The sequence below is a fragment of the Mesoplodon bidens genome (assembly GCF_964165515.1).
Source record: "Mesoplodon bidens genome assembly, chromosome: 6".
Classification (NCBI taxonomy): domain Eukaryota; kingdom Metazoa; phylum Chordata; class Mammalia; order Artiodactyla; family Ziphiidae; genus Mesoplodon; species Mesoplodon bidens.
The window spans coordinates 14,579,267-14,723,445 of NC_138162.1; positions in this window are offsets into that span (position 1 = coordinate 14,579,267).

Genomic DNA, 144,179 nt, shown 5'->3' on the forward strand with positions numbered 1-144,179 from the left:
TAGTTCTGGTCAAAGAGCTGTGAGTGAAAGTGATGTGTGACACGATTGGGCTGGAACATTTAATTGTCAGAGTAAGACACCTCTTACCTGGGTGGTGACCATGGAAGCACACATCAGGATGGGACTTTCATTAACCTGGACTGCAATCAGCAGAGTCCCTTGAAGACCCATGTACCATAAACAAGAAATAACCCATTTTTCTATTAAACCACCGCATCTTTGGGGATACTTGTTTCTGTAGCATATCCTTGCCTCTCCTGACTGAATCAGTAGGATAGTTCACTGGTGATCACCAGTGAACTAGACTGAGATATTCCTGTACTGAGATGTTCACTGTCCAGCAGTCAATCCAGCAGCTTCCATAAAAGCACAGTGGGGGTTATGTGTGTTCCTACGGGGAGATGTAGGGTGCTATGGGAATGGATGGCAGAGGGACATAACCTATGCCAGGAATGCAGGAAGGCTTCCCCAAGGAAGGGATTTTCTTTTTTTTTTTTTTTTTTTTCTGTGGTACGCGGGCCTCTCACTGTTGTGGCCTCCCCCGTTGCAGAGCACAGGCTCCGGAAGCGCAGGCTCAGCGGCCATGGCTCACGGGCCCAGCCGCTCCACGGCATGTGGGATCTTCCCGGACCGGGGCACGAACCCGTGTCCCCTGCATCTGCAGGCGGACTCTCAACCACTGCACCACCAGGGAAGCCCAAAGGGATTTTCAAGCTGAGATTTGAGGGGTCAGCAGCAGCCAGGGTAAGGAGAAGCTGGGGTGAGAGGGCGTTCTGGGCAGAAAGCATTGATGTGCTTGAAAGTCTAGAGGCAAGAGGAAGTCCAGCCCAATTCAGAGAGGAAAGGAACAATGTGTCTGGAATGTGTAGGGAGTGAAGGAAGTAGTGACTCAACATGAATGACTCAAGGGCAGACATAGTCAGGGCTTAGGTGGTCGAGGGCTTTGTCATTTTTAAATGCATTTTGTACTTTATCCTAGTTTTAGACCTGGGTTTAGCACCTTCCTAACTCCCAGCCACTGCCCTCTTCCTAAGTTGAGTCAAGGAGGTATCTGGAGCTGGTTTAACAGGAGCCACTTCCAAAGCCAACCCACCAAAAGCCTCCTGGTCTCTGGAATGGGAGGAGGAAGGAGCCTTGAGTCCTTATGGCAACTGAGGGGATGCTGACAACTCACCTTCATGGAGCTTTTTGGAGCTTACCCTCACGTTCTTAGTGGATTGCTGCTAAACCCTGGTGGCAGGAAGTCAGACATCACCAAGCCCATTCTAAGCCTGGCAGCCTAGAGCACTCCAAAGACTTAAAATTCACCTTCTTCCTCTCTTGGATTCTGAGGGAACTTTGCACAAAATTAACAGACAAATGGGAAGTCAAGCTTGACTTTTTACCAAGCAAAGCAGTTCCCCATTCCCAGTGCCAAGCGCTGGTCCAAGTTGATCTGAAAAATGTGAAGGTGGCCTCATACATGAGGCTTGAATGAGCTTCCCTCCAACTTTCCCCCACAATTACCCTGAATCTCTATCTAGATCATCCCCAACTGTCTGCCTCCAGAAAATTGATGGCTGGATAGTCTCTCCATCCTGAGAAGAAAGGCCACTTGGAAACATGAAGAGAATGAGCAAGTTTACCCCTAAAATATTGATGCACTGAGCTGGTCCAGCTGCCCAGCTCTTGGCTGGGACAGTAACCTGGCCAGGCTGCCACAAGGAAGGAAAGACCACAATAAAGAGATGTTTGGGGGTTGAGTACCTTCTTGAACCTTGGCACTCTCATCATTCCATGAAGCAGCCAGTAAGATTAAATGGGAAACAGGTCCCCTGCCTGTGAACATGCGTGAAATATTGGACAAGAGGGCAAACCTTTAACATGCTGGGACCCAACCTGCCCATTAGTGAAACATGGCCTAGAATTTCAGATTCTTCCTGACAATCACATGAATAACTCCTCCTCCTGTAGGTGGAGCTAGCCAAGTGTGGCCAGAGACCATACATACGTCTTCAATACCGTCCCTGAAAGCCTAGGCTGATGTCCTGAACTCGCATAATTGGACTGAAGGCCACACAGAGGGTGTGACATTCCCCTTTCCGAGCTGGCACAGACATACTCAAGACCCTGCCCTCTCTCTTCTCCTGACCCCTCTTTTGCATCTCTCCTTATTGTCATTAACTTTCATGTCCAAGTTCAAAAAGATGGTGGGAAGCTGGGCCCTGGGTTGGGAGGGCTGGTTAAATAACTGCTCCACTTACATGTTTTGCTCCCACCTCAGGCCTGGATGAGAGAGCTATGAAACAGAGCAGCGCATTTCAAGCCCACATGAACCTAAATGTGTTTCTTATGTTTAAATTGGGCTTATTTATACATTCAACAGTTACTTTTTATAAATGCAAATGGAATAGCAATGAAAAGCTTCCTGTCTTTTTGTATCACACATGGACTCCTCAAAGTTTTGTACACCCCGGGGTTCTCCCATCCCAACTGCATCACTCTGACAGAATTGGTCCGGTATCTGTAGGAGGGGCGCTAAGCCTGTCTTTACATAGGCATAGGGCATGGTCACCTGTGACATTTTCAGGACTTGGAGATCTGGTTGACTCTGAAAACTTTCTTTTGTGAAACATCTGACCAAGTTTATACTCTTGGAACTTGAGAAGGTGGGGAATGTGGACTTGGATCCAACCAGCATTCTTCTCATCCAAGGTTAATGCATTGTCCCACTCAATGTCAATTGCAGTTTCATTGTCAGAGTCTCTCAGGGAACTTCACGTACTCAGCACTGATAGGTGGTTCTTAGGTGTTAGGGACCTAATGCTACCCAAGGCAGACTGAATCCTGGATTCTAAGGTTCTTACATTCTAGTGTGTCATGGACTCCACTAGTAATGCAGACTCAGCCACTCAATGTCATTAAAATCAAAGTCTTGGGCTTCCCTGGTGGCGCAGTGGTTGAGAATCTGCCTGCCAATGCAGGGGACACGGGTTCGAGCCCTGGTCCAGGAAGATCCCACATGCTGCGGAGCAACTAGCCCCGTGAGCCACAATTACTGAGCCTGTGCGTCTGGAGCCTGTGCTCCGCAACAAGAGAGGCCGCGATAGTGAGAGGCCCGCGCACCGCGATGAGGAGTGACCCCCACTTGCCACAACTAGAGAAAGCCCTCGCACAGAAACGAAGACCAAACACAGCAAAAATAAATAAATAAAAATCAAAGTCTTTCTACCTTGATGCTGTGGAAGGTACTTGAGGAAACACAAAAGGAGCATAGTTATTATTATTCAACAGGTTTGAACTCTGTAACGGAAGTAGAGTGTCAGATGAAGTTGAGGCTTTGGAATGAGTCAAACCCAAGTTTGAACGTTGAACTCATCACAGGTGAGCTGGGTGTAGGTTGGCAAACATCACCTCCTTGAACTCCAGTTTTTGTCTTTAAAGGGGGGTATGAAAATACTAGCTCTGTAAGGTTATTGCTAAGATGAAATAAGAGAGTGTAAGTATAGTGGCTTGAATTCAATAAACATTAGTTTCGTTTGTCTTCCCGTGCTTCCCACGGCACTGTGCTGGGAAATGCTTAAGAATAATTACCTTCAAGGGGCTCCCAGTCTGGACTGTAAGCTTTGGGAGAACAGTTATGAGGTCTTTTTAGTTCTTTGTGGTGTCCTCAGTGCTCAGCCCCATACCTGGCCCACAGTCAACACTCAGTACATATTTGTTACTTACTGACTCAAGGAACATGGATTTAAAGAACATCAAGCCAAGGTAGAAAACGACCAATCTTTTGGGAGAGGTGCTCAGGGCAGCAAGTGGCAGAGACTGCATTAGTGTTGTAATTTCCATGTTGATCAGGATATAATAAGAGGGAAGAGCATTACAGGGAACAGCATGCTGCGTGATATTGACAGAGCCTCAAGTGCAAGGTGGCAGAAGAGGGATTGTGGAAGATGAGGCTGGAGCAGTAGGTAGTGGCTGGGACATGGAGGACTTTGAACTTGACTCTTTGGGAACCATTTAAAGGCTTTATTCAGGAGTGTGACACTGTTAGACTTGCATTTTGGAAAGATCACTTGGGATGGATGGGAGGGCTGCAAAGGTAGAGGCAAGGGGGTCCAGTTAGAAACTGTTGCAATGGACTGGGGAGGAGATGGCCATGACTTAAGGTCATGGCAGTGGGAATGGGGAGGAGAGGAAGGTCCAGGAGAAGTGGAGGCTGCACAGTGGCCACTGGGTATGCAGTGCAAGTCCTTGGGGATGGAGGGTAAAGCCTTTCGATCTGTGTCTCCACCAAGTATGAAGCGGGGGCGGGGGGGTGTCTCTTGTATTCCCCACTGAGGGCTGGGGCACTCTCCTGGTGGAAGGTCCTTCTCAGAGCTCTCTGTTAAGGGGAGAGGAATCACTCTGCCCCCTCTTTACTCACCAAGGCTGTCAATCTAGTAAACAAAAGTTTTGTCAAACTGCCTTACTGAGAAGTAGTTCAGATTAACCTTGACTGTGGATTAATAAATAATAAGGCCTGAATGGCTTATAAGGAAATCAATTACACTATAAATTTTAAAGCAGCACGTGCTCAGCTCCAATCTAGTGGAGCCACGACATTCTTGAACCATTCCAAATGTGCCAAAACGCAATTCCAGGCAATTCTGTCACTCGGGGGATTAGACAGGATGCATTCAGTGCTGCAGTTTGCTGTGCCTTCCGGGATGGCTAAGGAACATTCAGTGAGTAAGGACGATGTGGAAAACAAGATAATTTGCCCTCATTCTCTACCTGGAATGTATGGCACGTGATCTGGGCATGCTTCCACTTTGCATGATACCCAGGCTTTGTGGGGCTGGGAGGGACCCAGAGTTGTGTGACCCAGTAGTTCTCAACCCTTCTAGACTAATACTTTGTGATGTGCCCTTTATTATCCTGAAATGGAATTCATAAATTAGATAACCCACCTAGACATCTCATTTAAAAAATCTATATAATGCCCATGCAGCAAAGTAAATGAAAAATAAAAAGCAAAGTAATTTATAATAAAATAATATGTATGTTGCTATGTGAATGAGAGGCAATGACTAGATGGGGAGACATAATAGGCGTCAGATGATGGAAACTGATGGAAACTGGAACGAATGTGTGGAACTGACCACTCACATATAGGACCAGTGTGGCCTTCAGAGGTGTGATTTTCTGTAACAGTGGAGATCAGAACAAAACAAGGTACAGTCCCTCTTTCATTTGCGTGGTAGTTGTATTCCTGAAAAATTCAGTGTATAGTAAAATCATGCAAAAATTCTTTGTGTCTGTATGTGAAATAGAACTAGGATCTGGGCCCAGATAATTACAGCAGGGAATTTGCACTTATATGTCAGGTGGGACATCCCAAAATCGAGTCAGGTATGGTCCAGTTTATTGGGGAGGGCCTTCTCGTATGCTGTAGGGCTGCCTAGCATCCAAATGCCAGCAGTGCCCCATCCATCTTCCATGACAGCCAAAAGTACCTCTGGAAATGTCCAAACTGCCCCCATTGAGACCCACAGTTCTTATCCAACACCTTCATGGTTTGGATGGAGATACAGAAGGCTGGAGAAGGGCAGGGACTTGCATAAGCTCACACAGAGAGTTCCAGGTGGAGGGAGGCTGGAACCCAGCCCTCCTGTCTGCCAGGCCAGGGCCTTCCCTGACTTGACTGCAGAGTGGGGTGTAGAGTGGGCCCTCCTCCAATGCCTTTGCAACCTGGCCTGTGGCGAGATCCTTTTGCCCAGTGGATGTCTATCCTTTAACCTGTCTGGTGTGAAGTCCAGCTTCTGTACTGTGTGCCTGCTCTTAAAGTGAGATTCATCTGCATTTTAAGATATTACTATACTTTTTTTCTTCTTTTTTCCCTGTTATCTTATTCTAAGCAAAGGTGGGTAAAGAACTATATTTAACAACGTGTGCTTTATGATTTAAGGAACATTGAAAACACTCTTTTTGCATCAAAGTTTCTTCCCACCAGCTGCCAAGGATGTCTAAAATCCCCCCATACCTTTGAGTAAAGGCACTTAAAATCCTTTAAAATGCAAACTTTTCTGATTTGCTCATGTGCATTCTTCAGTACACTCTCAGGTCCTCAGTTCCTTTATCTTTACAATGGAGATAATCATACCTATTTCCTAGGGTTGTTATGAGGATAAAACATGATTAATGCATACAATTAAAACACTTGCCATGCAGTAGGTGGTAAACCCTTGTTTGCCTTCCCACTTCTTCATGAGGAGTTCTGGTAGATACAAGGCACACAAACTGCTACCTTCTCAGGTTAATCTCAGGACAGACATCACTAATCAATCTCAGCACTTCTATACATGGACACCATTGCGGTTTCAGATCCCGTCTTGAATTAGAATTCCAAGACTAATCTAAGTTAGCACAGAAATTGATAGCTTTTGTTTATCTTTGCCTTAGCTAATTGCTAGACGTTAACTCCTTTCTTGTGAATGAGAGATGAGAGAGTTCCTCCACTACCAGAGCCTGGAAGGATGGAGAAAATTCTACAGAGAGGCAAAAGATAGCTGGGGAAGGAAAAGGGGAATGTACCTGGGCATGTCCACTGGAGGAGGGCACTAAGCACTTGACAAGAGAGCTGGGAGGCACATCACCTGGACCTTGCCTTCAGAAGTTAGCTACATGTGTGACACCTAGGATGTGTTGTCACACCTGGATGCTCAGGAAAGATTGTTCTCTTCCTTGTTCACCCACTTCCTTCACTGTTTTCTCAGGTCTCCTTGTCCTAAGGCTCCTTGCTGCCATGTTGCCTACGTGGTTCAACCCAGATTTAATGCAATGATCATGAATAACAATCACTAATATTTATCAAGCACTTATCATGTACTAGAAATTCTTCTAAGTGCTTTCTGTGGATTCTGTCATTTTGTCCTCATGATAGTCTTGGGAGATGGGTGCTATCATTGTCCCTCATTTTACAGATCAGGGATGTAAGGCCCAGGGAAGTTAAATTATTGCTCAGGGACACAGCTAGCCCATGGTGAACCCAGGATTCAAATCCAGGGTTCTGCTGTTGAGGATGGCAGTGTCATGCAGCCTTCCAGTCCCACCATGGGTCTGACTTTGTGCTGGGATATGGGATGAAGGGCACAGTGCTGACTTCAAGGGGCTCTCAGTCTGGGATCAGAGGCTCACGAACCAGCTTTAGGGCCTTCCAGAGTTGACTGGTCAGAAGAGGAGGAATTACAGTCCTGTGGTTAAGCAGGTGGGGTGTTGAAGAGATTGAGATCCAGGTGCTGATGTAACTGTGGCTGAATTTGCACCCTGATGAGGCTGGGGGCAGTCCAGTGATGTAAGAGTTGAAGGCACTAAGAATCCCCAATTCTCTGGTTTAAAAGTCAAAGACTGTGTGCCCTTTGATCTCAAGGTGGAAAAAGAAACTCTAGCCAACATATCAATGTTTGTTGCAGAAAGAAGGTGGAATACAAGGAAAGAATATCCAACAGCTGCACCTTCAGAGAGTTTCCTGGAAATTTTCACTTAACACCTGTGCTTACATCTATTAACTAGAATTAAGTTGGAAGGCCACTCCTAACCACAAGGGAAGCTGGGGAAGGTAGACCATATTCTGGGCAGCTAAGTTCTATTATTATGAAAGAAGAGGAACACAAATATTAGGGGGTCTCTAGCTGTCTCTGCTATAAACTGTAATTTCCCTTCACACTCTAACATTCTGGGATTTCATGTGGAAGACAAAGAAGATCAAGATGGGCAGACTGGCATCTGTTGTTGATGTATTATGATACATCATAAATAAGTCTTGTATTCACATGGAATCACAGTGAATCTGGAGGAAGGCAGGAGGCTTTCATCTTGAGTCTGGATGACTTTGGTCACTATTTACATAATGACCTTCCATTGTTCTTCTCCATCCTAGATAATTGATCTGGGATATTTGTATTAAATAACTGAACTTACAGACCTTGGTGCCAGTTTCAGCCCCCTATAAATAGGGTGACCATGCACCATGGCTTGCCTGGGACAGTCCTGGTTTGTGCCTGTGGTCCTGGTGTAATTACCAAGAATGCCCCCTCCTCCCCTCAAAAGTGGTCCAGTTTGGATGATGAGTTTTTTATAGTCATCCTACCTATAAACAGTGTTGCATATAGGTAGGGAAGGGGAAGCGTTGTTCATGTTTGAATCTCAGGAACACCAAACCTAGAATTCAGATTTTTTTAGAGTTTGGTTCAGTGTGGGAGGAGGACGGCATGGAGTCAGGATAAAAGCTATTTGGGATATCAGTCTCCTTGGGATGAAGAACCTCATGGGTAGTAACATCCATTTGTTCTTTTCTTTTCCTTCCTTCCTTCCTTCCTCCTTCCCTCCCTTCTTCCTTCCTTCCTTCCTTTTTCTTTCTTTCTTTCTTTCTTTCTTTCTTTCTTTCTTTCTTTCTTTCTTTCTCTCCTTCCTTCCTCCATCCCTCCCTCTCTCCTTTCTATCTTTCTTTCTTTCTTTCTTTCTTTCTTTCTTTCTTTCTTTCTTTCTTTCTTTCTTTCTCTCCTTCCTTCCTCCATCCCTCCCTCTCTCCTTTCTATCTTTCTTTCTTTCTTTTCTTCCTTTCTTTCTTTTTTTCAAGGTTCTATCTACCCATCTCAAAGATTACTTCCTCAGTGTGGCCTTCCATGACTATCTGATCTAAAGTCACTTTCTGCACTTCTATTCCTTCTGGTCCTCTTACCTGATTTGTTTTCTCCATAGTGTTTTTCAATATTTGAATCATTAGCTTGCATTTTTATTTTATGTTTCTCTCCACCCCTTCTGCTGCTATGAATCTAAGCTTCAAATGATCACAAGATTTGTTATCTTGTTCACTTTTGTATCCCAAGTGCTTAGAACATGTTATCTATTATTAATGGATGGGTGGATGGTTAGATGAACGTAGATAGTTGAGATAACTTTGTGGAAGATGGAGGAATTGATAGAGACCTAGAAGCAACTGAAATTTAAAACTTATAAAATGTGGTGGTGTGGCCAAGATGGTGGAGTAGGAACTTACCTCCTCACATGGACACACTAAAATTACAACTATTTACAGAGCAACTATGGGTAAGAATGGCCTGAAGACCAGTGGGAAAGATTTTCCACAACTAAAAACATAAAGAAGGAACCACAATGAGACAGGTGGGTGGGTGGAGACATGATATTGTCAAGACCCACACCCCCAGGTGGGCAACCACAAAGAGGAAGATAATTACAATTGCAGAGGTTCTCCCCAAAGAGTGAGGAGTCTGGGCCCCTCATCAGACTCCCAAGCCCAGGGGTCCTGCACCAGGAAGACGAGACCACAGAATGCCTGGCTTTGAAGGCCAGAGGGGCTTGCATATGGGAGAGCCATAGGGTTGTAGGAAACAGAGACTCTGCTCTTAAAGGGCACACTCAAAACCTCACACATTCTGAGACCCAGCACAGAGACAGTAATTTGAAAGGATCCTGAGTCATATCCACTTACTGATCTTGGAGAGCCTCCTAGAGAAGCAGGAGGCAATTGGGCTCCCCCTGTGGACATAGATGCTAGCAGCAGCCTTTTTGGGGAGCTGGTTCTACCACAAGGACACTGGTATTAGCAAGTCCTCCCTCCAACCTATTGGCACTGGGGGCTTTCCTGCCCACCAGCAGGTCAGCACCAACCCTGGGCCCCCACCAACCCCGCAGCCAACTGTGCCAGGATGTGGCCCTGCCCATCAGAGGGCCAGCAGCCACTGCACAAGGCAAGGCCTGGCAGCCAACAAAGTGGAGGGCCAGCCCTGTCCAACAGTACACCCACAGTAGTTAGCCCTACTACAGCAGAAGGATACACACAGCCCACATAGGGGGCACTCCTAGAACATATAGTTCTGGTGACCATGGGCACTGTGCTTCTGGGGCCCATAGGATGTCTCCTACATAAGGCCCCTTCTCCAAAATCAGGAAATGTAACTGACCTACCAAATACATAGAAATAAACAGGGGGAATTAGGCAAAATGAGGAGACAGAGGAATATGTTCCAAATGAAGGAACATGACAAAATCTCAGAAAAAGAACTAAACAAAGTATAGACAAGCAATCTACTTGATAAAAAGTTCAAGATAATGGTCAAAAAGATGCTCAATGAACTCAGGAGAAGAAAGGATGAACACAGTGAGAATTTTAATATGAAGTTAGAAAATAAAGAGGAAACAAACAGAGCTGAAGAATACAATAATTGAAATTTTAAAAAATTCTAGAAGGAATAAACAGTAGATTAGATGATACAGAGGAATGGATCAGTGAACTAGAAAAGAGAGTACTGGAAATTACTGTAATTGAACAGAAAAAAGAAAAAATAACTTTAAAAATTGAAGACAGTTTGAGACCTCTAGGACAACATCAAGCATACTCACGTTTGCAATATAGGGGCTCCAGAAGGAGAAGAGAGAGAGAAGGGGCAGAAAACATTTTTTGAAGAAGTAATAGCTGAAAACTTCCCTAATTTGGGAAAGGAAACAGACATCCAGTTCCAGAAAGCAGAGTCCCAAATAAGATAAACCCACAGAAGTCTGCATCAAGACACATTATAATTAAAATGTGAAATTCCAGGATGAGATGTCTTCACAGGGGGATTCAAAAATACTTAAAGAAGAGTTAATGCCTATCCTTCTCAAACTATTCCATAAAATTGAAGAAGGGGGAACACTTCCAAACTCATTCTATGAGGTCTGCATACTCAGATACCAAAACCTGGTAGACACTACAATAGTAGATAATTACAGGTCAATACTCCTGATAAACATAGATGCAAATATCCTCAACAAAATATTAGCAAGCCAAATCCAACAATACATTAAAAGGATCCTGCACCATGATAAAGTGGGATTTATTCCAGGGACACAAGGATGGTTCAGTATCTGCAAATGTGATACACCACATTAACAAACTGAAGAATAAATATCATATAATCATCTCAATAGATGCAGAAAAAGCTTTTGACAAAATTCAACATCCATTTATGATAAAAACTCTCAACACAGTGGGTATAACGGGGACATACCTCAACACAATAAAGGTCATATATGACAAACCTACAGACAACATCATCCTCAATGGTATAAAGATGACAGCATTTTCTCTATGATCAGGAACAAGACAAACAAAACATCCTTTCCACTTTTATTCAAAATAGTATTGGAAGTTCTATCTGCAGCAATCAGACAAGAAAAATAAATAAAAGGAATCCAAATTGTAAGGAAGAAGTAAAACAGTCACCGTTTGCAGATGACAAGATACTTTATATAGAAAATCCTAAAGGCTCCACCAAAAAAATTATTAGAACTAATAAATGAATTCAGCAAAGTTGAAGGTTGCAAAATTAATATACAGAAATATGTTGTATTTTTATACACTCTGCTCATGGGTTGGAAGAATTAAGATTGTTGAAAGGACCATATACCCAAGGTAGTCTATAGATTCAATGCAATCCCTATCAAAATACCAATGGAATTTTTCACAGAAATAGAACAAATAATTTAAAAATTTGTATGGAAACACAAATGACCCTGAATATCCAAAACAATCTCAGGAAAGAAGAACAAAGCTAGAGGTGTCATGTTCCCTGATTCAAACTATACCACAAAGGTACAATAAACAAAACAGTCTGGTACTGGCACAAAAACAAACACATAGATCAATGGAACAGAATAGAGAGAGGAGAAATAAACCCATACTTACATGGTCAATTAACCTACCACAAAGAATGCAAAAATATACAATGGGGAAAACAGTCTCTTTAATAAAAGGTGCTGGAAAAACTGGGCAGCTACATGCAAAAGAATCAAACTGAACTACTTTCTCACATCACATACAAAAATAAACACAAAATGGATTAAAGACTTAAAGATAAGACCTGAAATCATAAAACTTCTAGAAGAAACCATAGGCAGTCTGCTCTTTGACATTGGTCTCAGCAATATTATTTTAGATATGTCTCCTCAGGCAAGGGAAACAAAAGCAAAAATAAACAAACTGGACCACATCAAACTAAAAAGACTTTGCATAGTGAAAGAAACTGTCAAAAAGATATATCTGATAAAATGATATATCTGATTAACCCCATCTGATAAAGGGTTAATATCCAAAATATACAAAGAACTCATGCAAGTCAACACTGAAAAAACAAACAACCCAATTTAAAAATGGGCAGAGGACCTGAACAGACATTTTTCCAAAGAAGACATACAGATGGTCAACAGACACATGAATAGATGCTCAATATCACTAATCATCAGAGAAATGCAAATCAAAACTACAGTGAGATACCACCTCACTCCTGTCAGATGGCTATCATCAAAAAGACAACAAATCACAAGGGTCAATGAGGATGTGGAGAAAAGGGAACCCTCGTGCACTGTTGGTGGGATTGGAAATTGGTGCAGCCACTATGGAAAACGGTTTGAAGATTATCCAAAAAATTGAAAATAGAACTGCCATATAATCCAGCAATTTCACTTCTGGATATTTACCCAGAGAAAACTAAAACACTAATTCAAAAAAATATATGCACTCCAATGTTCATCGCAGCACAATTTACAATAGCCAAGACATGGAAGAAACCTACGTGGCCATCAACAGACAAATGAGTAAATAAGATGTGAGGTAATATATATATAACGGAATAGTACTCAGCCATACAAATGAAATTTTGTTATTTGCAACAACATGGTTGTATCTAGAGGGTATTATGCTAAATGAAATAAGTCAGACAGACAGAGAAAGACAGTTCCCATATGGTCTCACTTATATGTGGAACCTGAAAAACAAAACAAACAAAACAAGACAAAAACAGACTCAGATACAGAGAAAAAATGGGTGACTACCAGATGGGAGAGGGGAGGGCAGTAGGGGAAACTGGTGAAGGGATTAAGAGGTACAGACCTCCAGTTATATAATAAGTCATGGGGATGTAATGTACAGCATAAGGAATATGGTCAATAATATTGTAATAACTGTATGGGGACAGATGGTTGCTAGACTTAGAGTGGTGATCATTTTATAATGTATGCAAATACCAAATCATTATGTAGTACACCTGGAACTAACATAATATTGTGGTCAACTATATTTCAATTCACACAGTTTTTAAAAATAAACAAAAATTTTAAATTCGAAGTAAAAAAAAAAAAACTTGTACAATGTTTCTGAAAACCTTCTCTGCAATGGATTGAGATGGGGCTTTGCCTGCTTTCCACAACATGGGAGGATCACATGGGCAATAAAATCCACAAAGACTTTATCAGTCAGAAGGGGCCAGAGCTTCAGGGGAAGATGAATACTAGTGGATGGAACATCTGTCACTCATTTTCTGTTCTGCCAATGCTGTCGTATTAGTTTCCTAAGGCTGCTTTAACAAAGTACCATAAACTGGATGGTTCAAAACAATAGTCATTTATTCTCTCACAGTTCTGTAAGCTAGAAGTCCAAAATCAATGTATCATCAGGGCCGTGTTGCCTCTGGAGGCTCTGGGGGGAATTTTTCTTGCCTCTTTCTAGCTTCTGGTGCTCGCTGGCAATCCTTGGTGTTCCTTGGCTTGGAGACATATCACTTCAATGTCTGCCTCTCTCATCCCACGATGTTCTTCCTGGGCATGTCTCTGTGTCCCAATTTTCCTTTTCTTATAAGAACACAAGTCATAGGATTAGAGTCTTCCTTAATCCATGATGACCTCATCTTGAGCTTGGGTTTTCTAATCTTTAAAGTGGGAAAATAAACTTCTGCCATTTTCCTCCCTAGTTTGCTGTGAGAATTGATTACCATAATAGGTATAGATGAGCTTTATAAACTCCAAAATCTCCTGCACATATGAGTTGTGTATATTAAGACAGGAGAAAAAAGGGCCAGTGGTTTTTAATTTTTTAAAAAAACAGAGCACATACAAGAGCAATTTGGTTTGTAAGATCTGAGACTCAGAGAGGTTAAGTTGCTAGGTTGAAGGCAGCAGAACGCTTAGTTGGCACAAGAGAATCATCGTGCTGCCTCCCAGTTCTTCTTGAATGTTTGGTCCTAGCTGTTTGTCCTCTTGAAGTGAGACGGCTGAGCCCTTCTGTCTCCCCATATGCCTCCTCCCCACCTCCTTGGGGTAATGCTGAGGAGGAGAAGGAAGTTTTGCCTTCCCGGCAGCAAGGCTGTCATGAGTTCATGGGAAATCTGTTTGTGGTTTCAGAGTGATGGGGAGCTGGCCTGTCTGGAATGTGAAGGAACACGAGGGTGAGAGCAGGGACCCAAATCTTGCCCAGCTCAGGGGAAGGCAGCCAGGGTCAGGGACTGTGGCCGGTGACGAGGACCACGTGAGATCCCTCAGGGTCACACGCCCCAAGGTGAACGAAGATCTTGAGTCACCAAGGCATGCGTGTATATGTGTGTGTGTGTGTGCATGTGTGTGTGTGTCTACTGTTTTGACTGGTTTCTCCCTGATGCCTGGGATGCTTCTCCACGTGTCCATAAGTTTTAGTTTTCAAGACATTTTCACATGCTACATTCTTGGTGATCCTCAAAATGAGCCCACAAGGAGGTCAGTTTTATTCTCCCCACTTTGCAGGTAGGAGAACTGAGGCCCAGCATAGGAAAGGACTTGGTCAAGGTCACACAGCAGAGCTGGGAGAGTCCAGGCTTTCTTTACCACATGGCACCTTATGCTACAGTCCCTGTCGCTTTTCTGGGAGAGCCCTTCAAACCAGTCAAAGAAGATGCTTCCGTGCATCACGGTCCCCCAGCCTCAGTGACCAGCAGCCTCCTCTCTGGTTGGCTGCTTTCAATTCCAGACCAGTCTCCTGAGTGCTGCAGGCTGCTTTAGCCTCTCCCTTCTCTGAACTAGGCACTACACGTTAGATACAGAATCATTCTCAACTTGTGCTATTCCTGTTTTTAAAATTAGAGCTTAAAGTGCTGGAGAGTAGATACTGATTCATGGGATGATGCATTTTTCCAAAGCACCTAGTACAAGGCTAAGAACGTGTAGATGCTCCGTAAAGGTCTGGGGATGGGTAGTAATAGCAATAAAGGTGGGTTTTATTGAATGCTTATGATAGTAGGGGAGGAGATGTTAAGAGCAAGGGTCCTAAGGAGGGGTGATAGTTGATGGAGAGCAAAGAAATGCCTACCACCTGTAAGTAACTCTTCAAGATCTGGGGACTAGCATTCTGGAGTAGCTAGTTGCATCACCCAGGCTATCATATTAAAGCCTTAGACTTGTAGATGCTGTTATTCCCACTTTAGAAGGGAAGACACTTCGTTTCAGAGAAGTTGAGGAACTTGCCCAAGACCACATGGTTTGAGCAGGGCAGAGCCAAGATTTAAACTCAATCCTGTTGGATTTCAAAGCATTTTCCAGAGGGTTTTCTCAGGCATCAACTTAAGAACATCATTTTGCACGTAGTAGGTACTTAATCAATGCTTATTAAATGACATTAAATCTCACAACAGTTCTTAGAGAGAAAGGGCAGCTGGTATGAGCGTGTTTATTTGCATTTGTCCTGGAGCCTCTGACACCTACTGAGCTCTCCACAAGCCCACCTTATAGCAGAGGAAGCCCAGACCCAGGGGAGGGACTGTAGAGAGTGTAACTGGGGCTTGGACCCAACGCCCATCCTCTGTGCCCTGCATTGTGCTACTGCCGATGCACAGACAGAGACGGGGCTGAGAGGGTGGTGCCTGGAGAAGCAAGGGGGGGGTGGGGAGGGAGGACTGCATTTCATCTCAGCATTTATATTTCCCCAGAGTGGATCCCACTGCGTTTCAGGACCAGCATAAAGCACTTAATTGAAATCCGTAATTCCAGGTCTCATTAATAACTAATCTTGGGAAGCAGAGTGCTCCCCATTACGGACGAGCCTGATGCGGACGCAAGTCTTTGGAGGGGTCCAGCAAGTCTCCGGTTCATTTTACAGTTGATTAGAGTGAGTTAAACTTTGCCCTGCTTGTAAGTTGTATATTTAATATGAGAAGTTGGCAATATGTGAAGTTATCAAAATACCACAGGTGCGTTGGCAGGCCTCCAGCCGGCATCGTTCATCCTAAGCAGCGTGGTGACCCCGCAGAAATGGGTCTGGGACGCCATCACCCAAGATGGATAATTCGATTGAACCTAATCAGTCCCAGGGAAACGAGTGACCTTCATCAACTGACTGCAGATTCTCAAAGATCCTATAGGGTCAGTGAACTAGCCGCAGCGCCCCCTGCTGGCAGAATGGTGATCCAAGGGTGTGAAAGGATTTGGGATCCTGACTTTTCTGCTACTGATGTGCAGTGTGGCCTTTGGCAAAGTATCCTCGTTTGGGGGGCCTCAGCTTTGCCATCTGTAAAATGAGATAACTGGGCTTGATGGGGTCCGACTTACTATGATTGTGCATATGGCCCCTGGAATCCACTTTTGTGTGAGTGCTATTCCTTGGACCTTATGGGGGGTGATTTACAATAAGTGGATAGTTCTTTGCTTTTTCTCAATCTTTGTTCACCCTCTGAACACCTTTCTTCTTTAACATCTCCCTCCCTAGTTAGCATATTCTCAAACCCCTTAGCACCAAATTATTTGCATTTTCCAAACACATTTATGTCCTGGACATTTTGTTCCTGTTCTTTCACTTATTTTTGGTCACTCTTTTCATCGTTTGTACATTATCTCTACCTGGAAGACTCCTATTCATTCTTCAATACCCATCTCAACTATCCTGTCTGATTGTATTAGTTTTCCTGGGACCGTGAAAATATCCTGATGTGCAGAGTCATTAGACCCAGATTTGAATCCTGACTCTGACACTTAGGACTTTGGGACAGTTATCAAAACTTTTAGAACCTCCAGTTCATTAAAAGAAAAAAGTAAGCGTCCACCTATTTGGAAGACTCGACACATAATAGGGGCTCAAATACTCTCTCCTTTCTTGGCATCTAAGACAGAGTTTACTTCTTCCTTTAAAATGAGTTGGCAAAAATTTCCTATGACGGGCCATGTAATAGATAATTTAGGTATTTCAGGCCATATGGTCTCTGTTGCCAGAATGTAACTTTAAAGTTGTAGTGTGAAAACAGCCATAAACAATATGTAAATGAATGGGCATGGCTGTGTCCCAATACAACTTTATTTATGAAAACAGGTAGAGGACTAGACTTGGAATATGGGTTGCAGTTTGCCAACTCCTGCTCTAAAACATTTCAGGGACAGACTTAGCATACTGCTTAGCCCTGGTGGGTTATGTATCAGTATCTCCTGGGCTTCCCTTGAGAACAGGGTTTGCTTTATTTTTCCCTGCATCCCTAGGACAGGGCTGATGCACTGTTTCATTTAAATCTCGCAACAGTTCCGTAAGCTAGATGCTATTATGCCTCTAATTTCTAGATGGGAACACTGAGGCACAAACAGATAAATAATTTAGCTCGTAAATGGTGGAAGCAGGTTGGTTCCAGAGCTTCTCTCTCAGCTACGACCTCACAGTGACCTGGACATGAAGGCATGACAGCTGTTAGCTGACAGGGAACTGAAGCCAGTAACGCCATAATTTCCCTATCCTGCATTGATGTGTCTGGTTTTCAGAACCCAGAAGCAGGACTTAACATTCTCCCAAACCAGCATTTATTGAGCATCTGTCCTTGTTAAATTCCACCCTGGTAGATTGGCCTTATCTCTCAGACCTGTTCCAAACTTGACGCCTTTGCCTAATGGGCTTGCTCCCTCTTCTCCGACTTTGGAAGTGACCACACTTTTTGTTGGACTTGCTCCAGCCAGAGACGACTGTTAAATTAATTTTGAATCAGTGAAGGCCTGGACAGAGATTGAGTTAGAAGTTGTGCTGGTTCTTCTGGTGCTTTGCCAAGCCCATTTCCAGTGGATTAAGTCCTAAATCCTCATGGTTTAAAAACAAAAATCTGTTCACTTGGCTGAAGGTTCTTGAAATTCTGGTCCATTCTCTGAACACTCCTGGTTGGAGTCAGTGGGAGGTTGTTGGTTTGATTTTACAGAGGTGTAAAACATGGGCAACAGAAACAGATGTGAATGTTGTACATTTCAGTTTTCATGTACTTAGTATTCCTTATGAAGCAGGGTCTGTGCTAAATGCATTATATACTGTCTCCTTTCATGTTTCCTGGGGTATATGGCATCAGCCCCACTTCACAGATGGGGAAAGTGAGGCTCAGCAACTTGCCCAAACTAACAAAGGCATGGAAAGGTGAAGCCAGAATTTACACCTAAATCCTTCATTTCAGCTGCAGTCTACTAGTACTTGACCTGTTTATCTTGACTTCTCAGAGTAAAAGAGCAAGCAGCAGGTACCCAGACAGTTGCTATAGGAGTGGTGGTGATTTCATTAATGTCTATTATTGTGTGTTCTGTGCTCTGCCAGCCTTATTGCATTTGGTTTATCTAATATCTCTACAAGTCAAAAACTTTCTTCCCATTTTATAGATTGGGAAATGGCCATTCAGATAGGTTGAATATTTTCTTCAAGGTCACAGGGCTGGGACCAGAGGAACACCACTGAATCCAGGGATGTATGACTCCAAAAATCGACTGTGCTCCTTGGAGGAGAGTGCCCTTTGGAAGCATAGGGCGTATTTTCTTTTTAAGTAGAGATGTCTGAGTTTGACCCCAGCAGATTTCTGATTTGGTCGGGGTGGGGTGGTGCAGGGGTGAGGCCCATGCATCTGCCTTTTTAAAAACTCCCCCTGGAGATTCTGATGTGCTACCAGAGTATGAGCCATGCTCATTGGGTTGGGATGGAGTTGACTAGGTACCTCCTAGGTCCTTTCCACTCCCCAGGAGTCTATTATTACAGGGAATCGAAGCAGCAAGTATGCTTAGGGTCAAGGGTAAGGATGGAAGAATCCTTAGATCCGAGATTTGTGATCTCAGAGTTATAGTAAGACACAAAGTCTGAAATCAAGAAGACATGGGGTCCTGAAATTCCAAAGGTCATGGAGGAGGGGTGTCTAGAAGGCGATGCCTGAGAAAGGCAGCTGATGGCAGCATGAAGAGGTCAGACCTAGACCCACCCACGTGGGTTCAAACCCTTACAAGCTGTGCAGCCACCACGACAGGTTCCCACCTCTCTGCTTTCAGCTTCCACATTTGCGTAGTGAACCTGGAGATGGTGCCCGTTTTGCAGGGCGTTTAGGAAGATGGAGGGGATGCAGAGCACATGGGAACCCAAGGGCAAGACTTTTTCCCTCTTTGACAAACACAAAGCCAGTTGGCTCACCCGTCCAAGGATGGGTTGAGCACAAGAGAAACCAGCAAACATCACTGTGCTTCTACTAGGTGTCTCATGCTGGGTGCTGAAGGACGGAGATCAGGAAACTGAAGTGTTGATCCTATACCAGCATCCATGCTCCTGGGAGGCTCAGAAAGCTAGGGATGCAAAAGGTTGGGGATCCCAAAGATGGGGGCTAATGCTATCTGGGGCCACATAGCAGAGGGGACAAGGGAGCAGTGGTCCCATGAGGATGATGTTAACCAGACAGCATCCAGCCTCACTGCAGGAGTGACAGGTACTGTGCTGAGAACTTTGAGTGAACTACTTCATTTAACCCTTTCCCCACTCTCTGATCATCTGTGTTGGAGGAAGTCACAGCTCCTCTCTGAGCTCCAGCTCCTTCCCTTATACAATGAGGCTTTAAGACTGGAGGATCTCTACAGATGGCTAAAAAACACATGAAAACATGCTCAACATCACTAATTATTAGATAAATGCAAATCAAATCTACAGTGAGGTATCACCTCATACTGGTCAGAATCACCATCATCAAAAAATCTACAAACAATAAATGCTGGAGAGGTTGTGGAGAAAAGGGAACCCTCCTACACTGTTGGTGGGGATGTAATCTGGTGCAGCCACTATGGAGAACAGTATGGAGATTCCTTAAAAAACTAAAAATAGAGTTATCACGTGATACAGCAATCCCACTCCTGGGCATATATCCAGAGAAAACCATAATTAGAAAAGATACATACACCTCAATGTTCATTGCAGTACTATTTACAATAGCCAAGACATGGAAGCAACCTAAATGTCCATCAACAGATGAATGCATAAAGAATATATATTATATATATATATATATATATATATATATATACACACATATATATATATATATATAATGGAATACTACTTAGCCATAAAAAAGAATGAAATAATGCTATTTGCAGCAACATGGATGGACCTAGAGATTATCATACTAAGTGAAGTAAGTCAGATAAAGAAAGGCAAATACCATACAATATCACTTACATGAGGAATCTAAAACATGACACAAATAAACTTATTTATGAAACGGAAACGGACTTACAGTCATAGAAAACAAATTTATGGTTACCAAAAGAGAAAGGGAGTGGGGGAGGGATAAAATAGGAGTTTGGGATTAGCAGATACAAGCTACTATATATAAAATAGATAATCAACAAGGTCCTACTGTATAGCACAGGAAACTAAATTCAATATCCTGTAATAAATGATAATGGAAAAGAAAAAAAACAATGAAACATCTCAGTGTGGCCTGAGACGCCCATGCGGGTGCAGGAGAGGGCAGAGGCTGGTGATGAAAATAGTGACTAGGTCATAGGAAGGTTTCAAGTCCTGGATTCAGATTTTCCCATAACCAGAGTTCAAAGGGCAGGCTGTGTCTCCCTTCTGCCAAAGCCCCCTGTTGGGGGAGAGGTCAGACCTTGAGTTCCTCTGCTTCCCCAAGGGCCATCAGGTTCTCATTCCGTTTTAGAAGCCTCTCCGATTACATCAATTTACTTCTGAATCAGTTCTGGGCCATTCATAAAACTTCAGACCAAAAAAAAAAAAAAAGAAAAAAAGAAACTAACACTAATAAAGAATCAAATTAGATGTGATTCAGAAGAGAGACTCAAAGACAACTGGATTTTATTTCACATGGATAAAATAAATTGGCTTCTACAACAGAACAAGCCAGAATCATTACTGAGTACAAGCCCCTTTTGTAGGAACATTGAGCTATTGAGCTATAAACTTTGACTGCGGGGGGGAAAGCCAGGAGGTGACTTTCTGGATAGATGAATTGTCCACATAACTGAGGTATTAAGCACTTCACACTTAGTCAAACAGTCTCTCCAATGGTCTAGTCTATCCAATACCATTAATCTGAAAGCAATGACTATCATTCAGCTTTAAAAAAAAAAAAAAAAGATGCACAGTGTTCTTGCAATAGGACCTTGCACAGTGTACTTGCAATAGGACCTGTGCCATGATGTATCTTGGTTTGGAATGAATCCTTCCACTCTTGGCTCCCATGAAAAACTCTCCACATCTTCCTCTATCAAACACTAATTTTTGTCTGCCTTGTCTTAGAGTTGTGTATTTCATCTGTCTCTTTTAGGAGACTGTACCTTCCTCAAAAACAAGGACTGTGTCTTATTTTATTTTTCTTTATATACTCTCTGGCCCAAAGCATCCTCAGAGACCACTTAGTCAAACTTTTCAACTCACTGCTGAGAACCTAAGAGCTGTGAATTAGCTGATGGACCAGAAGGAAGACCCAGACATCCTCATTCCCAGACCTGTGACTCCCCCCACTAATCTCCCTCACTGCTGCGGTGTCCACAGCCTCTTCCAGTGTCTGCACTGCTGTGTCTACAATGTAGTGAAGGTTAGATCTCTGCTGTCAGTTTGGTGTAAATAAACCAAGCAAGAGAAGGTAGTGCTTGCCTTGGACTAGAGCACCCAAGCTGGTAATTATAGCTTTGGGTTGTGCAGCTGTGTCCTTGTTGTCCTTTTATTCCATCTAACCGTGATTAAGAACACGCAGCTAGGGTACCCGGACCAGCACTACCTCTTACTAGCTGTGTAGCCTCAAGCAAGTTACTCAGGCTCTCTGAGCTTCTGTTTCTTCCTCAGCAAAAAAGGCTGGTGGTGAGGATTAAACGAGATGAAGCCTGTAAGTGCTTGACTTGACCTGTGTCTTTGGAGGTTGTGCTGCTGTGATGTCCAGATCAGATTCTGAACCAGTGAGATGGTCAGTTTATCTAAATCCTCAAATAGGTGAGGAGTCACTCTATTGAAATATACGTCTGTAGTCTTGGGATATTATCTAATAAAGACTGCCCTTCCTATGTCAAGCTCTTTGCTCTGTGTTTTCCTCCACAGGACATTGGGCTGAGCTGCAGCAGCAATTTTGCACAAGCAGGACCCAGGATGACAACTTTTATTATCTAAACATATAACCCAAGGCTTTGGAAGTGGGCCAGAGTCAGGGAATTTAAAAGTAAGAAAAGATTTTAGAAAATAAAAGTGATCATTGCTTATGGCTTTGAACATAGATTCTAAGCCTTTAAACATCTCAACTCACTCTGCAGCCACAGAGTAAAGCTTCCCCATTGCTCAGAAGCTCCCAACTCACTCTGTCCTGCCCTTGCCTGGACCTTGTCTCTATCCATTTGGAGACAATATTGCTTGCTGGTTGAAGACATAAAGTTCAGTCCCAACTCCACCACTTGCTTGCTGTGTGACCATGGGAATGTTACTTAACATCTCTGAGGCTCAATTTCTCTGTCTGGTAATATGGGGCTGAGTGTCTATGGCATATAGTATATGAAAGAATCAGAATAAAGCTTCTTTTTTCTCTTTTCTTATAGAAGATAGTTCAGTTTACATTAGCTCAAAAATGATAAAAATGCCGTCAAAGAAAAACAAAATTCCCAGTTTCCAGGAAATTACAGATCATTACAAGTTTAGTGGACAGAGCTCATCTGCAGTATCCAAGTGGCAGTAAAGTAGCAAAACAATCTGTGAAGAAAGGTTGCATTTTTATACTTAAGAACACAGTGGGGCTAAACATTTATTAATGTATCTTGGTCCCTTTTCCAAGGAGCTTAAACATCATTACAGACAAGATGAAATACTCCCTCATAATATGTAGGCAGGACCTGGACATCACTGTCACCATTTTAGAACCATTAAGGTCCAGAGAGGTTAAATGACTTACTCAAGGTCACACAGTGAATCCAGCTTAAATCCCAGGTCCACTGACTTGGTGATGACCCATTAAATCACTGTACCCTGTCTACCAAATAAAGAACCCCAAATGAAACACTGATTGTTAAGGAAGGAAAATAGCTATTGAGCTATGGAAGTTGACATTTAGCCAGCCCCAAATCATCAATGTGGCCAGGTTTAAGGAGAGTTCTATTAAACTGTCCATCAAACGCTTTACTCTTACATGGATTTACTGAGAAAGGAAAAATACCAGGGTAGAGAGAACGTATTAGAGGTGGCTTTTTCTTTGTCTGCTGGAAGTTCATAGTCCCCAGCAGGGAGAGAGGGTGCCTCCAGAGGAGAATTTTTTTAAGAACAAAAGGAGAAACGTCTTAGTGCTTTTGAGCCAGAGAAAACCAGGTTGGAATGCTGGCCATTAAACCTATTAGCTGTGTGTCATCAGACACATTTTTTTACTTCTCTGGGCACCAGAAAAATGTTGGGAGGATACAGTGTGGTGATGCACATAGAACACGGAGCCTGGCTCACCACGAGCATCCCCTCATGTGTAACTATCTAATGTTATTGTTGTTATAGGTAGTGGAAAATAGAAGAAGGGAAGTGATTGAGTCCCAGAAGCTAAAAAGAGGTGGACCTAGCCCAGCCAACTATGCCAAGAATAATAGTAGGAAATGGAAAAGAAAGGTCAAAGACTTCAGTTCAAGTTCAGGATCATTATCAGAGAGACCTAGAAAGAGAGACAGTACACTTCTCTTCAGGTAGGAGCAGCCCAGAGACTCAGGGTCAAGGGGGACATCCATAGGTAGAGAGAGGCATTTACACTGTTCTTTTCAAATAGGGTTGCAGATTCTAATCCTCCTTCCTGCCCAGGGTGGTCAGAGGATTAAGTTGTGTCTCCCACCATACATGTTAGCTCCCTGTAATATGGGCTGGAGACCCATAGAAACCAAGTTCCAACTCACATTACCATCCTGGTCTTTGTTTTGAGCCACTGGCCTTAACCCACACTTCAATGTAGACATTAATTCTGAATCTAATCCTTCCTGACACTGACCCTTCCTTCATCAAACATGGTCTGTGCACTGATTTGCCAGCCTTATAGGTGCACAGGTAAGTGTCGTGGCTAAGGTAGGGGCTACGGGCACACAGGGGGATCCTTGACCTAGTCTGGGAGCCAGGAGAGGGTGATGACTGGGCGGGGTCATAGAGAATGAGGACAAGCTCCCCAGGATAAAAGGAAGAAGGTGGTCATTCCGGGAAGGGAGAGTAGTGTGAGCAGAAGTCCACACACAAGGAATCAGCTGGCTCCTGTTGAGATCCAAGCTGCTTGAGGTTACTGGGATGTCAGGATTGGTGAGAAGCAGGAGAAGGCTTTAGAGAGGATGTTTGAGCTTAGATGATGGAGAGCCTTGTGTGCCATGTTACAAAGTTTGGGCTTTTTTTTTTTCCTGGGGGGCAATTGGGAAGGGTTTATTGGCGGGGTGGGGGCAGGGAGAGGAATATGACCAGTTGTTTGTCTGAGAAAGATAACCCTAGGGTAGTGTGGAAGAGAGCTGGAGGGGCAGACAGCGGTGGAGACCAATGAGAAGACTGCTATATCCATCCATCATTCCTCTGGCCTGGCCTTTTGAATCTGACACCCTGTGTCTCGTGGCTGCGACCTTCACTCTGCTGGTCAGAGGTCTGGGTCTCCACTCTGAGTGTGCTCCATTGGATAGCATCATCTAGTTATGTCTTCCTGTTTGAAGGAGGTTGCATTCATCCATTCACTCATTCGTTCTTTTTTTCTTTTTTCTTTTTTCTTTTTTTTTTTTGTGGTACGAGGGCCTCTCACTGTTGTGGCCTCTCCCGTTGCGGAGCACAGCCTCTGAACGCGCAGGCTCAGCGGCCATGGCTCACGGGCCCAGCCGCTCCACGGCATGTGGGATCCTCCCGGACCGGGGCACAAACCCGTGTCCCCTGCATCAGCAGGAGGACTCTCAACCACTGCGCCACCAGGGAAGCCCCATTCATTCGTTCTTTTAGTACTGATTTGATATAGAAGAATAAATAGTGCTTAGACTTTGCTTTTAAGAGGCATTTTAAAGGTCAGAATCCACTTGAGTGTTGAGACACTGAAGGAGGGGGCAGGGCAAAAGGATGGGGTTAGTTATAACTGGACCAGGAAGGGTTTTCTAAAGGACATGATGCCTGTGGGGCTGGTTCTCTAGAGATAAGAAGGTTTCTACCCATTGGAAAGGGTAAAGGGTGTCTGGGAAAAAGGAATTATGTAAATGAAGGCCTCAGAGTATGAAATAGCATGGCACATTAGGGACAAACCAGCTGTAGGACATGGTGGATGGTTGGAGAAATCAAAACCTCAGGGCCCTCAAAAAATAATAGTAGTAGACTGTCACTCCATTCCCACCACTTCCCAGCTGTGTGACCTTGTGCAAATTACTTGACCCCTCTGAGTTTTCTTATCTGTGAAATGGGGGAACATGACAGTTAATTGGCAATGTTGCAAAAAGGAATAAGTGAGGTGATATTTAAAAAGCATCTTGCACAGTTTTTGCTCAATAAATGGTAGCTATTATTATACTTATTTTTATTCTGAGTGCTTAGAGGTTCAAAATAGAATCTAAATCTGGTACTACAAAGCAGTTTCACCTTAAGTGCCAATTCTCATTGATCAATACTGGCTGCTTGGAGCAGAGAATTGTGAGGTTGCATATGAGATCAGCAGGAAGACGTGCTCTGATCTATTAGTAATGTCTGTACAGGGCAGGGAATGCCAAGTGTCGTCAACCCTATAATAAATGTTGCTTAAGAGCTAGGAGGCATGAGGCTAGGGAGGATACACGGAGGGAGTTTGAGACTTGAATTAACCCCTTAAGGATAGCTAGGTATTATGGGGCGGGTAGAAAGGAAGGGGGAAAAACTAACCCTGCTGAATTTGGATTTCATCTTGTTGCCAACATAACATTCTATTTTGGGGCCGCAGCATCACAAGCCAAAGTATTAGAAACTCATGTTTTATTGACTGACTACAAAACAAGCACACGTCTGCTTCCTTGGCAATGCAGGGGCCGAATGAGCAGAATATGAGTGAGGAGGGCAAGAGGTACGTGCTTTATTCACCCAACCCCCAGGTCTCTGGTAACTCTCCGGAATGCTAAGCTGTTTATTTTGGGAGTCTTCAAGCTTAGTCAGTTGGTATTTAGAGACAGCTAGGAATTTTGGATTTCACTCTCATTCCAATAGAAAAGAGAAAATCTTAAATGCCTTCCAAATACTGGTAAGTCAAGTGAGGACAGCCTGGCTCCAATCTGGGCTCATTTCCCACCCCCCACCCGCTCCCAGAAACACAGAATGAAAAGGAAAAGAAACATAATCAATGCACTCAGCCACAAGTTAAAACTTCCCCTGGAGTATGCTAGACAACCAGACTCCCTCTACATTAGCTGATGCAGAAGAGCATCTGTCAGTATCTGTGAGAGCTGACAGAAGAGGAGGGGCTGAGAAAGCCAGCTGGTCTGTGCAGAGCTTCAGTCTCTGTAAGGGTGTCTCTCCTTTTCTTCACATGGGGCTTTGACACAAGCCTTTGAAAGGTTTCCATTAGCAATGTAATTGATCTTCTGATGAAAAGCAAGACGAAGTCCAGCAAAAAAAAAAAAAAATGTGATAACGATGTACAGAAGTAGACACATATTAATTTGCAGGTTTAAAGTTTACAGTCACAACCATCTATAAACAATGCTTAGATGTCACTTTCATTATTTCTTGGGAACTGTCCTTAGCTTGTGAGTCCCCATTTCTGCCAGGGGCAAGAAACTTAATCTTGTACATTTAAATAACTCAGTGACTTTCAGATTTAAATGTGATCAATTTGGGATGTAGGCAGGTCAAAATTCTCTCTATCTCCCTCCTCCTCATTTCCCCAAAGTGGGAGGGGTGAGCTAATTTCCAGTGACCCTTACTTTTGTCAACCTGATATTAACAGGTGGACATTTGGACCTTGTGGGCCTCTATCCAGATGCATTTATTGCTGGTGGTCTCTCTCCCACCCATGATTGTCAGATCCTCTTACTTCCTCCTGTGCATCCCAACTGTGTCACTTCGGGTCCACCAACACCTCCATGCTCCACTGGTCTGCTTTCTCAGCGTCCCCTGGGGATGTATGGAATTTATGAGTCTGTCCCTGGCTCAGCCACCGAGCACCTCCTCAGCCGTGGTGCCTGGCCTGTGCAGGGTCCAGGTAACTGTACCCCCGCCCTGTAATCCCCCAAGCTCACTTGGGTTCCTACATTCCACTCTGAGGAGATGGCATTACTCTTGCCACTCTTGTTACTCGTGCTCCTTGCACGGGACTTTGGAATTCTTTCCACGAAGACAGGGCACATCACTTCTCTCCCTCCTCCCCACAACCTTCCTGCTTTATTTGACTTTAAGCTCAGCCATGTGACTGGCTTTGGCCAATAGAATGAGGCAAATGTAATGATGTGTCATTCCTAAGCCTAGGCCTCCATAGGCCTTCTCTGTTCCCCCACTTGCCTTCTTGTGCTTCTGCCATCACCAAGATAACATTCCTCAGCTTTCCCTCTGATTCAAGGAGGATGAGGGGTACATAGAGAAGAACCACCCCAGACAAGCCCAGCCTAAATAAGTTGACCCCCAGCTGACTGGTACATCTGAGAGCATAAAAGCGTATTGAAATATGTCACTAAGATTTTGTGTTTGTTACACAGCAGTAACTAACCAATACAATCCCACATCCAAAACTGACCTGGGAGACTGGGAAGCTGGGGGACCCTAAGATCTAGTATTTCTCCTCCTCTACACCTCCTCTTGTCATCCAGTCATACTTTAATCTCCTTTCTCAGTGGAGAGGAAATTTCTCTTCATGCACTATCCATGTTTCTTCCCCTTTCTGTGGTTTTATGCTCTTCACTTGTTATTCTGGGTCCCTTAGGTTTGAGGTCTTAATGAGCAAAGTCATGTTTATGGACAGCAAAAAGTCATTTCCTCTCTTTCAAAAATGCTGTTTTTGTAAGTTTCAATCTGCAGAATTAGTTACATAGTAAAAACCAAATCCATTCAGAAAGGCAAATGGCTTTAGTGTTCTCGGCTGTGTCTGCTTTCCTTCTGAGGCCATAGCATATAGAGAAGTGTCTGCTTTTCCAAATAGTCTAAAATATGGGAGCGACATGTGACGAGGCCTTTGAAGGACACACCTAGACTAGCCCACGGGTTCCAGGAGAAAGATGAGGGACACACAGAGTAGAACCAAACTGTTCCAGCCAAACTCAACTCAGATCAATCAACTCCACCCCCTACTCCTGCCCTCCCCCACCACCCTGATGGGTGTGCATGGCCAAGATCAAAACTGCCTAGTCTAGGTCAAATGAACCATGCAGACGAGGGAGAGACAAACGCTCACTGTGGAAGTCACTGAGGTTTTGTGGTATTTTATAACAGCAATTCCATGGCAATAGCTAACTTATATAAACCTTCATCCAAAAAACAATAAACATGGAGATTCTCTTATTGAAGTTGGGGGAGGGGAGCCTGGACCTTCAGCCATTTGACCTTCCACATCCTCTATGGCTAAACCTGAGGCCACATTCTACGTTCAGTGTTCCATGGAACACAGTTTGACAACCATGACCCACACCATCTGCCCAGCTCTCCTCCCTCGAGTCATTTCTCTCCACAGCATCTCTATCATGGTTTTTCAGCTTGAATACCTCCTTGAGCGGGAGCTCCCTCCCTTATAAGACAGCCAGTTCCCCCTTTGCATAGCTCTGACTGTCCCACAGTGATGTCTCATTTCCTGGGGAGCTCTAGGATATAATAGAAGAAATGGGGTAGGGAAAATGGTAGGAAAGCGATGGTTTCTGGTGTAGCTCAGAGGAAAAAATAGTACAATCTGAGCCCTTGAATTCTTCTCTTCTGGGATAAGCAGGTTACGGCACGTGCACCTCCTCATAAGTGGCCCAACTGTCCACTTCTCCTTCATAAGAAGAGCTTCTCTATATTGAGTTCAGACTGGCAGTCAGACACCGTGCTAAGCATGTCAGATGCAAAATCTTTGACTCTTTGATGTCAGCATTACTAATGGGAAAACTGAGGCTTGGAGATGGTGAATGACTAGCCCATGGCCTTGCAGCTGATAAATCATGGAGGTGAGCTTTGAGCCCAGGTTTGTTTACTTTGAAACTGGAACTCTTAAGTACCACATAACAACAACAACAACAACAACAATAATAACACCATGAATAATAAGAACTAACTTTTACCAGGTGTTTACTTACTATAGGTTAAGCATCATTGTAAGAGTTCCGTGGACTAAATTAACCATCACAAAAATTCTGATGGGAAAGTCATCTTCCCCCATTTTCAGAGATTCATCTCTAACCCCTCCCCAACCTTAGCATATATTTTACCCCTTAACGTGTGCTCATTCTTTATTTGATGTAGTGAGTTGTCTGCCATAGGAGGCATTTTAACAGTGACTGGAAGGATACTTTTTAGGAGTTTTGTGTTCTGGGCAGTGGATTCTACCCAGTGGCCACTACGGTGTCTTTCCCACCCTGACATTCCTTTTTCGCTACTTCATGCTCAGCCCCTTCACTTCCATGTTCATGGACCAAGAAAGAAGGAATACCTTCCATTTGCTGGCTTTCTATTCTGAGCCAGACACTAAACCAGATCTTGTATCATTACTGCCTTGTTTAAAGCACATCCCAACCCCCAGAGTGCCCTTGTTTTGCCCTTCATAGCACTTGCTCTTTGCTTGCTTGACACCTATCTTCCCCACCAGACAACCATCACTAGAGGCAGCGATTCTGCTTATTTTCTTTCTCTCTATGGCCAGGGCACCTAGGAATTCCTCACTAAGCTTCTGGCCAGCAAAGACATGACCAGGCTCACGGAGATGTGACCATCTTCCAAGGCAGCAGCATATGGTGGATAAGAGCAGGACTCTGAAGTCAGACTACCTGAGTTCACATCTCAGCTCTGACATTTACTAGCTGTGTGAATTTCAGCAAGTGATTAACTCCTCTGTGTCTCAAGGTTCCCCATATTTAAAGGGGACTCACATTTTTACTGCACCAAGGAAGTCAAGCCTGGTGATTAAAGTAGGGGTTCTGGAGACACACTGCTCACAGCTGTATTCCAGCTCTGCCCTGACTCCTGGGGCATTTGGGACAAAGCTAGTATGCTCCTGTTTCTCCCCTAAACTGTACATAGGGTTAATAGCAGCTCCTATCTCAAAGAGATGTACAGTCTAAATGAGCCAGTCCTTGCAAAGCACTCAGAACAGGCTCCGACACTGAGAGCACTGGCAGACTCAAGGTCATCCAGCTAGATAGCGTGCTAGTCGAAATTTGAGTCCAAGGTCACCTCTGAGTCCATTGCTCTTCAGACAATCCCCACGTTTGGAGGTATGTTCTTTACTTAAGTTGCTTTCTCTCGACACCTCTTCCCTCACATCATTTCTCCCATTGACACCTTGACATGCTCGAAACTTTTTCTACATCGGTAGAGACACGCATATTTTCTACCCAGGGAGACAGTGGCCCTGCTTCTAGAAAGGAATGAAGAGAGTCATCCAAAACAGAGATCAGCCAAGGAAGATGTAAAAATAATTAAAATAAGAAACGTGCCGTCGTCTTCGCAGGATTTCAATTTTGCCGTTGCCCGAGGGGAGGCGTGACAGACGTTCGCTTTCTCACACTGATACACATTTTGATAAAGTGTGATAAAGACTTAGAAAAATTGACGGATGAAATTGGAATAAGAGCTCCTGGAAGTGTGGAATAGCAGCCCGTGGACTGCAGACCCCAGGAAAACAGGTGCTGTGCTTTCCTGTTCTTGTAAACAGAGGTCCCGGGATGCCCACCCTTCCCTTACCCTGCCCTATTCTCACGCATACTTTGGATCTTGGCTTAGACCCCACTTCCTCAGGGAAGTCTGCCCTGATCCCCCAGACTAGACTGGGCACCTTGCTATATGCCCTCAACGCTCACTGCGCTTTCTCTTGTGACACTTAGCCTGGCTGTAACTACAGTGCCTGCTTATGTGTGTGGTTATTTGAATTATGTCCGGATCCTGTACAAGACTTTTGGCATCAAGAGAACAGAGGATGGGTTTCTTTTGCTCTCCACGTATTGCCAGTGTCTTGTACAGCACCTGGTGCACAGTAGGCACTCGATAAACACTGAAAGAAGGAATGAAGGACGTAGACCTCAGATTTGAGCCAGCAGGGAAAACAGGACTTCATGTCAGGAGACCCACTGTGGTTACATATTCCACAGTATTCTTTTCTGCACACCAGTTGAATCTGAGTCCCAGAGTCCCATTGAAAAACACTCTTAGCCAATGGGATTTGGTGAGAAAGGATGCCCTCTGCATTGTCCATGAGAACCAGTGTAGACCTCATGTCAGGGTGGGGAAGGATGCCAAATGATCTTGTTATGGGCATGGGATTGTAATGGGAGCTCTTGGCTGCTATCTTAATCCTGCTACATTGTATCAGAAAGGGGTTTCCAGGCTCTCCAGCATCACACAGCAAGGAAGCTGTGGTGCTCAGGGTCATGCAACAGAGCTTTTCTGGGTCTGGGTTTAGAGATGAAGACGTGGAGTCTAGAGGGAATAAATCCTGTGGTCAGAGGGTAAGTTTCTGTTTTGGCAGAACTGGGATTAGAACTTAGGTCTCCTGACCCCTGGTGCAGTATTCCTTTCAGTTACCATTCATCCATCCAACCATCCATCCATCCATCCATCCATCCATCCATCCATCCTTCATTGATTTAATCACTATGTATTAATGGTTCTCCGATGGGTACCAGGCACTAGGTGTGAAGGGTCAAGACCAACAAACGTCAATGGCAGCTCATCTTTGTTTTCACTTATTTAGTTTTATTTTCCTTTGTTCCACTGAGGACTTTTATCTTTCCAATTCCCTGTTTCATGTGAGCATCAGGACAAGTTGGCAGAGGTTGTGTGAGACACACCAAGTGCCCATTGTCAATCCAGCCTTAATGATAAAGTCTTTTACCCACCACTCCTTGGCTTTTCTCCCCTTCCAGAGGGCCAGGAAGAGACAAGACTGTGCCAGCATCCTCAGGGACCGGGGTCCACCTGTCCCAGGTATGGGGAGTGGAGCATCCCTTGACCTTGATTAGGTTGCTGAGTCAAGCTGGGGACTTTCAAATTCCCAGAGGGCTGAGGCCAGGGGAGAAGTTGGGTGTTGACATCTTTGTTCCAGTAACACATGTTTATTGATAAACTGCTACCTGCTGGGACTGTTTTAAGTGGCTGGGGATGCAATCTTTAGGAGCTGCGGTCTGCCAGGGAAGTGCTGTCAACAAACAATGACAACACAGAGCTTAGGAAGATAGAGATCTTTGCATCTCAGGAGTCAGTTCAGAGGTGCAGAGGTGGTTTATTGGAGTCAATTGGACTTGGATCTAAAACCCAGTTCTTCCAGTGAAGACCTGTGTATGACTTACTCCCTATGAATCCCAGTTTCCTGTTCTATAAAATAATGTGATAATACCTGACTCACTGGGTGGTTGTGAGCATCACATGAGATCATGTTGGTGAAGCACCTGGAACATGGTGGGCCCTTGTCAATAGCAATTTCCTTTCCCTTTCCCACTGGAGCAGGAGCTCATTTCATGCCTGCAAACTGAACCAGGCCTTGCTCTGAGATGGCCGGCTCCTCAAGGGCACATGAAGCCTCCCTGCTGGCCGTGACCTTGGACATCTTATCTGGAACTGGAGCGTAATCAAGCCTCCTTCACAGGGTTATGGTAAGTAGGCCAGGACCAGGCTGATGGGAGTGAGGTGCTTAGGGCCCCAAGTGAAAGAAGCTGGTCACCATCAGGGTGGCACCTGTAAGTGCAGGACTGGCACTTGCCCTGATTGTGACCGCTGAATCCATTCACTGATGTAAAGTCTGGTACCCGGGGCCAGGCACGAAGCGGGCGCTGCTTTTGTCTGGGGTTATTTTCTGGAAAGAGACAAAACCTCACTCAAACTATTTCAGAGAAGATGAGTTTATCTTAAAGATACATGTGGAGTTAAAATAGGGAAGAAGTTCTTGTGGAAATCATCAAAGAACCAGCACCCAGGAACGGGCCAGGCCCTAAAGATCCTGGAATGGGAGGGCAATTCTGGATGCACGGTGACTTCTGGAGCCCCAGCAGGAGTTCAGGGCCCCCTCCGTGTGGCCTCCAAGGCCCTGCACCAGAGAGCCTGCTTCCCCAGCCTCAACTCAGAGCCCTGTCCCTATTCAGACTGAAACTGAGCAGGGCCCTGTGGGGCTCCTGGGCACAAAAGCCTTTCTGTGTCCCCGATTTCTCGATTACAGGAAATAGGCTTCATTCAGCCTCCATGACCTTCCTTGAGTTCCAATGCTGGTTCAAACAGTTGCTAATTAGGGAAGGGAGGGGATACAGAGAAAAGGGAGGAACAGTTAAGAAACAATAGTGCAGCCTTAGGGCAGGATCCTCGTTCACCTCAAGGGATACACACAACACTATCTTTGAGTGGTTCTGCAGATACTGAAACCTCCACCAGTTGGAAGAAGTTAATGGTATGCTGCCCACAAGCACGTAGACCCCTGACCGGTTGGAACCTGAAGGTTGATGATGCTGACCCCCACTTACCTCACCACCAACCAATCAGAAGAATGTCCACGAGCTGACCACGCCCTCTTTGAACCATTACCATAAAACTCCTCACTACCCCCTCCAGGTCAGGACACACAGTTTTGAGGACATTAGCCCACTGTGGCCCCCTCTGCCTGGCAAAGCAATAAAGCTATTCTTTTCTACTTCACCCAAAACTCTGTCTCTGAGATTTAATTTGGTGGTGGGGTACAGAGGCTGGATTTGGCTTCACCACCAGGAGTGTTCTCTTCCATGTGCATTGTTGTCTTGTGTTTTTCACCCACACTCCTAACTTGTTTCAGCATTGGACACAGCAGATTCTTACCACGTAATGATTGAACCAAAAACAGATAAATGTTTCCACCCAACCATCTCAGTGAGAGGTTACAAAGGCTTCTTGGTTACAAAGACTGAAATTATACTCACCTAGGCTAAGAGCCCCATGAAATCAGCTGGCAACAGATTTTTTTATAAATCCTGGCATTTATTGAGCACATACTGTGTGCCAGATCCTAGCTTGAGTATGCTCTGTGTTTTAATCTGTCAACAATACTTCAAGGTAGGTGTTGTTATTCCCAGGCTCAGAAGGCCTGACTTGGCTTCAAGGAGGGATTTGAATAGACTGTAGGTTTAACCACTGTACACATGGGCTCAGTATAGCACAATTTCAATCTCAACATCACCCCACCCTTTCCATATTAGGAAACTGAGGCCAGGAAAAGCAAAGGAGCTGAGCTGGAGCTGGAACCCAGATACCCTGTTTCCCCGGCCACTTTCATCTTTCAGAGCTAATGGCCTTTCAATGTCCCTGGGTGTCCTGCCCCTCCACAGAAAGGATGCAGGATAATTAAAATCCCCCTTTCCCACCCTTCTCTCCCTTTCAACACTTTGTAAACTATTTTTTCCCCAGTTCTATCTTTTTAGCCTTTCGCAGCTGCTCATTTGGATAAGATCTGGTACCCAGGGGTTTCTCTGATGAGCAACATCACAGCCCAGTCCCCTTCCCATGGGAAGCCAGAGGAGGGGACAGGGAGAACAAGGAATGTTTCCCATTAAATTGGCCTCCTGCAATCTGCAGAGTTTAATCTTAAGTTGAAAGTGTTTTTGATCAGCTTTCAGACTGCTCCCTCCTTCCGGCCTACCCGTGTCTTTGGGCCCAGCACTCCCTCTCTCCCCTGCATTCGGCTGCATTCAAAGTTATGTGTGATGGGGGGTGGTAGGTGAGGGGAGGAAAGGAGTAGCCCTTCTTTTATCTGTATCTTCCAGCTGCCTTTCTGGACAGACAGAAGTGTGAACTCCAGTTTCTTTTCTAGAAGCTTAGGACCGGCTGCTGTACTGAGATCTGACCTGGTGTCTGTATGTCAAAGGCATCTTCAGTCTGGCGTGTAGAGATGCTGCCTCCTGCTTCCTTCTCCTTCCTCCTTCCTTCCCTTCTTTCCCCTCTTACCCCTGACTTTGCCCTTCTTCTCAGGTCTCGTACACCTTTTTTCCAGTGACTGTTTCTGTCCTGTCCTTTTAGGCTTCGGAACGAATCACTAACACAGCTCCCCTGCCAAGCAAACAAGGTCTGATCTCCTTCTAAATGGTCCAGGATTTGCAGGGAAAATAATGTCTCAGTGTTCCGAAGTCCTTGTTATATATGCATTTGGCAGAATGCAGGTTTACAGAGAGAGGGAGACCAATTGCTTGCTCCAGAAATGAATTCCTCGTGCAGCAAGATTCATCCAGATTGAAGGTACTCTTAGGTCCTCTTTTCCCAGAGGAGCTGGGAGGCGTTATTATGTTAAATACACTAAATGCATATTTATGGCCGCGGGGTGGGAAAGCTCTGAACTGAGAAAGACTAGCCATGTCTTTGGTGTTTACCAGACCTCTGTCTGAGATCTGGTTCTTCCGCCTCCTTGCGGGGACATTGGGCAGGTTCCTAACCTCTGAACCTCAGCTTTCTCATCAGTTTAGTGGGGATAAAGATAGTACCCACTTAAGTTTGCTGGGGGAGTGCCTGAGGCGATGATGCTTAAAAGTTTTCCCGACTATGGTAAGTGACCAATAAATATCAGCTCTGTCTTCCTTTCCTTGGGATCAGTTGCAAGGAAGAGGTCTTGCATTTTGGAACTCCACTCCCTGCCCATTGTCCCCCATCTAGACAGCTGTACAATTTTGGGAAGAGCTTTGCCTTGGCCTAGTTACTTTTCTGAAGCTTTGTTTTTTCTTCAGTATGGCAAAGATAATTCTAGCTCTGATTGTGGGGAGGACTCAACTGAAATACAATCAATGCACCGTGAGAACAAAACCAATTCAAACAATCATGTGGCGTTGAAGAAACATGTCTATAGTGCTTTCTAGGTTTTAGAGGTTTTTCATGAACTCCGTCTTGTTTGATCTAAGTATCAGAGAAAAATCCAGTTTCAAGGCTTCTGCTAATTATGAACCATTCTTTTTTTTTTTTTTTTTTTTTGCGGTACGCGGGCCTCTCACTGCTGTGGCCTCTCCCGTTGCGGAGCACAGGCTCCAGACGCGCAGGCTCAGCGGCCACGGCTCACAGGCCCAGCCGCTCCGCGGCATGTGGGATCTTCCCGGACCGGGGCACGAACCCGCGTCCCCTGCATCGCAGGCGGACTCTCAACCACTGCGCCACCGGGAAGCCTGTGAACCATTCTTATGTCTTCATTAAAGCAGGCCTCCGAGACATTTCTGCTTCCCTGTGCTATATGAGTCCAATCCTTGCTCTTGTATATTTTGAAAAGTAATCCTTTACCTTTCTTTACATTGTTTTATTGTGCAAAAATTTCACTAATTTGAATATTCTTACACACACACATACCCCATATTGAGTTTGTTGCTGTTGTTAGGAAACAATTGGGAAAACCATGTTTATTTTTCATGCGAGCACCCTCAGTGCAGGAAAGGCTGGTGAGGAGGTCAATAGCAATGCAAGTCCCAGTAACTCAGGTACTTTTCCATTCTCAGGGCGGTGTTTGACATTCGGCCATCACAACTCCATCATTTAGACTATCTTGGATTCCCTATATGAATGCAGCTGTCATCAGCCATCTACAATGTTGTTAGTCATTCACGCCTTATTTATGCATCGTCTAAAAGAAGGATAGATTGCAGCGAGGAATGTCGAGAGTGAGGACATTGACTTTTTGCAGCAGCAGAAGAAATGGTAGCAAAACCAGGAAAATGACCTCAGAAGCTTGATATTTTAGAAGCTTTATAGATGTTTGCTTGGATCATCCCTTTAATTCTTTCCAGCTTCACTTCTTCGGTCCAAGACCCTGGTGTCCTTTATGTGAATGGTTGAAGTGGCCTCTGTAATTTATCCTTTGCCTCCAGAATCAACCCCACTGGCGCTACTATGGTCTTTCTAGCCCCTATCACACTATGAGAGATGAGAAGCATTTCTATCTGCTCATATGCTGGAGTGACGCATAATCTCTCAGACTGCTTCCATCTCTGATAACTGGGTGTCTAGATCGTTGGTGTCCTCTGTGATGGGCACCATTCGCCAATGTCTCTTCATTGTGTAGGAGGAGTAAGCAGAGATTTGAGCTGAGCCCCCTTGGAGTCCCAGCCATCAGCTGCTGCTGGGTCACCTCAATTTCCTGTGTTTCAGAAGATTCCTACCTGTGGTTCTCTGTGGCTACCTGGTCCTCTCCATCTACTTCAGAGCTGCTGACCAAGGTCCTATAATGTGTAAATGCAAATTTTCTGTGAAATCTGCCTCCATCCTTTCTTGCGACTGCAGAGCCCATTGTGTGTGGGAGGGGTGAGGGCCATTGTCTCTGCCTATTCAGTGCCACGTATTTTAGAGAGATAAACAGGAACAGGTGGTGGATTAAATAAACATGTCACTAGCAGTCAAGGTAGAAATTTGGTCTTTATTGGGACCTATTAAAGAGCTCTTGATTTACAGTAACAATTCTCATGTTGGTTCCATTGCTGAACTTAGACAAGTCACTGCTCCTGGATGGTCCTCAGTTTTCCTTTCTTCAAAATAGGGATGGGAGGATGGATTGATCTGATGAATTTTAAACCTAAGCTCTGTGCTTCGCTAAATTCCGAGTCTTCAAATTTCATAGGTTGTTTTTTCCTCACACCTTAACGTTTCTGAAATTGATTTGTATCTTGCCACCAGTGGCATGTCATAGTTTAATTGGCAATGTTTTTTCTTTCTTGGTGATACATAAGATAATTGTCATACAGCTGGTGGCAGCTGGTGGCTGATGAATTATGTAACATCCATTATTCCTTCCTTCCTCGTGTGGTCATGTGAAGCAAAGGAGGACCAGGTCTCATGGTGGATAGAATCTTCTTTCTGCATCACTTCTCAAATTATGCTGTCTGGTTGTCATGGCTAGGGTTAAGGCTAGCTGCATATAAAAGGAGCACCCTCCAAATAATAGTGGCTTTACAAAAATCATTTATTTCTTTCTTAAATAAAAAATTCCAGAGAAAGCCTAGCCAACATTGGCATAGCCACTTCAGGATCCTCAAGCACTCAGCCTCCCATTATTATTCTGACTTTTCCATCCCAATGCCTGGCTTTTTGAGATGCCAAGGTCATCTCATGGCCCGAGGTGGTGGATGGAGCTTCTGCTTTTCATGACAAGGGATCAGGAAGGAAGAAGGAGAGAGGGGTACAAAGCATCTACCCTCGTTGATTCAGGTCCCTTTAAAAGGTCTTCTTGGAATCATCCCACAAAAGTCTACTTACTGTTGGTCCAGAACTTGGTCACATGGTCAACCTTTGTTGAAAGCGAGGCTTGGAAACATAATGTTTTCTGCTTAATGTCTCACTGAAAATAAAACAGAGTCTGCTACTAAGGAAGAAAAGGAAACATGGCTATTGGGTAGCCAACCAGCTGTGTCTGCCACATCAGTGAGGTATGAAGACTATGAATCCAGGGATCAGGAGGAAATTTGTCTAATTTCATCTTTCCTGGCTTGGCCTCAGTTTTCTCACATATGTAATGTGGTTAATTATGTTTCCATCTAATGGAACTAATTTTCGTGGAAATTATATGAGACATAGTAATGAAACAATTTCTTAAATAAAAGATACTCTCTAAAATGAAGGGATTGGGTTTTTTTATTTTATAAAGAAAACCTTTAAGAAGATAAAGATCAGCATCCATCATGAATAGTTCTGCTTCTCATTCTGCTGAGCTTCATTTCTGAACTCTACTCTTTGCCTCAAACATGAAAAGAGGCTTTCAGGACTCCCAACCTATGCCTTGGTGTCCAGCCTGGACCAGATTCAAACATTCTGCGTTTATGGGCATCTTTGTCTTTAAAAATGAGGCTGTTCTTATTTCCACTCTGGTACCTCCATACTTTCAGGCCATTTCTTTTTATTCCAATCTCAGTTTCTCATTCTGCAGCTTAATCCCTTTCCCCTTCTTCTGCTAGTCATGACACAGTACACTCTGTGGGTTCTGGTGGTTGGCAGGGGTGTTCACATACGAATGCGGAGATAATTTTGAGGTCGGGGAGATGCTGCCAGGGTCAGACCACCTGGATTTAATCCCAGTGCTGCCTTTGACATCTATGTGACTTCAGAAAAGTCACTCTGCTTGCTCTCCCATCACTTTGCAGCTTCCTTGTCGGGAACATCAGGATTGGTGGGAATATTGAAATCTACCAAGATGCGAGGATAAGTAGATAATAGGTGTGAAAGGAACCAACAGAATCACTGGCCCAGAGTAAGTGTGCCAGTTAGAGTCTACAATGGGAAATTCTAGAATATTAGAGCCAGGTGAGGCCTTAAAAATCACCAGTGTCTTCCTCCTCACTGTGCTATAAACAGACACGAAGGTCAGTGAGTGGAGAGTTATTTGCCTGTGGTCACAAAACTGGTCTGAGTGTCCAATCCAATCTGACTCAACGATGCCAACTTTTGCCCACATCCCAGCTCTGAACACCATAAAGCATATTCATTTATAGCTTTAAATGTTGCTTTAAAACATTAATTGCTTACACTAGGAAAGAGGATGGGCTCCTTTTTAGCTCATGGGCTGCATCTGACATGGGAGAAGTAGGTCCCAGTGGTTGGTTTCGTCTTTCTTAGAGTATTTGAAGCCATCTTCAGTAGTGCCAGAAGCCACAGAGCACCCATGACACCAGTCTGACCCCCTGGATCAGTGAGGTCAGGGTGGGGTTGTCCCCTGACAAGATTCAGAACAAGGCAGACATTCCCTGGACCTGGCTGTCCACAGGGTGCTAACAGCCGCCACTGTCAGGAAATGCCAGGCTGGCAGCTAGTAATGGGGTGAGGTTGTGTGACAGCCGTGGCTCTCACTTGGAGCCTGAGCTGGGAAATTCCTGTGACAATAATGAAATCCCCTGGGATACTGCTACATTGAAATAGGCATGTCCTGCTGGATGTCTAACCCATAAGCACAAACTTACAGAGAGCACTGGCTTATAAAGGTCCAACATTGGGTAACAACCACTGTTCGATCCTCCTTCAAGAAAGGACTCATGGCCCAGCTGCAAGGGCTGTGGTTAGGTGACAACATCCAGCAGCTGGATCCTTTGCGCCGTCCTCAGCCTTGGTCTTCTTGGGGGCAACGCTTGCTTCTTAGATGAAGTTTTTCTCTTTCTCATTGCTTGATTAATTCTATAGACATTTACTGACTCCGATTAAGTGTGTGGCCCAATAAAAGAAATCAAAGGAGATCAAAGATGTTCTTATATTAGGGGCACAAGTACGTAGTTAGCTGGGTGAGAGGGAGACAAAGATGAGGATGAGGATATGACAGCCTTATCCTCAGTGAGCCCAAAGTGTGCGAAGAGGGATGCTGAGGACACGTGTCTGGCAATGATGCAAGGAGCAAGGGAGAGGTGGGGAGAGTCATTCCCTTCTAAGAATAGGGCAGGTTTCCTGGAGGTATTAGCATTAGTTTTGGATTTTTTTTTTTTTTTTTTTTGGATACGCGGGCCTCTCACTGTTGTGGCCCCTCCCGCTGTGGAGCACGGGCTCCGGACGCGCAGACTCAGCGGCCATGGCTCACGGGCCCAGCCGCTCCGCGGCATGTGGGATCTTCCTGGACCGGGGCACGAACCCGCGTCCCCTGCATCGGCAGGCAGACTCTCAACCACCGCACCACCAGGGAAGCCCTAGCTTTGGATTTTGATGTAAAGATGGTGTACACCAGGAGTGGGCATGACGTGGCTGGCAATCAAGGACCAACGTCTGTATGACGAAAAGCAAGGAGGCAGGGAATTGTGTCCAGAGCTTAGCAAAGAGTGACATTGTTGACTTTGTCCCTTTGCCTGGAGCCACGCCTCCAGCTCTTTCTGCCCCTCTCACCCTTGTTTTTACCTTGAGCCTCAAAGGCCTTTCAATTCCTTGATGGGCCAGGCTCATCTCCACTTCTGAATCTCATCTATGTTGACCCCTATGAATCTTCTCTTCCTCCTCCACCTCTTAGTCTAGCTAACTGCCACTGGATTTAAAAGTCATTTCCTTGGGGAGGTCTTCTCCATCCTCTAATGGAACTTGATGACCCCACATCACATGCCTGTTGCACTCTGCAGCCAACTGTTGTGACACCCATCACTCTGTGTAATAGTTATTCCATCTATATTTTCCTTGTCATACACCAAGCCCTACAAGGTCCACCACTGTTTCTCTAGAGCCCAGCACAGGCCCTGAATGCAATGACTATTTGTTGAATGAATAAACAACAAGGATAACATTGGATAGGCAGCTCTTGGAAGTTCTTAAAAGATGAATCAAGGAGTTTGGGTTTTACTGTTAAGCAAAATGGGGAATCTTGTACTTACTTACGAAGACTTAGTCCAGCAAACCTCCTTGGTAGACATTAACAATATTTCTTCTCTCTATGGTACTTATTTCACTTAACTAATGCCCTCAAGGTCCATCCATGTCACATGGATGAATTTTTCTTCATTCAGGAAGAAGGATTTCCTTTTTTCTTCTGGCTGAATAATATTCCATTATATATATATATATATATACCACCTCTTCTTTATCCATTCTTCTGTTGATGGACACTTAGGCTGTTTCCATATCTTGGCTATTTTAGTAGTGCTGCAATGAACATGAGAGTGCAGATACCTCTTCAAGATAGCATTTTCATTTCGTTTGGATATGCACCTAGAAGTGAGATTGCTGGATACTATGGTAGTTCTATTTTTAATTTTTTAAGGAACCTCCATTTTGTTTTCCACAGTGGCTGCACCAATTTACATTCCCACCAACAGTGCACAAGTGTTCACCTTTCTCCACATCCCTAGCCAGCACTTGTTACCTCTTGGCTTTTTCATGATGGCCATCCTAACAGGTGTCACACGGTATCCAATTGTGGGTTAATTTGCATTTCTCTGATGATTAGTGATATGGAGACTCTTTTTCATGTACCTGTTGGCCATTAGTATGTCTTCTTTAGAAAAATGTCCATTCAGTTCCTCTACCCGTTTTTGTTTGTTTGTTTGTTTGTTTTTGCAGTATGTGGGCCTCTCACTGTTGTGGCCTCTCCCGCCGCGGAGCACAGGCTCCAGACGCGCAGGCTCAGCGGCCATGGCTTACGGGCCCAGCCACTCCGCGGCATGTGGGATCTTACCGGACCAGGGCATGAACCCGCGTCCCCTGCATCGGCAGGTGGACTCCCAACCACTGCGCCACCAGGGAAGCCCCCTCTACCCGTTTTTAAAGGAGATTTTTAAAAAATTCTTTTTGTTCTTTATATATTTTGGATATTAATCTCTTATCAGACATACAGTTTGCAAATATTTTCTCTCATTCCATAGGTTGTCTTTTCATTGTGTTTATAGTTTCTTTTGCTGTGCAGAAGCTTTTTATCAATAGTTTGATATAGTCCCATTCAATTTTTGCTCTCGTAATGGACAAAATGAAAAATAGGAACAACACACAATGCTGACTAGGTTGCAGAGAAACTGAATCACTCAAATGTATGACACAGAGAATGCTCCCATAAGCATTTATTCCAGAGAAAGGAAAACTTACATTCATGTACAAACCTACACACAAATGTTCATAGCAACTTCATTCATAATCACTAGAAACTGAGAACAGCCTAGATGTCCTTCAACAGGTAAATGGTTAAACAAACTCAAATTCCCGTGTAACCATACTATGAAATTTTACTCAATTTTCAGCAAGAAAAAGGAATAAAACTACTCATACATGCAACAACCTGGATGACTCTCTAGGGAATTATGCTGAGTGAAGAAAAACAATTCAAAATTGTTACATACTGTATGGTTCCATTTATATAACATTTTTGAAATCAGAAAATTTTATAAATTGAGAACAGATTCGTGGTTGCCAGGGGTTAGGGATGGTGGGGATAGGTTGTAGTGGGTGTGGTCAAGAAACATCCTTGAGATTTTGGAAATGTTCAGTATCTTGATTGAGGTGGTGAATACATGAACTTACACAGGTGGTAAAATTAAAATTGTATAGAGTTTAACACACACATACGTACAAGTAAAATGGGGAAAAATCTGAATAAGATCAATGGATATTATCAATGTTAGTAACCTGGTTGTAATATTAGCATTTTACAAAATGTTACCATTGAAGGAAACTGGGCAAAGTGTAACAGGGATCTCTCTGCATTATATCTTACAACTACATGTGAACCTACAATTACTTAGATAAACATTTCAATTAAAAATGGAGCGCATCTGTTTTTCGTTTTCCTGACTAGACTCAGACGATACCCAGCCTTAGAATAAAGCCAGCATCACAGAATTCAGGACAGAAAGATGGGGGGGAAAATCAGGTCCACCATGACTTTTCTGAACTCCTGATCAAGCTGGTTCCGATGTCTCTCTGTCTCTGTACTTGCAAGTCACATAAGCCAGTGAGGGCTTCCCTGGTGGTGCAGTGGTTAAGAATCCGCCTGCCAATGCAGGGAACACAGGTTCGAGCCCTGGTCCGGGAAAATCCCACACGCTGCGGAGCAACTAATCCTGTGCACCACAACTACTGAGCCTGCGCTCTAGAGCCTGTGAGCCACAACTACTGAGCCCAAATGCCACAACTACTGAAGCCCACGTGCCTAGAGCCTGTGCTCCACAACACAAGAAGCCACCACAGTGAGAAGCCCGCGCACCTCAACAAAGAGTAGCCCCTGCTTGCCGCAACTAGAGAAAGCCCACGTGCAGCAACACCCAATGCAGCCAAAAAAAAAAAAAAAAAGTCATAATTGCAAGGTGAACTACAGAGGGTTACAGATGTGTGAGTAAGTGAGGAAATGGAGAAAAAGACCATTTATAAACTTTATATTCATTGGTATCTTGAGTTTCAGATTAATGAGATTGTCCCCATGACTTGGTGGTCCAAAATCTTTTCTTTTGGAAGAGGGAGGGCCATAAGCATGAAATCTGTGGATACTAACATCCAGGGAAAAAATGTACGCACACCCAACTTCGAAGGTGGGTGGTTCAGAGATCCTCTGAAACTCATCCTATGAGGCTTAGGTTAAAGACCACTGTTAAACCATAGGGTTGACATACCTTGTTTATCAGATAACACATGCAGTATTATGGGAGTAAAGTGGAAAAATGGGCATAAAAGGACTGTATGTTTGTAAAACTGGTGCATTGACCATTTATTATGAGGGTGCATTTGTGTGTAGACATGTGTGACTTACTGTATTCATCTGATTCTGTGCTTGCCATGGTGGTGAAGGGGACTATGTATTGCCTGTTTGTGAAAAGATATGCATGAGCACATTTGTGAGCCTTGGTGGGCATAACTTTTCTTTCAAATGCATCTGTGTGTGTGTGTGTGTGTGTGTGTGCGGGTGTGGGTGTGTTTTGTTAGAGCTTGTTGGAAGTGCAGCATTTTGGATCAATGTACCAAAAGATGAATCTCACATAGAGCTGGACCTGGCCCCAAGGGCTGACATCCTGCAAGGTTTTCTGAAAAATCTTTTTGCAGACAGAGGCTAGCACAGTCAAAAAAACATTGGCCATGTCCAGAATCGTTTCTGACTACTTTCTGCAAGTTTTAAAGAGAAAAGGAAAACATAATCCCTTCTTTGGTCTTCAGTTGTTTTCACCTCTTTTGTTCCTTCTATTGGTGGAGAGCCAGAAGGAGAATAAAGTTTCCATCAGGAAAGAAATTCCTTCTGCATCTCTGTGATTTTCAGGAGGGAGAGTACAAAGCACGGTGGCAGGAATTTGAATTTGGGAGTTGAAATATGTGAGTTCCCATGCTACTCTACCATCACTGTCTAGAACACATTGGATAAGTCATCGACCTTCCCAGGCTACAAATTGCTTATCACTAGGATGGAGGATAATATCTGGTTTACGAGGTTTTGGCACTGTTGAGAGTGTTATATAAGATAACATATGCAATGGTTTGTATAGAATAAACCTGTATTTATTTTATAAAAAGGAACATTTTATGTTTAGTCAATAAAATTTAAAATACTTGAAAGAGTTAAATAGTGCTTTTGTTTCCTGTGGTAGGCTTTCTAGATTAACTTTGAAAAAGAGCTGGGAAAATTATCTTTACATATTAAAACAGATATTTGCTCAGCACCTACTTTACGCCAGGCACTGTGTTAGCGGTCGGGAATACAGGGGAAAACAAATTCATAATCCCTACATAAAGGCATTTACAGTCTACTGAGGGAGAAAGGCATTAAGTAAGCAGGCAAACAAATAAATATATAATTAAAACTGTGGCAAGAGCAATCAAAATAATAACAACTTGTGCTGTGACAGTGACTAATAGGAAGGATCTAATTTAGTCTAAGTCATCATGGAAGACTTCTCCGAGGAGGTGACTTTCCACTTGAGATCTGAAGGGAATTGTTTGAATTTGTGTGGAGCTGAAGTAGTCTCTAAAATCTGCCTCTTAAGATCTGCTTCTTCCCCTGTGATTCTGTGGAACAAACATGAAATTGAATTCCTATGCCATGCTGAAAAGTAAGTAAGGGAGAGGGGTTGAGGGGTATAGGTAAGGAGAATATTAAGAGATCAATATTTTTATATTGTAGTCTCTTTCCTTCAGACTATTGCTAATCCCCTGACTTTTGATTCATAAACAGAATTTTTCCTCACGTTATAGCCTTGCCTAAAGACAATGAGCAGTTTCACAACAAATGATTTACAGACTAAAATCTGGAGAGATTTTGCTCATAAAAATACTCCAGCCATTTATCTTGATCGTCCGCTATATCAGAGCCTGACTCGGATGCTTCTGAATTAAATGATTTGATCCAGTTGGAAAAGTACAAAGGCAGAAGGGGGGAGCACATGGCAGGAGGCTGATCACCACTGTGATGGTATCCTTTTTCATTTAGGAGGCAAGGAGCTTCCACCTCTCATTGTAGGATTACAAGCAGGAGAGGTGGAAGGGAATGCCGGATCCTTGGGGGGTTACTGGGTGGATGAGTGTTCAGTCAACAACACATGTATTAAGCATGTACCATGTGTTAAACAGCGAGGACACAGTGGTGAGCATGTAAGATGTGGGTGCTCTTCTCAGGGAAAATACAGTCTGGTGGGAGAACAAAATAATAAAACAAACAAGAGAACTACTAATCTATCTTGATCCCAGTGTCACTTCAATGTAGTGGAAACTGAGCCTGAGTCAGACCATGCTGCAGCCTTCCAGATATCACGGCTTCATTCCCTCTGCCAAGTAATTCTCTTTCCTTGTATTTATTCATTCATTCAATCATCTATCTGCTATTTGACAAGTGTGTGTCCTGAGCTTCTATTCTGCTTTTTATTCTGTGCAACTGGTGGGAGTCCAAGAGATTAATGAGATGGGAACCCCACCTTCAGAAGAGCTCACAGTCTCCTGGGAGTAAACAGGATTCCTGCAGATCATTACGGTGCAAGACAGATTTGGGTGTGTCAAAAGAGTTGCATTGGGGAAGTTGTGAGTGTTCACAGGGAACAGACATCTTATTTAGTTTGTTAATTGACTTGATGAAAGAAGCCAAGAATTCAACCAATATACACTGAGTGCCTTACTCTGATGCAGGTTCTGTGCCAGATTCTGGAGTTACATAGATGATCAGACAGTGGTGCTGCTCAATAGCAAGACCTAGAGTAGAAGATGTAACAGATATTTAGATAATAATTTCAGTACAATGGGGAGACTTTCAACCACTTAACGAATATTTCCCAAGGATCTACCATATACCAGTCTTTGTGCTATTGTGTAGGGATACAAGGTGAGAAGGATAGATATTCCTTGCCCCTGTGGCATTTATACTCAGGCTTGCAGTCTGGCAGATGTATTTTGTTATTTTACTGGGCATCACCAGTTTTAGTTGTTGCCAGATGGGGTGGGTGATAAAGGGTCCATGGAGAGCTAACTTGTCTACTGGGGTCAAAACATTGGATATCCAAGGAGCAAGGTTATAGCTGGGGAATGGTTCAACAAGTAGCACAGTGTATGAGCGTTCTGACTTCTCTGTGTTCTTACCAACATTTATTAGTATGTAAGCTTTTGATTCCAGCCATCCTAAAGGGTATGAAGTGACATCCCATTGCAGTTTTGGTTTGTATTTTCCTGATAACTGATGATGTTGAGCATGATTTCATATGCTTATTAGTTATTTGTATGTTTTCCTTAAAGAAATGTCTATTCAGGTCATTTTGCTAATTTTTAATTGGTTATTTCTCATTTTTATTATTGAAGACTATTTTTTTTTTCTAAAGATACTCTGGATTTCAGGTAAGGCTAGATCTAGTGGCTCAACAATATCACCAAAGACCATTTTCTTTATGTATCTTATTTCTGCCCTCCACAGTATTGGCTTCATCTTAAGCTTGTTTCCTTCATAGGTTGAAAAATGGCTGCTAACTATGCTATTGGGTCAAATACTTCCTCTGTCATATCCAGTGGTAGAGAACGAGCATTCTCTTCCCCACTATAGACGTCCTGGGCTTCCCTTTGCTTAGATTGATTTAGGTCACATGACCACCTCTGACTTAATCACAGTGGCAATGGAATGGAAATTACACAGATTGGATTGGGCCATTTAGGATGTATTTGAAGAGCTGAGATTGGGCTCAGCTCCTGCCCCCACCCCAAATGCACATGGCTACTACACAGTGCGGGAGGGTAAGATAGATGTTGGAAGGGCAACCGACACAATCCACTGTAGCACTTTTGTAATTATAAGTTTATGTAGCTATTTGATTAATGTCTATGCTCCCTATTAGAGTATCAAGGCAGGGATCATAGTTCTTTTGCTTAGTTGCATTTAGAACATCATTCTCATCCTCTTCCTCATCGTGTTAATGCACAGCCATGGGCTAGATACTTAATTCTGTGCTTTATATGGATTAAAATACTATATGGTTGCTATTATTATTGTTGTCATCATCCCTATTTTACACATGAAAAGAATTCAGTCTCAAACAGGAGAAGAGGCTTGCTTAACATTTCACATCCAGTAACTGGCAGAGCTGGGATTTGAACCCAGGCATTCTGAGTCCTGGGTACTTTTGACCTCTTTCCCCATGAATGATGAATAATTTTCATCTTTGTAGCTCTCAGCACAATGTGTGGCACAAAATAGGCATAGGTACTCAATAAGTATCAGTTGAAATGAAATTGAATTAAATTATAATATTTTAAAATAAAGTCATGAATTCCTCTTTCATGGCAAGAAAGGTAGTAGAGGTCAGAGTCCAAACTGAAGAGTCAGGTGGCTGGAAGAGTTTCCCAGCAGCCCTTTCCATCACACTGATGCTCCTGGCCACAGCTTGAGGACAGAGTTCTGGGTCAGAATGTCTGACGTCCCATGTGTCAGTCAGACACATCTTCTGACCTTCACTGAGCTCTCCTCCCAGGAGGTCAGACCAGCTTCCCAATGTGCATGAGTGAGTGTAGAAATCCAGAAATCAACTTTGAAATGAGGCCATAAATGCCCTCTGTGATAAATAATTGAAAAGTCCTGTAGGTTTTCCCCCCCTTCCTTTGAATCAAAAGAGAAATAATGTGAGATCAAAACTCCCAGAAGAATATGAAGAAAAATATTCAGAAAAGATATGGGTGCTTGGAATAGAAAACATCTTCTTTTCTCATGCATCAAAAGAAGCTCCCAGTTTATCAGACTTTTCCAAGTGGGCTGCAGCACACTGGGATGAGAACAAAAGCATAGCAGTGAATTCTAGGTCATTAGACTGGAAAGTCAGCTGAAATGAAGTTAATCTTGTCTTTCCTTTGAGACAGACACATTTGCAAAAGAGTTATTCAATTTATGACTATTTCCTAATTTGTTCTTCCCACATTTGGGATTGAGAGATACCTTATATGACCTGAAAAAATAAAATCTTTAGGTGAAAGGTGTTCTATACTTTTTAAGGTGCATTCATTTTCATCATCTCATATGATATTTATCATAAGGATCATACATCCCTTTTGACATAGGAAAGGCTAGTATTATTGGTTCCATTTTACAGAAGATAAAATTGAGGCTCATAGTGGTGCATTAATGTGTTGAGTGTGATACAGCTGGTGAGAGCCAGAGCTGAAATTCTGTTAAGATCTTTGGCCCTCTGTAGTTTCAAGACTAAAAGATAAAGGAGAAATGCAGTCATGGGCTCAAATCTTCTATAAGTTTTTTTAGTTGAGTGACTTTGAACAACTTATTTCACCTTCATTTTGCTCACCTGTAAAACTGGGATAATACTTACACTGCAAGACTGTGGTGAGAATTAAGTGAGATAATGTATATAAAGTTCCTAGTTGGGGAATTGAGGTAGCCCACTAACTAGCACTCCTCTTCCCTGTTCAGGTTTTGAAATGATTGAGAAATTACACATTAGATTTACAAAATAGATTATAAAATAAAATTACAAAAGTAGGTGTATGGGGAGAATGTAGCTTATATTAGTAGAAAATGGGTTTCGTAATACTGGGTAGGAGGACTTTTCACTCAGTTACATGCCTCGCTGGTCCAGGCAAGACTTTCCCATGTGAGGTAGGCTTTACCATTAAGTTTCTGTGTGGTCAAGAACATTTCTGAGCAAATGATTTTTGCAGGCAGGCTGGTTCCCCAGAGGAAAGGGAGAAGAAGGGGCAAAAGTAAATCAAAACCATGAGGTCAACTCAAAACAATGAGCTATCACCAGGTTGGCTAAAATTGAAAAAGACAATAACAAGTGTTGGAGTGGATGTGGAGAAGTGGTACTCTCCTTTATTGCTGGTGGGAATGTGAAATGGTGTAGTCAATTTGGAAGACATTTTGACAGGTCCTCAAGTTGTTAAATATAGAACCAGCATGTGACCTAGCAATTCCACTGCTAGGTATACATCCAAGAGAAATGAAAACATATGTTCACACAAAAAATTTGCACACGAATGTGAATAACAGTGTTCATTCATAACAGTCAAAAGCGGAAACAACCAAATGTCCATCAACTGATGAATATATAAGTAGAATTTTAATATATCCTTATGATGGAACATTATTAAGCAATGATATATGCTACAACATGGATGAACTTTGAAAATATTATGCTCAGTGAAGAAAAGCCCGACACAGAAAGTCAACTGTTATCCGATTCCATTTATATGACATGTCCTGAATAGACAAATCTGTAGCAGAAAGTAGATTAGTGGTTGCCTAGGGCTGGGAAAGAGTGTTGGGAGAGAGTGACTGCTAACGGTTGCAGGGTTTCTTTTAGGGGTGATGAAAACATTCTAAAATTAGATTGTGGTGATGGTTGCATAATTCTGTAAATATAATAAAAACCATAAAAAAATAAAATTAAAATAAAAACCATGAAATTGTACATCTTAAATGGGTAAATTCTCTGGATGTGAATACCGTCTCAATACAGATGTTATATTTAAAAAACTATACTAGAAATAATATTGGACTGAGTGATGGTGATCTGCAAACTAAGAACTTCAGTAAATAAGGACTAGTAACTTGAGGGTTGACAGGAACAAGGAGAGGGTAGAGGTGGGATAGTCTGATGATTCAGCTTCAACTCCTGTGTGTGTGTGTGTGTGTGTGTGTGTGTGTGTAGGAAGAATGAAGAATGATCTAGAAAAGGTGGTGAGGAATAGAGACCATCAACCTCAGCTTCTTCAGACAATGAAAGAGAGGACTCCAAGAATAAACTTCCTCAGGGAATCAGCTAGAGTTCAGGTAGACCGAAGCTGTGGAAAGAATCTCCAGAGAAGTAGTGGAAGACATATGAGATCTTTCTGATGGAAAACCCTGACTTGAAGAGGGCACTGTGGAAGAATTTGGGGAGTAGGGAGGAGGGGTGGGATTTGGGCATATATAGAACAGTGTGGGGATGAGAGTCTGGTTATGAGAAATGACTTCAAAGTCTTGGCTTTCATGGTGATTCATATAAATAGGGATGCAGTGCACAACAGGATTCATTCTGAAGGTCTGCAAGGCAGACTGTGATGAGGAGTCTGTGAGTGTTGGAAGGAAGAAATCCTGTCCCCTCTTCACTCTTGTTAATAACGGTGTCAAATCAGAGGAAGAGATGGTCATACCAGGAAATAAAGTTATTTACAATGTATGAGTTGCGTACTTTGATAGAGGAAGAGAACATGGGAGATGATAAAGGTAAGACTGCTTGGATACAACACTCTGGGTGTCACAGTGGTCCTCCATGGAGAAAGGACTCCTTTCCCTGTGTTACCCTGGGAAAGTGATTCACTGTAAAGCAGGCAGGGCTAGGTGGTTTCTAAGGGATGTGGGATTCTCTGTGCGTATCTCTGTCTTGTATTTCTCTCTTGGTTGGTATATACATGGCTGTCTGTTGATGTCTTGACTTCTTTATTTGGGAGCCCCAAGAGCAGTAAGAAGGAAATACCAAGGGGAATATAAATATCACCTAGTTCCTTTGAGTTTGACTTAACATGGTCCTCCCTCCTTCAGGAGCTGCTTCCAGCTTTGGATCTTTTTCATCCCCATGGGTGGGATCTCTGTAGAAACAGAGGCCAGCTGTAGACCTTAGTAATGCTGATTACTGATATCCACAATTGCTTAGAAACTGACAACACTGTCCAAATGCTCTCGTGCCCTCTGATACTACAGGATACTTTCAGCACCGGCAGATGTGTTGATGATGCGAGATGGCACTATTAGACTGGATTGTATGGCCATCCCATAGTCCTCAAAGGCAATCATCTGAAGAAGAGAAGGAGGGAGAGGACAACACCAACAGTCCTAATTGACAGATACTAGTTGTGTGTCTGGCACTATACTCTGCACTTTACATGCTTTTTCTCCTTATGATAAACCCATGAGGTAGGTACTGTTATACTCATTACATGTGCCAGATGCTTCAGAGTGGTTAAAGCACTTGCTGGTTTATTACTGTTAGTAGTGGAAACTGGAGACTAGAATCTAAGTGATTTTATTCTGGTATCTATATACTCAACCACCACACACAAAATATATATTCTATCATAAGTTAGGTCACCAATTCAGTTCAATTCTGCAAGTATTTATTGAGGAAATACTGTGCTAAAGAAAAGGATGAAGAAAACCATCACTTTGGAGACCCTTCTGTAAGGGATCTCCAGAACTTACTCATCCTACATAAGTAAAATTTTGTACCCTTTCACAGCATCTCCCCATTTCCCCCTCCCTCCAGCCCCTGGTGACCGTGATTCTACTCTCTGCTTCTGTGAATTTGACTGTTTTCGATTCCACATTTAAGTGAGATCATGCAGTATTTGTCTTTCTGTATCTGGCTTATTTCACTTAGCATAATGTTCTCCAGCTTCATCCATGTTGTGACAAATGGCAAGATTTCCTTCTTTCTTAGAGGCTGAATAATTTTGCTATACCTGTAGCTATGTCTAAATCTATATCTATCTCACATTTACTTTATCTATTCATCCATTGATAGATACTTAGGTTGTTTTCATATCTTGGCTATCTTGAATAATATTGTGATGAACATAGGAGTTCACATATCTCTTCGAGATACAGATTTCATTTCTTTTGGATATATACCCAGAAGTGGGATTTCTGGATCATATGGTAGTTCTATTTTTAATTTTTTGAGGAATCTCCATACTGTTTTCCATGGCAATTGTATGAATTTACATTCCCACCCATAGTGCACAAGGGTTCCCTTTTCTCCACATGCTCACCAACATTTGTTATCTTTTGTTTTTGTGATACTAGTCATTCTACCAGGTGTGAGGTACTATTTCATTGTGGTTTTGATTTGAATTTTCCTGACGTTTAGTGATGTCAAGAGCACCTTTTCATATACCTGTTGACCATTTGTATGTCTTCTTTTGAGAAATGTGTAATCATGTCTTTTGTCCAATTTAAAATCAGGGTTTTTGTTTGTTTGTTTTTTGTGGTTCTTTTTGTTTGTTTGTTTTTGTTTTTTTCCCTGTTGAATTCCATGAGTTCTTTATATATTTTGGATTTTAATGCTTTATCAGATAAATGGTTGGCAAATATTTTCTCCCATTCCATAGGTTGCCTTTTCACTTAGTCAATTGTTTCCTTTGCTGTGCAGAAGATTTTTAGTTTGATGTCATCCCACTTGTCTATGTTTGTTTTTGTTGCCTGTGCTTTTGGTATTATATCCAAAACATCATTGCATAGACCAACGTCAAGGAGCATTTTCCTTATGTTTTGTTCTAGTAGTTTTATGGTAGTAGGTCTTATATTTCAGTCTTTAATCCATTTTGAGCTAATTTTGGTATACTATATGAGATAATGGTCTAATTTCATTCTTCTGATGTGGATATTCAGTTTTCCCATCACCATTTATTGAAGAGATTATCCTTTCCCCATTGTGTGTTCTTGACACCCTTTGTTGGAGATCACTTGACCATAAGTATGTGGGTTTGTTTCTGGATTCTCTATACTATTCCCGTGGTTTATATAGGTTCATGCCAGTACCATAATGTTTTGATAACTGTAGCTTTGTAATATATTTTGAAATCGGGATGTGTGATGACTCCAACTTTTTTTCTTCTTTCTCAAGATCACCTTAGTTGTTTGTGGTCTTTTATGGTTCCAGATGATTTTTAGGGTCATGTTTTCTATTTCTGTAAAGAATGTCTTTGGGGGTTTCCCTGGTGATGCAGTGGTTGAGTGTCCACCTGCCGATGCAGGGGACATGGGTTCGTGCCCTGGTCCAGGAAGATCCCACATGCTGCAGAGCGGCTGGGCCCATGAGCCATGGCTGCTGAGCCTGTGCATCCGGAGCCTGTGCTCCGCAACGGGAGAGGCCACAACAGTGAGAGACCTGCGTACCGCAAAAAAAAAAAAAAAGAATGGCTTTGGGATTTTGATGGGAATTACATTGACTCTGTGGATCACTTTGGGTAGAATGGACAGTTTAACAACATTAATAGTTCCAATCTATGAACATGGATGTCTTTCCATTTATCTTTAATTTTCAGTGTATAAGTCTTTCACCTTTTTGATTAAGTTTATTCCTAGTATTTTATTCTTTTTGTTACTATTATAAATGGGATTGTTTTAGTTCCCTTTTTAGATTGTTTGTGTCTAGAAATGCCACTGATTTTGTAAGTTGATTTTCTATCTTGCAACTTTACTGAATTTGTTTATTTGTTCTAAGTTTTTTGTTGTTATTGTTGTTGAGTCTTCAGATTTCTACATGTATGATGTCGTCTACAAACATTTAAAATGTACTATCTCATTAACTCTTCTCATCTAGTGTTGGGAGGTGGTAGGGAGAATGTTGGGAGAATCATGATATCTGTTGTACAGAGGGGGAAACTGAGATTCTAGAAGTGAATCCACTTGCTCCAAGTCACATTTCTGATTCATGGCAGAACTAGGGGTGACTCAGGAGTCCTGAACTTAAGCCCTGTTCTTCCTACCTCTTTTGACACCATTCACAACTTGCTCACAGGTCTAAAGATATATACGCATATAAATAAAATATAAATTTAAAAACTATTTATTTACACACATATCATAGTTATCCCCACCTCAGAGAGCAATTGGAAGGACCAAACTACACACAAATGGAGGTGGAAATACATTCTAGACTGTAAACGGTTGTAAGCATGTTATTTATCGTTACTACTTTTGTAGTTATTATTACAGTTATAAAATACAGCTGCTCATCTGTGGAGGATGCTCCCTGATCCAAAGCCTGTAGGGTCTCTGGGGAGCCCTGGAAGACAGAATTTTGCCTTTCCCACCCCTTTCCTGCTAACTTCACAACTCTGCTTCAGCACAAATAAAAAGAAAAGACTGATTAAGTAGTGAGATGTTGACTTCAACTCTATTAAAGTCACAGAGGGATAGTGTCAAGGGGAAAGAGATGAGCCTATTGGAAGCAGGCAGGGAAATGAGATTTGCAGGTGGCTGGCTTGCAGTCCTTTCAATGTATGGTGACTCCTCTTTCTACCCTCAGAACTTCTCCCAGGTGCAGAGAATCCCAACAACTGCTTGGAGACATGGGTATCTATACAGATTTTGAAGCTGAGTAAGGACTTTTGGAGATAGCAATGGGGAAAATATTGAAAAGTGGAGGTAGATGGTGCCTTACTGGCTGGTACAAATACTTCTGAGCCAGAGTAGTAGTCTTCACACATGGTTTATCAAGGAGGCTCTCCAAATTCAAATCCTAGTTTGTTCATTGTCACCTGAGGGAATTTAGGGAAGCTAATTACCACCTCTCATCTCCATTTCCCATTTTTTAAAGGATTTTATTAGAAGCTACCTTGTAAGATTGATGAAAGGATATAAGGAAATAATATATGTAAAGTTATTAATTCACTGAGCCTCACACATAGTAAATACTCAATGAATTAGCTACCATTACGTTATACAACCAGTCAGATATGTTCCACCACTATAAAAGCAAGCAAAGCAGTACAGTCAGTTGCCTTAAATACATTTCAAAACAAGATGTGGAAGGAAAATAAAGGAAGTGGGAAAGTGTAGGATGGACGGGAGAATAAAAGGAAGAAGGGGGCATCCACCCTCTCCTTGAGTGTATTGAGAAGACTAAAAAGCTTGAAATCCAACTGGTCTGAGTTTGAATCATGAAGCAAATCACTGAACCTCTCAGAACCTTATTATTCTCATCAATAAAAATGGAAATAATAACTGCTTCACTTAGAATTTGAACAAATCAAAGATCTGATCCTTCTTATTGAACCAGGATGAGAAAGAGAAGTAACATTTATTAAATGTCTACTGTGTATCAGTTGTGAGGTTTGACAGATAAAATATGTGAAATGTCTGGCACATAGTAGGTGCTCAGGATAAGTTATAGGTGTATTGGGGATGAAATTTCAGCAAGAGACCCATAAATACTTAGACCCTACTGTGCTATTCAGCCCTCCTTCTGCCAGGATTCCCAACTAATTAGATGTATAGAACAATAAAGAGACTAGAGCTTGAGATGGCACTTTGTTAATAACTCTACAAAGCCTGCTCTCCCAAGCAAAGGCTTATTGATCAAAGTGAGAGTTGAGCACATGGCTTAGGCTGGAGGGCCACACAGAGCTTGCTGTTCTTTCACTCTCCCTGCATGGAACCCACCCCTTGGGGCCAGCATGCTGAGGAGAGACAGAGAGATGGCCAGGACTTGAGAGCCACTGTGCCTCAGTTTATAGAGCTCTCTGGCTGGCATAGAAGCAAGAACTGCCAGAGAATGGCTGGTCCTTCCCAAGGGAAAGCCTTGCCTGGGTGTGGGACAGGATGTGCAAACTGTTAGGAGAACACAGGGCTTGCCTTCAAGGCTCAGTAGTCTCCTCCCTGGTAAAATGTGACCTAATTAGGGCCCTAGGCTCTGACTCATCTGATAGCTGCTCCTCCTACCCCGTGGGGGCTGGGAAGGGGGCTGTCAGAGGGGACTCTGATGTGGAAAGGGAGTTGTCCTCCTGTTCTCGCACTCAATATTGCCATTTCCCATGGGGATCCTTTAGGCTGGTACGTGGGGTGTTCATTTCCCCTTCAAGGTCCTTGTGTCTGGGTGTTATCTTCTTTTCTAGAATTTGAACAAATCTGGAAGTTGGACGAACTGCACTTTGACCCTCTACATCAGGCTCTGACTCTCTCTCTCTCTCTCTCTCTCTCTCTCTCTCTCTCTCTCTCTCTCTCGGTCTGATGCCATGGTTTTCTAACTCATCTCCTGACCTCTAGCTTTTTCAATCTTCTCCCACTGGTGGCTTTTCTGAAATACACTCCCCAGTCCAAGAACTTCACTGGCTGCAGATTCAAGGTCAAATCTCTCTGCATCGTGCTCTAGACCACTATGTGCTGACTTCATCTATCCTTTCCATTCATGGAGGTGTCCACTTGATCCATCCCCCCCTCATGTTCCAGTACCCTTATGTTCCAGTGCCTTTGTTTCTCTCAGTAGACTATAAACCCTTTGAGATGGGGACTATAGTTTATTCATCTTTATAGTTCCTACAACACCTAGTGCAGTCCTTGACATAGAGTAGGTGTTTACTATGTTGGAATAGACCTCTGAAGCCAGACTCTCAGGTTCATATATGGTCTGAACTACTGCATGGTTTTAGAAAAATCATTCAACATCTCTGCACCTTGGTACCTTCATCTTAAAAATGGAGGTGAGAATAAAACCTACCCCATGGGGCTTCCCTTGCGGTCCAGTGGTTAAGACTCTGCACTTTCCAATGCAGGGGGCACCGGTTCGGTCCCTGGTCAGGGAACTAGGATCCCACATGACATGGGGCCGAAAAAAAAACAACAACAAACAAACCTACCCCATAGGACTAATTTGAATATTACATTGGTTAGTACTTATAAATTCTTTTGACAACTGCATGGAATAAGTAATTGTCCAATACAGGTTAGCTATTATTTATCACCATTAGTCCCAGCTATCTCAGAGTTTACAGGTTACAGGTTTACAGGTTATCACAAATTTTACCCATCGTGGTCCATTACTTTTATTTGTAGTTTTATTGTTATCATCACATTTCACATCAACCATTTAAAATTATTCTCACACAAAAAAATAATAAAATAATTATCACAACCAATTCTGTGAACTCCCTTCTTTCAGAGGAGGAAACTTAAATAGAGAGGGGTTCAGTGGCCTTCTCAAGTGACATAGAAAATACTTGAACTTACATCTTTGGATTTCTGGTTCATTACTCTTTCCATTACACTGTGACCATCCTATGAATTCCAGAAGAAATCAAATATAAGTCCTATGCTAAATTGACTTCATGTATCTTTTTATTTTTAAAAATGAGATTGTGTATTTCTTGAGGGTTAAGGCCGTAGTTCATTTTGTCTGATTCTCCTAATCTCATATAGTATCTGGGACAAGGCACACACACAAAATGTTGTTGAAAGGAAAAAAGAAAGAAAGAAAGAAAGAAAACAATAAAGCAGAAAATATTTTAGGGTATGAAAAAAATCCCCCCTCCCATGTTTCAGATACCTATAACATCACTTAAATGAACTATTCATTACCAGAAGTGAGGGTCCTTTTCTTTCACTTTAGTGGATAAATAGGCACTAGCAACCATCTTTCCAATTCCTCTTCAGAAAATGCAGAGCAAGTAGAATAATTATCTCCTGTTAAGAGCCCTCCTACTATTTCTCTGACACCATGAAAACATTCATAGTACAGCTCAATATGAAAGAAACATTAATTATATTCATACTCTTGAGTATGTTTCTCAGTTGCTTGGGATGAAATTAGCAAACTCCTTTATATTAATAAAAATCCTAAACTCAGAGAAGAGATTCATTCAGCTGCCTTTCTCTGCCTTGGAAAGTCATCTTAGCCAAAGTCTTGGAAATGAGCACATCTAAAAGATGCTTCATTAAAATAAATAATCCCCAAGAGCAGACCTCATCTGTCTGCACTCTGTGTATCCCCAGTGCCTAGAATAGTGTCTGGCATATAGTCATAGCACAGTGATTATTTACTGGGTAAATTAAATGGGTCCAATAAGAACTTTTGAATGAGATTGGTTTATTTAAGCTTCAGTTCCAGTTAGGGAAACTGGCATTTGTATGATTATAATTCTCTTTTAGAAATAAGTTGATCCCAATTCTCCTAATGCTTCTGTGAAATCAGGCAGATCTGGCTGGATATTTATGGTTGATCATACCAATTAGCAAACGGGTAGCCTTCCAAATACAAAGCATAATACCTGACTTGTGTATTCCGCAAATCCAACTGTATTCAAATTGTTCACATCACCACCATGTGCAGTTTACCAGAAGAAGATTTGATTGCCTTCTTTCGAGCAATGCTTGATGTACTCGCATCTCAAACTGCTTTCATGAATCACACCAGCTCGTTCTCTTTGGGGCCCAGAACAAGGACGAGCACTGTCTTTAATTCTAATTGAGGATTTCAATTCTGGGACATCTCAAATATTGCAGGTGACACATGCTGTCTCCTCCAAGGCCACATTTCGAAGGGTTTTCTAACAAGGAAGGAGCCAGATTTGAATATGGTGACATTAGACCTTGTCAGACAAAAACATCAATATTGGTGCATAATTAATGCTTGGAGCTTATCTGACATGGACAGAGCAGGCCCAGAGTGCCTTCAAAAATCAATTTGCTACCTGAATTACAAACCTCGTAGATACAACCTGACAGGCTGATGCTATTAAAACATGGGGGCGTCTAGAGGAACATTTGAGCAAATCAAAGATCAGATCTTTCACTCCTGATATAAGAGTAGACTGAACAGGTTGAGAAAAAAGAAGGAACATTTATTAAGGATCCATAACAATTGGATGGAATGAGGGTTGTAATACTAATATTAAAGAAGGGAAAACTAAGTCTCCAAGAGCCTTCAAGAATGTGACCAAGATCACGCTGCTAGTGAAAGACAGAGGTGAAATTTGAACACAAATAGGACCACCAAGTTCATGTTCTTTCTCTACTTTCTTTCTCAAGATCACAACATGTTTATATTCCTACCTTCTCTATCCTTTTGGCAAAGTTCTTTCCAAGCTGAGTTCCAGGGAATGGTGGGAACTTCTGCAGAAGGGCAATTGTGACTATACAGGTTAAAAGTAAACTTTTTAAAAATTTACTTTAAAACTAAATATAATTAAAAATAACGTACACACTTCATTAAATCATCTAACAAATTTACATACAACAATGGCTACCAAAGAGTTAACTTATTTTGTGTGTGTGTATGCATGTATGTAGACTTTGAAATAAATGGAAAAAACCTACTTACACAGTTTCTATCTAACTTTATCTATCTATCTATCATATCTATTTATATACCTTTGAAATGTGAATGTGTTATTAATTAGAAGCCTGTAACCCTGTAGTGGGATTTCTGATTTAACCCCAGGGCGGTGATTTTCCACTCATGTAAAACTCTATGAGTGAATACCACTACTTATCTGTGTGAAAGAAGATTTTTCTCTTTTACACAGTGCAACTCAAACAAAGTACCAAAATATATTAAACACTCAGGCTGTTTTAAGATTGTAACTTCTGAGTTACAGTTTTATCAAAACAACCTCATTGTTTTTAATGATGGGTTTTAAAATAAGTGTTGTAAAGAAGGAACTTAGGAAGTAAATGCATATTGCTAAGATATGCTTTCATCTGCTTTCCACATTAGGGTTCCATGTAAAATTTCATTTCTAATAAAAGGGCTCTGCTATTAAAGAGAGTTGAAAATCACTGAGATAAAGAAATTGGGGCATCCACAAGTTCTATTTCCTTTGGTCTCAATGATTTCAGTTAATTCTGTGTCTAAGAATATGTATAGTGTTAACCATAATCCGAGAAGTGCCTAAAGTAGATTTTGTATATCAAATTGACTCATCTTTCAAGGCCTAACTGAAGAAACAACCTCTTTATTAGTGATTTTTTTTTTCGTAGACTACAGGATTTTCGTATTGTGGAAATAGCATCAGGAGTGGAGTTGCAACAAGAGAAAAAGTGAAGCAGTCTGTATACAGTACATCAACAACATTTTCTCTTTGCACGTGCATCAAGTTCATTCTGGACATCTTGCCTAACCCATCCCTCAAGACTTATCCACATATTCTGTCTAATTCTATTTCCATCACCAAGTTCTCATGTCTATCTTCAGTGCAGTCTTCAAATTTAACACCTTGTTTTTCTAACTGCAATCTTGATTCCTCTCCACCACCATTTCCATTCTCCCTCCAGTGACAATGCCCTAGACCTCTCTACTTAAGCAACCGTGGTGCATTGATTACACTGAAGATGTGAATAATGGCCTCTTTGAATCCACATTCTTCTACCCTATAACTTTGTCATTTCCGCTCTGACTCTGGGCTGGTTTTGTTTTTTTAATTGAAGTATAGTTGATTTACAATATTATATCAGTTTCAGGTGTGTGATATAGGGATTCAATATTTTTACAGATAATACTCCATTAAAAGTTATTACAAGGACTTCCCTGGTGGTCCAGTGGTTAAGACTCCATGCTTCCACTGCAGGGGGCACGGGTTCCATCCCTTGTCAGGGAAGTTCTGTATGCCGCAAAGCCAGAAAAATAAAAAGTTATTACTAGATAATTGCTATAATTCCCTGTGCTATACAAATTATCCCTGCTGCCTATCTATTATATACATAGTAGCCTGAACCTCTTAATCCCATACCCCTATCTTGCCCGCCCCCCTTCACTCTCCCGGCTGATCACTACTAGTTTGTTTTCTATATCTGTGAGTATGTTTCTATTTTGTATATACTTTCATTTGTTTGGTTTCATAGATTCCACATATAAGTGATATCACACAGTTTTTTTCTGTCTGACATTTCACTAAGCATAATATTCTCTAGGTCCATTCACGTTGCTGCAAATGGCAGGATTTCATTCCTTTTATGACTTAGTAATATTCCATTGTATAAATGTACCACATCTTCTTAATCCATATTCTTTGCCTGTCGATGGACACTTGAGTTGTTTCCATGTCTTGCCAATTGTAAATAGAGCAATAGAACATTGGGGTGAATGTATCTTTTCAAATTAGTGCTTTTGTTTTTTCAAGATATATAGATGCTCCTGTGTTGGTTACATATAGGTTAACATGTATAATACTCTCTTCTTGTATTAATCACTTTATCATTATATAATGCCCTTCTTTGTCTTTTGTTATAGCCTTTGTTTTAAAGTCTGTTTTGTCTGAGATGAGTATTGCTACCCCTGCTTTCTTGTCATTTCTGTTTGCATGAAGTATCTTTTTTCATCCCCTCACTTTCAATCTATGTGTCTTTAGTTCTGAAGTGAGCCTCTTGCAGGCAGCATATAGAAGGGTCTTATTTTTTTTTTATCCAATCAGCCACCCTATATCTTTTGACTGGAGCATTTAGTCCATTGACATTTAAAGTGGTTATTGATAAGTATATACTTGTTGCCATTTTGTTATTTGTTTTCCAGTTGTTTTTGTAGTTCTTCTCTGTTCATTTCTTTTTCTTTTTGTTTCTTCCCATGTAGTTTGATGATTTTCATTAGCAATATGCTTATGTTCCTTTATTTTTAATTTTTGTGTATTTATTGTAGGTTTTTGATTTGTGGTTACCATGGGGTTCATATATGTTGACCTATAACTATAGCTACTTGTTTAAACTGGTAGTCATTTAAGTTCAAACACAGTCTAAAAGATCTACATTTTTAACTGCCCTACCCCACATTTTGTGTTTTTGATGCCATATTTTATATCTTCATGTTTATCCTTTAACTGTTTATTATAGGTACAATTTCTTGCATAATTTTTGGTCTTTTAATCTTTGTACTGGCTTATGTAAGTGGCTGATTGTCAGTCCTTATTATATATTTGCTTTTCCTAGTGGGATTTTCCCTTTTCTATAGATTTTTATTTCTTTTTCCCTTCGAGAGGACCCTTTAACATTTCTTTTAGGGTAGGTTTAGTATTGATGAACTCTTTTAGTTTTTGCTTGTCTGAGAAGCTCTTTATCTCTCCTTCGGTTCTAAATCATAGTCTTGCTGGGTTTAGCATCCTAGATTGCATATTTTTCCCTTTCAGCACTTTGAATATATCATGCCACTCTATACTGGCCTGCAAAGTTTCTGCAGAGAAATCAGCTGAAAGTCTTATGGGGATTCTCTTGTATATGACTCTTTGTTTTTCTCTTGCTGCCTTTTGAATTCTCTTTAACTTTGCCCTTTAAATTATGATATGTCTTAGTGTGAGTCTGTTTGGGTTCATCTTGTTTGGGACCTCTGTGTTTCCTGTACCTGGATATCTGTTTCCTTCTTTAGATTTGGGAAATCTTCAGCCATAATTTTCTCAAATACATTCAATCCCTTTCTCTCTCTCTTCTTCTGGGACCCCTATAATGCAAATGTTGGTATGCTTACTGTTATCCCAGAGATCTCTTAAACTGCTTTTATTTTTTTAATTTGTTTTTCTTTTTGCTGTTCTGTTCGCATGAGTTCCATTATTCTATCTTCCAGATCGCTTATACATTCTTCTCTATCCCTTCATCTGCCATTCATTCCTTCTAGTGTGTTTTTTATTTCAGCTATTGAATTATTCATTTCTAATTGGGTCTTTTTTATATTTCTTTATATACCTATTCTTTTCCCTAATCCAGTTAACATTTTTATTACCAATGCTTTGAATTCTTTATCTGGCAAGCTGTTTATTTTTGTTTTATTATTTATTTTTTCAGGGATTTTCTCTTGCTCTTTCAATTGAGAGCAGTTCTTCTGCCTGTTAATTTTGCTTAACTTTTTCTACCTCTATGAATATAGGTGTTGTCTATTGTAGTCTTGAAGGGGTGTTCTTCTGAGGGAGTGTCCCTGTACAGACTGCGAGTGCCTGATGCCTGCGGTGAGAGGGCTGGATGTGATGTAGATGCAAGTCACGTCTTTCCTCAGGGCGTGCTGGCAGCTATCACCTTGGTAGGGGCTGGGGCTGGAGATGGGAGGCTAGAGCTGGATTCAGGTGTGAGGTGGGACTTCCCCTGTGCTCCGTGGCCGTCATTGCCATATGGTGTGTGGGTTCTGATCCCACACCCGATGCTGATGCTGAAGCAGAAGCCTTGATGGTTGGGCCTGAGTCGGCTCTCTTCCCTTTACATTTGTGTTTTTCACTCTCTCAGCATGGGGGCCTTGCCCCAGAGAGGTGGAGTGCAGAAGCAGGTGAAGCCTATGTCAGCTCTAGGCTCATGTCAGCCACAGACAGAGGTCTGAGCTGTCTCTGATGTGCTGCCTGTGCAGACTCCTGCAATTGTTTTCCTTACTCCACTCAGATGCAGCCTTGGGTGCAAGTCCTCTTTGTCCTTCACAGCTGACCTCCACCCCGAGCCTCCAGCACGCCCCCTCCAGGCAGCCGCATTGCAAGGCAGGTGGGGCCCATGTGGACTCTTGGAGTGTGTTGGGGGATGAGCTGAGTAAGCACCAACGATGGCCACCACCATCCCATCCAGCCTCTACCCCTGGACTGGTCGCCTCTGTGTCCCATGGTCAATTAGTCCATCGAGTCTTCTCCTGGTTGTGGCTGCCCCAGATCCAGTGCTGAGCTATGATGGGGAGTCAGTGTGGGCAGAGCAGTCACTCGGCTTGGGCTGCGGCTCATGCCGAGGCCGCTGAGGAACACCCAGCTGCTAGAGCAGACCTGTCTCTGCCCTGCTCGGGGGCAAGCCAGAGAGCACACATGAGAGGACTCATGAGCAGAGTCCAGGCTTCCCACAGCCCTCCTTTAGTCCCAGTGTTTCTCTAACCAGTCAAGGTGGCTTGTGTCCTCAACATAGGACCCCAGGACTGGGGGACCCAATCTGTGGCTCTTACTACTCATTCCCCAGGGCGGGTGTCTGCCCGTGTAATTTCCCTTTTCCTCTGAGTCCCCTCCCAGGGGCACAGGTCCGGATCCAATCTCTTTTCTTCCCTTCTTTCCTGGTTACGTGTGTATTTTTCTTACAGCCATGGTTGTACAGGAGCCTTTCTGCCAGTTTCCAGTTAGTTTTCAGCGAGGATTGTTCCACATGTAGACGTATTTTTGATGTGTTCGTGATGGGAGGTGAGCTTCATGCCCTCTTACCCTGCCATCTTGATCGATGGCTCTGGGCTGGTTTTGTGACTTGCTTTAACCACTAATATGCAGCAGAAGTGACAGGGCACTGAGGCTAAGGTTAGGCCTCCTGAAGCCTCGTCTACTCCTACTTAGTCTCTTGCATAATTGGCTTTCTTTCACTCTGGCCTTGACTTGAGAACATGCTAGAAGGTTATGAAAGACGCATGGAGGTTAAGACTTACTGAAAACAGAGCTGCTCTAGCCGACAGCCAAGCCCAAACCAAAGGAATTGCCCAGCTGGGTCCAGCGTAAACTGAAAACCATCAGAATTGCAGGCTAAATACCTAGTTGTTGTTTTAAATTACTAAGTTGTAGGGTGGTTTGTTATGTGCTAGAGCTAACTGGTAGAACAGTCCTCTTAGTCTCAACTCACCCCATTTCTCCCATTGGCCTCAAATGAATCCTGCCACATATCTGGACATGCGGTCTTCAATCGGCTCTTCTTTCGTAAGATTTAGCCCTTTTTTGAGGATTTTATCTTAAATTATCATATATCTAGATATCATATATATATGATATATATCATATATCATACAGATAGATAAGATATAAAGTCTATAGATATACCAAGATGTAACTAAGATATCTATCTACATCTTATCTCATCTACTAGATGGTGAACATCTTGCAGAAGAGATTTGTGCCTGGATTACTCTCAGACTTGCTCTGTAAGCTCCAACCACTTTGCCCTTCTAACAGTTCCTGGAATACACACTGCTATATCTTGTCTTGGGCTTTTGGCACTTACTGTTTGTGTTGAAGGAAATACTTTTCCCAAGCACCTTCCATTATTCTCATGGCCAGCTTCTTTGCATCTTTCAAGTTTCAGTTTATAATTTTTTTTTAAATTCTTTTTTGGCTGTGCCTCATGGCATGCGAGGTCTTAGTTCCCAGACTAGGGATCAAACCCATGCCCCCTGTGGTGGAAGTGCAGAGTCTTAACCACTAGACCACCAGGGAAGTTCCTCAAGTTTCAGTTAAATGTTACTTCCTCATAGAGGCCTCCCCAAGGTTACTTAAAGGGTACTAAATTGTGTCATCTTCCTCAACCTTGGTGTTTTCTATTACAGTGCTGTGTTCCCCTCACAGGATCTGACCATGGCTAATTATTTTCTGTGTTTATTAGTTTTTTTTGTTAATTATCAAGTTCCTTCACTAGAATATAAACTCAACGAACACAGGGACCATGTCTGCCTTGATTTCTTCACGGTATCTCGAGGGCTCACACAGTGCTTGGGATATAGGAGATACATTACTAATATTCATTGAATAAATGAATTCATAGTGTCTTTCTGTAAGCTTGCCCATTGTAAATATTCAATGTATGTGTTCATTGGCTGGTTGATTGAATGATTTTTTTCTGTCACTCCAAGCCTTACGAGGTCAATCTAACCCAGAGTAGTGCCTTTGCTTTCTGGATGAGAGGGGCCTAGTGAGTTTAATTACTTACTTAGTAGAGTCACTGGACAGGTAGGAAGCAGTATGGTGAGAATCCAGATTTTCAGAGCTCCTGCCTGGGACTATCTAAACCATGCCACAGTGCTTTTGCAGAATAAGCTCAGTGGAAGGTTTGTACATTTAGAAAAACTAAGAAGAAGCAGTTGTGAATTACCCAAGTCTCATATAGTATAGCTCCTTGGAGATCCTTTCAAAGTGAATAGATGAGAGTGATTTTGTAATCAGCCCAGTGATTTTATATGCATACATATCTGAATCCATCCTTAAGCCTTGACCTTCATGCCACAGGACTCTTGTCATTATGTTGGTCCAGAGAAGCTGGCTGATTTAAGCTAGCTAACTAGTCTTCCTCCCTGTCTGGCTTACCAAAATGTTTAAAGCTTTGGTTGAATTTTTACAAAGTCTAGAATAATGCATCTGAAATTGTGAAGTTTGATTATTCTTGGAATGTTGGAGGCTAACTGAGAAATGAAGCAAACTGTTTTAGGGACAGGGTACCCTAGCCACGAATCCTAGGACAGCCGATGAGGGTGCTGTGGCCGCCCCCTGGACAAGAACATCACTCACAGGAGCTGTCAGAAAGGACTCTGGGCAGGGCACTGACAACAGTTTAATCAAATTGACACTCACCCCTCCCTCCAGGTTTAATTCTGTCCCTGGAAGTCAGATGCTTAAGCAAAGTGTTTGCTCTCTTTAAATGGGGTGATTCCAGGCCAGGCAGGAAGACAGGGCAGGAGTCACAGGCTGTTCTATTTGGAGGGTTCTTAGCAGTCACCTCCTCAGAAAAAGAAGTCCGCACCAGAACAAAGGAGATAGATACATGTAAAGTGCTGTTAATGTGAGAGAACCAGAGACAGGCACAGACAGTACTCCTCGCTCTGGTGTCTGGAGCGCTGGGCTCAGAGCCAGAGAAACCATGACCTCCAGAACATCCACTAGTAGCCTTGTCGCCATGGGCAGGGCAGCCCCACTGTGGGCCTCGGGTTTGGGGTTCCTAAACTGAGTAAGGGTGTGTGTGTGCAGTGTTGATTAAGGCTCTCAGGTGTCTTCCAACCCTGGCTTTCTTGGTGTAAATCAAGACGATAGAAACCATGTCAAGGAGAGGCTGAGAGAACACGAACTCCAAAAGGCAGAGAGCCCCCAAATCTGGGTTTCTATATCTGACTTCACCTCCCTCCCCTTAGAGGTTTCCAGAGACTCAGATATCTTGGAGTGAATAATTTATAAGATTTAAACATTAAAAAAAAAATCCAGAGTGTTCTCTGGTGGTCTAGTGGTTAGGATTCCGGGCTTTCACCGCCATGGCCTGGGTTCAATACCTGGTCCGGGAAATGAGATCCTGCAAGCCACGTGGCATGGCCCAAAAAGGAGAGAGAAAAAAAAGAAAGAAAAAATCCAACAAGTATCCTACTAATTACCCCTTAACTTTCATGTCACTCTAGCCTCCAACCCAACTGACAGGAAGGGATGAGGAAGGACGATATTAAAATTTGGCAAAAAAATGAGAACATGATCTCTCCAAGTTTTAAACAATTTCTTTTGGAAGAACCCAGCTTCTTTCGTGTACATGCTCAGTCTTTTGGTGTGTCTCTTCCTTCCTCTCTCTCCTTCCCAAGATAATGGGAGGGTGCAGGGAAAAGCTGAATTATTCTGTGGTGGAGAGAGGGGATCTTGGGCACCAGCTGGCCTCTGGCTTTGCTGGATCAAGGGTCTTGCCCTACTTGTTTCTGGGCACTTGCCCCTGTCCTTGCTCAATCCCCAGTGATGTAACAGTTCCCACGGGGCCTCAGAATCTGCGCTGGAATTGACCGCTGACCTCAGAATGTCTGAGTAAGATGACAGATAGGTCCTCATATGCAGGCCGTTGGGAGTCGACTGCATCCATTCTACCAGGGCTGGGTTCCTGATTCCTCACGTCATGGTATATTCAGTGAGGAAGTCAAACAGCAGCTTGGATGCCCTCAGATCCTGATCAGGATTTCATTGTGTTATGTCCTCTCCCTGATCCTTCTTTGGGCCCCAGGGGTGGGTGGAGTCCTGATTCTCTTCTTAAGGACTTTGACCTCATCTCGACCTTTGTCTTATCCCTTCCAAATCTGTGTCCCTGGGCAAAACATTTTCCCTTCCTCCTCCTGTCTGGTGGAAATTCGAATACGGTGTAGAATATAACTTAATGTTTAGATTGGTCTGGCTAAGTTGATGCCTAATGGGAACTTGAGGAATTTAGAAATCATTTTCTTTCCAAACAAAATCTGAAGACATCTGTTTCATTGAAGAAAAAAATAAATAAATAAAAATAAAAATCTCGGGACTTCCCTGGTGGCACAGTGGTTAAGAATCTGCCTGCCAATGCAGGGGACACGGGTTCGATCCCTGGTCTGGGAAGATCCCACATGCCGCAGAGCAACTAAGCCTCTGCGCCACAGCTACTGACCCTGCGCTCTAGAGCCCGCAAGCCACAACTACGGAAGCCCACGTGCCTAGAGCCTGTCCTCCGCTGCAGGAGAAGCCAGCGCAGTGAGAAGCCCGTGCACCACAACGAAGAGTAGCCCCCGCTTACCGCAACTAGAGAAAGCCCGTGCACAGCAACGAAGACCCAATGCAGCCAAAAATAACAACAACAAAAAAACCTCTAGAAGAAAAAGAAAAGAAAAATAATCTCAGTTGATGATCTAAGTTGAGGAATAACTTCATTATTTTAGCTGGCAACTGTCCTTCCTCTGAATCTTGGCAACGTGCTGATTCCACAGCTAGGAAACGACAGTGCATCATGAATTGAGAAGAGTGGAAAACACATTGCTTTGTATTCTCAAAAAATATGTAGTTTACACGAAGAATAGAGTAAAAGAAGAGGGACATGGTAGAAGGTGGTATAAAGAGCCAGCGTCTGGGACTTAGGAAATCCCAGTATCAATCCGGACCCCTGACTCTACTGGACTTTGTAGATTTTAGCAAGTCCTATAAACTTTCTGGTCCTCAATTTTCCCTGAGTCAATGAAACAGTTGGGTGAAATGATGGAAAGTTCTTTGTGTTCTCACAGCCAAGTCTGTACACGGCAGCTGGTCTTTCATGGGTTCAGCGGAGCCCATTTTTGAGGACAGGAGGCAGTGTGGTCAAGCATTGTTGGGTTTAAATCTCAGCTCTGCTGGCTTCCTCACTGTGCCTTGGGCAAGTAACTTAACCTCTCTGAGCCTCAGTTTTCCTATCTGTAAAATGGAGATATTAAAACTTCCTGAGTTTGTTGTGAGGCTTAAATGATATTATTGGTCTCCATCAGTATGAGGGCTGGGATGTGTCCACTTTTATCTACTGTTGTATCCCTAATGCCCATCACAGTGTCTGATGCGTAATAAATTCTCATAATATTTGTTTAATAAATGAAAGAAAGAATGAATGATGTATTTAAATACATTGCATGAAGCTTAGGCATGGTGGATCTTCCCTCCTTCCTCCCTCCCTCTTCCCTTCCCTCCCTCCTTCCTTCCTTCCTTCCATGTCCCCCCTCCCCCCTTTCTCTCTCTCTCTCTGTCTCTGTCTGTCTCTCTTTCTCTCTCCCTTTCTTCTTTCTCTCTTTTCCCTTGTTCCCTCTCTTGGGACAAACTCTCCCTACCAACTGCAGGAAACCCTGAAGTGATGGGACTTCTGGCTGTAGACTCCAGAGGACACCGTCGGGCTGACCTGAGCTGGGGGGTACTGCTGAGCACCTTGGAGAAAGAGCAGCAGAGGCTGGGCTGCACCCCTCACAGCTGGGGCTGTTGGTGCCTGTCACCCAGGCAGCGAGCTGTTCTGCAGGAAAAAACAGCCTGCAGGAGCAGAGAGCGTTAGAACCGCCACCTCCAAGGCGAGAAGTTCTCAGCGTAAACAAAGCAGCATATGGTGAGTTGCGGGTGGGGATGGGTGGGTGGGGCTGGGGGGTGGATACAGAAGGCATCACAGAGCAGGAGGAAGGAGGTAGGGCAAGAAACTCAGTGATCTCTTTGTTCAGGCTGCCCAAGCTGCAGGTCAACATTCCTTTGCGCGATTTTAGACAGTTAGGGTTGCAAGGGTCCGAAATGAACCCAGAGACTGACTTGTCCATTTTACAGATCAGATGCAGAAGCTCAGCAAGGGGCTTGACCTGCTGAAATCAGAGGGATCAAATGCATCCATTCATCCATTCCCGGATGCTCGGGCAGGATTGTGGAGGCGGTAGGCCTGAAGGCAGGTGGCCAGGGCTGGCCTGGGTACCAGAAGTCAGGCACCTCAGGCCTGAGAAAGCACACATAAAGAATGGGTAAGCTTAGAAAAGGACACACTTGAAATACAGAGTCTGTGGCAGGTCTCTGGTTGCTCCTAAAACTCAATACCTCTCCCCCAGCGTACCTCAGAGTCTTAGAAAGCTGCCAAACCAGCCTGGCCCATCAAACTGTGGCTGCAAACAGCCCCAGATAATACAATAACAGGACCCTACCAGGGGTCCTGGGTCTGCAGTGCTGTGGTTCATTTCTCCTGCTTCTGGCATGTGTGCCCCATTTTAGAGATGGGAGAATCAGGGTGGTGGTGGTAGGTGGGGGAAGCAGGAAATTTAAAACCGAACCTAGGAGTCCAAGTACCTCAGTTATCTCTGTCTCTGACTCACTTTCCAGCAACGTGGGAGGTGTATATAGATTCACAGACTTTGAGCTCTATGAAGATAGAAATTTCTATCTTCTGCTTTATATGGTGCAATCACAAGGCCTAGAATCATATTCTAATCGTATAGTAGGTGCTCAATAAACACTTTTTTGTGGCATGAATGAATGAATGTGTCTTGGAATTAGGTAAAGATGAATTCTAACCTCCGTTCCCAATCTCAGTAGCTGTGTGGTTTGGGCAAGTCACTTCCCCTTTCTGGATCCTCACTCTTTCATTAGGGAATGGAATCATTGATCTAGCTTGAAGAAGTGTTGAGAAGATTAAATAAAATGGTCTGTGGAGGAGATTTAGCAGAATGATCCATACACAGTTCCATAACCATGGCCAATATCCTGGTGTTGTCACCATCATCCCTGTTGAGGAAACTTCTTACAGGACTAGGTGGGTGAGAGCTTCCCACTTAGGTGGGGAAGCTCATCAGGACTCAAATCCACATTGGTTAGTATTGTGTTTCCCTCACGCTTTTAAAAAAATAAGAATCAGGGCTTCCCTGGTGGCGCAGTGGTTGAGAGTCCGCCTGCCGATGCAGGGGACACGGGTTCGTGCCCTGGTCCGGGAAGATCCCACAGGCCGTGGAGCGGCTGGGCCCATGAGCCATGGCCACTGAGCCTGCGCGTCCAGAGCCTGTGCTCCGCAACGGGAGAGGCCACAAGAGTGAGAGGCCCACGTACCGCAAAAAAATAATAATAAGAAGAATTGATCTATATTTTCTTTTCTACTTAACAGAGACACTTGGTAACACCCTGGACCTCCTTTTATCTTAGAACTTCTCACCTTTTCCTCACTGACATGTTCTGGCCACAAAAGAAGACCAAAAGGTCAATATCATTGGAGCACTCAGATCTATCCAGACTGTTTCCCAGAGTTCATGGATGGGTGGTGTATGCCACAAGATGCAAAGAGCCACACAAGGAAAAGCAGTGCCTGGATGGAACCGCTGAGAACAAACACCTCGAAAGACATTCCTCCTGCCTTCTGCACTGACATGCCTACTTCTTTTTTTTTTTTTTAATTTTTTTAATTAGTTTCTGCTTTATAACAAAGTGAATCAGTCATACATATACATCTGTTCCCACATCCCTTCCCTCATGCATCTCCCTCCCTCCCACCCTCCCCATCCCACCCCTCCAGGCGGTCACAAAGCACCGAGCTGATCTCGCTGTGCTCTGCGGCTGCTTCCCACTATCTATCTACCTTACGTTTGGTAGTATATATATGTCCATGCCTCTCTTTCGCTTTGTCACAGCTTACCCTTCCCTCTCCCCATATCCTCAAGTCCATTCTCAAGTAGGTCTGTGTCTTTATTCCCGTTTTGCCCCTAGGTCCTTCATGACTTTTTTTTTTTTAATTCCATATATATGTGTTAGCATACGGTACTCGTCTTTCTCTTTCTGACCCACTTCACTCTGTATGACAGACTCCAGGTCCATCCACCTCATTACAAATAGCTCAGTTTCGTTTCTTTTTATGGCTGAGTAATATTCCATTGTACATATGTGCCACATCTTCTTTATCCATTCATCCGATGATGGACACTTAGGTTGTTTCCAGCTCCGGGCTATTGTGAATAGAGCTGCAATGAACATTTTGGTACATGTCTCTTTTGGAATTATGGTTTTCTCAGGGTATATGCCCAGTAGTGGGATTGCTGGGTCATATGGTAGTTCTATTTGTAGTTTTTTAAGGAACCTCCATACTGTTCTCCATAGTGGCTGTACCAATTCACATTCCCACCAGCAGTGCAAGAGTGTTCCCCCTTCTCCACACCCTCTCCAGCATTTATTGTTTCTAGATTTCTTGATGATGGCCATTCTGACTGGTGTGAGATGATATCTCATTGTAGTTTTGATTTGCATTTCTCTAATGATTAATGATGTTGAGCATTCTTTCATGTGTTTGTTGGCAGTCTGTATATCTTCTTTGGAGAAATGCCTATTTAAGTCTTCTGCCCATCTTTGGATTGGGTTGTTTGTTTTTTTGCTATTGAGCTGCATGAGCTGTTTATAAATTTTGGAGATTAATCCTTTGTCAGTTGCTTCATTTGCAAATATTTTCTCCCATTCTGAGGGTTGTCTTTTGGTCTTGTTTATGGTTTCCTTTGCTGTGCAAAAGCTTTGAAGTTTCATTAGGTCCCATTTGTTTATCTTTGTTTTTATTTCCATTTCTCTAGGAGGTGGGTCCAAAAGGAATGCCTACTTCTTTTGGGTTTTTGTGGAGATGGGTTCGGCTGCTGATTAAGGAAGGGTTATGCAACCTTAAAATTAGTGAAAGCTTTTTGTAGTTGATGGTACTGTGGTCTTGACTTGCACATGAATTGACCAAAAGGTGCTCTCTTAAGACTAAAGTGTGCCATTCATCCTGACATCAATAACATTTCCAAAGATTCAGCAAGCTAAGTAATTTCTACCTTCTCTACATTAGTCAGAACCGAAGACATCTTCTAGGAAGGTTCTAGTACTGGTTACACCACTTGCTTACCCATTCAGGCAAGAGATGATTTTCAGGTCTTGGAGGAGTCATGCATTGGACAAATCAATCTCTAACTATACAAAAATTTCAAATTTTGATCAGTGTCCTGAAGTAAAAGTACAGAGTGCTATGAAACAAAATTACCTGGGAGAAAATTTAGATGTGGGTCTCTTGGAGAGCTTCTTTGAGGAAGTGACATTTCAGTGGAGACCTAGGGATGAAGAACTAGCCACGAAAAGAACAGGGTTGGAGCATGTGCTGGGTAGCGGGGTGGATGAGTGTGAGTGTTCCAGGCTTAAGGTGAGAAAGGGCTTGCTATGTCTGAATCGAAAAGAGGACTGGTCTTTGGAGGTAAGGCCTAAGCAATTCTATATATTTACACTGCACTGACCTCATGCTTCTCTTCCTGGAAGCTTGGGTTCTGACTCACCATGAAGCCTTGGAAAGTCCTGCCCTCTTTGAGCATCACTCTCCTGTACGATGCAGTTATACTGCATGATCATGGACCAGTCTTCCTCTTTTAGGCGATGATATGTACTGGAGAAGCTTTCTTCATAATAGATGTGCCTGTGACTTTCAGCAGGTTGCTCTTAGGACCATCTTGGTATGGAGAGAAGCCACCTCCCCTTTACCAACCTCAGCTGCTGAACGAGGTTCACGTTGTGAGTTGTCACATGTCAGTGTCAACACGGGGCTCAGCATGGCGTTTGGTAGCCATGAAAAAATGTTTGTTGATTAAATGAGAGGATGAATTATTGTATGGATGCAAAAGAAGTGCCTGAACTCTTGAGAGGAAGAGGAATCTGTCCAGAGGGGATAGGACTTTTCTTTAAGAAGATGCCAGATGTGTCATAAATCTCTGGAGGCATCTCTGGTCTGAGCAGAAGCTGACAAACAAGCCATCTGAAAGACCTATGGGGACCCGGGAATGTCAAGAGGCGGATGGTCCAGGTCAATTTGCCTCAACCATAAAATGGCCCGGAGGAGGACCTGCCAGTGGGGATGGGCTCCATCCATACAGCTGGGAGTCTACATCCTTGCTTTCTGAGACTGCACACATGTCCTGGGCTTCCTGACACGTCCCAGCTGGATCTTCACACAGATTGGATGTTGCCATTCTGGCTTGGGTTTCCCTGGCAGGCAGCATCTAATGATGGTCTCAACTTCAACATTCCGTTTCTGATTTTGCCCCCTTTGTCGGTTTTTCTTGCCAAAGAAATCTGAATTCCCTCTCTTCACTTATCCTTGAACTGCCTTGTGGACAGAAGCACTGTGAAAAGAGGTTTAAGTGGGACTGGAAGTTAGGAGAACTGTGTTCAAATCACAGCTACGGTAACTTTCTGTAAGATTTTGGTCCAGTCCTGTTCAATGCTTTGGTCTCAGGTTTTCAATCTGTAAAGTGGATTAGATTGGTGGTTTTCAAAGTCTCTTTCTTTCTTTCTCTGTTCCTTTCTTCGTTCCTCCCTTCCTCCCTTCTTTCCTTTCCTTCTTTCCCCCTTCCTCCCTCCCTCTCCCTCTCTCCTTTTCTTTCTTTTTTCTTTCTTCCTTCCTTCCTTCCTTTCTTTCTTCCTTCCTTCCCTCCTTTCTTTCTTTCTTTCTTCCTTCCCTCTCTCTCTTCCTTTCCCAGTCCCACTTAAACCTCTTTCCTTTCCTTAATGTGCTTAACATAGGGTTGATGTATGATAGTTGATTAAGAAATTCTAGTTACTATACTAACAATAATGATAAAAAAGTGCTTCTATCACATATCATCATTGGCTTCTTGGACACCAGCTACTTGTCTGTTCATAACTTCTTGAGATGGTTATCAATAATAACAGCAAAATAGTAATTCATGGTAATTCTTCCTATTTATTGAGTGTTTAATTTTTGCCAGTGCTTTACATAAATCCATCATCTATCTATCTATCTATCTGTCTATCCATCCATCATCTATCTATTTATCTTCCTGTATCCCTATCTTCCACCTACCATATTCTCAACACTCTTATAAGGAAGGTACCATCATTTTTATTTTCCCAGAAAAAAAGGAGGCTTAGAAAAGTGAAGCAACTTGCTCAATGCATCTAGTTAGCAGCTGACCATCAGTTGGACTTGCACCCCAGCCTGTCTAATTCTAAAACCTGTGCATTAGCCATCAGGCTACACTGTCTCCCAGTGCCTACTGAGTGGTCTGGACTTCCTCCAAAGCCCTTGTTCCTGGGTGAGTCCAAACCCTTGCCCATTTTTCCCATTTTGCCATGTACTTATCTCCAAACTTTCCACTTTCCACCAGAAACAGAGGCTGAAGACACACAGCAGGATAGAAGACCAGAGAGGTTAAGGAAATTCCCCAGTGTCTCTCAGCCACCAAGTGACAAATTCTGTCCATTAGCTCTCACTCTCTCTTTCTCTGGGTGGCAGCCACTAAGCCAACTGACTTTTTTTTTTTTTTTTTTTGCCAACAGCTGACAAACAGGAAGCTACATATTGGGTTCTTCAAAATGTCACACAGTCTGCACAACACTGGGGTTCAAATAGCGGTGGGCTCCTGTGACATTAACAGCATTGTTTCCCCGCCTGTGGAAAGTACTGAGTCAGGGAAATGCCTGGATGTTTTCAAAGGGTGAGATAATTTGTGTGACCAACAATAACATTTACAGTTATTTAAGCTTAGATAAGGGTAATTAAATCTCACGCTTCATGGGCTAAGCTGATTGCCTGCAGGGGTCAAGGAGGCCCCCCTCCCCAGCTCAGCATCCACAGAGCGATTATCCAGGTGCATTGTGGGTCCTCACAGAGGGCCCGGGGTTTCCTCTAAGGCTGAGGCGCCAGAGAAGGCAGCTTCCATCGCAGCATCTCAGGGGAGGGTCTCAACGCTCCCCCAGTCACTGCTTTTCTGCACAGGATAAAATTCAGTCTCCGGAGGCAGACAGCCTGGATTTCTATTCTAAGTCTGCTAAGTGCAGGGTAAACTTGCAAGTCACTTGACTTCTATTAGAATTAGTATCTTGCCTGTAAAGTGGGGGGAACACTACATCATTGGGCATTTAATAATACGAAGAACAATTAGTATTTTTGGATATTTTCTAGAAGCCAGTCACTGTTTAAGTGCTTTTCCTTACTTAATTCTCCCAACAGCAGTGCATTTCTTTCTCCTTCCTTTCATCATCCCCTCGTTATCCTCCTCCTTAGGCAGATTGAGGAGATTCAGTTTCAGGAGAGGTGTGACTTGCCCAGAATCTCATTTTATTTCATTGATTGATTGGTTGAGATATAACTGACCAAAAACATTTGCAAGTTTAAAGGTTACAGTGTGTTGATTTGATCTGACACACTTAAATATTGAAAAGTGATTTACCACCATAGTTATGCTAACACCTCTGTCACCGCCCATAATTATCTTTTCTTTTTTGTGGTGAGAATATTTGAGATTTAATCTCGGGCTTCCCTGGTGGCACAGTGGTTGAGAGTCCGCCTGCCGATGCAGGGGATGCGGGTTCGGTATCAGCCCCTGGACTGATAGAGCACTTTGGCTGCAGTGTGAAGGCTGGAGGGGGACCGGTTGGAGACAAGGTGGGGTGAGAGGCTGGGAAGGAAGATCCAAGCCTGGAATGCTGAGGGCCTGACCCAGGGCAGAGATGATGAGGATGCCAAGGAAGCAGCAGAACCGAGGACTACTTCAGGACGTGAGGACTGGATGCAGGGAGAGAAGAAATTTGGAGTGAGTGAATGCAGACCAGTGGAACTGTGTCCTCCCCTGGGGCCAGAGAAGTGGGGGATAGAGATGTAAGCAGACCACCCTCAGGAAAAACCTTGGTGTTAGTGACCCAGTAGCTGATGCCCACAGAGGTGGAAGCTGTCAGAGAGCAGCTAATTGTTTCAGGAGGATGGTGGAGTTAAAGGATCAATTGACAAAGACGGGTTTTCCAGCCCCTTCAGGTAAAGGCAATTCAGTCCAATTTATGTCAGGTGAAAATGGACACTTAAGAGGAAAATATTTGCAGATCGGTATAAATTCAATCTTGCCCCTAAAGCCAGCCCCAAGCTGAGGAGGAGGAGGAAGAATTTTCCTTGTTTCTTTCTTCCTTCCTCCCTCCCTTCCTTCCTTCCTTCCTCTCTCCCTCCCTCCCTCCGTCCATCTCTCTCTCTCTCTCTCTCTCTCTCTCGCCTCTCTCTCTCTCTCTTTCTCTCTTTCTTTCTTTCTCTCTGTCTTTCTTTCATCTCAGGGCTTGGCCAGGGCAGCTTCTGGGTGGAAAGGGAATTCAGTTTGCCTTTATTCTTTCACCATCTGCAAAATGGGAAGAATTAGCTGTTTCTTCCCAGTGTCAGGGGCTGTTGTGAAGATCGAATGAGTGGTTGAGAAAACCCTTTGAGAAGTGAGATGTGGTATATTCATCTGATGGATATATTATTTAACTTTTGATAGTATTAATAGATCTCACACAGTAAAAGAAAAAAGAATTGGTGACTTGGGTATCACATGAACCTGATTTCAAATGTTAGCTCTTCCATTTACTAACTGTGTGACTTAGGGCAAGTTACTTCACCTCTCTGAAACTCTACTGCTTCATCTGTAATGTGGGAATAACAGCACCTTCCTTGCAGGGCCTGTGTATCCCATGAGGACCCGTACGTAGGCAGGTCAAGACAGTGTCTGGCACACAGATGGTACCAAGTGTAGACATGGAGGATAATAACTATTAACTGATGGATAAACCCAGCTTTCTTTCATTAAAGAAGCTTCCTGAAGTATTTGCTGCTTGCCTCCTCTGAACACGGCAACCTATGGTTGGCTTCTGAGAGGTTTCTCAAGAAACATGGAATGAGTTAGTTTGGGGGAATAGGAAAGCTGTCAAAGATGAGTAGAATCTGGGTAGGGGTGGAAGAGCAGAAAATCATATGTTCTAGAATGAGAAGGCACTTTGAGAGAGGGAGCAATGATGAAGATGAGAAGGATTCATTTGGGAGGCAGGAGGACCACTTATATAGAACTTCTGGGCTGGAAAAGTCATTGAAATGATTTAGTCCAGAAGTCAGAAGGGCAAGCACACACAGGGGCCTGATGAGTGACAGACATGAGTTAAAATGGCTGGGGAGACATGAGGGAATGGTGAGGACTGCAGTCACTGGTAGAGCATGTTATACCTTAAAGCATCCACGTTCAAGTGCTACAAAACCCTGCGAAGACAGATAAAGCACACAGTCCCTTGTATCACAAGTTTGAGACCCCTGACTTAAATCCACACCTTCTCATCTTCCAGAAGGCAAGAGTGACACTCCAAGGAACAGTGACTTTCCAAGAAGTTTAGTGGCTGAGTAGAGACGTGTAGGATGAGAGAGGATGAGCTATGATAGAGTAGGGACTTCCACTCAACCAGGGAAGCTCCGGACAGACTTAGTGGAAGGAGACGCTTTCTAGAGGAGGCTGGGAGTGAAGCTTGACCAGTAGGATGGACGCTAACATGCATGAACCCTCAGAAGTCACCAGGGAATCTAAAACGTGCTTCAGCTATATTGCTCTCATTTAAGCTTCATAGTAATCCCGTGAGGAAAAGGGATTGCTATTCCCACTGTGCAGATGAAGAAACTGAGGCTCAGAGAGGTGAAGTGACTTCCTTCTGGCCACACAGCCAGATGGGTGTAGGAGCTGAGATTTGATCCGAGTCTGCTTGGTGACCACATTCCAGTTCTCTCTTCCATCCCACTCCTGACCAATGGCTTCCTGCTTTGTACAGTCACCCTTTTTTCTTTCTTTGTGCTGTAGACCCTCATGCTCCCTGGGCAGCATCCTCTCAGTGCTATAAAAAGACTGGAGCCCGATGTGTTCTCTTGAATCTGTCCCCTGGTGGCTCCCCACCTTTGTACCTTCAGGTAGGGCATGGAGTGTGGGCCACCCACGGACACTTTTAATGAAATGGAATAAGAACTAGGCCAGCGAGTCAGATGCTGTTGGAAACCTTGCGTCACTGTCTAAAATAGCCCCAGGGCAGCATGGCCCATGAGAACCAGCACAGACCCAGGGGGTGTCTGGCATTCAGTCCTTCAGTTCCCTCCATGGCCTCTATGTTCCTGGTCCTTTTTATTTTTCTGGATTACAGTGAACTCTGAGACATCATGATGCCTGCAGAGCTGCCTGCTGGTCAGCTTCAAACATTTTAGAACTCCAGAAAGACTTTTCTATCACCAGTCTCACGGCTTAAGATGTACCCCGTAGGATGTGTCACTGAATCCTCTGGCCCCAGCTGGCCTGTCTAGTCCCATCACCTGCCATCTCCTGCCCACTACACACACACATGCTCACACACACACACACACACACACATGCATACACACACCCAAACACACATACATATCCGTACACACATGTGCACATATACACACAAACACAGACATGCACACCTGTACACACACATGCACACACACATGCACACACTCATCCTCACACATACACACAATACATACCCATCACACACCCATACATACATACACACGTGCACATATAATACATAAACACAGACACACATCCATATACACATACTCATACACACACCCATATACACATAAATGCACAAAAACCCATACACACATCACTTTATGCTCTAGCAAGAGTAGATTTCTTTTTCTGTTATTTGCATATTACACTTCAACAAGCCATCCCAATTAAAAAAAAAAAATGTCATGAAGAACCTAGGGGTAAAACGGGAATAAGGACACAGACCTACTTGAGAATGGACTTGAGGATATGGGGAGGGGGAAGGGTAAGCTGTGACAAAGCGAAAGAGAGGCATGGACATATATACACTACCAAACGTAAGGTAGATAGATAGTGGGAAGCAGCCGCAGAGCACAGCGAGATCAGCTCGGTGCTTTGTGACCGCCTGGAGGGGTGGGATGGGGAGGGTGGGAGGGAGGGAGATGCATGAGGGAAGGGATGTGGGAACAGATGTATATGTATGACTGATTCACTTTGTTATAAAGCGAAACTAATAAAAAAATTAAAAAAAAAAAAAAACAAGCCATCCCACTGTATATGCTATTCCTACTTCCCAGAGCAATCCACCCAGCAGACACCTCCCGGTTACTCCTGTAGAGCACTTTTTCCTTTGGGAACAGACCCTCCTCAACTGCTGGGAATCTGAGGAAGCTGTCAATCACGTGACCCTGATGCGGTGACTTGGGGTATCTAAAAGAGTACCCCACTTCCCTTCCCTCGCTGTCTCCACACACACCAAGATGTGCCCCGTGATTTGGGGTCAGAGAGTCTTTTTGTTTTTTGAGTCCTGATGTAGCTGTTGAAGAAGCATCTCCTTCTTGCTTTGCAGTCATGTTAGCTTGGAGCTGCCCGGAGCTCTCGCCCAGCCTATAGAAGATCCCTGCTTGAGAATGAAGACAACCAGAGTCAAGCTGGGTTGCAAGAAAGAGAAAGAGACCTAAGGACATAATTTCCTTGCATCCAGCCATTCTGGAAGTCAGCTCTGTCCCCTAAACTTCCCAGTTATATTGACTAATTGATTCTCCCATTTTTTAGCTTGAGGTATCTTAAGATTTTGTTGTCGTTGTTTTTGTTACTTGTTAACTCAGAATCCTGGTGTTAGAAATAATACAGTGCCAATTGTTTGACCTCTACTGTATCTTTTAATTCTCCCGACAGTCCTTTGAGGTGGATATTATGCCCATTTTGGTGATTAGAAAATGGAGGCTCAGAGAAGTGAAGACACTTGCCCAAGATCATACCTCCCCCTGTCCTCCCAACAGCCTTCATCATTTTAAAAGCTTTTTTTTCTGGAAGTGACATGTGTTTCATTGGCTAAGGTGAGTCAGATCAGCTTGCCAGAGTCAAGCAGGTAGGGAAGAGCAGTACTACCATGTGCTTAGAAGTAGAAAAGCCAGAATATGTACAAATAGCCTTAAAGACCACACAGGCCACCATGACACAGTGAGCACCACAAAGGAAGGACTTTGTCTTATTCATCCCTGAAACCCCAGCATCTGGCACAGGGGCTGCTGTAAAGAGGAAGCCTTGGGAGTGTGTGTTCAATGGATCCCAGAACTTACTGTGGAGTGCCCGTTATTCCCATCAATGACAAACGTCTCTAGGGCAAGGATTAGCCTTATCTCTGTACCCCAGTACCTGGCACAGTGCCTGGCATTGAATAGACTCTCACTAAATATTTACCAAAGGAATTACTATGGAATTAGTGATAGGCGATCTCTGCTCACAGTGGTGGCTGTAGTTTCTTTATACCTGGTTAGGCACCATTTGAATTGCTAGGGTCAAGGCCAGAGCAGCACATTTGGAGATAGGGGTGCACCAAGTTCAGATTCCAGAGAGAGAATGGATGACATATGCCAGCCTGGAGCAAAAAGAAAGTCTTGGACAAGCCTTGTAGGAAACAAACCAGATACCAGGAGACTCCAACACTGCGTTGGGCTGATGTTAGAAACAAAAGTGTGTGGTCTCCAGTTTAGAGCATAAAGAGAACATGATCAAGGGAACCAAGAATCCAAGAATATATGTGAAAATCCAAGGTTTTGGTTGGTTGTTTTTTGGTGGAGGGGCTTATCTGTAGTTTTACTTGTTCCATGTCCTTTTCCTTTTTGGTGAAACTGTGGTCTTTCAGCATAGTGAGAAAAATGGGGCTCTCGAGTTGTGTTAGCATCTGATTCTTTCCCAGATCATCAACTCCTTGAAGGCAACCACTGTATCTTACTTATTGCCAGTCTCACATCAGCATCACCCAGCACGGGATGTTACATACAGGAGTAACTGAATATGTGTTAGTTTGTATTGAATGTGCACATATGAAACCCCAGAGAACAGGGAGACTATTCCCAGACAAGTCAGAAGATACAGAGTAGCAGGTAAAACAGGGGGACCTCACTGGGCATTATTATGATTCAGAAAAACTACTGAGTCGCCATTATACTCACGGAAGAAGTGAGTCTTCACAGTAGGGGTCATTAGATAAATAAGAGTCAACCTCTTCAAATACAGAGAATTGAAAGAAAGAAGGAAAGAAGGAAGGGAGGAAGAGAGGGAGGGAGGGACGGAGGGAAGGAAAGAAAAAAGGAATAAGGGAGGAAGAGAGGGAAAAAGGAAAAAAGAAAGAAGAGAAAGACCACCGTGTGGGGTGTCCCTCTAAACAGATCACATACGTCCCTGATTTTTAAGCTGACCATCTACTCCACCATTTTGTGAGCACTCAGCGTTGCCACTACAGTCATCCCATACTAGAGGGTATCATCACTCAACAGTACTCTTGGGGGACTCTGGTGTGTGCAGGACCACCAGACCCTACACTAAATGGCACCAGACCTCTTTGCTTTGTGAATGAATTGGGCTGATGTTTACCATCCTTTGGTTTGTTTTTACTGCCCTCTCTCAAAGTCGGATTGTCAGCTATTATTGGTCATTTCTCACTGGTGTTGGGGTCCTTGCCTACTACTAATCTCCTGGGGCTTCATAAACGAGGTAAATAGGTCTTTACATTCATTTGGACAAACACCCAGTGAGCACTCCTATTTTTGAGACAGTGTGCAGAATGTAATTTGGGAGTTATGAGGTATTTTCTCAGACAGCATAACATTAATGTTAAGAGTGTGAGTTGTACCTGATGCACTGGGCGCTGTTCTTGTTCTGGCTTTAGTCACTGCATGACCCCAGGCAAATTAACAGCCCTCTTTAAGATACAGTTCCCATGTCTGTAAATTGGGGATAATATAACAGACCTCTGAGTGCCTACCTCAGAGGTTTGTTTGGGGGAATTAATTGAAGGATGAATATTGTTTTATTTATAAGTAGCTTAGAGTCTGCAACGGGTGATAAAACTTGTGGATAAAACATGTATGGGAAGGTCAATTCTTGGAGGGGTTATCAAGGAAGAGGTACTGGGCTTGAGGAACCGGGAGGATGTTTGGGAAGCGCAGAGAAAGTTAATCCAGGCAGAATGAACAGGCAAGTGGTACAGAATCTGGAAATGAAGGGGCTTGTGCATGGAAAAGACGGCCCTTTCTACTGACAGAGCCAGAGGAGCTATGAGGTGGGGCAAGAAATGCAAGCTGAGACTAGCCCAGGGTTTTGCAAACTACAGCCAGGGGGCCACATTGGCTGGCTGCCTATTTTTAAACAGCCTGAGAACTATTTTTTTTTTCATTTTTAAATAGGTGGAAAAAACAATCAAAAGAAGAATAGGGCCTCCCTGGTGGCGCAGTGGTTGAGAGTCCGCCTGCGGATGCAGGGGATACGGGTTCGTGCCCCGGTCTGGGAGGATCCCATATGCCGCGGAGCGGCTGGGCCCGTGAGCCATGGCCACTGGGCCTGCGCGTCCGGAGCCTGTGCTCCGCAACGGGAGAGGCCACGACAGTGAGAGGCCCGCATACCGCAAAAAGAAAAGAAAAAAAAAAAAAAAAAAAAAGAAGAATAATCTTTTGTGGTACATTATAATGATGTGAGATACAAACTCCAGGGTCCGCACATAAAGTTTTATTGGAACACAGTCATTACCTGTCATGTATGTTTTATTTCTGGCTGCTTTCTGGCTACAAAGGCAGAGTTGAGTAGTTGAGACAGAACCTATAAGGCGTGTAATGCTTAAAATATTTCCTATTTAGCCCTTTACAGAAAAAGTGTACTGGTCCCTGGTCTGAACCCTAAAGTGACTTGAATACCCAACTAAGGGATTAGACTTGAGCCCACGGGTGACAGGGAGACATGGTGGGGTGGCAGTGCCAGGAATGAAAATTCCATTTTCTTCTGATGATCACAGGCTCTCCATTCTCCCATTAAGCACCCTCTGTAATGTCTTCTACATATGTGATTCCTTCCACCAAACTTCTATCTTTTGAAGAGACAAATGTGTTCTCCCTTTTCATGTTAGGATTTTTTTTTTTAAAGAATATTCACAAGGGGTTTCTACCTTACATACTAAGTGCAGAGAGATATGGGTCCCACGCTAATCAGACTGGGTGCCACTCTGTAAGTCATTTTGTGCAATTTCATGTTCTCTTTCCCTGAAAGAAGGAGAATTACTTTGATAGATTAAAGCCTTTTCCTTATTGGAATGGGCGTTCTGTCTCTTTCTCTCGGAGCCCGTCCACTGTCTCTTGATGCCTCCCAGATAGGGAGGCCCTCATTTCCCGGAGTCGCTCTTGGTGAAGCAATTTCCTATCTCTGCCAGCCCTACAGGGTCTCATTTGCAGAACGAGGGGGATTCTGGCTAGGGTGGAAAATGGAAGGGGCTGGAAGGTGACCCGTTTCTTTCTGCTGTGGTTTCGTGTTGTAAAAAATATTTTCGACTCAGAGGCACGTGCTCCTGCTTGCTGGTCAAAGGGGTTGCTTTTAACTCTGGCCTTTGCAAGGGCTCTAGAAGAGCCTATGGAGACTAACTGGCCTCCCACGGTGGGATAAAGTGGACCCTGGACTCAGTGGATTTAAACCTAACTAGCTACATTTGCAACCCAGCATCATACACAGACGTAATGTGAGTAAACGGCTGCTTTTAATTGCTAAGTCTTCTTTCTGAGGTTTCTGATGAACCTTGTAGTGCTTATACTTTAGTGTTTTCAAGACTCACCCGTGGAGCATGTTAAAGTGCAGATTCCTAGGCTGCGCCTCCAGAGTCTGATTTACTAAATTTGAGGTTAGAAGCATCTGTACATTTAAAAAAATTCCTGGATGATTCTGATACTAGTGGTCCCAGAACATTCCTTGAGAAATGCTGTCTCAAGATAACACTTTGTTCTGATAATTTTTTAAAGCTGGCATGAGACATCGTAAGTGCCTGGCACATAGAAGGTGCATAATAAAGAGCAATCACTGTCACTACTGGTGTAGGTTTTGAGATGCTAGTCATTATTGCTACTTTCTCTCTCTCTTTTTTTTTTTTTTTTTTGCGGTACACGGGCCTCTCACTGTTGTGGCCTCTCCCATTGCGGAGCACAGGCTCCGGACGCGCAGGCTCAGCGGCCATGGCTCACGGGCCCAGCCTCTCTGCGGCATGTGGGATCTTCCCGGACCGGGGCACGAACCCGTGTCCCCTGCATCGGCAGACGGACTCTCAACCACTACGTCACCAGGGAAGCCCTCTTTTTTTTTTTTTTTTTTTTGTACTTCGGATCCCTGTGGTTTGCATTTATACCCTGTGCTGATTGATACAGGGCTCATGATGAACTTTTTGGTACTTCTGTTTCCTCCTCCATAGAACAGAAAGACGAATACCTAACTTCTAGAGAGTGTCTGTTGTTATGTTAAATGCTAGGAATTCTTAAGTAATTAGCTGAACTTCTATTGCTTTATTCTAGTTCCTAATTACTTTTGTATAAATGCACATATTGATACGTGAAGGCAATTTAGAGGAACCACTCTCCTAGGCGTGGACATGGGCTTTGCCTCGCAATGCTCTCTGCTAAATTAAGGGCTGTTTTGGTGACCGACCCCCATGAAACACATGCAGTTTCATTCATCACTTTCTGCTACAAGAGATGAAGACTGTGCCAGGAATCAGGAAACCTGGGTCAGCCCAGACCTTACAACTGGTACTGCAACTCGTTTCCATCAACGTGCAGCCATCGATAACACACACTTTTATTTTTCTATTTCTATCATTTTTTTCTATTCATACTGTTTATCTTTCTATTCATACTATTTCCTATTCACACTATTCAGGGTTGCAAAACTGTACTCATAAAGGAAATAATTACAGCTGGATTTAAATGTCCATCTGGGCCCTTTGTTATATTTTTCACATTAATAAAACCTGTAACTCTCACTATGACCACTTCATCCCATCTTGGCTTCCAAATGGAGAGATATACCTCCCCCTGAATCTTTCCCGGAGAATGTACCTTATCTGAGGTGTGTTCAGGGTTATGATGAAGTTCATTTTAGCCTTACAAACCCTTGGAACGTCATGTGAAATGAGTTCTTTATACTTAAAAGGCGGTCATCTAGTGCCGCCATACTACTCTGTATCGAATATTGTTCTGGGCTACATCAGGGCTACAAAAATGAACAGGACAGCATTTCTGGCTTTGAGAAAGCCTAATAGAACAGTGAGTAAGACACGTCTAAAAGAAAAAAGAAGTCTTATGGACTAAACTACAGATTTGTGCAAATCTCTTCCCTGGGGAAAGGAGTGGAGGGGAAATCTATCCACAGGTGATGCTGCCTGGAATCAGACTTGAGAGGAAGAAGAGCTCCTGCGTGAACTCTGGGACTCAGGGAGAACTTAGGCATGAGTATGGGCACATGCAAAGGCCCTGAGGCAACTCATTCACTTAGTCATTTGCTTAACCATTCAAAAAAAAAAAAGCAAAATGATTTTTGCAGAGATGAACTAAATCAGGCATAGTGTTCTGTGTTTGCGTGAAGGCAAATTGAATGTGTAGAGAAATAGGATGGGTCTTATTTTGGTGATAGGGAGTGTCTGCAGAAGGTGAATGTGGAAAAGGGCTTTAGGGCATATTACACAGAGTTTTATAAGTCAGTAGAAGATATTCTGGAGGCAATACAGATACCGCAAAGTGTGAAGAAAAGGGGGGACTCAATCCAAGTAATGCAATGGGGACCGTGGAGAGGATTATGAGATGTGGAAACAGACAAATAGATCTCTGACATCCTCAGGCCTTGCCTCCACCCTGCCCTTGTCAATCAAAGACCATTTCTGAAAATATCCACTTCACCCCAGTTTTGAAGCTTTCCCCAGAGCCTGGATTCACATCAGTCTTCTTTGGGTGTCTTTGTTATGATTGATAATTTGTACCAAATCCATTTTGGGATGTGGTTTTTCTTCCCCGACATACATCACAGGATATTTTTATAGCTTGATGAATCTAACACATCTGTGTAATCACACAGTTTCCAGAAATCCAGATGTTCCCCAGAGCACCTCTGGCTTCCATGCTCTTGCAAACATTTGCTGTAAACACCAAAGGCTGTTTGTTGGTTTTAATGTTCTAGCTCATCTATTACCCAGTGAAGGTGAAAGATTGAAGCCAGATAGTGTTGCCAGTAAATGTTTTCATCCCTAATGCATCTATTTCTACGGACTGATTAGTATGCTGTGGATGCCCACAGCCCGATGCTGCCTATGTGGCCAATCGTGTTCCACCTGCTGTGGTGCAGAGAGGGTGTGCAGAGCCCCTTCTGTTTCCTGGCCTGAGGTCCCCAGCTGAACAGAGGGCTCAGCCAGCTGAGATAGGACAGGGAGAAACAAGGGGCCAGGATCAAGCCCCGAACCACTGGGTTACTGGGGCGACTCTAAAAAAGCTAATGCATGTAAAATGTTTAACTCTACCTGGAATATGGACACATCTAAACAAAAGATGGCTATTACTATTAATGTTACAACCATTTGTCCACAACAGAAGACGCTCACACCCTGTCTTTAAGAAACTCTGTGGTAATGGAATTTAACGTTGAAGCTGGAGAAAGAACACCTACCTGGGAGTCAAGGGCTCAGGCTGGAGTTTCCTTTGGCCTTAGGCAGCTCTTCCCCTTCTCTAGGCTTGTCCGTTTGTAAAGTAAAGAGGGTATTCCTGGTGATACCTAGTGGCCCTCCTAGTTCCAATGCAATTAAGTGTCTTATCCTAAGGCGTTTGTTATAATGTAAAGCAAGAAGAAGCACCTCTAACCTGAGATGCTGTTAACTGATCGTCTGAAACGGAGAGTATGGTTGCTTTTCCTCTAGAGAACTTTAAGCAGTAGGTAGGAGATAGTTTTGGGTGAACAGCCTTTCCCCTCTCTGTTCCTTCTCTTGGGTGTACACTTTCAACCTCCCATCTCTGTTCACTTCTATACCTTATGAGGCTTTATTTTGACCCTGCCCAATGAACCCCACCCATGGGATAAATTAGGGCTCCCTGTTATTACATTGCTCAGCATTGCAAGTTGAGACTGTATATTTTGTAATTATTTGATTAATGTTGATCTCTCCCACTACACTGAGATCTCTCGCCCTCTGTGAAAGTTGGGACCATGTCTGTTTTGTCCATCACTATATCACCCTTGCCTGGTGATGCTCAATCTGCATTTATTGAATGAGTGAGTAAATAAATGAATGAAGTCTTGCCTGGAGGAAGAGAGATGGATTAGATAGCTGCCTTCTGAGAACTGAGAGCCTTGGGATCTTTCACAAAGTAAATATGAGGATGCAAAGTGATGAGCAAAGGCAAAAAAAAAAAAAAAAAAGCAGATAAGCAGAAAGGGACCACCTATCATCAAGGATGAAATTCAACTTTAGAGAGAGAATAGATGGCAAACGGAGAGAAATGAAGGTGCTATTAGATTGAAAAAAAAAACAAGAAGAACAAAGAAAAACAAATGCAGGGCATAATGTCTGAGTGAAGAAAGAACGGGGAGTGATTTTCTGACTAAAGCCTGAAGATCAAAGATGGCACTGAGCACATTAAATATTTCACAATGATTATCAACTTATTAAGATAGGAAGATTGATTTATTCTTATGTTCTTGGGAGAGAATTGTGAAAGGCAATAACCCATCTCGAGCACAGTAAGCTCGTCCTAATCAGAACAGATAAGGCTTAGAGGATTGAGGGAGATCCAATGATGAAAGAATGAGTCCCTTGGGTTTCTTGGGAGGCAGTGTGGTAAAGAGAGCCTGGGCAGGGGAGTCCTACAGATGTGGATGGGAGTCTGGCTTATCGCTGGGCAGCTGGGTGACCTTAGGTGACCTTAGGCAAGTCCCCTTCCCCATCTTAATCCCAGTTTCCTTTTCTCTCGAAGAGGTTGACAGTTTAGGACCCATGAGCCAAATCCAGTCTGGGACTTTTTTAAAAAATAAAGTTTTATTGGAACATGTATTGTCAGTGCTTGCTTTTGTGTTCCTAGGGAGGGTAATTGCGACAAAGACCACGTGGCCCTCAAAGCCAAAAATCTTTTCAGTACGAGTTTTTACAGAAGAAGGCTTGTTGTGAGTATTCATTCATTCAGTGTCTGGCTTGAGAATGTGCTCAACAACTGTTGGTGAGATATGATTAAATCAGTGGATCAGTGAATAAATGCAGAAATGACATGCTATACTGGAAGGGTAAAGACAGACGTGGAGCGAAATTTCAGCTTCACTCTCTAAGAGCTGTGCAAATTACCTCCTCTCTTTCAACTTCCTTATCCTCTGTAAATTGGAGATAACAAATCTATCTTGTGTAATGGTGGCTGGTAAATGAAACATAGTTTGATTACTCTGAATACAAACATTCAATAATTTTTTGTTCAATTAAAGTCTTGGATAAAACGAAAATAACTACCATTGGTCAATCATTGCCTTGGAGACATTAGGGTCTCAGGGCGAGTTGCTGGTGTTCTCACACCAGGGTCAGAAACCACCTCTACTAGTTCCCGACTTGGGACCGCGGTTCAGAAACAGGAAGTCTTTTAGCTGGAGCCATCACCTGAGTCTGAGCACCATGCTTGGCACATAATAAGAGCTTGATATTTGTGAGTGAATAAATGAATGCAGCTTTAGGTATCAACTCTCCAGTGGGTGAAGTCATCCTTTCAGGTTCTCTGGGGGTCATCTCTTACTCCTAAGCTATTTCAGAAAAGTAATTTGATCCTTTCCACCCTGTTTGGGCGGGATGCTGGAGCCATTATTCAGAGGATCCTCTGACAGAGCTTTCCCACTGGCATCTATAGTTGGCAGTTCCCAATCCTGCCTATGCATTGGAAATCCTGTTGTGCCTTCTAAAGAGAGGGCTAATGTAGTAGGGTTGAAGTTTTGGAAATACTTGTTTTTTTTGTTTTTTTGTTTTTTTTGTGGTACACGGGCCTCTCACTGTTGTGGCCTCTCCTGTTGCGGAGCACAGGTTCCAGACGCGCAGGCTCAGCAGCCATGGCTCACGGGTCCAGCCGCTCCGCGGCATGTGGGATCTTCCCGGACCGGGGCACGAACCCGCATCCCCTGCATCGGCAGGCGGACTCTCAACCACTGTGCCACCAGGGAAGCCCTGGAAATACCTTTTGACTGCAGTAAGGAGGGTACCCTGGAGGAGGTGGCTATGACCCTATGTGGAGAATAAGGAGGCTTTTGCAATCCAAGGTCCAGGCAAGAGATCATGCTTGCACTTCCAACAACGTGTGAGTGTTTTCTATGTGCCAGACATTGGGCTTGGTTTAGGGATTCAACACAGAGTCAGACGGCCATGGCTCCTTCCATTGGAGGAGGTCAGATTTTGGCTAATGAAGACATCATTCAAGTGATGAAGTCAAGGAAGGGTACTGGAGTGGGGTCTGTAGGAGGGTTCTGTGTATTAGAGTTCTCCAGAGAAACAGAACCAATAGGACACATTTAGCTATATAGAAAGACTTATTATGAGAGATTGGCTCAGGCAATTATGGAAGCTAAGCCTCACGATTTGCTGTCTGCAAACTGGAGGCCCAGGAAAGTTGGCGGTATACTTCCAGTCCAATTCCTAAAGCCAGAGACCCAGGAAAGCCAATGGTATAGCTCCCAGTTTGAGTCCAAAGGCCTGAGAACCAGGAGGACTGATGTTGGAATGCAGGAGAATATGGATGTCCGGATCAAGCAGAGAACAAATTCACCCTTCCTCAGCCTTTTTGTTCTATTCAGGCCCTCAACAGATTGGGTGATGCCCATCTGCATTGGTGAGGGCCATCTTTACTCAATCTACCCATTCAAACGCTAATCTTCTCCAAAAACCCCATCACAGACACACCTAGAAATAATGGTCTTATCAGCTATCTCAGCATGTCTTGTTCAGTCAAGTTGACACGTAAAATTAGCCATCACATCCTGTTGCTGTGTGTGATTTACCCCAGAAGATTTTGTGATTGGTACCCTAACCTCATCCTTTCTTCCTAAAAGGGGAGTAAGGGAAAGTAATTTTACTTGACTCTGATCCATGAAGTAGCAGCTGTAATAAAACAGTAACCCTTTATTGAGTGTTTTTAAGTGCCAGACACAATGCTATGTGCACTTCTCATATATTTTTCTGTTTAATCCTCACAACAACCAAAGGAGTTTGGATTATGTTGTTTTCATTTTGCTGCTGCTGAAACCTCATTATGGTTCAGAGATGTTAGGTAGCTTGTCGAAAGCCTCACAGCTAATAAGCAGCAGATCTGGGACTCAAACTCCAATCTAGCCAGGCTCAGAGCCCGCGTGCTTTCACCTGACGCCACCCTACTCCTGTCTCTGCCGTCAGCCACTCCCGTGGGCCCCCTTTGCAGCATTAAATAGACCCTCAGGCTTTCTGATTCCACAGGGGTACTGCACTCTGATTGTTTCTCGTTAGCAGTTGTTTTGTTTTCCCTTGCTCTGTGTGCACTTGGTTACATAATACCTGAAAATATTAAATTAGTTTGCCTTATATTATAGGAAATTATGTTCCATTAGGGCCACTGGCATAGCTATTCCGAGACCTCCAAGAGAGTTGTGTGCTTTTTGGAAGTGTCTGACAAATCCGATTGCTCTCAGGCAAGGAGCTCTATGAAAGCCTTGTGGCTGGTTGAATAAGTAGGCATTAAGTGACTTTAATAATAGACATACGAGGCCCAGACAAGAGGGTTCCACCTTTGATCATCAGAGCTGCCTTGGGTCCCGCTTCTGGCAGAGGAAAGGAAAGGGGTAGAGGCGCTCCGTGGTCTGCAAAAACCATCCTGCGATGTCACTTCCCATCACTCGGCCTGTCACTCAGCACAGGAGGAAGACTAGCTCCAGGGCAGAGACTCTGCGAAGAAGCCTCCTCTTCGTCATCCCCTTCCTCTAGGGGGCGCTGCTGTGGTCAATGGCGCACCAGGATCCTGCTCTGCTTGAGTCATGCACCTGCTCAAATGACTTCTCAAAATGCAGGACAGGGACATCCCTGGTGGTCCAGTGGTTGAGACTATGCACTCCCACTGCAGGGGGCAAAGGTTCAATCCCTGGTGGGGGAACTAGGATTCCACATGCCGCCTGGTGCAGCCAAAAAAAAAAAAAAAATGCAAGGCAAAGTCCACCTTGGCTTGACGTCAAAATCCTGCTAGATTTGGCTTGCATTTACTTTTTCAGAATGCCTCTTTACATGGAGCTAGTGGCCTTCATGATTTCCTATTTGTCCCCATGTTCGCCTCCTAATGTCGCCCTCTTGGCCTTGCCTGTTATTGTTCCCCCACCAGGAGGAACTTCCTTCTATCTCTGCATCCTACCTAGGGTTCAAGTCTCAGCTTCAAGACCACCTCTTCCAGGAAACTTATTTTAAATCATCTTGCCAAAGAATTCTCTCACTCTCCTTTGCATACCCATAGCGCTTTATAGCACGTAATCTAATCATCTTATTTCCTCTCAACTTGTATTAGAATTATCTTATACAAATCTTCTCTCTCTTGCTCTATGGTAAATTCTTCAAATGGAAGGAATATGTTTAGCCTCTCTGTCAGGTTTCCCTGGCTTCTCTTACAAAGCCTTGCAGGCAGTAGGCATTTGACAAATACATGCTTTACATATCCATCAGTTTGGTGATAACTAGAGAGTGAGGTCTCACGGCCATCTGTCCATCCATTCCTTCTTCCTCTAGTGGCACTTATGAACACCCTCCAACCTTTCTCCACTCTCATGTATGATATCTCTAGTATCAAAATTGTATTGAGGGCTTCCCTGGTGGCGCAGTGGTTGAGAATCTGCCTGCTAATGCAGGAGACACAGGTTCGAGCCCTGGTCTGGGAGGATCCCACATGCCGCGGAGCAACTGGGCCCGTGAGCCACAACTACTGACCCTGCGCGTCTGGAGCCTGTGCTCCGCAACAAGAGAGGCCGCGATAGTGAGAGGCCCGCTCACCGCAATGAAGAGTGGCCCCCACTTGCCACAACTAGAGAAAGCCCTCACACAGAAACAAAGACACAACACAGCCAAAATTAATTAATTAATTAATTAACTCCTACCCCCAACATCTTCTTTAAAAAAAAAATCGTATTGAGGCAGGTGGGGAGATGGGTTATGGGATGTTAGGACCCGGGATACGGACATGCTTTGAGCACAAGTCTCAACACACAGATTGATAGGCAGGCCCCTTAAGATCGGATCCCTATTTCCCAAAGAGAGGGTGCATTTCAAATTTCAGATGGATTTGATATTTGGTATGGGAGGAAAGGGCACTGAAATTGCCTGATGGCTTGGATCTTACCTGCTCCATTTCCTAAGTCCACCTTCCCAGCCTCATCTCCCACCATCCCCCACCTGCCCTGTGATCTAAGCACACCCAGCCCTGTACTGATCCTGCAGCACACGATGGGAGGGCCAGGGCTGCCACTCCCTGTCTCCTATCCCCGCTCCAGGTTGGACCCAATGAATGTCAAACACAAAGATTCCGGTAGGAAATAAAACCACTCTCAGATTCACTAATGGTTCAGCTGCACTTGGAACTTCTTGCCTGAATCTGGACTGTGGAAGTCACCCACCCTGGGACAGATGGACAAGCTGCACAGCAAATACAGACCTATTGCGGTAGCAACACCCACCCCTCCTGGGCAGAGGCAGGTAGCGGGACCCCCAAGATAGATGTATTTACTCATCCCTGGAAGACACCGCTCTTGCTCGCTCTTTCCCATGAATGGCCTTCGGACAACAGAACGAGGTGCCCTTCGGTCTCCCAAATCCAACTACTCCTTCACAGGGAGAGAGGAAGGTGGGAGCAGAGAGAGGAACCCAAGGAACCCATCTCCTTCCAGGAGAGGACCAGAAACTCCTGCTTCTCTATAGATCGGCCATAGCAGAGCCTTGAGTGATTTCCCCTGACATATATTGTGTATCCATCTGCCATCATGCCTTTGCCCAGGCTGGTCCTTGTTTCCAAATTGTCCCTTTCTCTTATTTCCACCTGACAAGGTCGTACTCAAATGCTGCCTCTCCCCGAAGTCTTCCCAGATCTGTCCATTCTTCTCAGGTGGTATTCAATAACCTCCTCTGGGCATCCTTTATCACACCCCTTACCTGCTTGTGTTCTGAAGACACGTGATGTACCTCTCTGCCCTCTCCCCATTCTTTTTTTTTTTTTTTTTTTTTTTTATTTATTTATTTTTATTTATTTATGGCTGTGTTGGGTCTTCATTTCTGTGCGAGGGCTTTCTCTAGTTGTGGCAAGTGGGGGCCACTCCTCATCGCGGTGCGCGGGCCTCTCACTATTGCGGCCTCTCTTGTTGCGGAGCACAGGCTCCAGACACGCAGGCTCAGTAATTGTGGCTCACGGGGCCAGCTGCTCCGTGGCATGTGGGATCTTCCCAGACCAGGACTCGAACCCGTGTGCCCTGCATTGGCAGGCGGACTCTCAACCACTGCGCCACCAGGGAAGCCCCCTCTCCCCATTCTTACCCCTGCTCCCTGGGCTGCAGTCTCCACAAAGGGCAGCCCCTGTAACTCCAGTGCCTACCCTAGCCTGGCTCAGGGTCTGTGCTCCTGAAGGTTGAGTGGATTCGCTCAGAGAATCAGCTGTCTGGGGGTACAGGGCCAAGTGCTGTGATGTGTAACCCTGGGCCAAACATGCCCCTCTCCCGCTGATGAGAGCAAGGTTTTTTGTCGGCATTCCAATTCCCATATCGGGACCCTGGAGCACATGATGCTGAAGTTCTTGCTCTGGACCAGCATGTGAAGACCTCTTTCTCAGCGGCCCACCTAGGAGCTTTCCTGGTTTTTCTCATGGCTGACTCTCCTCCAGCAAAAACTCCACCCTCATCCTCCTGCAGGTTAAACAGTTCAGTGAGTGACCCCGTGTCCTCCCAGGAGCACATCTGCGGCTGCAGCCTTACAGCATGAGCTTGCTACCTAGTAATGCAAGCAGTTGTGACTGTCTTTAATTGGGTGGGTGTTTTATAGCCAGGGGAGTTCAGGCTTGGGGTCTGAGAGCTCCAGGTTCTTGGAATGCTCTTGGTGTGAACAAGTGGTCCATAAAGGCTGGTTTCCTTCTCTCTTAAGCTGGAAAACAGGTATCATTTTAACTGGTCCTCATGACAACACTGGAGAGAGTTGTTATTATTGCCATTACTAGTATTCATTTTTTTATTGCCTGGTTTAAGCTGATGAAAAGAAAAATCTGTGCTTTGAGACAAATGAAAAAGAGAGAATGTGTATCCAGTGTTTAGGAAACCAAAGGTTATATTAGACGACATATGGGAAATGCTTAGTTCAGCTCACAGTAAGTAGATACGCAATAAATGGTAGCTATTGTTATTATCATCAGAGATGGGGAGTGACTCACTCAAGGTCACACAGCTGGTTAATGACAGAGCTGCACCTGGAATTCGCACCTGGACTTTTAGGCTTTGGGCCCTTTGCCTTTCTCTTGCCCTCCCCCTTCTCCCGTGGATCTGTGTGTACGACCTTCCAGATCCCTTTTAGGTCTTGGCCAGACTCATTCTGCCACTCAGCGAAAAAAAGAAAAAAAACCCTCTTCTACCACGATGCAGGGGGAAAAAATTACCCTTAATTACTGGGGCTTCTCTACAATTATAGGACGTGCATTTGAACTCTGAAGGGTCCTCTCCTGAGGATAACCTTTATTTGCCTGATTGCGTCTGTTCAGTTAATTCTGGCTAATTACTATTTTCTTCCTATTAGATTCTAATTATATACAGTATTTTCATTATAAAGCGTAATGTTTCCCAGAGAACCATGTCAATTATACAGGCAATATTACCGGAGGTCTAGTTTACCTCATTAAGCCCAAGCAATGAAGCCATGCATCTGATTAAACCCGCAGTTTTCGGGGTGGACTTTAACCATATGTGAGTACCAGTGACTCTCACCTAGAACTTGCTGGGTATGGGAGAGGGCTGGAGTGCTTTGGAGGAGCCCCAGGAGGGAGGTGGAGGTCCATTTGGTCATCTTTGGGTTTCTGCCTGAAACATAAGCACTGAACCACGGTGTCCTTAGTGTTTGTAGATTTTACATTCACAGTTTTGTCTATTTCTGAGAACTCTATGATTTTAGTTTGGCTGAGGCATGGATTTAATGTTGTGGTACAAAAGCAAGGTTTCCTCTCGATTCAAAGGCTTCCGGTGAGCCACCCAACATTGCCACCTCCACCCCTCAGTATGCTAACACTGTAGCATCTTTCTTAGCTCCTGATTCACCCATCCATTCACTGTTTGACATCCCTCCTTGAATGTCAGTAGACATCTTACCCTTCACATGTCCAAAGCAGAACACATGACTTTTGCCCTCCCCGAGCCCTGAACCCAATCCTCCTGTATTGCTCCCATCTCAGTGTCAAAACCTTCCACTCAGATGCTCAAGCAAACTGCCAAGAGGTCATTCTGATTCTCTCTTCCCTTCGTCTCTCCTATCCAATCCATGAGCACATCCTGTGAACTCTAGGTCCCAACTACATCCTGGATCCCTCCTCTCCTTCCCATCTCCACTGCTACACCCTGGTCCAGGCCATCATTATCCCTACTATATAATGGCCTTCTAATTGGTATCCTGTTTCTTTCCCCTCCCAGCTCCTGTATCTTGTCTCCTAACGGTAAATTGAGGTGATTTACAAAAAAAAAAAAAAAAAAAAATCAGACCATGTTACTCTCCTGCTTAAAACTCTTAGGTGTATTGTTTTTTGAGTTAAAGCCAAACTTTCTACCATGTCTGTAAGACATGATTATTCTCTTTCCTACTTATTGGTTAAATATCTATTGAGGACCTACTATGTGCCAGGTACTGTCATGTACAAATGGTTCCTGTTTGTATGGGAATAAAATGGACAAAGATCACCCTGCTAAGTATCACTTTTTCACATCACATTGATAGTACTTAGTACTTCATGTGTTTGTCTTATCCAGATGGATCGTCTAAGAGATCTGCATCCACATCTGTCCCCCACATTCCTGACCTAGGTCTGGAAGCGTCTCAAGAAATGTGAGCTACTTTGCTATGATTTAACACTCGGGCAGGAGTTGGAAAACAAAGTTGATTAAAAAATACACTTTTATTGGATTCTAAAGGAATTAATAAAATCCTCCCTTTGGGGATTAATAAAGCAGGATTTTTTAATATTAGCTTTATTTTTTCTACTTTGTAAAAGTATTTTAATCAACATTTTAGGCTTTAAAAGATGGACTCAAGCTATGTTCTCTACTGGGGGGATGGGGATTTCATCAGCTCATTTGTAGATGAGTCACATTTTTTATATTGGCTGCCTTGTCTGAAAAAATGTTGTCAGTATTATTTCCCTAATAAAAATCTATGAAAACTGTGAAGTTCAAGCAAAAAGGGAAGTAACGATTCTTGAGCACCTTGTCATCTAGGAGTTAATTTTTTGTACCAATCATAAGCCATGATAGTATTGCTTTTGTTCAGAGAAGTTGAAGACATTGTCTAAAGTGCTTAGTGAATTAGTTGTAATAAGATTGATCCTGGGCTCTGGTGTCAAGATCCTCCATTTATTTGTTGTGTATGACCTTAAGGTCATTTATTCAACCTGTGCTTCACTTTCTCCATTTGTAAAATGAGGATAATAGCAGTTCCTAATCCCTAAGGTTGTTTTAAGAATTAAGTGAGTGAACCCACTTAGAATGGTGTTTGGCATATTCATGCTTCCTTAAATGTTGGCTGTTAATGTCTGGATCTAAACCTAGACTGGTCGTAAATACCACCAGCAGCATCAGTCCCATTCACTAAGGGCTCTCTATAACTCATTCTCTAATCCAACCAAGACACATGTAATGTACACATTGTTGTCTCAATTTACAGACAAGTAAGACTGAGGATCCGTAAAGTCACTTGTTTAAGGTGAAGCAGCAGGTAAGTGGCAGATCCAGAAATCACACCTAGGTTTGCTTGTCCACATAGCTCACGTTCTTCAGAGCAGTTAAAATGTTTTGTAAACTTTGAAGTGTAACATATTCTACGCGTGGAAGGTGGTATAGACTGAGCCGTGTCTGCTGCACATTCCTGTGTTGAAGCCCTAATCCCCAATGTGACTGTATTTGGAGATGGGGCTTTTAAGGCTGTGATTAAGTAAAAATGAGGCCGTTTGAGTGGTGTCTTTATAAGAAGAGGAAGAGACACCAGCAATGTTCACACACAGAGGAAAGGGCCAAGTGAGGACACAGTGAGAAGGTGGCCTTAGACTCAGGGTTCTGTGGGAACACGGGCTTGGCCTAGAATGGGTGTTCTGGGACGTCTTCTCAGAGGAGATGGTGCCATGCTTGAAAGAGCAGGGACTTGGGGATAGTGCCTCCAATAAAATGAGTTTTGTAATTTCTAGTAGGTAGCTTACCCCTACTTCTTGCCTAAATTAAGGATGCTACTTGTCATTCTGGTCTCTGGAAGTGTTGCTCCCAGGGAGTTTTATTCTGTCACCCAGGCTGGGTGAGATCTACAAAAGCGCTATGCTTCTCCTTTTTAACCCTCACTGCGTTCGTGATACCTTGCTTTGATGTGATGCTAATGGGAGAGAGTCTGTCACATTACTATCATCTCATAACAAGCTTCAAGAAAGCAGGGAGTGAATTGGTTAAATTCAGCCTTATTATCCTCATATTCCAGGAGAATGCCTGGAACACTGTAGATGTGAAATAAATAACTGTTGATCGAATGAAGAGATAAATACATAAATGAACTTAAACTCCTTGAGCCTTAGTATTATCATCTATAGACCGGGCATAATACTAGTTGTATCCTGGGGTTTGGTAAAGATTAACTGAAGTCATACACACCAAGCCCAACCTGGCTTAGTACCTGCCATGTGATAGCCCTGCAGTGTTAGTTCTTTGCTGCTTTGATGGGTAAGGACGTTTCCAGGCTGAGAAGAAGGGAAAGAGCTATGGTAGTGGAGGGAATAGCATTGTGCGAAGGCAAAGTGGAGCATGTTGTATGTGGAGGCTGATTAGGGAGGGAAGCCCCACCCTGCACTGTGAGGGTCTTATGCATTCAGTGCACAAGAAATAGAAATGTATAGGTCATAGCTGTGGCTTAAGTCACCAAGAAGTGATGAGATTACAAACATTTAGCAAATAAGACACACCCGCATTAATATGAATTCACATGATGGAGACCTGTGATGGCGGAGAAGACCTATGGGTGATGGGAATTTGCTCTGAGCCTTAACAAATTACTGAAGAGTGGGAGGAAAATCATTCCAAGTGGGAGTTAGAGCGTGGGCAAATGGCCGGAGGTTGGGAGACCTGGGGAAGTGCCAGTTTGGCTGCAGTGGAGTTTTGCTTGGGGGTTAAGAGGAGATTAGACAGCATGGAACCAGATCACTCGGGATCTCAGGTGCCAGGTTAAAATACTTGGACTTGATCTGGGTTGCACTATCAGCTGTACAGAGGCCGGAGCTCTTGAGAGCCTAAGTGTTGCGAGTATTAGAGGGTCATCATTTTTCGCCTGAAGGAGGCAGGAGGCTGGATCCGATGACCTGTCGAAGTTTCTTCCAACCACAGTGCTGTGTGGTAGTCATAAGACAGATAGAGGGAAACAAAAACCAGGCACCTTGGCCTGAATTTCTGTCCTTTATAAATCTCCTCCGCTTCTGGGCGTCATCTCTCTGTCCCACAGATTAATCTTCTCTGGCTTCCTGCAGGAACAGAAGGACCTATTGACCTCATCCTGTTCTCCAGGCTGTGAGTGAGAAATGGGGTGCTCCAACTGGCAAAGGCCTCGGTGTGGGCAGAGGGCAGCTGAGCCGGAGGCACGAGCCCCAGGCGAGAGCAAAGGAAGTAGGTGGATGATGCTGTTCCAGAAGTGCTGTGCCCCAGGACTGTCCCAAATGTCCACACCAGACTAGGAAGTTATGGTCTTTTTGCATGAATGTCTTTGATCTAAGATTGGTAAACGTTGGAGGAGATCGCAAACTCTTATCAGATCACTTCCCAATGCAAATGGTAACCTGAGTTCAAGGTGATTTTCGTGGGATTCTTCTCTCTTCGTTCTTTCTTTCATAACATTGGTGGCTCAGATGTGAGGCCCTGTGGTTGAGTAGAAGGAGCAGGTGCTTTAAACAGGAAATCCTGTTCTCTGGCCTCAGCCTGTGGGTGCTCTGTGTCTCAGTTGCCTCATCTGTGAAATGGGAATAAGAATAGTGCCCGCCTTAGACGGTTATAGTGAGTATTAAAGTTCTTAGAATCTGACCAGGCACATGGTAAGCACAGAAGAAATGATAACTCTTATCACTGATTTCACTATTTATTAGAAAAAGAGGATACAAATGCCTGTCACCCAGGGTTGCTGTGATAATCATATTCATTCATTCATTTGTTCAACGAATATACACAGAGCACCCATTAGGTGGCAGGCAGTGTACTGAGCACAGGGAGATGTGTTATAGAACAAAATGACACAGTTCCTCACTCTGGAGCTGACAGACTGGTGGGGGAGACGGATATTAAACGTGCAGCACAAGCATAAATGTACTGCTCGGTGTGGGCAGAGGGCAGCTGAGCCTGAGGCGTGAGCCCACAGGGGAGAGCAAAGGAAGCAGGTGGATGATGCTGTTCCAGAAGGGCTGTCCCCCAAGACTGTCCCAAGTGTCCACGCCAGACTAGCAAGTAATGGCCTGTCCTTCACTGTGAAGGAGAAGGGGGATGCTATGGAGAGATTAAGGGTGGGGGGTCCCTGCGGTAGGGTGGTCGCAGAAGTTTCTCTGGGGATGCAGCTTCGGAGCTCCCGTGTGAAGGTTGGGTAAGGGTAAGTGTTCCTGGTGCTGCTGGAAACACACACCCAAAGACTTTAAGCGGAAACAGGGTGTGGCACATTGGAGGACGTGAATGAGGCAGTGACATCATCAGGGATCAGATGTGACAGAGGCTGAGGTTTACTCTGAGTATAAACGGCAAAAGCAGTGGAGGTCAATGATTTTGTAAACAGTAAAATCCATGCACCTCTAAATTCCTATATTTTCCAGCATAAAATGGTAAGAGTTGGAATTCATAGCATGGAGGTGAGATGAGGAAGGACTTTTAGCCTCTTTGCTTTTACAGATGACACTCAGCATGAAACAATTGCCTAAACACTACAAATCCTACACGACAAAATCTGTGTGTGGTTCTAATTCCCAAAGTGGTGCTTGGAGACCTGCCATTGAATCTCGTCTTTTGGATGTGCATTAGCTCTTTTGAACCCCAGTTTCCTGCTCTGCAGTAATGGGGGTGTTTCCTCTTCTTTGTTTAATGGGGTTGTTCTCTGAGAAGGTTGTTCTGAAAGCTCCAATAAATATTGGTTCCCCTTTCCTCTTCTTTCCTCTGTGGCCTAAGTCTCCCTGTCTGACGCATCTGACGGCAGTCTGCATTCGAGGGAGGCGTTAAACGTTCATGGCTGGCTTCTCATCAACGTGTCCTGCCCACCACCCAATCTTGGAGGATCTATTGGGGTCTGACCACTCTAGAAATCGCCCCTTTCTTAAAGGTGCCGCCCTGACCGCCCCCATCCAGTCCTAAAATCCATCAAATTCACACACCATTGCTGTGGAGGTTAAGTTCCTTCTTTTAATTCTGATCAAGTGAGCAAAAGGGAAAATGAGGGATCCATCAGAACGCCTCATGAAAAATATGTATGTTCTTTAAAGGAAAACGGCATACAAATGGGATATATATTTTTTCCAAAAGGGAAGAAAAAAAACACGTAGGCTTTTAAACAGAAGACTTTAAGCAGGGAGTGAGAGAGGAAAAATATGTCTCTTAAATGCATTCAGTGCCATTGCCACAAGGCTGCCAAGCTAGGATTGTTTATTAGAAGATAAGATAGTGAAAAATGTATTTTGCAGAAAGAAAATAGTAAAGTCAGGTCTGAGGCAGATAAGAAGCCAAATTTCTATTTTATGCTCAATTGAGTGACTCAGTTACATTATCTGTGAAGCAGGGGTGAAATAACACACTTCGGAAATGAGGCTTGGGTTGCGCTGGGTCTCCTCCCAGCCTTGGCCAAGCTGATCCCAGCCCAGCTGGGATGCTGCCTTCTCCGAGCAGAGTATTTGCAGGCTGGGGATGAGGAGGTGAAAGGTTCTGATCTTTCTCTTCGTTTTTTTGCAGTACGCGGGCCTCTCACTGTTGTGGCCTCTCCCGTTGTGGAGCACAGGCTCCGGACGCGCAGGCTCAGCGGCCGTGGCTCACGGGCCCAGCTGCTCCACGGCATGTGGGCTCTTCCCGGACCGGGGCACGAACCCGCATTCCCTGCATCGGCAGGCGGACTCTCAACCACTGCGCCACCAGGGAAGCCCTCGGCTCCTTCTTTTCTCCATCTTGTTATACAAGCGCTTCATTTCGGCTTCATGCCTCCTCTTCTGATGCCGAAGGTGGGAAAATAAAAACACACATGCGTATAAGATGAAGCGATGCAAAGGCGAGCAGATGTCGGAGCTAGAAAGAGCATCGCTAGAGATTGGGGGGCTCGGGGATACAGATCCTGGCCTGTGGTCAGTCAGTACTTTATTTGGCAAGCACAAACACTTTGCTTGAATGCTTTGTAAGTGGGATGTTGTTCTCCAGTTTGCCAAAGAGCTCACTTCTCCCTTTTTTTTTTAATGGCAGGAAAGTTTATTTATTTATTTATTTATTTATCTTTCATTGAAGTATAGTTAATTTACAATGTGTTAGTTTCTGGTGTACAGCAAAGTAATTCAGTTATTCACATATATGTTTATATATATATATATATTTTTTATATTCTTTTCCATTATAGTTTACTACAAGATATTGAATATAGTTCCCTGTGCTATATAGTAGGACCTTGTTTATCTGTTTTATATATAATAGCTTGTATCTGCTACTCCCAAACTGCTAATTTATCACTCCCCCAACCCCTTCCACTTTGGTAACCATAAGTTTGTTTTCTATGTCTGTGACTCTAGGTAAATAAGTTCATTTGTATTATTTTTTAGATTCCACATATAAGTGATATCATGTGGTATTCATTTGACTATCCATATGGACAAAAGTCAGCCTTGACCCTTCTTTTGCACAACATATACAAGAGTTAATTTGAGATAGATTATAGACCTATGTGAGAAAGGTAAAACAATAGAACTTCTAGAAGAAAATATAGGGGAATATCTTCATGACTTTCAGGTAGGTAAAGAATTCTTAAACAGGACATACAAAATCAGTAACCATAAAAGAAAAGAATGAGAAACGGAACATCACTGAAATTAAAACCATTTGTTTATTGAAAGACAACAACAGGAGAGTGAAAGAAAAGCCACAGACCAGGAGAAGATATTTACAATACATATAGCTGACAAAGGGCTCATATTAGAAATATATAAAGAGCGATTAATCAGTAGGAAAAGACCACCCAATTAAAAACTGGCAAAGACTTGAACAGACAAAAGACTGGCACAAAAGAGATATCACATGGCCAAAAAACATCTGAAAACTCCTCAACATCATTATCCACTAAGAAAATATAAATTAAACTAATATGAGATGTTACCCCAGGCCTAGCAAAAAGGGTACAATTAAAAGGCCTGAGAGTACTAAGTGTTGTCAAGGATATGAAGCAACTGGGACTCATACATTGCTGTCTTATACTTCCTCATCATTATATCTTTTAAGTCTTCTGATGGCAGAAGCCACGTCTGATTCAATATTCAGATACCTCCCACCTCCTCATCTGCCCTGTGTCAATAATAAGTGTTCAAGTCTTTGGAATTCATATTCCAGATGAGAAGCTATCAGCCCAGCAAAAGGTAGTGACCATGATGAAAACAATAGAGAAGATCCAAACAATCTCCCAGTGTGGGAGTACAGGGAGGTGGATGGGTCAGGCCACCTGCCTGCCTGCCTTCCCCCAGGCTAGGGTGCAGCCATTATCACATGGGCTTCCATGGCCCAGGGAAGCAGCACAGCACTATGGGCTCCTCTGGGCTGTGGAGTATCTGGAGTATGCTGGATAGTATGCCAGTTCTGCCATGTATGGGCTGTGTGACCTTGAAGCAAATGACTCAACCTCTCTGGGCCTTGGTTTCCTCATTTACAAAACAGAGGTGGTAATGGTATCTACCCTGTAGGATTTTAGTGAGGATAAGTGAGATGCTAGAGCAAAACACCTGGCCCACAGGCAGTGCTCAGTAACTAGGCCATCCTTTTTCTTTTTTTGGCTTCATGAAGTTCTCTGCAGAGACTTTCACATGTTGTATGACAATAATCCATTTCAGGAACATTTGTGCATTTTCTTTGTATCTCCTGGAAATCTCTTTTGTTCACATTTAAACTTGACCCTCAATGAAAGTGCTGACCAGCCTTGTCCAAGACCTCTGCACTTTGTGGCCCATGGATTTGAAGGCCCTCCTCTTGGGAAAGGTGGAGTTACGAGTACCCCTTGGAGGGGCCAGTACATCAATGGCTGTCATTGCCCCAGTGCCTGTGGCACTCGGGTATGAGGAGACAGTGGTCAGGAAGGAAGCCTCAGAAAGGCAGCCTGGAACCTCCATCATCACCGCTCCTGGGGAAGAGGCAGAGATGCTCTGGAACAGTTATGGGGCGGGCCCCTGCTGAGCATATGCTGGGACTGTTTATGCCTTGTAGATAAAAGAGCCTGGAGCAAATGTTTACAGTCGGGGAGCCCGGCTGATGCACTGATGGACTGAGAAATTTCGCATGCATGTATGTGTGTGTGTGCAAGAGAGAGAGAGAGAGAGAGAAGAGGGAATTTTACCTCCTTCCTCTGCCTGGGGAGAGCTGCCAGGTGAAGTAGAAAGAACCATCCAGTGGGTTCCCATCAGGTGCCCTCTGACCCCTGCCTTGTCACTTTTCTGGTTTACCATGTAGGAGGCAAAGACACAGACACCCCATGAGGCTACCTCAGGGGAGACAGGTTTATTGTCTGGGTGAACGTGGTACAGTAAAGAGGGATGGACACCCCCCTACTGGGGGATCCAAGAATAGGAAAAACTAGAACTCGCAGAAGCCCAAACTGGATGATGATTCAGAATCCAAAGAAGTTCTGGGACCTTTGACAGCAGGATTCCTAGATTTGGTTAAACCTGCAGACTCCGGGGTCAGACAGCTGGGGTTAGAAACTGGGCTCCGGGATGTATGAGCTTGAACAAGACAGCCAACCTCTCTAAAACCTTTCATTTCATCCGCAAGATCACAATAATCATACTGTCTCCTTTAGAATATTTTTGGGTAGGATAATGCACGTAGACCGTGCACTCATCCATTCTGTACATAGCTTACTTTGTAAAAATCCTACCGTGGCTGCTCATTGTCCTTAGAATAACATCTAAATTTTAGCCACATCCCGAAGGCAGTATGTGATCTGGACTTTGCCTTCTTTCCAATTCCCTCTACCCTTTCCCCCTGCCCTCCCCACCCCCGCTCACTGCCCACCCCCATCCTTTTCCACCTTTCTGGCTGTTTTTCTGATCCTTCAGCACACCAAGGATTTATGATTCCTTCCACCTAGAATGGAATGGTCTCCTGCCGGATCCTTACTCATCTGGGTTCTTTTTATTCTTTAAGCCTCAACTTACGTATTCCCTCTCGGAGGCCCCCCTTCCCACTTACATATTCCCTCTCGGACCCCCCCCCCGCCTTCCCTCTCTCCCTTAATCTAAAGAAGCCTCACTCCTTCACATGATCAAATCATCCTGTTTCACTGCTACCAATGGTCTTATTATGACTCCATATCTTTGTGTTTGTCTGTTTCTAAGTTTGCTGACTGTTTTCCTTCCTGGAAAATAAGGTTCTTAAGAATAGGGGCCTTGCTTGCCCTGCTCCCAGTCTATCCCCAAAGCTTCGAAAAGTGCCTGGCACACAGTAGGTGCTCGATAAATATTTGTCAGAAAAACGAATAGATGAATGGATGGATGAAGAAATAAAGATGGTAGAGTGTGCCAGCAGGATAATGACAGAAAGCTGTCATTTAAGTCCCTTCTAGTCCAATCGTTTCTCACTTCCATAGTTTGTTTAGCTCAGTGCTTTTTAAGAGGGTGGCAGCCCCTCCCCCAAAAGGCAATTTGAAAATGGGGGACATTTTGCAGTCATACTGACTGGAGAACTAAGGGCATCAGGCATCAAGGGGCAGGGCTGGCCAGGCTAAACACACTGCAAGATACAGAAGAGTCGGATTTGATAATGCACAGTCCCCTTCACCCCACCCTGCAAATAGCATTCCGCTTGAGGACCGATGGTTGAGTCTAATCATCCGATTTTATAGTGGTTGGAAGCTGGGGTCTGTAGGAATTTCAAAGTTCCTAGCCCCTCCTGTTGCAGCTGGGGCCTGTGGAATAGACCTACAGCTTCATCGAAGCAAACCTCAAACTGGCTCAGAAACAGTTAAACCTGGCTGAGATAGCAGCTATTTGGCTTGTGAGCTTTTCTTTTCAGTGACTAATAGGTAAGAGGGACAGGAGTGCTCCTGGCCTGTGGAGGATGCAGCATATACGACGTCTCTGAGGCCGCTTCCTGTGATTTCTGAGTATGAGCAATAGGATATTTGGAGGAGATAAAAGTGTCTGACCAGCTAATAACCACCAGACTCCAGCACCAAGATGGGAGGGAGTGGGGAGGGGTGGGGAGGGAGGGGCGGGGAGAGTGCAGCTTTCCTGGAGACAGAGAGGCACGGGGAGGGAGTCACACATGTGTGCTCGAGCACACGCAGGTCAGGCACACAAGCAATCCAGACACTCAGAGATGCAGTGTGAACACTCACACACACTCACCTAGGACACAGCCTACAGATGCTGAACACATCAGGATACACCGTATTTTAACCTACAGGACACAGACTACACACATAGGCTCACACACTCACTATATATATATTCTTACCCAGAACACACCCTCCCTACATACACGGCAGGTCCACATACAACACACAGCCTTCAACACTGAGACACACCCACATGGCAAAGACATATAGAACACACCTCACACAACCATCTCATGCAATGGATGGGCACACATATATAACACACACAACACACGCACACAACGCACTCCTACAGGCAATGCTCATTCATACATCATCTCCACAAGTAACCACAATACACAAATACATACTGACACACACAATCACATGTAATACTTAGAGATGTATACATATAAATGCAGGTCCACTTAGCACAGGTATAAACACAGGCACCATACATGCACACACACACATACACACATGCATACACTCCATAAATACACACACACTATGGAGGTACACATGTAAGGCACAATACACACATGAACACATACCTCTTAGAAATATACGACCCTAAGACACAAACACCACATGAGACCTATACTGTACCTATGTGTGTATTTACCCTTTGCTAACAACTACTTTTTAAAATTAACTCTCAGACACATGCTCCAACAACAACAACCAATCAACTCAATATACAACACTTACTTTGAAGCTGTCAGATTGAAAAAACAATCATGTACAGAAAACTAATATGTCATTTGACCCTCTCTCACTTTTGTGGGTACTAATGTTTGTGATAATCATCCTTACAAAAGGCAGAAAATCAGCCCTAGCACAGCAGAGATGGGGTTTGTTTGTCTGATCTTCTCCGGCTGCAGGATGGGGAGAGCAGGAAGAAGAGGAGGGGCCCAGGACCCCTAAGAGGCCAGGGCAACTCTGATCTTGGGATCAGGACACCAGGGTTATGGCTCTGCAATCTGGTGCTGTCCTACTGTGTGACCTGGGACATGTTGTTTCTCATTTCTGAGCCTCAGTTTCTTCACCTATAAAATGAGTATGAACCTACCTCAAAGGGTTAAGTCAGATAAAACCTAGGGTATAATCCAAATGTGCATTGTGGACTTGACCGCTTCATATTCCTAAGAGAAGATGAACAGGCCTGTGACAAGCTAACAAAAGCATCAATTTTCAGTTTGGTCCTCCTCATTTTGTCTTTTCTCCCAAAGGAACTCCTGCATGGCATAAGTAATTAGTCTATCTGGGCATGTCCACAGAGAAAAGCTATAGCTCGTTTGTTTATCTTTATTGAGTCTTTATTAAGTGCCAAGTGATGTACCTGTATTATCTAACTTAATCCTCAAAACAACCTCTTGAAGTCGTTCTGTTATTACCCTCATTTTACAGATGAAGAAATAGAGGCACAAGTTGGTCAAGAGACTTGCCCGAGATCTCACCAGCTGATGAGTTTGGGAGCCAGGGTTCAAACCCACTCTGCTGTGATGTAGAGGGCTATCCCCCTCCACATGCTCCACCAAAGCTGGATACAAAGTTTCTGTTGAGTTGGCAGGTGAAACCAGCTTGAAGTCAGAACTGAGGATGATTCTAAGAAGCCCTCTTATGCTGGCTCACCCAGGCTATAACTTCTAGGCTCATCCAGGGTATAACTTACCTCTTACTTAACACAAAGTCTCTATTCAAGTTCATTGCACACTTTCGACCCTCTTAAGCCTCACCTCCTCCATCTATAAACCCTTACCCTTCTCGATGGTCATGAAATAGTCAACATATGCCATCAAAAGAACACTGGGCAGTAGGTCTTTCTCCAGTTATGCCCATGTGCCCACTCTCCACTACCTGTGATTGGTAACTTTGGGTTGATCAATATACAGTGTTTCAATAAATGACACTGGAGGCCCGGTGTCATTTGGGCCTTAGGACTTTCTTTTAGGCATTTAATATTGCCTTTTGTATATACTACACTGCAGAATGGCTGGTGATTGAGAAATGAGAGTTTAGAATCAGCCTCCTTGGGTTCAAATCCTGGTTCTGTTACTCTGTGTAACCTTGAATATATTCCTTTATTTTATTTTATTTTATTTTTTGCGGTATGCGGGCCTCTCACTGTCGTGGCCTCTACCGTTGCGGAGCACAGGCTCCGGACGCGCAGGCTCAGTTGGCCATGGCTCACGGGCCCAGCCGCTCCGCGGCATGTGGGATCTTCCCAGACCGGGGCACGAACCCGTGTCCCCTGCATCAGCAGGCAGACTCTCAACCACTGCGCCACCAGGGAAGCCCTCTTTCCTATATTTTTGACATTGGTTCCACAGCTCATGTCTTTGTCACAGGACCTCTAAGGCTGAACTCCAACTTCTTAGAAACCCTGTACACATGCAGACACTCAATGTCTCTTTTTTTTTTTTTTTTGCGGTATGCGGGCCTCTCACTGTTGTGGCCTCTCCCGCTGTGGAGCACAGGCTCCGGACGCGCAGGCTCAGCGGCCATGGCCCACGGGCTCAGCCGCTCCGCGGCATGTGGGACCCTCCCAGACCGGGGCACGAACCTGTGTCCCCTGCATCGGCAGGCGGACTCTCAACCACTGCGCCACCAGGGAAGCCCCTCATTGTCTCTTTTTACCATTCTAACACCACCTAAGGTCAGTTGAGAATATTAGAAAATCTAAACAAACTGAAATCAAGGATTATTAAAAATAGACATAATACTTGATGCTAGAGAATGTCACTATCTTTCTCTAAGTCTTACTTTCTTTATCTGTGAGATGGGTACAGTCTAACACGATCAGACATTGTGAGGATGGAAAGGATCTGGGTCAGGATATATATAGGTCTGAGGTCATATTTCTGAGGCTGGAACTGAGAATGAGCTGGGCTTTGGACAGCATAGGAAGTTTAGAACTGTATTCTACAGATGATGGATAATAATGTACACTAGCTTATGAATTCTTTCATTCCATATTTACTCACTGGAAAGATAAAGGTAAGATAAACAAGGTCCCTGTACTTTTGGAACTGAGACTGTTTAATGTACAGCAAACATTCATCATATAATCACACAAATAAATATATAAATTGGTAGAATTTAAGAGAGGAAGGGCAATGCAGACTGGGGGTGGGGAGATGGGGAAGATTTCCTTAAAGGAGCAACAGTTGAGCTAAGATGTGAAGGTAGGTATGTGAAGAGGTGGAGGATCATTCCAGGAAGAGCAAACGGCATCTACAAAAGTCTTCACGAGGTGACAGGGGGCATGGCCCATTCATAAAGAGGGCCAGGATGATTGGAGCCTATGACAGAGGTAACAAGTTGAATGAGATAAGGCTGGAGAGGTGGGCGGGGTTAGGCCAGGCAGGACCTTGTAAGACACCTCAAAATTTTGGTCTTTCTTTTGAGAGCAATGGGACACATCTGGAGAGCTTTTAAGCAGGGGGATGGCAAGCTTACATTTGCTTTAAAAGGATCTCTTTTGCGTGAGAATGGATTGGAGCAGGGAGAGAAGGGAAGATGGAGATTGGCTAGGAGGTGACTGCAGTAGTCCAGGTGAGAGATGGATGGATAAGGTTCCACCTAGGGCCATATGGTAGGGTTGGAAAGAAGTGGGTGGATTCAGCAGACATTTAGGAGATAAAATTGTCAGGGTTGGATTAGACACTGGGGGTGGTGGTGAATGGGAGGAAGGTATGGAGGATGACTCCCAAGTTTCCTACTTGCCAGAAGGGTAGTGGCGGTGTTCATGGACACTTTAATGATAGAGAGGGATGGCATCTACCAGTCTTGTTGACATAGACTTTTCTTGTTTTGTGGTTGTCTTGCGGGATCCATCATATCTCTCCACCTGTCTATCTTTTCTTCTTTCTAGTGTCCTCTGTACTTCTGGGCTCATAGGAGGGCCTCTAGCAAGGACATAGAATTGTAGAGTAAGAGGCACCTTGGAAACCAACCATTCCAGCACCTTCCCTTCACAGAGACAATGAATGGAGCAGCCACAGAGCTGGGCTTACAAACCCGCCCAACTGCTAGTCCTGGGTCCCCTTCAATTTCCTCTGATGCTATGTATCCCTTGACTAGATGATTAGAACCCTCTTGTTAAAAAATCCTCAGTACTTGTTGTATACCAGTTAAAGGTCTTATTCTTTGACCAAGACTTCAGTCCTGGGATTCAAATTGGTCGTGAGGATTAACTGAGTTAAGACAGATGAAACACTTAGAAAGTTTCTGCCAAAGACGAAGCACTGCTTTTGGAATGCTCCAACTCTATATGCCCTGTAAGAGACCCCCAGTATCCATTCACCACTCTTTGCTTTTAATAATTTCCTTCGACCACTCTTCCTGCCAAGTTCTGTAGAGCAGCAGTCCCCAACCTTTTTGGTACCAGGGACCATTTTCATGGAAGACAATTTTTCCAAGGACCAGGAGTGGGGATGGTTTCGGGATGATTCAAGCACATTCCATTTATCGTGCACTTTATTTCTAATATTATTACATCAGCTCCACCTCAGATATTCAGGCATTAGACCCTGGCGTAGAGCCCATGGCTGCCCAGCTAGACACTACATTTCCCAGCTTCCCTTGCAGGTGTGTGATCATGTGACTCAGTTCAGGCCAATGGAGAGTGAGTGGAAGTAAGGTGAGTGCTGTTCCCATTTCTAGTAAATTCCAGGCCATTTCCTACAAGGCAAAACTGCCTTCCCTGGGCTCCATTTCTCCATTTCCTTCTGGCTCAGAAATGGCAACATCTGGGGCAGCTTCCTTGGACTAAGGACGGAGCCTCCATGTTGAGGATAACAGCAAACCCATCGCCCTGGGTCACAAGATAACCACGTGTATCAGAGCTGCCCCTCCTCTTAATTTCTGCTGCCCTGGGACACTCACCAGCGATCACTCATGTGAGAGAGAAACAAACTCTGATCTTATTTAAGCCCCTGCATTTTGGAAGGTCTCTTTGTAACTGCAGCTTAATCTGAACCCAACCAATACAGGCCAAGGTACCTTTCCCACCTCTCTCCATGACTGCCTTTCACTTACTCTGTACTTTAGCTACTATCACACTAATGTTATTGCCACTTCTGTAGCATCAGCTTTTCCCCCTCCAGTTCTTTGCTCAGGCTGTTTCTACAACTGGAGTGGCCCTTATGAATGTCTAGAGTGTTGCTTAGTGAAAAGCATATAGACATTGAAATTGACAGGTTTGCGTTTGAAGCTGGGCTCTGGCACTTTCCAGTTTGTGACTTTAAGTCCTTTCCACTCCCTGAATTCAACTTCCTCATCTGCAAAATGGGTCTAGTGATACCTGTCTACCTCGTGGGAATGTTTCTGATGATTAATGGGAAGTGTAAGCACAATGCCTGGTTCACAAAAAAGCTCGAGATTACTACTGCTATTGTCACCTAGCTGTCAAGTCCCAGCTTGGATGTCATTCATTCCAGAGTTTTCCAAATTTCCTTCATGATAAATTCTGGGGTGTTTTTAAACATGCAGCTTCCCCAGCTCATTCTCCAGCCCCCCTTCCCTAGAAATAGGACATGGGCTATGGTTGATGAACTTTTATTTAACATGATCCCCAAGTGATTCTTACCATCAGGGAAGTTAGGGAAACACTGACCCTGTTTGCTCAGCTGGAAGCAGCTGTCTCTTTCTCCTTTGATCTAGCTGAGAACTCTTTGTATTCTTTTTAATCCATTTCTACTTTGCATTATTATTACTTTTGTAATGTACATGTCTTTATCTCCACTAATGATAGCCAACACTTCTAGAGCCCTCATTAGGTGCCAGACACGATGTGAAGTACTTTACATACATTATCTTACCTAATCCCCTATCCACCCTTTTATCAGCTGCTGATGAAGAAATTAATAGCAGATATTCTATATTGTGCCTTTAAAATGCACCATGAGGCAGTAACCAAAGAGAGATAAATTACTGCCTGTCTTTTTGCATCACTGGAGGTGCTGACAGCTGTGGCACCCATCTGGGCACCTGGGGAGAGGAATGGGTGAAGGGAAGGAAGCCCCTACATACTCTTCAGCAGTGTCTAATTTAGGAAAAAATTAAGAATGGCCTCTCTTGCTGGGCGTGGGTCAAGATTGACCCCCAATAAAAGTTGTGGATGCCTTTAGGGGCCTGAATGTATTTGGAAAATCTTCATATGATTATAATGGTTTCTAGTTAACAAAGCTTTTATTAATCAAATATTTACTGATCACATAAAGAGATGAATTTTGTGCAGATTCTATTCTCAGGGAACAAGGGAGAAGAATTAACCATTACTCCCTTTTCAGTTAAAGAGAGTAAAAGAGGGCTTCCCTGGTGGCGCAGTGGTTGAGAGTCCGCCTGCCGATGCAGGGGACACGGGTTCGTGCCGCGGTCTGGGAAGATCCCACATGCCGTGGAGCGGCCAGGCCCGTGAGCCATGGCTGCTGAGCCTGCGCGTCTGGAACCTGTGCTCCACTACGGGAGAGGCCACAACAGTGAGAGGCCCGCGTACCACAAAAAAAAAAAAAAAAAAGAGAGAGAGAGTAAAAGAAAAATCAAACAAGAATTTGTTTGGTCTATGGCACAAGTGCACATGAATGGCAGTTCTCTGCTCTAACCCCGTTGTACACACTAAGACCTTGACTCTCCCTTCCACACTCTACTTCCTCTTCATTGAGTCCCCCAGCAGAGGTCTGAGCCTTCGTCTGCCCCTGACCCCTAGGGACAAGCCCTCCTTTTGAGGGAAGAAGAATTGCTGCAGGATGATTCCATACTGTAAGGAAATGCAATCAACGTATTCAGAATGTGGAATTTAGGAGCCTTGTCACTCCTGTACGAGCGAAGACAGTGATTGACCAGCAGCAAACTTCTCTTTAAACACACTTCAGGGAGTTGAGGAAGATGGCGGAAAAGTCGCGGAGATCACCTTCCTCCCCACAGATACATCAGAAATACATCTACACATGGAACAGCTCCTATAGAACACCTACTGAACGCTGACAGAAGACCTCAGACTTCCCCAAAGGCAAGAAACTCCCTACGTACCTGGGTAGGGCAAAGCGGAGAGATTCCCGCACAGAGGATGGGTGCCGACCGGCACTCACCAGCCCGAGACAGGCGGGCGGGGCTGGGAGCTGAGGCTCGGGCTTCGGTTGGAGCGCAGAGAGAGGACTGGGGCTGGCGGCGTGAACACAGCCTGAAGTGGCTAATGCGCCACAGCTGGCCGGGAGGGAGTCCGGGAAAAAGTCTGGACCTGCCGAAGAGGCAAGAGACTTTTTCTTCCCTCTTTGTTTCCTGGTGCGCGAGGAGAGGGGATTAAGACCGCTGCTTAAAGGAGCTCCAGAGACGGGCGCGAGCCGCGGCTATCAGCGCGGACCCCAGAGACGGGCATGAGACGCAAAGGCTGCTGCTGCCGCCACCAAGAACCGTGTGTGCCAGCACAGGTCACTATCCACACCTCCCCTTCCGGGGAGCCTGTGCAACCCGTCACTGCCGGGGTCCCGGGATCCGGGGACAACTTCCCCAGGAGAGCGAACGGCGCGCCTCGGGCTCATGCAACGTCACACCGGCCTCTGCCGCCGCAGGCTCACCCCGCACTCCTTACCCCTCCCTCCCCCCGGCCTGAGTGAGCCAGAGCCCCCGACTCAGCTGCTCCTTTAACCCCGTCCTGTCTGAGCGAAGAACAGACGCCCTCAGGCGACCTATATGCAGAGGCGGGGCCAAATCCAAAGCTGAACTCCGGGAGCTGTGCGAACAAAGAAGAGAAAGGGAAATCTCTCCCAGCAGCCTCAGGAGCAGCGGATTAAATCTCCACAAACAACTTGATGTACCCTGCATCTGTGGAATACCTGAATAGACAACGAATCATCCCAAATTGAGGAGGTGGACTTTGGGAGCAAGATATATATTTTTTCCCCTTTTCCTCTTTTTGTGACTGTGTATGTGTATGCTTCTGTGTGAGATTTTGTCTTTATAGCTTTGCTTTCACCATTTCTCCTAGGGTTCTGTCCGTCTGTTTTCTTTTCTTTTTTTTATTTAAAAAATTTTTTTTCTTAATAATTATTTTTTATTTTAATAACTTTATTTTATTTTATCCTCTTTCTTTCTTTCTTTCTATTTTTTCTGACTTTAATTCTGAGCCGTGTGGATGACGGGTTCTTGGTGCTCCAGGCAGGCATCAGGGCTGTGCCTCTGAGGTGGGAGAGTGAAGTTCAGGACACTGGGCCACAAGAGACCTCCCAGCTCCATGTAATATCAAACGGCGAAAACCTCCCAGAGATCTCCATCTCCACACCAAGACGCAGCTTCACTCAATGACCAGCAAGCTACAGTGCTGGACACCCCATGCCAAACAACTAGCAAGACAGGAACACAACCACACCCATTAGCAGAGAGGCTGCCTAAAATCATAATAACACCACAGACACCCCAAAACACACCACCAGTCGTGGACCTGCCCACCAAAAGACAAGATCCGGCCTCATCCACTAGAACACAGGCACGAGTCCCCTCCACCAGGAAGCCTACACAATCCACTGAACCAACCTAGGGACAGACACCAAAACCAACAGGAACTATGAACCTGAAGCCTGCAAAAAGGAGACCCCAAACACAGTAAGATAAGCAAAATGAGAAGACAGAAAAACACACAGCAGATGAAGAAGCAAGGTAAAAACCCACCAGACCTAACAAATGAAGAGAAAACAGGCAGTCTACCTGAAAAAGAATTCAGAATAATGAGAGTAAAGATGATCCAAAATCTTGGAAACAGAATAGAAAAAATGCAAGAAACATTTAACAAGGACCTAGAAGAACTAAAGAAGAAACAAGCAACAATGAACAACACGATAAATGAAATTAAAAATACTCTAGAAGGGATCAGTAGCAGAAGAACTGAGGCAGAAGAACGGATAAGTGACCTGGAAGATAAAATAGTGGAAATAACTACTGCAGAGCAGAATAAAGAAAAAAGAATGAAAAGAACTGAGGACAATCTCAGAGACCTCTGGGACAACCTTAAATGCACCAACATTCGAATTATAGGAGTCCCAGAAGAAGAAGAGAAAAAGAAAGGGACTGAGAAAATATTTGAAGAGATTATAGTTGAAAACTTCCCTAATATGGGAAAGGAAATAGTTAATCAAGTCCAGGAAGCACAGAGAGTCCCATACAGGATAAATCCAAGGAGAAACACGCCAAGACACATACTAATCAAACTATCAAAAATTAAATACAAAGAAAACATATTAAAGCAACAGGGAAAAACAACAAATAACACACAAGGGAATCCCCATAAGGTAACAGCTGATCTTTTAGCAGAAACTCAGCAAGCCAGAAGGGACTGGCAGGACATATTTAAAGTGATGAAGAAGAAAAACCTACAACCAAGATTACTCACCCAGCAAGGATCTCATTCAGATTTGATGGACAAATTAAAACCTTGACAGAAAAACAAAAGCTGAGAGAGTTCAGCACCACCAAACCAGCTTTACAAGAAATGCTAAAGGAACTCCTCTAGGCAAGAAATACAAGAGAAGGGAAAGACCTACAATAACAAACCCAAAACAATTAAGAAAATGGGAATAGGAACATACATATCAATAATTACCTTAAATGTAAATGGACTAAATGCTCCCACCAAAAGACACAGACTGGCTGAATGGATACAAAAACAAGACCCATATATATGCTGTCTACAAGAGACCCACTTCAGACCTAGAGACACATACAGACTGAAAGTGAGGGGATGGAAAAAGATATTCCATGCAAATGGAAATCAAAAGAAAGCTGGAGTAGCAAGTCTCATGTCAGACAAAATACACTTCAAAATAAAGACAATTACAAGAGACAAAGAAGGACACTACATAATGATCAAGGGATCGATCCAAGAAGATATAACAATTGTAAATATTTATGCACCCAACATAGGAGCACCTCAATACATAAGGCAAATACTAACAGCCATAAAAGGGGAAATAGACAGTAACACAATCATAGTAGGGGACGTTAACACCCCACTTTCACCAATGGACAGATCATCCAAAATGAAAATAAATAAGGAAACAAGCTTTAAATGATACATTAAACAAAATGGACTTAATTGATATTTATAGGACATTCCATCCAAAAACAACAGAATACACATTTTTCTCAACTGCTCACGGAACATTCTCCAGGATAGATCATATCCTGGGTCACAAATCAAGCCTTGGTAAATTTAAGAAAACTGAAATTGTATCAAGTATCTTTTCCGACCACAATGCTATGAGACTAGATATCAATTACAGAAAAAGATCTGTAAAAAAATCCAAACTCATGGAGGCTAAACAATACACTACTTAATAACCAAGTGATCACTGAAGAAATCAAAGAGGAAATCAAACAATATCTAGAAACAAATGACAATGGAGACACGATGACCCAAAATCTATGGATTGCAGCAAAAGCAGTTCTAAGAGGGAATTTATAGTAATACAATCCTACCTAGAAACAGGAAACATCTCAAATAAACAACCTAACCTTGCACCTAAAGCAATTAGAGAAAGAACAAAAAAAAACCCAAAGTTAGCAGAAGGAAAGAAATCATAAAGATCAGATCAGAAATAAATGAAAAAGAAATGAAGGAAACGATAGCAAAGATCAATAAAACTAAAAGCTGGTTCTTTGAGAAGATAAACAACATTGATAAACCATTAGCCAGACTCATCAAGGAAAAAAGGAGAAGACTCAAATCAATAAATTTAGAAATGAAAAAGGAGAAGTAACAACGGACACTGCAGAAATACAAAGGGTCTGAGAGATTACTACAAGCAACTCTATGCCAATAAAATGGACAACCACGAAGAAATGGACAAATTCTTAGAAAAGCACACCATGCCGAGACTGAACCAGGAAGAAATAGAAAATATGAACAGACCTATCACAAGCACTGAAATTGAAACTGTGATTAAAAATCTTCCAACAAACAAAAGCCCAGGACCAGATGGCTTCACAGGCGAATTCTATCAAACATTTAGAGAAGAGCTAACACCTATCCTTCTCAAGCTCTTCCAAAATATAGCAGAGGGAGGAACACTCCCAAACTCATTCTACGAGGCCACCATCACCCTGATACCAAAACCAGACCAAGATGTCACAAAGAAAGAAAACTACAGGCCAATATCACCAATGAACATAGATGCAAAAATCCTCAACAAAATACTAGCAAACAGAATCCAACAGCACATTAAAAGGATCATACACCATGATCCCGTGGGGTTTATCCCAGGATTGCAAGGATTCTTCAATATACACAAATCAATCAATGTGATACACCATATTAACAAATTGAAGGAGAAAAACCATATGATCATCTCAATAGATGCAGAGAAAGCTTTCGACAAAATTCAACAGTCATTTATGATAAAAACCCTGCAGAAAGTAGGCATACAGGGAACTTTCCTCAACATAATAAAGGCCATATATGACAAACCCACAGCCAACATCATCCTCAATGGTGAAAAACTGAAACCATTTCCACTAAGATCAGGAACAAAACAAGCTTGCCCACTCTCACCACTCTTATTCAACATAGTTTTGGAAGTTTGAGCCACAGCAATCAGGGAAGAAAAAGAAATAAAAGGACTCCAAATCAGAAAAGAAGAAGTAAAGCTGTCACTGTTTGCAGATGACATGACACTATACATAGAGAATCCTAAAGATGCTACCAGAAAACTACAAGAGCTAATCAATGAATTTGGTAAAGTAGCAGGATACAAAATTAATGCACAGAAATCTCTGGCATTCCTATATACTAATGATGAAAAATCTGAAAGTGAAATTAAGAAAACACTCCCATTTACCATTGCAACAGAAAGAATGAAATATCTAGGAATAAACCTACCTAAGGAGACAAAAGACCTGTATGCAGAAAATTATAAGACACTGATGAAAGAAATTAAAGATGATACAAATAGTTGGAGAGATATACCATGTTCTTGGATTGGAAGAATGAATATTGTGAAAATGACTCTACTACCCAAAGCAATCTACAGAGTCAATGCAATCCCTATCAAACTACCACTGGCATTTTTCACAGAACTAGAACAAAAAATTTCACAATTTGTATGGAAACACAAAAGACCCCAAATAGCCAAAGCAACCTTGAGAACGAAAAATGGAGCTGGAGGAATCAGGCTCCCAGACTTCAGACTATACTACAAAGCTACAGTAATCAAGACACTATGGTACTTGTACAAAAACAGAAATATAGATCAATGGAACAGGATAGAAGGCCCAGAGGCAAACCCACGCACATATGGTCACCTTATCTTTGATGAAGGAGGCAAGAATATACAACGGAGAAAAGACAGCCTCTTTAATAAGTGGTGCTGGGAAAACTGGACAGGTACATGTAAAAGTATGAGATTAGAACACTCCCTAGCACCATACACAAAAATAAACTCAAAATGGATTAACGACCTAAATGTAAGGCCAGACACTATCATACTCTTAGAGGAAAACATAGGCAGAACACTCTATGACATAAATCACAGCCAGATCCTTTTTGACCCACCTCTTAGAGAAATGGAAATAAAAACAAAAATAAACAAATGGGACCTAATGAAACTGAAAAGCTTTTGCACAGCAAAGGAAACCATAAACAAGACGAAAAGACAACCCTCAGAATGGGAGAAAATATTTGCAAATGAAGCAACTGACAAAGGATTAGCCTCCAAGATTTACAAGCAGCTCATGCAGCTCAATAACAAAAAAACAAACAACCCAATCCAAAAATGGGCAGAAGACCTAAATAGACATTTCTCCAAAGAAGATATAGATTGCCAACAAACACATGAAAGAATGCTCAACATCACTAATCATTAGAGAAATGCAAATCAAAACTACAATGAGATATCATCTCACACCAGTCAGAATGGCCATCATCAGGAAATCTGCAAACGATAAATGCTGGAAAGGGTGTGGAGAAAAGGGAACCCTCTTACACTGTTGGTGGGAATGTAAATTGATATAGCCACTATGCAGAACAGTATGGAGTTTCCTTTAAAAACTAAAAATAGAACTACCATATAACCCAGCAATCCCACTACTGGGCATATACCCTGAGAAAACCATAATTCAAAAAGAGTCATGTACCAAAATGTTCATTGAAGCCCTATTTACAATAGCCCGGAGATGGAAACAACCTAAGTATCCATCGTCGGATGAATGGATAAAGAAGATGTGGCACATATATACAATGGAATATTACTCAGCCACAAAAAGAAACGAAATTGAGATATTTGTAGTGAGGTGGATGGACCTAGAGTCTGTCATACAGAGTGAAGTATGTCAGAAAGAGAAAAACAAATACCGTATGCTAACACATATATATGGAATCTAAGAAAGAAAAAAAAAAGGTCATGAAGAACCTAGGGGTAAGACGGGAATAAAGACACAGACCTACTAGAGAATGGACTTGAGGATATGGGGAGGGGGAAGGGTAAGCAGTGACAAAGTGAGAGAGTGGCATGGACATATATACACTACCAAATGTAAAATTGATAGCTAGTGGGAAGCAGCTGCATAGCACAGGGAGATCAGCTGGGTGGTTTGTGACCACCTAGAGGAGTGGGATAGGGAGGGTGGGAGGGAGGGAAATGCAAGAGGGAAGAGATATGGGAACATATGTATATGTATAACTGATTCACTTTGTTATAAAGCAGAAACTAACACACCATTATAAAGCAATTATACTCCAATAAAGATGTTAATAAATAAGTAAGTAAATAAATAAAACTCTTCACACCTTAAAAAATACTCATCATTTACATATGAACCAGCACTTTGGAGTTTCTGAGCACTTGGTACCCATTATCCCATTGAGCCACCCAGAAGTCTAGGGAGATGGATTAGGAGAGAGAGACTGAGAGGTTTGGTACCTTCCCCAGCGTCTCTTGGAGTCTGGGAGTTCATTGCTTCATCCGCCAGCCAAGCTGCTACTCTAATCAAATCACCCTTCAGATTTCTGTTTGCTTGACTGAAAACCCTCATTTCTCATAGGAATATTTTCCCCTGCCTTCAATCATCTCTGATGTGGGGTAGAAATGCAGCTATATTAAAGAAGGATTCCATCAAATTCCGGAGCAGAAGCCTAGCAAGACATGAAGTGTTTCTGGTTGAGAGCTCCTCATTCTTCCGAGTTAGTGCCAAGTCCAAGAGGCTTCCTGTACCATAATCGAGGAGGAGAAATCTCCAAAAGAGTCCTCTGAGGTGACCAAGCTCCAGACTGTTCTGATAATTAGAGTTATCAGGTAGAACCACTGACTTCTCAGCAAGCAGCTCACGTTCAAGTTAAACAGATGGTGGATATGTTTGGAAATAGATCTTTCCAGGATTTTCCCCGCAACCAGATCCTAACAGCCAAGCAGACAGCTGAGTCATTATCTCATCAACTTGGCCTGCATAGACTGCCAATCTGGGAAACTCAGGATTAGGATCCAAGTCATGTCTAATAGACCAGAGGGTCAAGAAAAGTCTGGAAGATATAGGGCATCAAAGATAATGAGGTTAGCTATGTCAGGACACTTCAGACTTGGGACAGTGAGAGGGCAAGGATGTGTATTCCTACTCTGCTATGGGGATTTTACCTTTTGTTCTGTTTTGTTTGCCTGATGGATGGAGAGAAATGGCAGGGTTTGCCTCAGGATCAGCTCATGAGAGCACCATGGAGATTCAGGGAGCTACCCTGTAATATCTCATCCTCTTTTGTTTTTATTTATCTATCATTATCCTGCTTCCCTCTCAAACAGATGTAGCCCAGATTTCTCCCTGACCCACTGCATTTCATAGAATAGGTTCTTCCTTGGGGTCCCAGCAGTTCTAATACCCAAACAGGATCAGTTCTCAGGAACAGATTTTGTCCAAAGAATCAGAGTAGGAAAAGCTTTTACAAATATTTGGTGTAGGCAGGGCATCCATATCTCAGAGTTACCAGGACAAAGTTTACATCTGTTGTCCTGGTATGATTATTACTAGCATCCCCTTTCACTCTTAAAAGTGTCCCAGTTAGAATCATAAATTCTGGGTCACTGTATTGATAGGGAAATGTGAGTGCAGAGAAGGTTAAGTGTCCTGCTCAAGTCACAGGGCGGGGTGGTAATGGAGCTGGGGTGGGGACCAGCTCTCCCTCCCAGACCAAGGCTGTTCCCTGCACCCTTCCTTAGGCATTCATTTATTTACGCATCACCTCATTCCAGAGAGGTTTTGAGGCAGTCACTCCCCGACAAAGTTTAATACCTTGTCATTATCATTTACCACCTTCGAATCATAGAAGTTTAGAGCTTCCCCTCATAAAACCAACTTGGAAATGTGGTAAGCTTGTATATCAGCAACATACATTAATTCCGACCTCTCTGGGGATTTAAAAGTTTTTCCGGAGAAGTCATTCTTTGTTCTGGAGTTTTACAATGACTTTGGTCAGAAGCAATAATGCTCTTAGCAGGATTCCAGCTGTTGGAAGGTGATTCAGAGGGATCTGAAACACCAGTTAGGAGCACAAGATAAGGAATTGGAATTTTCTCAGGTAAATCCCAGCCTTACCATTTATGAGGTGTGTTCCCTGGAGCAAGTTTCATTGCCTTTCTGAGCCTTGACTTTGCTGTCTGCAAAATGGGGTGTCTAATAACAGCCGGGTTCTAGGAGTTAAATATTTTGTAAGATTAGCTCTTTTAATCCTTACAACAACCCAGTGAGAGACACACCATTAGGATCCCAAGTTTATAGACAAGCGAACCGAGGCTCAGACTGGTTAAGTAACTTGCTCAAAGTCACACAGCAAGAAGGTGGCAGAGGTGGGATTAAATCCAGGTAGTTGTGTCTAGGGCCATTGATGTTCACTCTCACCCACAGGGTTATACTGAACTGGTTACTCTGAAATGACACCAGCAACAGTCATGACTAGTGTTTATTGAACACTTACTCTGCACTATGCACTCTGCTAATCACTTTATATGCACTAACCTATGTAATCCTCACACTAAATCTATGAGACATCTGTCTTCTAGTGTATGATAGGTACTCAATACTGAGAAATTCTTTTGATCTTGCCTACATTTTCCATTTATAGGGGGAAACTGAGGCCCAGAGCGGGCAAGTGATCTAAGTTCCCAAAATCATACAGTAAGGAATCAAACCTGGGACCAGAAGCCAGTTCTTAGCTCCACCAGGGTGACACTAGGGTGACAGCTGAGAGCTAGTCTCAGTGGGAGATGGGTGGCAGAGGGGTCCCAGGAGGTGGTGTGGCCTCCCCTTCTAGCCTTCTTTGGCACTTATCACCCCTCCCAGGGCCCTCACCCCTCCCCCTCGTGCCCTCTCTTTCTGGCCATTCCTGCCCTTTATAGCTCCCCAGGCAGACCACACACCTCCACATCTCCAGCCTCAGTTCACTCTGTGCTCTCAGCCTGGAGTACCGTTTCTGGTTTTGTTCCCATGGGGAACTCTTTTTCTTCCTTCCAGAGTCAACATATCTGCAAAACCTTTTCTGACTCATTGCTGCTCCTGCCTTCCCACCCCAGGCAGAATGAATGCCTCCTTTTACAGCTCTGCGGTATCAATATCCCACTTAGAGCAAAGTGGTTAAGCCGGGTGTGAGTCTGGTTCTCTCTCACTGGATGAGACATTTAACTGCTCTGTGCCTCAGTTTTCTCATCCATGTAAAGGGGACACTAGTAGTGTCTTCCTTCTTTGGTTTTATGAGGATTGAAGGAAACACTCTGTTTAAAGTGCCTGGAACATAGTAAATGCACAAGAAGCTGGAGAGGCTGTTGCTAGTTTCTGTGTTCATCTCATCGATCAGACAGTGAACTCATTCTAGGCTAGAGAATAAACCTTTTCCCCCTTTGTCCTCAGTATTTAATATTATGCCAACCTAGCACATGGAAACTACCTGGGAAGGTGAATATGGATTTGATTTTCACCCAGAAGTGTCTGCCTCTCAACAGCTAATGGGGCTGGTACAGCATGTCTTTCCCAAGGGAACCAAATAGATAACATTCATTCATTCATATATTCATCCACTTATTCAGTACATATTCATTGAGTGTCTACTATTTGCCTGACACTCTTCTAGGCACTGTGGATACAGTGGTGGCAAACAAGACCACTGAGGTCCTGCTCTTAAGCTTATGGTCTGTTGAGAGAAAGCAGACATAAACATCCATATATCTGTTAGCCAAACCACCTCCAAAAGTTAATGACTTAAAATGACACCCATTTATTTAGCTCACAATTCTCTGGGTTGGCTGGGCAGTTCTGGTCTATGCATGCTCAGCTGACCTCTGCTGAGCTTGCTTATACATCTGTGATCAGCTGGCTGGCTGGCTGGCTGGTAGCTGGAGGATCCAGTACAGCACCACACGTGTCTGACAATTTGCAGGATGTTCCCTGGGAGTGGAGGTGACTGCTCCAAACGTCTCTCATCCTCCAGCAGGCTAGCCTGGCTTCTAGGGATCATGTGGTCTCCAAGGCAGCAAGAAAGAGCAAGCTCCAACGTGCAGACGCTGTTTAAATCTCTGTTGCATCATGTCTGCTGTTGTCCTTTGGCCAAAGAAAGTCTTATGGCCAAACTCAGCATCCATGTGGCAAGGGACTACCAGTGCCCTGGATACAGGGAGGGGAAGAATTTGCGTCCATTTTTGCAATCGTACTAATGACATCATCAGAGAAATTCCTTAGAATCTGTCACTTCTCTCTATTGCTACCACCGCCTCCACTGGGGCCCAAGACAACATCTTCTCTTGTCCGGCCCCCTCTTTCCTCCCCTACTTTGATCCAGCCTCAGTGGCCAGAGTAACTTACAAATCACAAAGCTTATTTGTCATCCTTCCTCTTAAAACCCTTCAGTAGCTCCCTTGTTCTGAGAATAAAAACCAAGAGCCTTACTGTGGCTGCAAGACCCTGCATGACCTTACCCTGCCTGCATCACCAGACGTTCTCTCTTCCCAGTCATTCTCTGGCCATCCAGGAACCCTGATGTCCTACCAGCTCTTAAAACACTGGTGCTCCCTCTGGCCCCGGGGCTTTGCTCATGCTGTTCCTTTAACCTGGAGGACTTTTCCTCCCTCCTCACCTGGCTGACTGTTATTCATCATCCTTCAGGTCCCAGAGCTAATGCCCCTTCTTGGGAAGTCTCCCTGACCCTGACTGGGTCAAGTCCTAGTTACAGGCTTTCCTAGTCCCATATGCTTTTCCTCTGGAACAGATGCTCCAGGTTATCATTATGAAAGTGGGTGTTTATTTGGTCATGTCTATCTCCTTCACTAGACTTTAAGCTCCAGGAGTGACATAGTATCTGTTTTGCTTGTCCTGGAATCCCTGGCACCTAGCCCAGGATGCAGCACACAGTAGGTGCTCACTTAATGGCCATTTAATGATGAACACTTAGGCACCTCACACATCGACTCTCTCATCTCTTCTCGCCTCTCCTCCATGCTTGGGTGGAATTTGTCAGCAAGAGAGCCGAGAATTTGTCCTGAATTTTAAATAACATTTGATTCCAAAATGGGGAGATTTAGCAGACAAAGCTCTTTCCTTCATCTTTTTTTTTCTCTTTTTTTAAACTAAGGCTGAGATACTGCTCACCCTCTGGGGACACTTCCACCCCCACCAGCGCCACCCCCCCACCCCACCCCCGCCAAATGGGCACTGTGAACTGCGCTCTCGGAAATCTCGTGAAAAGGGCAGGGTATTGGAATTTGAGACAAAGGGAAGAAAAATGAGCTGGCTTGAAAAGTCTGCCGGCATCGTAATGAGCGAGATTATTCTGGGAAATGCAGGAGTCTGCTGTAAAGGCCCTGGTAAGAGGCAGTTTATAACCATCCTCGGGTCAGACACACAGCCCACGCACACACACACACAGACATGGCCACGCGGCCAGCCCGTGGTCAGATGCCTCACTCCAAGATTGGTAGGAAGTCTCAGCATGGCTGGGGCCTCCTCTGTTGGGAGAAGGGGGCAAGAAGGCTATTTCTTGAGTTGAGGTTACCTGGAGTCACCTGGTACCACCGTATTCAAGAATTGGGCTCTAGTTTTCCTGCAGCTCAAACATTTCCAATCTCTGAGCCTACCTTGTGGGAAACAATGGAGAGCAGCTCTATGAAACCTGTGTCCACTGGACTCAGCCTGGAGACTTCAGTTTGAGTTTCAGCTCTGCTGCCAACATGCTGTGTGCTCTTGGGCATGCCTTTCTTCCTGCCTCAGTTTCTTCACCTTTAATAATACTTTTATTTTTATCTTCATATTTATTGAATACTAAACTGTATGTCAGTGTTATGGACTGAATGTTTGGGTCCCACCAAAATTCACATGTTGAAGCTCTGACCCCCGGTGTAGCTGTATTTGGAGGCGGGGCCTCTAAGGAAGTCATTATGGTTAAGTGAGGTGGGAGGAATGGGGTCCTGACCTGATAGGATTGGTGTCCTTATAAAAAGAGAGGGCAGAGTTCACTCTTTCCCTGTCATGTGAGGATAGAAGGGAGAAGGTGGCCATCTGCAAGCCAGCAAGAAAATTGTCACCAGGGCCTGATCCTGCTGCTGCCCTGATATCAGACCTCCAGCTTCCAGAACCGTGGGAAATAAATTTCTGTTGCTTAAACCCTCCGGTCTGTGGTATCTTGTTCCAGCAGCCTGAGCAGACCGATCCAGCCAGGAGCAAGTGCTTTGAACTGGCTTCATCCTCATGACAACACTAACGGTAAACATTCTTTTCATTTACAAACACAAACACTGAAGCTCAGAGAGGTTGAAATGGTTGTCCTGGGTGTCATAGCAAGTAAGTGGGAGAGTGCCAAGACTCAACCCCAGGGCTGTATGTCTCCAAAGCCATGGATTGACGGGCAGGCTGTGGGTCCTCTGGTAGGGAGTCCTGACTCATCCTCACATCTCAGCTTCCTATCCAAATGGAAGCAGAGCAATGGGGACCCTCAGGCACATGCCTGGTTCTCATTTAGACCCTGGATGGCTGCCTGGATTATTTCCACGGTCTGGAGATCATACTATCTGTGGATATTTGTCTTATCCCTGTCTTACATATAAGAAAACAGAGGCTCAGAAAAGCAAAGTGAGTTCCTTCAAGGTTTCTCAGGAGAGCCATGATTCAAACCTATGTTGGTCTCACCCCAACACCTGTCCTGTATAATCCACACACTGTGCCGTAGAATTACGTGAGGGTTGAGCTAGGGGTTGTCCAAGGTCCTCCCGGTGACATATATGAGACTGTGAGCACAATGGACTTAACAGTCTAGAACAAGGCTGGACTCTTGGAAATGACGTGGCATCTTCTAGATTCTAGGCTAGGGTGAGGCAAGTGAGGCACTCACCCCAGGAGCAAAATTATGGGGACACCCAACAACTCAGTAATTAAGACAAGTAACATTTAATTCAATATACTTTAAAAAAAAAAACAAAGTTAATGCAAAAACCATCCAGATGGTTGAAGACAGAATCAGACACCATACTTGTAAAACTCATCTCCCTGCCTCCCCCGGCCCTGCCCTGCACAGGAGGAAGCCTTTCACTTTGAGGTCTGGTTGCTGATCATGGACTCCTATGGTCTGCAGTGGGAGGGGGCTCCCTGCAGCTATGACCAGAGCACAGACAGCCTGGCTACAGAGGACCGGTCTATGGCTGGGCATTGCATAGACCATCATTAGAGGGTAATGGCAAGGAATGAGAAAACATGGAGCTTGGAGACCAAGTGTCACTCAATTTATACATTTCTTCCTTGGGAAAAATGGATGGATGGGCAAAGATGGCCAGCCTATGGATCTCCTTGGAACATTATGTAAGTGCCCCAGGCCATTAGGGGGAGCCGTACCCCAGTGGTTTTTTTTTTTCTTTTTTTGAGGTACACGGGCCTCTCACTGTTGTGGCCTCTCCCGTTGTGGAGCACAGGCTCCGGACGCGCAGGCTCAGCGTCCATGGCTCACGGGCCCAACCGCTCCGTGGCATGTGGGATCTTCCCAGACCGGGGCACGAACCCGTGTCCCCTGCATCGGCAGGCAGACTCTCAACCACTGAGCCACCAGGGACGCCCCCCAGTGGTTTTTTTAACTTCTTAGGGATTTCAGTTCACCTGAGAGGGTTGTAAAAATGTTGAATTTGTTACCTAGAAAAAAAAAAAAATACCCACACTTGACACTTGTTCATGCAAACCAAATTTGCATGAAAGTTCCAGAAATTCAAGGATACCCTGGACCCCAGTAATGAAATTCCAATAACCCCCACTGAAGGAGCTTTAGTGACATAGAAAGCACACTGTATTTGGACAGAGAAAATAAGAATTCACCAGTTATAATCCAAGCAAGCCTCTTTACTCCCTGAGCCTGTTTCCTCAGCTGGTAAATGGAGGTGTTAGCAATACACCTAGCTGGTAAAATGTTGTGAGGCTCAAACAAGTAACTGAAAGTGAAAGTGCCTTGTAAGCTCTAAAGTGTTTTCTTCCCAGTGGGCTGTCAGTTGGAATGTCACTGTTATCTCTGCTGGTCTTTGAAAACTTGGCTGGCCAGGGAATCTACTGCCCAGGGATGCAGGGGGCAGCTTCTATTCTGATGGGTAAGGGGAGCCGGGTCTTGCTGGCTCGGAGGCCCAGGGCTTGGTCCCCCTTTGCCGGTTCCTGTCCCCCTTCACCAAGCACCCAGAGCCCCTTGGTGAGGTCTTTCATGCAAACATGCATCTCTCTCTGCAGATTAGTCACAGTAGCAGATAAAGAGGGTTGAGTGACTGAGTGAGGCCACAGATGAGCTCCCATTAGTGTAGGCTGCGTGTCTCTAGTGGAAGGGGTTGGTAAATAGTCGGACTTATCTCTCTCCTCAGCATTTAGCTGATTTCCATAATGAGCTCCATTGAACTGCAAGGCCCCAGAGGTGTCCCCAGGCTTCTGAAATGCACTGTGTTCTGTAAATCTGATTTCTGGATAGGTGAACACTTGTGTTAACAAAGGGAAAGAACACATCGATGCCAGGCTGTAGCATCTGCGGACACTGAGGCACCTGGAGACTAGGCTGACTCTGCTGGGGACCATGTGGCTGTGGGGCTCTGCAGGGCCCCCCCTCCACAACCAGGCACAAGGTGAGAGGAGCTGAGCTGAGTGCCTGCAGATGTTGGCCAGCCAGACGTGGACTGACAAGCCTGGACTCTGTCAACTTCTATGCTTTTTTTCAAGGGCAATTGACATAAAGAAGAAAAAGTGTCCCAATTCCTCCTGCATCAAAAACTCATGTTATAGCCAACTTAACTACAGTTAAGCAGGATAGGGCTGGCTTACAAACTAAGGGCAAAGACCATGTGTCCTAGTCATTTATCCTTCCTTCCTTCCTTTCTTCCTTCCTTCCTTCCTTCCTTCCTTTCTTCTTTATATCATTCAACAAATAACTATTTGGGGCCTACAATGTGCCAGACACTGTGATGTGTACTAAGGATAGCAGATCTGGACCCTGGTCTCACGGAATTTACAGTCTGGTGGGAGAGATGGAAATTAATAAAATCATCAAATAAACAAAGGTAAAATTGCCACTTTAAGAAGAGCTATAAAGAAGAGATATTTGATAAAATGAGAGCCTCTAATAGGAAAGAATAGCATAATTAAGGAACACTTCCATGAAGAAGAAATGCTTGAGTTTTGAGCTCTGAAGGAGATATTTAAATGGAGAAGGAAGAGGCTTCTGGGAAGAGGCACCAGCTTGAGTAAAGACCCTGTGGCTGGAGGGAGGATGGTTAGTGTATTAGTCAGATAAGGCTAGTGTTTGCTTCAGTAACAAAGAGCCCCCAAATATTAGAAGCTGAAAGTAATGAAGATTTATTTCTTACTTGTGCTACATGTCCATCATTAGTTAGCCCAGGCTGATGGAGCTGCCTTTATTGGGAAGTTTGCAAATTGCTGTGAAGAAGCAGGACCAGAAATACTTGGTAAGCAGCCCTGATGACTCTACAACTGATACAATGAAAGGAAATCAGGTCATTGTGACAGAGTTGCAGGAACAAGGGGAGGTGTGATGCGAGCTGATTCTGGAAAGGCAGACAGAGGTGGGATCCTGCAAATTTCACAGGCCATTGTCAGGATTTGGATTATTATACTCAGAGCAATGGGCAGCTGTTGAAATTTTGTGAGCGCAGAGATCATAGGAAGAGGAAACTACCAGCATTCTCATTTTACAGATGATGATGTTGATACTGATAGTAACCAATTACTGATATCCACCCTGCACCAGGCACTCATTACTTTCTCTGCAGTATCTGAGATATTTACTATCTTTATCCTTGTTTAACAAGGAGGAGACAGAGACCTAAAGAAGGAAAACAACTTCACTCAAAGTCACAGCTACTAAGTGGTATATGCACTTCCCAATCCATCATCTAGTCTGAGACAAAGTCAGGCATCACTAAGGCTGCTGAGGCTGGAGGATATTGGAGGAAGAACAGGCCTCCAGACAGAGCACAGTTAATAGCGGGCATGGGGGAATGGGAGAGGGAGGTGGCACACAGGGCAGCCATGTGCCCTGCCTGTCTTGGTAACGGCTGTATCACCAGTTCAAGTACAGTGGATGGTACCGGAAAGACACTTTATATGTATGCAAGGGAAGGATGGAAGGATGCAGGGAGAGAAGAAAGAAAGAATGGATGTTTGGATGGATAAATAGAGGTAGGCAGCATCAGGAAAGCTGATGAGCAGATGGTAGCTTCCCAATCTCAGGACTGTGTTTCACGGACAGCATCTCAGTTTTGCAGACAGGAGGTGGGAGCTGAGAAAAAGAGGCAGTTTGCATGTTAGGGGCAAAAGAGAAACCAGTCTGAACAGGCCTACGATTTGGAGTGTCTCATGTGTGCTAAGTATTTCAAAACATTATCTTGTTTAATCTGTAAGTTAGAGGCCCAGAGGGTAAAAAAAGGCCTGCATTCACTAGGAAGACCAGGATCAGATTTTGTGTCCCCGAGAGTCGCTGAATGATCAAATTTTTGCACCATTAAAGATCTAAATGCAGGAGAGAGGAAGCTTCAGCTCCATTCTCTGAGGTCATGTTCAGTGTGGTTCATGCAAATGAATCAACAAACAAAGCGTTCATCAAAGAGCCGCCGCTGACATTTCTGGGAGCCTTGTATCTCTCACATCTTATTTTAGTTGCTATTGATGGGGTTATTGTTCCATAACACCCTTCTGGAATACACACTTCGACATCCTGCGTGATTTCTATCTCTGGCAGAAAAGTAACAACAAAGTGTGTCATAGGCGTGCAGTCTCTTTGTTAATCAACGTGTTGCTTTAGGAGAGACGTCCTTCATGCTTCTTGCCCCGGTTTTCACTGCTGCCAGGGAAAAACTCATTTAGATTCCCTGGGCTGTTGTAAAACACAAGAAGGCTGAAAGGGAAAGGAAGAAGGTCTTGGCATTTTCTTTTCTCATTACCCACTTCATCCAGTGTACTTCTAAGTCTTGCCAAATCTTTCCCAGCAGCACTCAGCCCAGGTCTCACGGCTCGCAGTATCCGGTGGTACCCCAGCTACCAGCATCTCCCTCATCCATAGGTTTATTTGCCTATTTATACATCCAGTCACTCAGTTATACAGTTATTAAGTGCCTAGTATGTATCAAGCCCACTGCGAGTGCCAGGTTCCCCTTTACAAATTCCTTCTGTGTTCTGTGTGCAGAGTCATCTTTTTAAACATGCTTTCCATTATGGCTTTGCTGAGCTCAGGACCTGCAGTGACACCTTTCTGCTCGCTGGCATTCGGGCGCCCCTGCAATTCTATCCGCCATGCCTGCAACCCTGTCTTCCGCTTAGTCTGTTCTCCACTTTTGTGCCTGCCTTGCCCTTCCCGTCTCTGTGTCTTTACTCATGAGACTACCCTCTGTCCAGTTCACCATTTAAATCTGACCAGGCCTTTGAGACCTGAGTCCATTCTTCGTTTTCTTCATAAAACTCTTTCTACCCACCAGACCCGCTCTCCTTTCTGTGACCCCTGATGGCGATGATTTTTGCTTATCACCAGAGATTCAGTTACTTTCTCCTGGAGTGTTAGTCTGATTTATGAACTAGAGGGAAGCACTGTGAGGTGGAAAACTAGACTCTACACTTTTTTTTTATTTCATTCATTCGTGGTGTAGTGGAAAGAACTCTGCTTTCAGAGCTTGAGAATGTGGGTAGTATTTGGCTTTTAAAATTTACTAGCTGGGGAAAACTGAGTAAGTTCTCAGAGTCTGGTTTCTTCTTCTGGAAAACCAAAATAGTAATACTCATCTCAAAGCCTGTGGGACTGCACATGAGTTGGTTAAAAGAATCTGGAACATAGTAGGTGTTTATTTCGTGTCAGCTACTCTGGAATACATCTTTACTATGAGCGTTTACTATGTGCCAGGTTCTGTGTGGCGTTGCCTTCCAATGTTGCCATCAGGAAACCTATGGTCACCTGGGGACGATGACACAGGCAAAAAGAAGATTAAATGAGATGTTGAATGGAAAATGCTTAGCACAGTACATGTATCCATTGAGGACTCAGTCAGGGGCATTATGATCTACTGATGTGCATTTATTCCTGTATATCATTGAACATAAAGCATGTGTGAGAAAGTATGGCCTGTTGATGAGTCATAAATGGTTGCTTTTTAATCATATCATGGTATTGAGTTGGAGCTGATTTTGAAATGTAAAGCCTGTTACTGCATATTTGCAGCTTTGTGCTGTTAATGGACAGAAATGGTGTGGGTGAGAGAACAGGTTGCTGAATAAAAATACAATGCCTCCTAGGAGCAGGTTTTAGATGACAAAGGAATTGAGGGTTACTGACAGGAAGTGCCTGTGGGAATGAGGGAGCTGGCACCTTGTGCCCTAAGGCTATGTTTGTGGAGAGTTTTTCTCTTTGGGGCATCTTCCAATCAGAATGGGCTTCCAGAGGCAAAGCATTTGAGTGTTCCATAGAATGGGCACCAGAGTCCTGGGTGAAGCCATGCAGTTCCCAGTGACCCACAACTACCCACTGATCACCAGGAGAAAACTGAAGCAGTAGACGGACCCAGCTGCGTAATCTTCACTTCTGTGAATTTCAATTTCTCATCTGTAGCATTGGGGCAAACTCATCCACCCAAATTGTTACACAACTCAAAGAAAGCTGAGTAAGTGAAATGGTTTTGTAGACTATTGAGATTATGGGTAAGCTAGCTGTTACTATTTTTTTTAAAGGGATGGGGGAAATAGTTGAAATCATATATCTGATAAGAACTTAATGTTCGGAATATATAAAGAACTCCTAAAACTCAACAACAAAAAGACAAAAGAAGGTTTTAAAGAGGCAAAGAACTTGAACAGACCTTTCTCTACAGAAGATACACAAGTGGCCAATAAGCACATAAAAAGATGCTTAACTTCATTAGTCATTGGGGGAAATGCAAATCAAAACCACAGTGAGGCATCACTTTTTATCTACTCAGATAGCTATAATGAACAAACAAACAAAGAAAACCCCAGAAAATAACAAGTGTTGATGAGCATGTGGAGAAATTGGAACACTTACACTTTGCTGGTGAGAATGTAAATTATGCAGCCACTGTGGAAAAAGGTTTGGCAGTTCCTTAAAAAACTACACAGAGAATTGCCATATGATCCGGTAATTCCACTCCTAGGTATACACTCAGGAGAAGTGAAAACATATGTTCACACCAAAACCTGTACACTAATATCCACAGCAGCATTATTCATAATAGCCAAAACAGGGAAACAACCCAAATGTCCAACAAAGGGTCAATGAATAAACAAAATATGGTTTACACATGTACTATTATTCAGCCATAAATAGGAATAAAATCTGATAATTGCTACAACTTGTATGAACCTTGAAAACATTATGCTAAGTGAAAGAAGCCAGATAGAAAATGATGAATACTGTCTGATTTCACTTCCATGAAATATCTAATATCTACACACAGTAAACACTCAATAAATGGCAGTTATCATTATCATGATCCTCACTATTATTATGTAAAATAATTTACAGTGATCGTCCTAGACTAATAACCATTGAAGTAGGCAGAGCAGATATTAATGATTAATGAAATGGAAAATTAATGAATTTTAAAGATTAATCAGGACCTGTTATGTTCAAGACAGGAGGAGACACTGTAAAGTTTAAAAAGGAGTGATCCTGCCCGGGGCTGGAGGGAAGAGGAACTGAAGAGTGACTGCTTAATGGGTACGGGTTTCCTTTTGGGGAGATGAAGAAGTTCGGCAACTAGGGCTTCCCTGGTGGTGCAGTGGTTGAGAGTCTGCCTGCCGATGCAGAGGACACGGGTTCGTGCCCCGGTCCGGGAAGATCCCACATGCCGCAGAGTGGCTGGGCCCATGAGCCATGGCCACTGAACCTGCGCGTCCGGAGCCTGTGCTCCGCAACAGGAGAGGTCACAACAGTGAGAGGCCCACGTACTGCAAAAAAAAAAAAAAGAAAAAAAAAGTTCTGCAACTAGATGGTAGTGATGGTCGCACAACATTGTGATTGTACTTAACGCCACTGAACTGCACACTTTAAAATGGTTAAAATATTAAATTTTCTGTTAAATTTAACTTAAAATATTAAATTTCCTGTTTTGCCACAGTTAACAACACCAATAAGGGATCAGGCAGGTTCCATGTTCTCAAGGAGCTCACAAAGGCAGAGGAAGCAATCCACACCAAGGCTGTGAGATTTCAGAAGATTTCCTCGTTGTGTCTGAAGGCAAGAGGCGCAGGACTCTGAATAAGCTGCCAGGACTAACAGCGGGTGAGGGAAGGGACTGGAGCTGGGACCAGCATCTCTTAGGCTCGGGCGGCTCCTCTTGCCCATGTGAAAGCGAGTTCTAAGAGACGAGCAACTCCACAAGGAAAAGTGCAAGTCTGCCTGCTTCCCTGGCTCTGCCGTGGTCCCCGATTTGCATGGAATTGATGGTGTGTATGTGCCTGGAGAGGGAGGTGGTGATGGGTTGCTTGGGTGCAATTGTATATTTTAAAGTTTGTGGAAAGTATACCATGAGCTTTTCTCCCCACCCTCATTTAATATTCCACAAACACTCACCACATAAACAACATGTCTCTTCTCAACCCTTATTATCATTCCCAGAACCACTTGCAGGCTTTCAGAAACCCATTATTATAATTACAATCAAGAATCTTAGGACAGAGCCATTTGTGCCAAAAATACATTTACACTTGGAATTGTTTGCCGAGGAATGAGAGTGAGAGATGTCATTTTACAGCTCTGGAAACTACTGGCAGGAACTCCTACACCATTCAATTTTTTTTCCTCCATTTAATTTCTTAATTTAAATTTTTGTTGTCAAATTCCTAATATTTGCTTTTGTCTCTTTTTTTTTTTTTTTTTAACCCCCCTTGGGTCTTAATTTTCCAAGGCCTGAAGAACACACTTGCTATCTTCATCCTCTTGGCTTTACAATAAGGGACAGCCACAGGCAAAGGCAAAAGGGGCTGATTTTAAAAGTATCAGTGGGGTCTCCCAGAACCCCATCACCCACCAGAAATAACTACCTACACCCCTGATTCTTTTATAGTAGAACAAAGGCTTTCATTCCATAATTAGAGATAAATTGATGTAGAATTACTTTAATTTGGTTCCCATTTATTTAGGTTTTTTTTTTTTTTTGGTCTGTAGGCATATATAGATGAATCACACATAGCTCTTGTCCTCAAAAAGAGCATGGTTCATTATGGGACACAGACTGTGAATAAATATTCGTGATGGGAGGTAGGATATAATGAGAACCCCAGAAAATGGAAAAAACAAAGCAAAACAAACAAAAAAAATCATGTGTTGTGGAATGAGAGGACAGGATGAGTTCTGAGTCTAGATTTGATGGAAAAGAGAACAAAGAAGTGGGCTCTTTTATTATTATGTGTCAACGCGTTGTTACTACTTGGTTGGATCTAACATCAGATCGTGGCCTTATATTTACCAACAGGGTCACTGCAGGTGAGTTAGATAACCTCTCAGAGTCTCAGTTTTCCCACTTGCAAAATGGGGGACATAATAATATCTACCTCATAGTTATAAATATTGAGAGGTATAGTTATAATTTGCCTAAAGTCTCACCAATTCCACAGCCAGTGGGAGTCCAAAGGTCTTCTGGGTGTGGAGGTCAGTTTCTCCAGGAAGCAGATTCTGAGACAGAGTTTAGCGTATGGGATGTTTGTTAGGACATCCTATAAGGCCAGGGAAGGAAGAAGGACCGGGCAGAGAGAGAGACTGAGCTATGGAGCAGCCCCAGTGGCAGCCTCAGCTGACCCCTGGCCAATTCTGCAGCTAAAAGAGCTCTCAGAGTTGTCCCACCTGGACCCAGACAGTTTGGCCTTTATACTCCTGACTCAATCAGTCCTCAGATGTTAGCCTCCCAGACAGGGCATGGCCTTGGACCAGTGGACTCCACAGCTGGGACATTCCCTGCAGAGGCTGTCTCAGCAGCTGAGGCAATAAGTCCTTCCCTGAAGGCACATCCAGGCCATGCATCTCCAAACCCATCACACTGGTGGACCAGCAAACTTACTTTCATAATGTGAGACTCGCTTTTTAGTCTTACTTCCAAAAGTACACTTATTTTCCTAGGACCTCTCTGATTCCCGAGCTCCTGGTTTCATATTGGGGCTGCCTTTTTGCAGGATTCCCTGAGAAATACACATTCACAAAATATGCAGTAAGGTCAATAGATTTTACGGCTGGCCTGGAAGTCTAGTGAAAGGGTCATCACGCTACACAACGGGGGCTTTTACCACCTACTGGTACCTTCCCCTCACTCTGCCTCCCCTTCTGTTCTCTGTCTGATGCACAGCAATGCAGCAGGTAACTTTTGTGTCTGGAGCAAGCCTTGCACGTAAAGATTTATCCTAAATGCAATGCCATCAATACTCCAGAATCTGGGAGGGTAAACTTTTCTCTTCTGCTACACAGGTAAAGCTTTAAGCACACAGTACATATCAGTTATGATCATGATTTATTACTGTGAACCTCTGTTGTACAGGGTCGGACTCACCCAGAGATGGGGCATCTCAGCCCCTCTTCCTGTATCTTTTGGTCCTCTTGCTTTTTCCCTTGTAGCATCCTGCTAGTCATCTGTGAATCCATGGTCCCTAGAATCTGTAAATTGAAGCCAGTGTAGTTTGATTTAGTGAGATGTGCACTGGAGTTAGATCCAGAGCACCTGGGGTTGACTCTCCCTCGGTCCCTCTTATACTTTTCTTTGATCTCTCGGTAGCTTCTGCTTATTCACTTTGAAAGGGGGATGATAATACCACCTCACAGTGTTGTTCTGAAGACAAAGTCATCAAAGTGATTCATTCATTCACTGATTCACTCATTCACCCCTTCTTCATTCAACAGTTATCAAACACCTACGGGTGCCAGTACAGAGGATACAGTAGTGACTAGGACATATACATTCATGTCCCTGCGGATTGTTCATGCTATGGAGGCAGGAAGACAAGCAAATAATTAATTTATGGGCTTCCCTGGTGGTGCAGTGGTTGAGAGTCTGCCTGCCGATGCGGGGGACACGGGTTCGTGCCCCGGTCCGAGAGGATCCCACATGCTGCGGAGCGGCTGGGCCCGTAAGCCATGGCCGCTGGGCCTGCGTGTCTGGAGCCTGTGCTCCGCAATGGGAGAGGCCACAGCGGTGAGAGGCCTGTGTACCGCAAAAAAAAAATTAATTCATGACCACAGGTTGCAAGCAATGCTGTTAAAAAAAAAAAAAAGTGAGCAGGGCACAACAATGGAGAAAAACATAAGAACAGCATAGATGGTAAGATCAGAAAAGGGCTGTTTAAGGGGATAATTGTGCTTTTAGGGGGCAATGTGTGCAAAGACCCTATGGCAGAAGTCTGCATCAGAGGTTCCTCCTTCCTCTGAGAAGCTAAAACACTTGGTAGATACCTTTATGATGGTGCTTGTCACCTTTCACTGTAATTATCACATGGTAAACCTAAATCACTGAACACAGACTATTCTCTTCCCTCCTCCAAGGTTAGGAATCCTATTAAAGGCAGCATGTGAGAGCAGAAAAAAACCTCACTTCCTAATCAAATAGATCTGGTTCAAATTCATATCAATCGCATCTCAGCCACGTGGGTGATTATAGATAAGGTGCATCAGCATAAGCTGGACATTAATAACACCTACATAATGAATGGCACTTTTGATGAGGGTGAGATCACTTGAGTCTATGGAAAAGCACAGAGTAGGTACCCAAGATATGTTGACTGAACGTGTTACTTTTAACCATTGGCTTGTGTTCAAGTTTTCCCCAGCCTACAGCTACATCACAGGTCTAGGTGAGAGTCAAGTGAGATGATGTTTTTGACGATCACAGTGGTGGCCCTTAGTAGGTGCTCGAAAGATGCCACTGGGGTGATTTGAGGAGAGGGTGGGGGGAGCTGGAGCCCCAGGGGGGCTATTGCAGTGGTTGTTGGGAAGTCTGGGGTGGAAGAGGCTTTGTGGGAAAACACAAATGCAAGCTGTTCCTGGGTTTTATTAGTCTGTCACCCACGTCTTCCCTCTTGAAACACTCTGCAATCAAAAGAGTTTGGAGTGGACTATTTTCAGCCCTTAGCCTTCACCCTGAGCTGCACTAAGAGGAAAGCTGATTAGGGAAGCTCTGCGGTGTGCACATAAGTCAGAATCACCAATATCCATCCTCTGCAGAATTAGACTGTTAATTTTTCCCCCCGAAACATTACAATCATGTTTTCATTACCCTAGTGTCACTCTTCTTAGGATTCATTAAGGCAAAAACCCTGAAATCTATGACTCCTTTAAGCCAACTTAAAACTTCTTTCCGGACCTGGATCAAAACTTCTCCTTGGCTAAGGTGCCTTCTCTGACTAACCCCTCCCTCCCTGGAAAGTTCCCATCACCTTTCTGCCATCCCAGAACCTCCAACTTACACTTGCAGCTTATGCCATGATAACGTGCATTCGACTGAATGTTTTCTCTTGGGTTTTCTCTATAAGTAAAATTATAATTTTGAATTTGATAGTTTTCAAATTTTAGCACACATTGGAGTGCACTGGGTGGGGGGTGGTTAGTGATAAAAATGCATATTCCTAGGCACCTAGGCAGAGATTCTGATTTAGTAGGACTAGGGTGCAGCTCTGGAATATGTATTTTTTGCAAACTTCTTGGGAGATTCTGACATATGCTGTCTCCAGACTCACTTTGAATACCATTTTAATGGATGATTCCCTAGCACTAGCCTGCCCCTTATTTGAGAGGTAAGTGTGAACTGGTTCAAGACTGATTCCTGGCAGGCTGATTCCAAGGCCTCTCAGGAAAGGAGTTAGCAAAGTTCCTTGAAAAGCAGTTATAGCTCAGTGCCTAATCAATCAATTCAGGTAAACCACAAGAGACTCCCAATCATAACATGAGAGGGGCTGGTGCTCCCTCCGGCCACAAATGCAGAACTGACTAATGTGTCTCAGCCCTAATCATACCAGCATATGGACCTTAACCACAGAGCTTCAAGAACCATTAGGGAAAGCAAATCAAGACCACAATGAGATATCACTGCACACTAATAGGATGGCTATTCTAAAAACAAGACAAAACAAAACAAAAGACGACAAGTGTTGGCAAGGCTGTGAAGAATTGCAACCTTTGTACACTGTTGGTGGGAATGCAAAATGGTGCTACCATTATGGAAAACAGGTTCCTCGAAGGTTTCTGAAGCTTCCTCGAAAAATTAAAAATAAAACTACCTGAGACACAGCAATCCCACTTCTGGCAATTTATCTAAATGAGTTGAAGTCAGGATCTCAAAGAGATATTAGTACCCCCATGTTCACTTTGGCACTCATTGCAATGGTCAAGATATGGAAACAATGTAAATGTCCATTCATGGATAAACAGATGAAAGAATGTGATATACACATACAGTGGAATATTATTCAGCCTCAAAAAGGGGGCTCTTGCAGCATGTGACAACATGGATGAACTACTACTTCTGTCCCCATGAATTTTTCCCCAGTGAATGTTGTTTCAGTAAATCTGGGAAGTGCTACATGACCACTAGCCTTAGCCTGCATAGCATACATCTTTAAGCTTGACATTCCCTGAGTGATACACATAAAATCACACTTTAAAGATTAACCTTTGTATTATGCCCCATATTCCTTTAGGTCTGGGACCAGTTCTGATCATGCTGTTCCTAGGATTTTCCCCATACCCAAACTCAGTCCTTAACCATTCACTGCATTAGTTTCCTACAGCTATTGGAAGAAATCACCACAAACTGTATGGTGCCAAACAGCAAACGTTTGTTATTTTACACTTCTGAAAGTCAAAAGTCTGGACCTTTTGTGCTAAAATCAAGGTGTTGGCAGAGCTGTGTTCTTTCTGCAGGCTCTAAGGGAGAATTTATTCCCTAGTCTTTCAAGTTTCTAGAGGTCGCCTGCGTTCTTTGGCTCATGGCCCCTCCACCATCTTCAAAGAGCATCTCCCTGAACCCTACTTCCATTGTCCCATGTCCTTCTCTAATTCTGATACTTCTGCCTCCCTCTTATAAAGATCATGGTGATTACATTGGGTTTATCTGGATAATCTAGAATAACCATTCCATCTCAAGACCCTTCACTTAATCACATCTGCAAAGTCCCTTTTGCCATGTAAAGTAACTTAGTCATAGGTTCTGTGATTCACACGTGAACATCTTTGGGAGACCGTTATTCAGTCTACCACATTAATCAAATATCTAATGAGCTATTGCTATGTGTCAGGTGACTGGGGATGTGGTAGACAATAAGGTAAACATGACCCTTGCCTTGAAGAACTGTATTGTCTAGCTGGGAAGATAGAATAGCAAACAGGTAATGAAAATAAAGGGCGAGGAAGGTTTGAAAGGAAGGATAGATAAGTAGATCTATCTTGGAACATAATAAGCACCAAAAGAACTTTTTTTAAAAAAATTATTTGCTTACTTTTGGCTGCATTGGGTCTTTGTTGCTGTGCGCAGGCTTTCTCTAGTTGTGGTGAGCGGGGGCTACTCTTCATTGTGGAGCACGGGCTCTAGGCACGTGGGCTTCCGTAGTTGTGGCACACAGGCTCAGTAGCTGTGGAGCATGGGTTTAGTTGTTCTGTGGCATGTGGGATCTTCCCGGACCAGGGCTCGAACCCATGTCCCCTGCATTGGCAGGTGGATTCTTAACCACTGTGCCACCAGGGAAGTCCCCAAAAGGACTTCTTGATGCTGCCCACTTGCCTAGACTGAATTGTACTGGTCCTGCATTACCACTATCTGTGTTCTGCTTTCCTGGAGTACTATCCACTAACAGATATGAAAAACTGCTGGTTGACTTGGGTTGCCATCTATTTGCCAGTCTGCCAGTGAGACCTTATGTCCATCTGTCAGATTGGGCAGGCAATACTGAGTTTCCTGTACCTTCATGATAGCAGGGTTTCTTTTCTGGGTCTGCCCTTATCCCACTCCAGGAAACTGGGTCATGTCTCGTCTAGTCCTAAGCCACAGCAGAGCTAAAATGAGATAATTAGTGCAGAATATTTATAAAATGGACACATAATTACAAGAGATCCTTGTCATTTCATCTAAGTGTGATTATGTCTCCCTCCTGCTTCCCACCTCATCATGGCTTCATCTTGGCCACTGTCAAGTCTTAGCTTCTTACCACAATATTGGAGGCCTTTATGACCTGATACCTGGCTCCCTCTTCAGGTTCACTCCCTGCCACACACACTTCCAAAGTAAATGTCCTCACAATGCATTGATGGTGTATTGCACCCTAAAAGGCCATGCTCTTTCCTGCCTCAATATCTCTGTCCATGCTCTTTTCTCCTATTAGAAATAGCATAAGACCCATCCCCAGCTCCCCCAATCTCATCCGCCTGAAGGACTCCTATGCATTTTTTTAAAACCCAAATCAGACATTGCTGCTTTCCAGAAGTCTTCCCTGACTCTCCCCGAGACAGTTTTGCATGCCATCAGGATACCTGTCTACCCTGAATGTGCTCGTAATTTACTCCTGCCACGGGGTTGGTAATTTAGGTGCTTCTGAGTATTACTCTCCTACTTGACCGTGAACTTCTTGAGAGAAGGAGATTGTATCTTATTCATTTCTGAATCTGTCTTTTGTAGGGCTACCATGTCAGGAAGTTCAGTCCCCAGAGGGTGCACCACCATTGTATAAATTATATGAATGGTGCCTCTGGAGTTGTGCAACATAGTTGTTCTGGCCACACAGTATTGATTCTCAGCAAGTAGTTGTTGGATGAATGAATGGAGGAATGGCTAGAAGCCTAGTTGGTAAGCCTCCCATGCAGTCCAAAAATGCACCTGTCAGTCTGAAGAGGATAGTGACATAAACTCTCAGCACCAACATCATCTCCATAATCATTATAAAAAGTCGATACCTTATGGGCGCCCTTCTAAACACTGTGTGCCTTGCCTGTGCCATTCTGTACCAGTGCCCAAGCAAATACTCTTTGGAGAGGTGTGCCTGTCTCTGCTGACACAGTTAGTACAGACAAATAGGCATCTGAAAGAGTCATGTTGGCTTCTGCTTCATTAGAAACTCAAGGGGAAGGGGGAGAAAACCATCAGTGTTTGCCACTCAGAGATCACATCAAGAGAGGAAGGAATTTTCATTTTTTTGAGTTAGTGAGAGGTTATTAAAGTAGCGCAAGGTAAATACAAAGTTGGTGTGTCTCTGAGATATAGTGTCTCTTCATTAGAAACTCAAGGGGAAGGGGGGGAAACCATCAGTGTTTGCCACTCAGAGATCACATCAAGAGAGGAAGGAATTTTCATTTTTTTGAGTTAGTGAGAGGTTATTAAAGTAGCACAAGGTAAATACAAAGTTGAGTGTCTCTGAGATATAGTGTCTCTTCTGACTCAGAGTGACATCCATGGAACACTTCACTCGAATCCTCCTGAACTGGGATAAGCCACCAGCAGCAGAGAATGCTGGAAAACGACTCTCTCTCCTGACTTAGGAAGCTTCAAACAGATTTATTCATTCATTTAGTCATCCATTAAATATTCATGAGTACCTGTGCAACCAACACTGCACTAGGTGGGTAGGGAATTCAAAGGTGACTAAGGTCAAATCCCAGAGCTCAAGAAACTTGCAATTTAGTGTAGAAGACAGATAGATACACTATCATTAAGTTACACAATTTCAAGTGCTAGAGGATAACAAATATTTGCTGAGTGCTCAATCTGGGTATGGTACAACCTTCTACACGGTGAGCTCATGAGCCCTTTTTTGTCTTCACAACAATCCTGTGAGATAGGAGCTATGGTTCTTTCAACTTTGAAGGTGAGGAAATGGACGCACAAAGAGGCTGAACAGCTTGTCCAAGATCACACAGCTGCTGAGTAGCAGAGGAGGCATTTGCACCCAGGCCACCTGTCTCCAGAGCCAGTGCCCTTAACCCTCCTTCTGTATTGCTGGAATAATGATTTATGCATTGGCTCTGGGATTCATTCAGTCTAGAGAGCTGGGGACAACTTCTCAAAGGTGGTGGTGACTCTGGAGCCAGGTTTTGAAGGTTAAATTGAGGTGCATGCATGCATGGGCATGGGACATAGGGAGCCATGAGTTTAACCAATGTTACCAAAGCAGGTGTGTGCAGGATGTGTTCACCCAGCAGCTGACAATGCTGTGACCAAAGCAGGAGCTGTAACCAAAGCAGCCTTTTCTCTCCACACTGTCACGTCTAGGGTCATACACAACACCCTTTCTGAAGCAATGTCTGGGCAAAGAAGAAAAGACACCAATTATTAATGACCCATTAGTAACATGCGCGGATGAGCTGGGAGTCAGCACTTCCATCCGAGTGCCATTTGCCCTTCCCAGTCTAGGCTGCTGGATGCTTGAGAGGGATTGGCAAAGGATGAGGCTGGGAAGGCTGGCTGAGCAGACTGTAGAAGGTGCTAAGGGCCATGTTCAGAACTGGGGTTTTTGTTATGTAGGCAATGGGGATTCAGGGAAAGTTTGCAGAAGCTGAAAGGAGGATGGATGTGTGTATGGATGGATCAGAGATTTCAGTCCTTGCCCCTCTGCTCTCTCCACATTGAACTCTGGCCAGGGGAAAAGTCAATGAGCAAGGGTTCCCAGAGATGATAGTCAGAAAAAAAGGGTGTGGGATCCTCACAGAGAAAGACTCAAACTCACCAAAATGCCCCAGAGTTCACTAATTGTAGATAATCTTGTTTGGGGAAGATCAGTAGAACAATATCCCAGCTAACAATATCTCTCTCCCCCTCTCTCTTAAAGGGAGAGAGACAAAAGTTGGGAAAAAGGAATGAAGGGATAATAACGTCCTAAAATTGGCTAGGGATTTTCGATTAAGGATCTTTGGGGGTTAGGGGAGTTTGCTTCT